Below are 107,500 nucleotides of genomic sequence, written 5' to 3' on the forward strand. Positions count from 1 at the left end.
CGACATCTGTAGCATAGCCTTGGGTAATAAATAGGGCACCAATAATCTCTCATCTCTCATCATCAAGCCGCTTCTCTGGAGTCGGTCGCGGTGGCAGCAAGCTAAGTAGGGTACTTCAGACGTTGCTCTCCCCAGCAACGCCCTCCAGCTCCTCCTGGGGGATCCCAAGGCGTTCTCAGGCCAGAATGGACATGTAGTCCCTCCAGAGAGGTTCTGGGTCTACCCCGGGGTTTCCTCCCAGTTGGACCTCCTGGACCGGTCTGCGATGTTGGATGTCAGCATGCCCTGGTCTCCGCCTTTGCCTGCCGCCTGGCCTGCATTGCACCCTACCCCAATGCTCATCCCCGTGGGTGGTGGGTCCACGGGGTGGGCACCAATAACATGACTCTTAGAAACTTAGATTATGACTACAGGTATTTTTGTCATTTATATTAGCTGTATCTATTTGTATATCATAAGCATGTCAGCACGAGTTGGGTCCTCTTTTCTGTTGGATGATTTGGTCTCGAGCCTATGAGATGGAGGGTGCAGGGAGGAGGCAGGTTGCAGAGAATGCATTCACAAAGACATCCATCAATTTCTATGGTACCTGAAGACCCAGCGTGTCTTTAACCAAGCCTCCTGCTCCCTGCCCAAAACCTTGTCAGCTCAACTGGCAGATCAAATGACCAAGTGATGAAAGAGCAAGCCCCGGCCAAAACAAAGAGAGGATTGGCTTAGTGGCCGATGCATCATCATTTTCAGCAACAGAAGTCTGATCGGTGTAAAGTCCAGGGGCCTCATTCATCAATTGTTTGTACGTATAAATTTGTTCTTACACACCTATGGAATTTTGTAGCCCTCAAGTAGGTCTGATAGGCAGAAGCAAAGCCTGATGGTTATTTGTAATTCCTTCCCCCTAACATCTATTGCCTACCTCTTGCAACGGGCAACCACCAGGCCTGCAAAGACATGAGTGTTAGCTAATTGGTGTCGACATTCAGGGGTTACCCATGTTCTACGCTGGCCTCTGAGACAAACCCCAGGGCTAAAAATCCCATGGGTGTGTAAGAACAAATTTGTACGTACGAACCATTGATGAAGGAGGCCCCAGAGCTGCTCCTCTGACACGCTGCTCTTCTAGGGAACATCTGAACACGTGCAGAGATCCCTACAGTGACGCGTCGTCTGAAACGTAGATGTTGGCTGCCTTTTTAAAATCACACACACTATACGAGGTCACCAGGTAAAGCTAAGGTGTGTAGGGGCTTCCGGGTAGCATAGCGGTCTATTCCGTTGCCTACCAACATGGGGATCACCGGTTCGAATCCCCGCGTTACCTCCGGCTTGGTCGGGGGTCCCTACAGACACAATTGGCCATGTCTGCGGGTGGGAAGCCGGATGTGAGTGTGTCCTGGTCGCTGCACTAGTGCCTCCTCTGGTCGGTCGGGGCGCCTGTTCGGGGGAGGATAGTGTGATCCTCCCACACGCTACATCCCCCTGGCGACTCCACATGTATCGGAGGAGGCATGTGGTAGTCTGCAGCCCTCCCCGGATCGGCAGAGGGGGGAGGAGTAGCGACCGGGACGGCTCGGAAGAGTGGGGTGATTGGACGGGTACAACTGGGGAGAAAAAGAGGTTAAACCCCGCCCCCCCTCCAAAAAAAGCTAAGGTGTGTGAGTGGTCATACTTAGTTTGAATATAGATTGTTTTTATTGGCTTTTAAAGAGAAGCAAAAGTCAAAATACATGGGTGAAGGCATTTACATGCAACAGGTGTTTTTTTATTCTCTTTGTCTTCAGTAACGAAGGCCTCTTTATGCTACTCTCATCTGGACTTGGACTTTCTTTATTCCCTCTGCACCATAGGGATATATTTTCAATCATATCATCTTTTCCATGAACGCCTGGGAGGTTGGTCCTATAGCCTGATGTCACACACACACACACACACACACACACACACACACACACACACACACACACACACACACACACACACACACACACACACACACACACACCACTGTGTTCAGAAGTCAAGGCTACCAGTTGAAAAACCATCAGTGGTAATTTGCGTCCTGCTGGGAGTTGTCTGTTGCCCTCAGTCTGCAGGACATGAGACACAAATAACTACCAAATGGTTTATGGGTAAAAAAAAAGGAAGAAAAGGCATCACAGAACCAAAAGCCCATTGAGGGCTTATGGGAGCTTTTGGTAAGCCGTGTCAGACAGCCTTTTCCACCATCTTCATTAAAACACAAAATGACGTCATGGCATGTGGTGGTATGGCTTTGCATCTTTCCAAAAGACTTCCAGACCCTTAAAGAATTCATTAGAAACCGGCACGCCGGAGGTGTTTCTGGCAGCTCGTGTTGGTAAAACACCCCATTAAGATGCAAGTGCTGGTCCGTCCTTTATTTTGGCACTTACTTTGTAGGTCCTGATTGCACGAACAGACTGAACGGAGCTCTCCGCCACATCGCTCAGTGTGTCTCCACGGTGTCCAGGAAACCCTCAACACCTAGTCCTGAAACCCTACACATCTGGTCCTGAAACCCTACAAATCTAGTCCTGAAACCCTACACATCTGGTCCTGAAACCCTACACATCTAGTCCTGAAAACCTACACATCTAGTCCTGAAGCCCTACACATCTAGTCCTGAAACCCTACACATCTGGTCCTGAAGCCCTATACATCTAGTTCTGAAACCTTACAAATCTAGTCCTGAAACCCTACACATCTAGTTCTGAAATCCTACACATCTAGTCCTGAAACTCTACACAGTTAGTCCTGAAGCCCTACACATCTAGTCCCAAAGCCCTACACAATCTAGTCCTGAAACCCTACACAATCTAGCCCTGAAACCCTACACATCTAGTCCTGAAACCTTACAAATCTAGTACTGAAATCCTACACATCTAGTCCTGAAACCCTACACAAGCTAGCCCTGAAACCCTGCACTTCCAGTCCATCTAGTCCTGAAACCCTACACATCAAATCCTGAAACGCTACACATCTAGTCCATCTAGTCCTGAAACCCTACACATCCAGTCCATCTAGTCCTGAAACCCTACACATCTAATCCTGAAATGCTACACATCTAGTCCATCTAGTCCTGAAACCCTACCCATCTAGTCCTGAAACCCTACACATCTAGTCCTGAAGCCCTACACATCTAGTCCTGAAACCCTACGCATCTGGTCCTGAAGCCCTATACATCTAGTCCTGAAACCCTACACATCTAGTCCTAAAGCCCTACATATCTAGTCCTGAAACCCTACATATCTGGTCCTGAAGCCCTATACATCTAGTTCTGAAATCCTACACATCTAGTCCCGAAACTCTACACAGCTAGTCCTGAAGCCCTACACATCTAGTCCCAAAGCCCTACACAATCTAGTCCTGAAACCCTACACATCTAGTCCTGAAACCTTACAAATCTAGTCCTGAAATCCTACACATCTAGTCCTGAAACCCTACACAAGCTAGCCCTGAAACCCTACAAATCTAGTCCATCTAGTCCTGAAATCCTACACATTTAGTCCTGAAACCCTACACGTCCAGTCCATCTAGTCCTGAAACCCTACACATCTAATCCTGAAACGCTACACATCTAGTCCATCTAGTCCTGAAACCCTACCGATTTAGTCCTGAAACCCTACACATCCAGTCCATCTAGTCCTGAAACCCTACTCATCTAATCCTGAAACGCTACACATCTAGTCCATCTAGTCCTGAAACCCTACCGATTTAGTCCTGAAACCCTACACATCCAGTCCATCTAGTCCTGAAACCCTACACATCTAATCCTGAAACGCTACACACATCCAGTCCATCTAGTCCTGAAAACCTACACATCTAGCCCCGCTGAATATCTTTCACCCAACCATTATCATTCTGAGTCACTACACAACTGACAACTGGAAGAGCACACACACACACACACACACACACACACAGATGCACGCACACACAAACGCACGTGCACACTCACACAGGCACACACACACATACACATGTTCTCTCACACACACACACACACACCCACACACACAGACTGAGTGATTCATGCTTTCCGTGGTGCTGGTAATGGTTCAATAAAAGTCGTTTCACAGGCCAATAATTCAGCCATGGGTTACATATGGGATAACGAGTCAGACACAACACGACACAACCAGAGACGGAAGCAAAGCTCCACTGTCACACGGGACCTCTGTAGAAAGTGTCCTCTGCTGTAGACAGCAGCCTCTGCTGTAGATGATGTCCTCTGCTGTAGACAGTGTCCCCTGCTGTAGACAGTGTCCTCTGCTGTAGACAGTGTTGTCTTCTGTGGACAGCAGCCTCTGCTGTAGATGATGTCCTCTGCTGTGAACAGTGTCCCCTGCTGTGGACAGTGTCCCCTGCTGTAGACAGTGTCCCCTGCTGCAGAGCGTGTTCTCTGCTGTGGACAGTGTCCTCTGCTGCAGAGCTTGTCCTCTGCTGTGGACAGCGTCCTCTGCTGTGGACAGTGTCCTCTGCTGCAGAGCGTGTCCTCTGCTGTGGAAAGCGTCCTCTGCTGTGGACAGTGTCCTCTGCTGTGGACAGTGTCCTCTGCTGCAGAGCTTGTCCTCTGCTGTGGACAGCGTCCTCTGCTGCAGAGCGTGTCCTCTGCTGTGGACATCGTCCTCTGCTGTGGACAGTGTCCTCTGCTGTGGACAGTGTCCTCTGCTGCAGAGCGTGTCCTCTGCTGTGGACAGCGTCCTCTGCTGCAGAGCGTGTCCTCTGCTGCAGAGCGTGACCTCTGCTGTAGCAGACTGATAAAAAAGGTGCTGGGCTCTCTGGTGGAATTCTTAAGTCACGTTGCTCCGGAGGGTGTTGTGATGTCATGACAAGTTCCCTGCAGTTCGGAGTAGATTGTCTACGCTCCAGACTACAAATTACAGCTCTGCGACAGGACACGGGTTAGGCCATGTCTCCAGCATGTAGTTAGCTCTCCGCTAAACTGCAGGTCTGACAATACAAGCTGAGGGATAAGACTTAATGACAGTAGTAGAGGATTACAGCTCGGTTCCATCAATCACAATCTCAGTCAAACTGTGCATTTTCCAGCTCTAAACCCATCTGACAACAGCCCTCTATGAAGACATGTCCTAAAGACACAGTCAGACCGGCCATCGGGGCACCAAGAGAAATCCCGCCGGGCTGGTCGCTCTGTGGGCCACTTGAACGGCCCATCCTCTTTTCTTTTTTTTTCTAGAGCAGCCCCTTATAAAAAAGCAAGAGAGAGAGGGACGCGTTGTCGACCCACTTTAATTATGCACCAGCCCATATCCTCCTCCTCACCCGCATCCCAGCAACCCCAGCATCCTCCTCCTCCTCACCCCCCCATTCCCAGCAACCCCAGCATGCCTAAAGGTCACAGACAGATGGAGCACATAATTCACTTGTTCTTAGATCTCATGAGCAACAGCTTTTCAGAAACGTGGCCAAGAGATGGCAGTCTCTCAAAACAATTTATCGTCATTTGATGACAATGCTCAGGCAAATATTCACTACATGTGGTCACCATCCATTATCCAAGCCGCTTACCCTGCTCCCAGGGTCCCAAGGACGCTGGAGCCTATCCCAGCAGTCACTGGGCGGCAGGCGAGGAGACACCCTGGACAGGCCAACAGGCCATCACATGGCCCACACACCTAGGGACAGTTTAGTACGGCCGAGTCACCTGACCTACATGTCTTTGGACCGTGGGAGGAAACCGGAGCACCCGGAGGAAACCCACGCAGAAATGGGGAGAACATGCAAACTCCATACAGAAGACGACCCAGGACGACCCCCAAGGTTGGACTACCCCGGGGCTCGAACCCAGGACCATCTCGCTGTGAGGTGTCCTCGCTAACCACTGTGCCGCCTATCGGACCCTTTTATTGGGTCGGACCCTTTAGTTGACTGGTTAGCACAGTCGCCCGTGATGCGGGCGACCCGGGTTCGCTTCCCGGCTGCGGCAGATCCCCGGCTGCCCCTAAATTCGCTACAATGGCGTCAGAAGTGGGACCGTGAGACCATCGGAAGCGCGTGCGCCCAGAGGTGTGAGGGAGCTGGTATACTGAAGCGCGGGGAGGCGCTTCCAGAAGGAGGGGGGTAGTGTAACGACCATGGATATGTGGTTACATTCTCATAAAACCCCCTTTTTCCTCGACGAGAACAACATCTTCTCTTGGTAATTAACTGAATCTGTCAGACATCGTTACTTTCCTGAGATCTATATTTTGGTATCAATGGAAAAGTCACAGGAAAAGAAATAAAGTGTATTTTACCTCTAAAATGCCATCCAAATCGTTTAGCCTCCCTCCATCAACTCCACATCATGGTGGCCACCACAACTACCTCTAGATAACCTTACTTCCACACAACTCCCACCAGCTCCAACCAGTGAGAGGAGCAAAGAGGAAAATGAATTACGCAGTACTCTGCCTTTTGCAATGGCTAAAATGGCTTTTTTTTTGTAGTCAGCAATGTGTTTACACACAAACCCTCCAGGTTACTGTGGTAGGGTCATCAGGAAATGAGCTTTCCGGACATTTAAAGTTGCTCTGTGCAAACAGGAATCTGTCGAATCTCGTTTCTCCAAATCCACTGGTTTGGAGAAACGAGAGCTAAAAACGTCCACTTAGAAACTCATTTGTCAGTTGTGTGTGTGTGTGTGTGTGTGTGTGTGTGTGTGTGTGCATATTCTCTATCTGTTTGTGTCAGTGGGCCAGGTTTCCGAGAGTGGGACTGAGAAAAGTAGAAGCAAATTCACCAACAACCATCAGCCTCTCTTCTTTCTTGCTAACTCTCCATCCTTTACTTTTCTCTCCCTCCTCTCTCTATGTCTCTCACCTTTTGTTCAATCACTTTTCTCTCATTTTCGCTCTTGGTCTCTTTCTATTTACCCTCACCATCCCCCCCCCCCCCCGCTTTTTCTCCCCCAGTTGTACCCGGCCAATTACCCCACTCTTCCGAGCCGTCCCGGTCTTTGCTCCACCCCCTCTGCCGATCTGGGGAGGGCTGCAGACTACCACATGCCTCCTCCCATACATGCGGAGTCGCCAGCCGCTTCTTTTCACCTGACAGTGAGGAGTTTCACCAGGGGGACGTAGTAGTGCGTGGGAGGAGACGCTATTCCCCCCAGTTCCTCCTCCCCCCTGAACAGACCAACCAGAGGAGGCGCTAGTGCAGCGACCAGGACACACGCCCACATCCGGCTTCCCACCCGCAGACACGGTCAATTGTGTGTGTGTGTGTAGGGACGCCTGACCAAGCCGGAGGTAACACGGGGATTTGAACTGTCGTTATCCGTGTTGGTAGGCAACGCAATAGACCGCCACGCCACCCGGACGCCCCCACCCTCACCATCCTTAATATGTTCCCCTCCCAAAGGGTATGTACAGGACAGGCCCCTGCAGGGTCGAGAAGATGGAAGACCTGGAGGAGAGAGGATTACACTAGTGGATCAGTTAGTCCCACTTAAAGGGCTCTCAAGTCATCTGTATAATGACTTGAGCTCCTTCAAAGGCTCCGTAGGGCTCCGGTTACAATGACGGATGACAGAAAACACTCCAGGGCTCAGAAAATCAACCAAAATCCTCAAACACGTGCTTGCCCTTTAACGAGACCAAGTGCAACCCAAAGGCACACTGATTGCTCGTTCACCCTCTAATTCCTGCTGTCACTCTCGCTCTCACCCATTCACTGTCACCCTCAGGACCCGCCTCCATCCACTTTCACAGGGGCAGGCTTTTGAGGCTCAGGTTTCTTCGCCATGCCAGAAGGAGAGGTTTCATCAGAGATGATGGCTACTGCCGACCACTAAACGTAGCTTCCCTCCTCCCTGCAGTACAGTCAGCCGGGCACCCTTGACCCAAGCTGAACTTCAGAGGCATAAGTCCTCTGCCCCGCACCAGCACACCTACACCAAAATCCATCCCTTCGTCCTCAACGCCCCACAGTGAAGGTGGCCAACCTAACACGTTAGGTTTTGTGCAAGCGTGGAAAGTCGAGAAGCACACAGGGAATCAATCTGATGCTCGTCAGGTCTTAAGAGGTTTGTAAATGGCACAAGAATGGAAATCGACTCGAGCTTTCATCCAGTTCTGATCCACAAATGATGAAGAACTTATTTGTAGAGCCTCATGTTGTTCTGCTTGTTAGTGTGAAATATGGTCCTAGTTATTACTCGCATTTGCAAATGTCATACTGAATACTAACCAATAAAATGGGAAACACAAAGGGAATTTTTATTGCTCATAGAGAGTACCCCCGAGTTGTATTACATTTCCATTTATTTAATGGTAATTTTTTAAAAATTTATTCTGTATTTCCTAGCTTTAAAAGAACTTTGGTGTCCCATTGCTGTGTTGCGGTGCATGCTCTGGGGGGACCCTGTCTGGCCGAAGCAGGTTTTAATAGGGGAAAAAAATATTCAGAGACCGTTTTCCCTTAAGATTACACAGTTCCGTCAGCTAAGTTTAGGTCTCACGTAACCATACACAGACAGTACAGCATAAGCCGTATCCTGGACTGGGAAGTTTTCACCACAGGAACTTGGTCAGCTGCTGGATCTCGGAAACCAGTTCTGCGTCATTTATGCACGCGGAGGATGAAAGAAAGGAGACGAGACCACGTCCCCTTTTGACCACGCAGCCGTGGGGTCGTTTACTCCCCCCACCAAACGTACAGTGCACAGTTCACCACCATAAACTAGGGCTGCTCGACATGCTAGCTAACAACCACCACACGCCTCAACCACAACCCCCTTCTGCTAACCCAGTGTTTCTCAACCCAGTCCTCAAGGACCCCCTATCCTGCAGATTTTCATTGTAACCCTGCATAGGTAGCCCTGCTTGTACTTACTCGACCAATCATCTCGCAGCACTTAATTATGCAAGGTGTGCAACGTCTGACAAAATTCCTTGCTGATTGGTTGAATAACTACAAACAGGTACCTATTCAGGGTTGCAAAGGAAATATGCAGGATAGGGGTTCCTTGAGGACTGGGTTGAGAAACACTGTGCTAACCCCTGAACCCACCACCTTAAGAGGACAGTCTCTGGTCAACATGGTGAATGTTTAAACTGCCTAAAGTAGGTCACTACACACGCCCCCCCTAGAATTCGCCATGACAAAAATAAAAAAAATCAACGTGGCGGAGGACGAATAAGCCAAATAAGCCAAAACGGCTCACCTTGAAGGGTGCAGGGGGACTTCCACGCCGAGGGGGTTGGGCCAGTTGAAACGGCCTGTCCAAGTCCAGCTGAGCCAGCTTGAGGAGGTCCACCGAAACCCGCTCCTGCTTACCGCCCACGTCCACCACAGTTCTTAGCCCCCGCCGCCAGGACATGGAAGAGGCCGTCGTAGGGGGGCCGCAGGGGGTACGGTGGGCGTCGTGCCGGATAAAGACCTCCAGGCCTACTGCGGGTCCTTGGAGACGTAAGACTGAGGGAGCCCGGGCCGCGACATTGCTAGCTAACAACCACCAAACACATCAAGCGCGCGTCTCCCCACAATCCCTTTCGGCTAACCCTGCTGAGCCCACCGTCTTAAAGGGACAGTCTCATGGTCAACATGGTGAATGTCTAACCTGCCTAAAGCAGGTCGGCGCAAGTGCAGCTGTTGGGACTGTCCAACATTGATGAGCCTGTTCTAAGAGGCAGTCTACATAGGGCCAGTGTTCTGCAAAAGTTGTCTGTATCTCCAACATTACCCTGGAGTGTATATAGGGCCATTACTCTGTTAATCAAAACTATTGAAAATGTAAAATATCATAAATCCATAAGCCTCAAGTGGCAAAAATCTGTCTTTGCTCAGTTGCCAAAGTATAAATGCAGAAAAACGGAGTGTAATATTCCAAATTGTAGTTGCAGCGTGCAGTGTTAACTTTCTCAGCAATTTGAGCGACAGTAGCGAGCCTTCGCTCCCCAAGTGCATCAGTGACCCTCGGGTGCCCATGACCCTGTCCTCAATTCACCGGTTGTCCTTCCTTGGACCACTTTTTGTAGGTACCGTAAACTACTAATAAGACACGTTAGTCCCTAGCTAACGGGTCTGGCCCTTTAGCCGAGCGGTTAGTGATGTCGCCTTGAGGTGCAGTACACCCCGTATCGAATCCCGCACCGGGCAAGAAAATAACCGGTTACAGTGCTGACCACTGCATGCTGGGAACGCCCAACAAGACCTGCCGTTTTGGAGATGCTCTGACCCGGTCGTCTAGCCATCAAATTTTTGGCCCTTGTTAAACTTGCGCCCATTTTCCCTGCTCCCAACACATTAGCCACTGTCTGTTCACTTGCTGCCTAATATATCCCACCCCTTGACAGGTGCCATTGTAACGATATTATCAGTGTTATTCAGTTACCTGTCAGTGGCTTTAATGTTTTGGCTGATCGGTGTATACCTAAGCTCAGCTGAATACCTTAAGAAGGTTTACACCAACATTTGCCTGGTAATAATAATAACAATAATAATAATCCATCCATCCATCCGTTATCAAAACTACTTATCCTGCTCTCAGGGTCGCGAGGATGCTGGAGTCTATCCCAGCAGCAGTCAATAATAACATTTATATAGAGTTTTACGTTTGTTTATATAGCGTATGACATTCATATATTATGACATGGAACAGTGGTTTCTCGGTTGAAAAAGCGATTATCCAATGAGCGCCACGGGGGGTGGGGGGAGGGGGGACGACGACTAACGATTAGCCAGTCAGCCCCACGAGCGGGACTTACGCCGTTGTCAGGCTGTTGTCAAGCGTTAAACGGCGCCTCTAATCAACATCGCCCGACGTCGTGGTTTGTCTTTACGTCGCTCCACTCTTACCCCCCCAGGCAAAACCAGTACATTGGCATGGCAACGCATCAGCGTCGACTTGAAAAGACGTTAGATTCAGGCGGATAGTTGGTCTCTCGTGATTGGCTGGGGGGGGGGGATCGAACCCCCCCTCCCCACCGGAAACCTGTTAGAGTGGGAGTCGGTGTCGGGACTGGAGATGGAAAGGGAGTGTAACGGGTTGACAAGCCTGCCTGATTTCGGACTACACCGACACAGTATCGCACACGACGTTCCGTCTCGCGGCTGCAGACCCGACGAAGGGGGGGGGGGGGGAGTGACGTCACGGCGCGGCGTGTCCGTCTGAAAGGGGGAAGAAGTTTTGTCAATTTAAAAGCACTGCGAGTTGATAGGAAGAGACGCGCTGGTTTTGAGCAGCGCGGCGAGCGGAGGAGGGCTTTTTTTTTACAACCTCTCGTTTAATTTCATTTCGTGCGTTTATGTCGGAGGGAAAAAAGTCGTCCCTTTCCGTTCTATTATGTTAAACCCTGACGAAGACCGCGGTGGTCTCATCTGGGTCGTGTGCGGTCTTATTCGCTTATATTTAAAAGTAATGGTAGCGGTCTGACAAGAAGAAGAAGAAGAAGAAGAAGAAGAAGAAGAAGAAGAAGAAGAAGAAGAAGAAGAAGAAGAAGAAGAAGAAGGCGCATACGGAGACAACCCCGCTGCCTCTCGGTTTTACTCTCTCTCGGCGGACCAGTATTCCGAAATTCGCCAGGAACCCAGTGATCCGAACTCTCCAGCATCTGATGGTCATTCTCGCATGAGATACCGCGGGAACAGCGTCGGCCTCCGCCTGTGCCACCGGTGATCCAGGATGAAGATGCCCAGGGGAGGACGCATGTTTCTGGCCACATGCCTCGGCTCGTTTTTCATCCTCGTCCTCTACTTCCAGAGCATCACCAAGCCAGGTAGGGGGGCACTCATCAAGTGCGGCTTCGCGGCTGCAGCAAACAGGGCGATGCAGATGCAGTCTGTAGATTTGTGTGAAGAGTTGTTGTGGTCTGGCACCCCGGGGGGCCCGGCACCCACCTTCAGGTAACACGTCTTCATGACTTGGCGGAGTGCTGTGTCCTAGTTCACTGTCCATAGTGGTTTTTTTTTATTAATGTTATACCACTCTTCACCCAGTTGTCAAGTTGTGTGTGCGTGTGTGTGTGTGTGTATGTGCGCGTGTGTGCGTAAATGCATACTTGTGCGTAGGAGATAGGGGCTTTAAAAAAGCAGGACACAAAGAAGTCGCGAGTATGAATAAGCTTACTGTGAAGAGAGGAATGTTTTGAAAGCCCCTCCTGTAGACCCCATTGCATTCCTCTCTGCCTTTTGAACCCGACTTAAGCGCTCCTCTTTGCTGTTCTGTACAGACGGAGACGGATCAGCCCCCAGGGGACAGTAGGTAGGGGGGTCCAGGTTGGAGACCGCTGCAGGCGGAGAAAGGGAAGATAGTTTAACACTTAACTATTTGTTCTCAATGTTTGGGATGTGCGTCTCAGGAGTCGGGAGGCACGGCCGTGTGAGATGGGTAGGTAGGGGCAGGGGAGAGGAAGAAGAAGGTAACCGAGGTGATGAGTATAGGGGCAGGGGAGAGGAAGAAGAAGGTAACCGAGGTCAGGACGGAGAGTGGATAAACAGGTGACGAGAAAGCCTCTGAGCAAAGATAATGATCTGCTTTTGAGTACTGGAATAAGAAAGAGCAGGTAGTGTGTACCGACCACGGATGTCTATGTTCGCTAGCCCTTGGCTGAGGGGTCGGACACTTTGGTCGACTGGTTAACGTAGTCTCCCGCCCGTGGTGTGGGAGACCCGGGTTCGCGTCCCGGCTGCGGCGGTTCCCGGCTGCCCGCTGAATTCGCTACATTGGTGTCAGAAGTGGGATGGTGAGACCGTGAGGCCATCGGAAGCGCGGGCGCCCAGACGCGGGGGGTGGTAGTGTAAAGACCACGGATAACTAGACTCGCTGGCCCTTGGCTAACGGGTCGGACCCTTTAGTCGACCGGTTAGCGCAGTCGCCCGTGGTGCGGGAGACCCGGGTTCGCGTCCTGGCCGCCCCCCGAATTCTCTACAAATGTGTTATAAATGGCTTTCTCACCCAGTTCGCAACCGTGACATCCAGCCCACTAGATTGATGGCTGACATTTTTTTTGTGTTTAAGGGCGGAGGGCAGACACCCACCTTCAGTTTTGTTTACTGACACACGAGGGCGAATGAGAAGATGACGCAGGAGGAAACAATCAGGCCCAGCTTAATGCTGCATCAGCATGGGTGTGCATGAACATTTCACCATTTACACATCTTTGCACACACACACTCTGCTGTGTGTTGGTCACAGAAAGCAGCAGACGCTGAATAAGCTGACATAGGGCACAAGATGAAGCGCTATGTCGTCATAACACGAGTCAGTGGTTATTCTACGGAATATAGGTAGGGGGGTTGGCTGGTGCCCGTATGTAAATGACTTCCTACCAACTGGGTGTATTCCCACCTCTCGTGTCTGGGTTTGCGTTGTGCGCTCGACACACGAAAAGGCGACGTGAGGGCTCATTTTAAAGGACTGTCAGACAGGAAGTCAAGAAAGCATGGGACTTCCTTGATGCCGCTGCGGCTTAGAGGTTCGAAACTAAAACCCTTGTACGTCATTGTTCTCTCTCGCTTCGCTGGATTTGGTTTTATTGTTTTGGAGTTTGCTTCCACTATTATTCGTTCCATTCTGCTGTGCTCACTGCTTCCCTGCTGTGTGTTGCTGTTGTTCGGCGTGTTGAGAGCCATCCAGGCCCCGGATGAAGTGCACAAAGCCTCAGATTTTGCACAAATGCTGACTGCACATGTTTGGGAAAAAATATCTAAAAAAATAACACGCACAGTGGTTTCATCTCGTTCTCTATTATTTACTTTTGAGCATCTCTGTAATACCTTCGGACTCGAATGACGTCATCACCCATCAAAGTTTTCCACATCTGAGAAGCAAATCAAGAGGCTGCCTCCATCTGCAATATGCAGGACTGTAGTAGAGGTTTTATAGCGCCTCATTAAATCCTGTGAACGCTCACTGCAGGTTATGTTCATTAACGCACGCGCGCGCACGCACGCGCGCACAAGCGGAGGTTTTTTTTTAAAACAATGTGCAACAATTTTATTGTGAAAATAATCCAGAGGATCATCAGTGAACATCTACACATGCTGCGGGATTCAGATTGCCCCAGATGGCAACGCGTTGGCTTGATTAGTTCGCACTGTTTCCACACAGCAAGCTGGTTCTGGTCATGGCTTCGGTGCCGTTTCTTCTGTGTGCAGCTTAACGTTCCCCCTCAGTGTGGGTCTTCTCCGAATATGGGTCTTCTTCCACGCGCGGTCAGCACGCCAGTTGAGTGTGGCGAGTGTAAATTGTCCAGAGCCCGGGGCAGCAGTGTGACTAATGTGTTGTTAAACCGGTGACATGTCCAGGAGGGCTCCAGGAGGTACGAGACAATTAAATATTTGGATAGTGGCTTGGAATCTCACGTTGTGTTAGAACAGAAACACACATTTTCACCAGAGTCTGACATACAAAGCGCTGCAGCAGCGCTGCAAAGCCACACACCCCCTGCCCCCTCCACCGAGCGCAGCGCAGGAAAATGGTTGCACGTTATTGTTCTGATCCCATTGTCGGAATTCCTGTGCTAATAAACTGGGTCTGGCACTCAGGAAAGAGACACAAACCCTACACAATGTCCCATTATGGACGCAATCGGTCAAGTCCGTCTGTTTTATTACCCTACCGATTGTTGAGCTGTAAGGGGTTTGGTTTCCCCAAGTGCGTAAAAGTCGCTGAGCGGAGAGCGTCGCCGTGGTGACAGCTCTGAAATATGGGATGGGGGACATGGGGGGGGGGTGCAAGATGGTCGCTGTGAACAAACTCCTCGAGCTGAGTTCAGCCGCCTATTTTCACATTACTGTTGAATTTGGTTGGCCGGACGATAAAACCTCCAAAAAATTGTCACACCGGAGGCTTTCCTTGTGACGTAAAAACCCTCCAAGCAGGGGCGTCCGGGTAAGCGTGGCGGTCTATTCCGTTGCCTGCCAACACGGGGATCGCCGGTTCGAATCCCCGCGTTACCTCCGGCTTGGTCGGGGGACCCTATAGAAACAACTGGCCATGTCTGCGGGTGGGAAGCCGGATGTGGGTATGTGTCCTGGTCGCTGCACTAGCGCCTCCTCTGGTCGGTCGGAGCGTCTGTTGGGGGGGGGGGAAGGGGGAACTGGGGGGAATAGCGTGATCCTCTCACGCGCTACGTCCCCCTGGCGAAACTCCTCACTGTCAGGTGAAAAGAAGCGGCTGGCGACTCCACGTGTATCGGAAGAGGCATGTGGTAGTCTGCAGCCCTCCCCGGATCGGCAGAGGGGGTGGAGCAGGGACCGGGACGGCTCGTAAGAGGGAGGTAATTGGCCAAGTACAATTGGGGGGGGGGGACCATCAAAGCTTTGGGACTAGTTCAAAAAAGTAGGTGTTGCATATGTTGATGTTCTAATTTTAGTCCATTATAGTAAGATAACATCATAATTTGTCTTCACTATAGGAAATATGTGTTACTTTGAACACAGACACACACACACACAGTGAACACACCCGCGCGTGCATGTGTGCGTGCGCGCGCTCAGGTGTTGCCTTGTGTGTTCAGTCGGCACGTAGTGTGGTGTGCGCTGGTCAGAGCGCAGGGTTCGAGCTGCAGTGGGCAGCCTTAACCAGCCAGGTCAACATCACAGCCACGTGGTAACGGCGCTGACGTGACAACTCGGCCCGCGCCCGCAGACGCCGCGAGCCATCCCTCATCAGCCAGCGGCAGCTAATTTCACATCTGGCCAACCCCCCCCCCACCCCTCCAAAAAAAACTAAAGGGCCATTCCGCTCAGTTTAAGAGCCTTTAGTACTGCCCCACGCTTTAAAATCTAATTCACCGGTCTTACATATCCACGTATAACGGGGTTTGCCAAACCTCCCCTCTTCCCCCCAGCGTTGGGGGGACGATAATGAACGCTTACATGAAGGAGACGTTTGGGAGGGTAACTTCCGGGGCAGCGCCCTTCTGCAGCCGGTTCATCGCGGCGTGTTTATGAGAATCGGGCTGCAGCCTTTTACCACACATGCACATCAAACCTCCGCGAGATGAAGCCTTCATTCATTCTGGTCCAAGCTGTCACGGACGCTCTACATTCCCCCCCCCCCACACACACACCCCGCTTCAGCGTCCGGCAGCCATCTTTCCCGCTGATGGAGTCCACCCTGGAGCAGTGCGGCGCACCTGCACCCAGGGGGCGCTAACGAGCCCGGCCCGCACACTGTGAGAAGCTGTGGCGTGTACACACTACCTACACACGTGTACACACACACACTACCCAAACACACACACACACACACACACACACACACTACCCAAACACACACACACACACTACCTAGACACACTACCTACACACGCACACTACCTAGACACACTACCTACACATGTACACACTACCTACACACGTGTACACACACACACTACCCAAACACACACACACACTACCTACACACACACACACTACCTACACACACTATCTACACATGTACACACTACCTACACACACTATCTACACAGACACACAGACACACACACACACATTACCTACACATGTACACACTACCTACACACGTGTACACACACACTACCCAAACACACACACACACTACCCAAACACACACACACACACACACCCACACACACACACACACACTACCTAGACACACTACCTACACACGCACACACTACCTACACAGACACACTGCCTACACACACACACACTACCTAGACATACTACCTACACACACACACACACTACACACACACTACCTATGCGCACACACGCACACACACACACACACGCGCACACCCACACTGCCTAGATACACTACCTACACACACACCCACACACACATGCACACACCCTCGCACTGCCACGTATCACTTGAAGTAGCATCAGTGTGGCTGTTGTGAAGCAAACAAACAGAAGACTCTGGTCTTCCCTCCGGTCCAAACAGACAGAAGACTCTGGTCTTCCCTCCGGTCCAAACAGACAGAAGACTCTGGTCTTCCCTCCAGTCTCGCTGCACAGTACCCACAAGCAGCGTGCTGAGCTCGGCGTACCACATGCTCCACCTGCTCGCCACCGGTTCTGCCTGAATAAACTCCACACCCTGGATGTCTGGGACAGCGTCTGTGTCTGGGCCTGTCACAGCATCAAGAGCTCATTTGTCGCCACTCTAAACCCATGGCACCACGTGAACTGCTAAGCCTGCTGCCTTGTGGCACATCCTTTTTTTAAATACACAATTTGTACCATGTGGAATGGTGGAAACACTGAAACCTCAGTGGGTTCATTCACAGGCACGAGCTGGAGGCGTCTTTCTAAAACCATGGTTGTTCTGCTAAATAAAGTGATTTTGAGCAGCATGGTGGCACAGTGGTTAGCGCTGTCGCCTCACAGCAAGAAGGTCCTAGATTCCAACCCCGGGGGTCATCCCAGGTCGTCCTCTGTGTGGAGTTTGCGTGTTCTCCCCGTGTCTGTGGTGGGTTTTCTCCGGGTGCTCCGGTTTCCCCCACCATCATAAAGACGTGCACGTTAGGGTTAATACTCCTGTCTGTGCCCCTGAGCAAGGCATGGCAAGATGAACTGGAGTTGATCCCCGGGCGCTGCACGGCGGCTGCCCACTGCTCCTAGCTACACAGCTAGGATGGCTTAAATGCAGAGAGGACTTTCCCCACAGGGATCAATAGAGTATCAAAATCAAAAAGCCACTTATTTTTCTCCTGTGGGCAGCAAGATGGCCGCCATTGTACCAGCCATCCAGTCTGCCGCATTAGTTGGCTCAGATCAGGGCCCGCCGCTGGATTTAGCTGGCCCTAAACAAGATTTTTTTTTGGCGGGGGTGGGATAGTTTCCCCCTTTTCTCCCCAGTTGTATCCGACCAATTACTCCACTCTTCCGAGCCGTGCCGGTCACTGCTCCGCCCCCTGTGCCGATCCAGCGAGGGCTGCAGACCACCACATGCCTCCTCCCATACATGTGGAGTCGCCAGCCGCTTCTTTTCACCTGACAGTGAGGAGTTTCGCCAGGGGGATGTAGCACATGGGAGGATCACGCCATTTCCCCCCCCCCAGTTGCTCTCCCCCCGAACAGGCTCCCCGACCAACCAGAGGAGGCGCTAATGCAACGACCAGGACACCTCCCCAACATCTGGCTTCCCACCCGCAGACATGGCCAATTGTGTCTGTGGGGACGCCCGACCAAGCTGGAGGTAACACGGGGATTCGAACCGGCGATCCCCATGTTGGTCAGCAACAGAAGAGACCGCTACACTACCCGGACGCCCACATAGAGTGTTTATGCCAGCGGCCGGCCCTGGCTCTGATTCCTTTTGTTCTGCTGCAGGCCAAAAGCATAGGCAATGTATGATGTTCTACCATGTGTGATCCAATGACTACCACTACTTGTGGTTCTATAACTGGAACTAGAACAGTGAACTAGAACTACTACCACTCAGTCCATTTACCATTTTAACTACTACTACCACTACTACTACTAAAGTTATGAATATTTCCAGAGGTGGGTAGTAATGCATTACATTTACTCTGTTACAAGTACTTGAGTATTTTTTCATAAATTGTAGTTCCAAGAGTAGTTGTTTTGCAGAATACTTTTACTCGAGTACATTTTTAATATATGTACTTCTACTCGGTTACATTGGGCACACTTCTCACTACGTTTAGTGGAGTTGGGTCCCATCGGTATCGGGTGCCGATACTGACGTAATTCACTCATCGGATATCAGACTGACCTTACCGATCCACAACGTATGGATCTAGATTCTGTAGTTTGATATTTTATGATTTATGAATATGCAATAATGCAGTTTTAAGCCCATAGCCAAAATGGTATATGTAAGTTCAGGTACTATGAAGTGTTTTGAGTGCGGGGACATGGGACACAAGTGCCTCGCTTACCCGCATAGAAAGCAGGAAGCGGAGGAGGCGGAGGCCGCCGACCAGGTGGCTGAAGCAGGGGGCAGTAGCGAGGAGGCGGAGGGGGGAGTAACGAGGCCACGAGGAAACGAGTGAAAACCTGGAGTCTCCTAAACTCCATAGTAATTTGGAGGAAGACAAACTGGCCGTAGATGACGTAGTAGCTGTCTCAGAGGGATCCAGTGCGGGTGGAGTTGGTGGTGCTGCTGCGTGTGTAACCTCCCCATCAGCTGCTGCAGCCGAGCCCAGGCAGGAGGTGATGAATGACGGGGAGGACCTGCGGTGGACCTGCCTGTCACCGGGAGCCAGGAGAAGAAGGACGCTCATCCCCCTTCTCCTGGCTGTTGTTTAAGTCAATTAACACATTAATTAGTTGCCATGGCAATTTGTACTCCTACACCAGTTTGTATGTGAAGCTTACTTAAACTATAGTTCAAATAAATTGCTTGGGAACAAATTTAATTTTAATGGAGTTTGTATATATTTTTTGCTTTTTTACTAAGAAGTGCTGTGTGGTATGTAACCTTACACAACAACAACATTAATAACAATAATCAAGGAAAAGGAGCTCTGTTATCGGTATTGGCAGGTATCAGAATCGGATCAGAACTGAAAAAAGCGGATTGGGGCATCTCAATTAGGGATCGGGTAAGAATATCAGGGCAGATCGTAGAATCTGATGGGTCACCAAATGCGGTGTAACACCGGCTTTATGGCAGAGCAACGACGCTGTCCCCGTTCTGTGTACATACCTTTTTATAATTTTACAGAACAGCGAACTGGAATAATGGCACAACATTCCCGCCTTGAACAGGCAGGGGCAAGTTGGAAAACGGTGCCTCACCCAACACACTATAACCGAGGTACGAACTAGCAAAGTCTGAATATCTAGACTCTCAAAAAGACATACAATTGCCCCACTAATGTTACACGCACATACCCTATTAAACCTAAATGCAAATTTAGTGGGAATATTGCTGTCTTGCATTGTTTTTTTGGGGGGGGGGGTTTGCCCCCCTTTTTCTCCCCTGTACACGGCTAATTACCCCACTCTTCGGAGCTGTCCTGGTCGCTGTTCCAACCCCTCTGCCCATCCGGGGAGGGCTGCAGACTACCACATGCCTCCTTCTGTTCACCTGATAGTGAGGAGTTTCACCAGGGGGGATGTAGCGCGTGGGGAGGATCACGATATTCCCTCCAGTTCCCCCTCCCCCCCAAACAGGTTTTTGGGGGGGAGGGGGAACCAGAGGAGACGCTAGTGCAGTGAACAGGGCACATACCCACATCCGGCTTCCCATCCACAGACAATCGGCTCTGTAACTGTAGTTATGCACAGAGCCGATTGGCCAGTTAACTGACTTCCGGTTTCTACTGCAGCGGTCATGCCAGTTTCCTATTTGTTGGCGTGTGCTACTGACAATGGCATATTTTTCACGATGCCTGCAAGATTTACCATGCATAAATGTCAATGACATGCACATAATTGAGGATACTCATGCAATGAGTATCCTCATCCTCACATTTGTGGACATAACTTGATATGTACAACTTGAAACTTTTCACCCGTTTGCTGGTAGGTGCAGCTGAAAGTTTGTCGACAATTCTGGGCATCGCGGAAAATATGCCATTGTCAATAGCGCACGCCAACAAACAGGAAACTGGTATGACCGCTGCAGTAGAAACCGGAAGTGAGTGGACTACAGTTATGCACAGAGTCTATTTGTCTGTAGAGACGCCCGACCAAGCCAGAGGTAACACAGGGATTCGAACCGGCGATCCCTGTGTTGGCAGGCAATGGAATAGACCGCCACGCTACACGGATGCCCCCTACTCTTTCTTTCTGAAGGACCCATTTACTGTTTTGCGCTTTTACATTGATGTAATAAATTGCATCTCATGAAGTTACTCACTACTTGAGTAGATTTATTTTACAAAATACTTTTTTACTCTTACTCGGGTAGTTACTTTTACTTCTACTTGAGTAAAAATTATTATAAAGTAACTGGTTTTACATAAGTGCTGTTTTCGTTTAGTCTTCCCACCGCTGCATATTTCTGCTGATAAACAGAGGCACAATACGCTTGGTACCAAATTGCTTTTGGGGGAAATTAAGCCACATTTTACTAGAAATGACTGCGTAACATTAACAAGATCACCATGTTTGACATCGTGGCCACTCAGCGGCTCTTTGTCCACTCTATCCCGGTCCTAACATGTGGGCTGCGTTTATACAGCTGTGTGTAATCGGCTGGAGCTGTTAGGGCCTCACAAATTGAAGGGAGGCTTTTTGCCCTCTTGTTTATCCAGCGTCATTATACTGTGTGTTAAACCAGAACCTTTTAGTTTACTGGAGCTTTTTGGAAAATTAGAGGGGGTCAGCCTGTTGACGTATTTCATGCCAACGTGAACTCTGACATCTTTTTCTTTTTTAAAGTGTGACTATGTGATGCAAGTTTAAGTAGTCGGCACCCAAACGACGAAGAACTCTTGTTCACTTCCACGAGAACTGTATTCAGAACGGGTGGTAACCCAAGACAAGAGGATGGACAGTACCGACAGAAAAAGATGGGAAGGAAAGAAGGACAAGGTTTGTTTTCTGTGTGTCTATGCGTTTCACTTTCAGTGAAACAATTACCACATCAGTAACAACTTCCGCTATCGAGAAATCGGAGCCACTGTGTCTCTCGGTCCCTCGTCGTAGGGGGGGAAGACAGACTCCCAATCAAATCTGAGCTTATTTGGCTGCAAATGAGGACGTGCCGTCGAGGGGATTTGCCCCGAAGGAAGAGATAAGCAGAACAAACATGTCCTCTGCACCGCTGAAGGCATCCTTTTGCCCCCAACACACCATCGCCCAGTCCATCTGTCTGTCTTTCTCTCTGTCCGTCTGTCTTTCTCTCTCTCTCTCTCTTTCATTCTCTCTGTCTCGTCTGTTTCTCTCTCTCACTCTCTCTCTCTCTCTTTTTCAGTCTGTCTCACTCTCACCCTCCCTTTCAGTCTGTCTCTCTCTCTCACTCTCTCTCTCTTTTTCAGTCTGTCTCACTCTCACCCTCCCTTTCAGTCTGTCTCTCTCTCTCACTGTCTTTCAGTCTCTCGCTCTCTCTTAATAACGAACACCAACACAACATTGTAACGATCAATAGAGAAACAATAAGACATCAATAACAATAAAGGAGAAGTAGATCAGAAGGTGGAGCGTGAGTTGGGAGGAGACTACAGCTGTCATGTGTTGTGCGGCTCGTCTCTCAGGCTGTCACATGACCTGACATATCCTGCTGCGTCTATGAGCTGACGATGTTTCCCCCCAAGTACGTCTTGCATGTTAGTCTGCTCAGAGAGTGTGTCCAAGTCTTGGAATTTGCATTTCTCTTTCAGTCTCTCTCTCTCTTTCAGTCTCTCTCTCTGTCTCCTTTCAGTCTCTCTCTCTCGCTGTCTCTTTCAGTCTCTCTGTCTTTTAGTCTCTTTCTCTGGCTTTCAGTCTCTCTATCTGTCTCCTTTTAGTCTCTCTCTCTCGCTGTCTCTTTCAGTCTCTCTCTCTGTCTCCTTTTAGTCTCTCTCTCTCGCTGCCTCTTTCAGTCTCTCTGTCTTTTAGTCTCTCTCTGTCTGGTTCAGTCTCTCTCTCTGTCTCTCGGTCTCTTTCAGTCGCTCTCTGTCTCCTTCAGTCTCTCTCTCTGTCTCTTTCAGTCGCTCTCTGTCTCTTTCAGTCTCTCTCTCTCTGTCTCTTTCAGTCTCTCTCTCTGTCTCTCTGTGTCTGCCTCAGCGTTAGCAGATAGAGAGTGGTGTGTGTTTATTAGGGAAGACAGTGATGCATGCAGGCTAAATGGGACCTTGTTAGTATAACCTGCAGCACCCAACGTCTCCCCGCTGCCCCGAGACACGTCTGCTCTAAACCATATCAAATAGGATGTGTGTGTGTGTATATATATATATATATATATATATATATATACACACACTCACCGGCCACTTTATTAGGCACACCTGTCCAACTGCTCGTTAACGCAAATTTCTAATCAGCCAATCACATGGCAGCAACTCAATGCATTTAGGCATGTAGACATGGTCAAGACGATCTGCTGCAGTTCAAACCGAGCATCAGAATGGGGAAGAAAGGTGATTTAAGTGACTTTGAACGTGGCATGGTTGTTGGTGCCAGACGGACTGGTCTGAGTATTTCAGAAACTGCTGATCTCCTGGGATTTTCACGCACAACCATCTCTAGGGTTTACAGAGAATGGTCCGAAAAAGAGAAAATATCCAGTGAGCGGCAGTTCTGTGGGTGAAAATGCCTTGTTGATGCCAGAGGTCAGAGGAGAATGGCCGGACTGGTTCAAGCTGATAGAAAGGCAACAGTAACTCAAATAACCACTCATTACAACCTAGGCATGCAGAAGAGCATCTCTGAACGCACAACACGTCGAACCTTGAGGCAGATGGGCTACAGCAGCAGAAGACCACACCGGGTGCCACTCCTGTCAGCTAAGAACAGGAAACTGAGGCTACAATTCGCACAGGCTCACCAAAATTGGACAATAGAAGATTGGAAAAACGTTGCCTGGTCTGATGAGTCTCGATTTCTGCTGCGACATTCGGATGGTAGGGTCAGAATTTGGCGTCAGCAACATGAAAGCATGGATCCATCCTGCCTTGTATCAACGGTTCAGGCTGCTGGTGGTGATGTAATGGTGTGGGGGATATTTTCTTGGCACACTTTGGGCCACTTAGTACCAATTGAGCATCATGTCAATGCCACAGCCTACCTGAGTATTGTTGCTGACCATGTCCATCCCTTTATGACCAGTGTTCCCATCTTCTGATGGCTACTTCCAGCAGGATAACGCGCCATGTCATAAAGCTCGAATCATCTCAGACTGGTTTCTTGAACATGACAATGAGTTCACTGTACTCAAATGGCCTCCACAGTCACCAGATCTCAATCCAATGGAGCACCTTTGGGATGTGGTGGACCGGGAGATTCGCATCATGGATGTGCAGCCGACAAATCTGTAGCAACTGCGTGATGCTATCATGTCAATATGGACAAAACTCTCTGAGGAATGTTTCCAGTACCTTGATAAATCTATGCCACGAAGGATTAAGGCAGTTCTAAAGGCAAAAGGGGGTCCAACCCAGTACTAGCAAGGTGTACCTAATAAAGTGGCCAGTGAGTGTATATATATATATATAGAGAGAGAGAGAGAGAGAGAGAGAGAGAGAGAGAGAGAGAGAGAGAGAGAGAGAGAGAGAGAGAGAGAGAGAGAGAGACAGAGAGAGAGAGAGAGAGAGAGAAAGCCGAGCCGTTGTTGGACCAACCTAGGATTTATTATGGCAGGTTAATAAGGTCTCGTTTGGCACTGAAGTAAACTGGGGGGCATTACCTCGTGTGTGTGTCACTTCCTAAATCAGGGAGGCGGCAGTGACAGTTGGTGACACAAGAAGTGATAAAGAGGACGTGAGTAGGAAAGGAGCCTGACGTGACGTGACAGAGAAGCAGGATTGCAGAAGTGGGATCCTACAGTTTGTGGTGGTTTGGAGTAGCCACCAACACAAGTCTGAGGAGGTGGTGGTGGTGCACATGAAACGCTCAGAGCCATCGCTCTCGTTCCTTCGTCTTCAGCAAGACGAGGCTCAGTTCCAACAACATGTCCCTTCTCTTTCACCACATTATGTATTTACGAGCTAACACCCCAGCCTGTATAGACGGGGTCTGATATGGCAGAGGAGGTGGAGGATGAGAAGCTGGGGACATTATGTTATGGCATGTAAATATCAGATAATTCCAGCAGTTTTGGTGAGATCCTGCTCCGAGGTGCAGGCCGATGACGCGGAAGTCGGATTATTCGGTGGCAATGAAAAAGAACAGGCGCACTTCATCCTCGATTTGAGAAGGGAGGAAGAGTTACTGGTCGTTCAGGTGAACAGCAGGCTGTGCGATAAGGCCTGGATTTTATGTTCATCGAGAAAACGTGTTTCTTCTCCTCGTTAGTAAAGGAGGGTTTGTGCGCGACGCCCTGCAGAGTCACCGGCTTTCTACGACTTCTAGTCACACGTCACAGAAACTCCTTCGTTTTTCTTGCACAAAGCAACACTCAAGTGTGCACACACACGTGCACGCTCACATGCACAATCAGACACACACACATGCATGCTCACATGCACAATCACACACACACACATGCATGCACACATGCACAATCCCACACACAGACGCACACATGCACAATCCCATACAGACACATACGCACACACACACATGCAAAATAACACATACAGATATACATGCACACACACACACACACACACTATGAGAGGGGTTTGAGAAACACTTACATATCAACACTGATGTGTCACAGGAAACCAGTAACGTTCCATTTGTCATTTGCTTTTCCCATTAGCGTCATTTCAGCAAACGGTGTGTGCGTGTGCGTGTTTGTGTGTGTGTGGGGGGGCTGTTTACCTTGCATTATTATTCCTTTTGACTTTTTTTTCGTTTGTTTCATTATTTTTTTATTATTTTATTATTTTATACAGACTAAGTCAAATCTGGATCAGACTGGAGATGGAAAATCAGGGGTACAGGCTGATAAACAAGCCGCGCTTCAAATAAATGGGTGATGTTGCTGATCTGCCTTGCGCAGAAAAAAAAATGAAAGGAGTGAAAGAAAAATTAAAATGCTTCATTGTCGCTTTAAGGCTTGCGTCCATGAAGGGAAACGTGGAAAAGCTCTGGAGAAAAAAAAGAAGAAAAGAAGCATAGTTGTTGTGACTAGACAGGAGAGACAGGAAAGTATGCATGTATACGTCTTGTTCCTCACTAGCGAGGATCAGGGGAGGGTGGTCTGTCTGTGTCCTGCAGGCTCCAAGGTGGCTGCAGAACACAGACAGACCACCCTTCCCTGAGCTGGATCAGAGGAGGGTGGTCTGCCTGTGTCCTGCAGGCTCCAAGGTGGCTGCAGGACACGGGAGGGTGGTCTGTCTGTGTCCTGCAAGCTCCAAGGTGGCTGAAGAGCCCAATCCGTGTGCCGCTGACCTTTCCGCATTTGGGACAAGGGGAGTCCTGGGCTGTGATGTCCGAGGGGCGGCATGCTCCTTCCGTCTTTCCATCTTGTCCTCAGCAGCCGCTCGTCTGTCAGCTCCAAACTTCAGGCTGGCTGCATTGGTGCAGCGGTGCCAGCCTTTTCTGTCGCTTGGTCATGGATGCCGAGGGACAGGCTTTATTTTCACCACTGCTTCTAGTACGTGAGCTCGCGGAGGACACACGAGCAACTATTGGTCGACTCTATTTGAGTTTGTATGCAGAAATGTAATGTCGACCAGATATTCAAGGAAAAAAAAGGTGTTCTTGAAAATCATTTCCCAAACTCCAAACCAAAATCTGTTAAGTCCTTGAATAATTATTGTTGGGAAATAATGTAAGTTAGGCCTACTTAGCCATTTTTGTAGCAAAACACACAAATTAGCCCCCTCCCCCCCCTCCAGATGATACCTGTGGCTTTTCCCTTTATGAGCTGCGGCATTTTGTTGTGGATACCACGCTCCAGAGTGGATGTTTTCCACTGCAAGTGGTGCCTCACACTTCAAGACAGACGTTCAACCGTGTGAGCAGAGCTTCCGCTGGCGTCTCTTGACCCACTTTCCCACTTCCTCGTGCAGCTTCCTGGACCTGTGGTCCTTCGGTTGTGTTCAGTTGTGTTCCTTCAGATGTGATTGGCCAAGCTGTGGACCCGTCTGTTTACCCAGCCGTAACCGAGACTTTAAAACTTCTGTATGTAGAATTTAAAGACGGGCATGGTGATCTCCTCCAGTGCTATTACACTCTTGCCCTGTATTCACTCTCATATTGTCTTTTTTTTCTTTCTTCTTCAGACCGGCACAGATGAAGCTTGGCTCAAGAACTTGAAAAAAATGTTCACTGTGGTGATAAATTGTGTACAACTGCTATCAGATTGCTGAAATAGCCAATGCGGAGATTCCTGAACGTGCATTTCTTGTATTGGCTGCAGCACGCTGTCTGCAGATAGTCTCTGGTTGCGTGGAAGTCAACCGGAAAACCCCCAGTTTTTCTCTGGGAATATCGAGTCAGAGTTTTTCCACAAGAGGTTGGCGTCTCATAATTTCGCTCTTCAGATGTGTTTTTGGTGGGAACTTTGAAATTGACCGTTCCATTAAGAGGACGTAAAGGCTGAAAGATGGATAAGTTTGGGCCGTGGTTGCCTTGATTGAGGGGTCTGCCTCTAGAGCGTTTGGCAGATTGGTCACTGGTCGAAAATGTGCTCATCCTTGAAATCAGTTGTTGAAGTACTCTTGAAGTGGGGTAAGTAATCCTGGGTGGAAGTTAGCACGAGCTAGCTATATTTTAGCTTAGCTTAGTTTATTGTTTATTTGACAGGGACAACGCACCATTTTACAATTGCACTAGAGTTAGCCGGCAGCTAATTTGCATCTGCAGTCCCTGGGCAGGCAAACAAACAACAATTAACACAGAAGTAAAAACATAACAATACATAAGAAAACTATTGGACAGGCAGACAAAGAACAATCAAGACAAAATAAAAACATGACAATACACCAGAAAACCAATCTCAAAAGTTATAAGTACAATCTGATCTATTTAAAACAGTGGCTATAAATAGCAATCTGGCCTGTATGACAACAGCATATAAATATGGATTTCATCTATTCAGCAACAATAAATATAAATAGTAAACTGACCTGAAACATCAATACATAACAATCTGACCTAAACTATGACAACAGCTATAAAAATCAATCTGGCCTATTCAATGCAGTATGTTTTGAAAACATACTGCAAAAGAATCCGGCCCCTTACTTATGCCTGAGAGCGTTGTTAATGTGCAAACTGATTGACATTAAGTAGAGACCAATAGAAATGCCGGCTTGCAAAACATTGTCCTAACTGGCTGATAAAGAGCGGGTACAGACAGAATTTTCTGGAGTGGCTGCAGAGACCAGATTTACTCAGTGCTTCTACTTACTTCATAGCTGTGGTGATGTTGAAAGAGTTTGACCAACTATTTTTTTTATCCCCCCCCACCCCAATTGTACTTTGCCAATTACCCCACTCTTCTGAGCCATCCCGGTCGCTGCTCCACCCCCTCTGCCGATCCGGGGAGGGCTGCAGACTACCACATGCCTCCTCCCATACATGTGGAGTCACCAGCCGCATCATTTCACCTGACAGTGAGGAGTTTCACCAGGGGGAAGTAGCGCGTGGGAGGATCACACTATTCCCCCCAGTTCCCCCTCCCCACCCAAACAGGCCCCCCGACCGACCAGAGGAGGCGCTAGTGTAGCGACCAGGACACATACCCACATCCGGCTTCCCACCCACAGACACAGCCAATTGTGTCTGTAGGGGTGTCCAACCAGGCCAGAGGTAACATGGGGATTTGAACTGGCGATCCCCGTGTTGGTAGGCAGCGGAATGGACTGCTACGCTAGACATTAGATGCCTAGTTTGACCAACTATTGAGTGTTGAAAATCAAAATTACTGACAGCCACGTTAAGTTGCAGAGAAAACCCGCGTACACATGGCCCATTATGTCACATGGTTGTTGACCAGTGTGTGAGACCTTTCAGAAGGCCGTAGATCAGGCCTATGCATGCACCACTCACGCCTCTAAAACAGTCAGCCCAGAAATGAGTGCCTCTCCCTCTTTGTTTATATGATGTGGCACAGATGCACCCAGAGGAAGTGGAGGATTTTGGTGATTCTGGAGAGCTGGAGCAGAGGAGGCCCTGTGGGAGAGACTGCTTCCTGAAAGCCACAGACTCGCTGTGTCTCACTCACATACTCGTTCAGAGCACCCTGCCCTCCATGTTTGCTTAGTCACTGGTATTTTGCATGTCTTCTTCGTTTGTTTTGATTTATTTAATACGTCCTTAAACCCGAACAAAGCACTTTTGATTTATATCAGCAGCTTATATCCATTTAAGCTCGTTGTCGGTACAAATGCAGCAACGCAGTTTTTCCATGCGGGCGGCGTCCAAGGCATGATTTAGATGCCTGGCACGAGCTGAACAGGCAGACAGCGAGAGAGAGAAATGTCTATTTCCCTATGGATCACATAGCTTACGGTACACCTTTTTTTTTGCTTACTCACCGATTTGCTTTCCATGTGATCATCTGGAGCGCTCGCATTGTTCCACACCGCAAGAAAGCTCCATCTCAACAAGTCATGTTGTGTAGTGTTAGGTTCTGCAATGAGGTTTTGCTTAAAACAAACTGCCAGTAGGGATAGCTGGGTTTATATAAATAATAACAATAACACATTTTAAGAATATAAGAATCGCAAGAACAAGTTATTGTCATTTCTGTCATGTACTTGCGTACGCAAAAGAAACGAAATTTTGCTTCGCTCAGCCCACAGCAGTGCAACACAAAAGATAAAAACACACAGCCAAAACTTCCAAAAACGACACCGCCAAAAACATACAGAGAACAAAGCAAAAAAAAAAGAAGAAAAGTCAACAACACAGTCCGCTCAGTGCAACACAGTCCAAAAAATCCCACTGTCCAGAGAACGAACACCGGAATTGCCGGTCTGCATGGGCTAGCAGTTAGCTTAGCCTGCTCCGCTTCCACATCCTGTCAGACCGCCCTCGGTGCTTCCTCCCCAGGCGCAGCACCAGGGAGGGCCGTGGTCCTTAATTGGGCCCACCGGACGCAGCAGACCAAGCTCCCCCAGCCGATCCAACGCCAGCTCTCCCAGCCAGACATCTCCGACACACCTCTCCCGCACTCCACACGACGACACAAACGCAGATGCAGGCAAAAACACTGTACAGTCGATGCTAGGCGAGGTCGCCGCCAGAGCGCTTCGGTGTTTCCTCTCGGGCGCAGGTCCCTGGGCCCACAGGACTCATCAGACCAAGCTCTTTCAGCCAATCCAGCGCCAGCTCTCCCAGCCATTAAACGGGGGGGAAAAAATCGAAGATCAAAATAAATAGTAATATAATGAGGATTACTTTCACTAGAGCAATTGGTTGCTGATAAAGGACCTAAGGAGGAAACATTTGACTGTGGGAGGAAACCCTGGTTTGTTAACCCTGTTAATGTAGGTCAGGTGACTCGGCCGTACTAAAGTGTCCCTAGGTGTGTGTGTGTGTCGGTCAGCCCTGTGATGGCCTGGTGGCCTGTCCAGGATGTCTTCCTGCCTGCCGCCCAGTGACTGCTGGGATAGGCTCCATATGTGAACAGTAGCAATTTGTACACTGTAAAACAGTACACCATGTGCAATTTGCAAGGTACGGTACAGTCAGGTGGGTCACAAGGTGAAGTCACCCAAATCATATGTTAGAGGGCTCAGTGGCAGTCTATGGAGGTCAAGAAGTCGGTCCTAGTCAGTCCTTGTATGGGGGACAGGGGTTAAGGAGTTGGTCATAGTCAGTCCTTGTGCGGGAGGTGGAGGAGGAGGAGGGGGGTAGGAAGCGGGGGGGGGACAAGGTTGGGGCAGAGGGTGGGCCTTGTTGTGGTGCCTGATGGCTGTTGATGCAAAAGACTGGCGGAGGCGTTTCGTGGTTTGTCAGGGGGGCAATGAGCCTGTGACTGAAAGTACTCCTCCTCCCCACTATCTCATCGTGGAGGGGATAGGAGAAATTCATCAAGATGGTGGCCATCTTCCTCATCCTCCCCTCCGCAACTGCCTCCAGTTCAACCCCCACTACTGACGTAGCCTTCTTTACCCCCCCCCCTTTTTCTCCCCAATTGCACTTGGCCAATTATCCCACTCTGAGTTGTCTCGGTCACTGCTCCACCCCCTCTGCTGTTCTGGGGAGGGCTGCAGACTACCACATGCCTCCCCTGATACATGTGGAGTAGCCAGCCGCTTCTTTTCACCTGACAGTGAGGAGTTTCCCCAGGGGGATGTAGCACATGGGAGGATCACGCTATTCCCCCAGTTCCCCCTCCCCCCCGAACAGGGGCCCCGACCGACCAGAGGAGGCGCTAGTGCAGCGACCATGACACATACCCACCACAACCGGCTTCGCACCTGCAGACAGTCAATTGTGTCTGTAAGGACGCCTGACCAAGCCGAAAGTAACACAGGGATTCAAACCGGCAATTCCTGTGTTGGTAGAACATCCGCAGCAGCCTGCTGCACACATTGAAGGACCTGAGCCTCCTCAGGAAGTACAGCCTGCTCTGACCCTTCTTGTAGAGGGCTTAAACGTTATCAGACCAGTTCAGTTTGTTGTTCATTTGTACTCCCAGGAACTTGTAGGTGATCACCATCTCCACCTTCTCTCCCTTGATGATGAAGGGAGCTGGGGTCCCCTTCTTACCCTGTCAGTAGTCAATCACCAGCTCCTTGGTCTTACTGATGTTAAGCTGGATCTGGTTGTTGTCGCACCACCTCACAAAGCTCTCCACTAGGTCTCTGTACTCCCCCTCATTGTCATCCATAATGCAGCCGGTGATGGAGGAGTCATCGGAGAATTTCTGTAGGAGGCACATCGCTGAGTTGGAGTGGAAGTCCAAGGTGTAGATGGTGAACAGGAAAGGTGACAGCACAGTTCCTTGGGGACTACCGGTGCTACACACCAGCATGTCTGACCGACTGCCCTGCAGCCTGACATACTGAGGTCTGCAGGTGAGGTAGTCCGTGATCCAGGCCACCAGGCCGTGGTTTAGGTACATCGTTGACAGCTTCTCAGCTAGCCGGGGTGGCTGGATGATGTTGAAGGTTTTTGAGAAGTCAGAGAACATGATTCTCACAGTGCTGCGTGGCCTCTCCAGGTGTGTGTAGGCTCTATGTAGCATGTAGATGATGACATCCTCCACACTGATGTTCTCCTAGTATGTAAACTGCAGGGGGTCCATGGAGTCGCTCACCAGGGACTTGAGGTGCTGGGACCAGTCTCTCAAAGACCTTCATGACCTGTGATGTCAGAGCTACCAGCCTGTAGTCATTGGGAGTGCTGGGGCAGACCCTCTTGGGCACTGGGACAATGCAGGTGGTCTTCCAGAGCTGGGGTACCTTCCTGAGTTTCAGCGAGAGGTTGAAGAGGTGCTGGAACACTCCTGCCAGCTGCCTAGCGCACGCCTTGAGCACCCTGGGATTGGTGTTGTCTGGTCCTCTGGCCTTGTTTACGTTAATCCTGGAACGCTGCCTCCTCACCTGGCTGGTTGTGAAGGTCAGGTGTTGGTCTGCGGTACTGGCCTGTGGTATGGATGTTGGTCTGTTTCCAAGCACAGGAGACCAGTTAGGGCTGTTGTCAGGGTGTGTTTTAGTGTTGATGGATGAGGGGGGAGGAGTGTGAAAGGTGGGGGGGGGAGTGAGGGGGAGGTGGAGGAGGACAAGTCCCTATTTCCATGGATTGTTGGCTATGTGGAGTGGACGGGGTAGGGGGGGAGGTGTGACTGGGTTGCCCTGCTAAGTTTGTGGGGATTGGGAGGTCAAACCTATTGAAAAACATTTCTTACATTACATTTCTAACATTTCTTATTTCTTTTCTCTTGCTCTCTCTTTGCCTCTCCACACTTTCCCTCTCCTGCCTCACTCTCTCCCCTTTCACCTCCTCTCCCAGCTTTTTGTGTGATGTCAAGTAACCCTGTGCACTCTCCTGGCACATGTGCACAACAAATCACTCCCAACGCCCACCAATGACAAGCCATTGTCCTTGCAGGGAGGTGAAGTGGCTAGGGAAGTCGGAGGGGGCAGGGGGAAGAAATGAGAGGGAGTTGAGTGGAACACCTACAGCCTAAAGGCAGAGGAGCAAAAATGAAAGGGTTGATGCGACTGGATGCGAGGAGCATGCAGATCAGAAGCGACAGAGATCAGGAAGCAATAGACACAGACGGGTTCCTGAATTTTGCAGAAGCAGATGACTGGGACAGTCACGGAAAGGCAGTAAGGTGGTTAGAAACATCCGAAGGCTTGCAAGCTCCATGCCAGCCACACAAAGTGTTTTATAAATTGTCCCTTGTGACAAGGTGGTATATTCCTACCTGCTGATTCATTGCAAAGCATCTACGGAGAAGAGCTTCGACCATAACTAAAAGTTAGTATCGTTAAAATTAAGTAGTAGAGGGTGAGAAAGAAGGATGTGGCAGCTTGAACAAGGAGAGAGAGTGAAAAAGGGGGAGGTGGAGAAACATTAGCTATGGAGGAGGAGGAGGTGTAGCAAAGGGTTGAAAGGAACAAGCTGTTCCTATTGAACCTGTAAGGCAGAGGGTGGAAGGAATTTTTAAAGGGAGATCGTGTCATGACAGAGCCGGGCTGGGGGAATGCTCCCCCTGACTGGCCCTTCGACTGACCCTCCTTGTAATTCCATATGGACGTCTACAACAGCATGTTTTAAACCCATGTTAAAGTTAATGTTGAATATACATTTAAAAAAGGTGTCTCTCATCTGTGATTACCGGATAGGCCTGTACAAACGGAGGTGGTGAAACGTTAATTGGAAATGACGAAGCAGCAATTGCACATATGGCAAATATCCATCACAAATAGTCTCATCATATTTCCCTCACCAAGTACAGTAACTCGGTGGCACAATTCACTGTTCTAGTATTCCTCATTATGAGATGTCCTAGGCAAAGATGACAGATGCCTTTACTCTGGTCTGCTCTGACAAAGCAAAGAAAGCGGTCACCCATAATAGCTTCTCTGCTAGCTTTTTAAAATAGCGCTGAGTCATTTGATTTAAAACAACGAGTGCCTAAAACAACCTGCAACCACAGGTAAAATATATTTAGTAATATTAAGACTGAATATTCAATCTCTGATATTCAAAGGCATTTTTTTTTGTGTCTCTAATCATCAATCTGTAGAACCTGGTTTGAAGACTGGCAGCAGACCAGGGAAGAGCAGGAGAAGTCCATTACAGACTCTCTACAATGGACAGCAGGTGAGATCACAGATGTGTCAAAAACAGCAGAGATGCCTCCTTGCCCCCCCCCCCCCCACAAACACTTTTTCCCCCCAGTTGTATCCGGCCAGCTCTTCCGAGCCGTCCTGGTCGCGGTTCCACCCCCTCTGCTGATCCGGGGAGGGCTGCAGACTACCATGTCTCCTTCGATACATGTGGAGTCGCCAGCCGCTTTTTTCACCTGACAGTGAGGAGTTTCACCGGGGGGACGTAGTGCGTGGGAGGATCACACTATTCCCCCCAGTTCCGCCTCCCCCCTGAACAGGCGCCCCAACCGACCAAAGCAGGCGCTAGTGCAGCGCCTGCAGACACATGGCACCTGCAGGCACAGCCATTTGTGTCTGTAGGGACGCCCGACCAGGCCGGAGGTAACACGGGGATTCGAACCAGCGATCCCTGTGTTGGTAGGCAATGGAATAGACCACCAGGTCACCCGCTTCTCTGACTCCTTGTTGTTGCCTGTAATGATGGGTGTCTTCCAAGATGGTATAAAGTCAGTCTTCTTGCCCTCCTTTTGGACAACCTACTTGTAAATGTACCTCTGGTATCAGTTAAGTAACTATGTGTTACTAAATTTGTAATTCATGTCCAACAAAGATTTGGTTGAATTTTCTCACTTAGTAGAAGTTTTATGCAGTGTTCATCTGTCAACTGTTAACCACAGCATCCAAAGGAATTGAACCAAGTGCAACTGGACTTGGTATATATCCGTGAAGACTTTTCGCCTCTCATCCAAGAGGCTTCATCAGTTCGTGCCTTTCTGACTAAACCAAGCTAGTCTGACTGGCTGGTGATGAAAAATAACATTTCCTTAACAATTATTGTTACTGAAATATCAAAACGCATAACAAAAAAAGAGAACATGTTATTTCCTTTGGAACAGTTACTGAGACTGAAAAAAACAACTTGTCCAAAATTTAATTTATTGTTTCTCCAACAGATCTGTTTTCTCATAAAATATTGTTTTGGTATCTAATGCCCCCTTTCTACTATATGGTACCGGCTCAACTCGACCATACTTTTTCATTTGCCATTACTGGAAAGTACCAGCATTTTGGTAACTGTTACCACTTTTCTGGTACCACCTTTGTCGAGGTTCCAAAAAAAAACGGAGTGGGTACCAAAATCAATGCAGACCAGCTACACTGAGGGGGTACTGTTATGGTAATAGAAAACGACAGTAAGCAAGTCGAGTCGAGTCGAGCCGGTACCACGTAGTGGAAAAGGGGCATACGTTTGACCTGTCCTGTATGGTATTACTGACAAGGTCACTTTATCTTGGAATCGAACCACCATTAAGCTCCTCTGAGGCCGATTAGTATCATTTCAAGAATTATTTCCAATATTGTTGCTCTAAAGAGGACTCATTGCATGTCCACAGCAGGACTTAATTTAGGAGTAATAATCCATCAATCGATCTACTACTACTAGTACTTTCGGCTGCTCCCGTTAGGGGGCGCCACAGCGGATCATCCATTTCCATCTCTTCCTGTCCTCTGCATCTTCCTCTGTCACACCAGCCACCTGCATGTCCTCCCTCACCACATCCATAAACCTCCTCTTTGGCCTTCCTCTTTTCCTCTTCCCTGGCAGTTCCATATTCAGCAATAATAATCCATCATCATAATAATCATAATAATTATAAGGAGATAAAATTAGAGCCTTTCTGTATTTTCACATCCTTTAAATATTAATTATCTTCTTTCTTTTTTTTCTGAAAGGAAGAACAAAGTGGGACACCTGGGCCCATTTAAATAGGTTGAAATGCAGACAAAAATGTATTGCCTGAGCATTTTGAAAATCCTGTTTTGCTACCACAGCATGGCTACAAGATATATAGGGTGGGATGGGATGGGATTTCTGCACACATTATTCTGGCAAGTACCAGATGCCTGACTCTGGTATAACCACAACTTCCTGTTCAGAATAGTAATCCAACACGACAGATTACAATACCATGACATAACGTTGATGCTTCCAGCTTCTGTATGCTTTTCTCCACCTTCTCTCCCCTCTTCAATAACCCTTTACCCTAATGCCTTAGTATGAATGACTTTGCTCTCTACTTTGAGGTGAACGTTTCAGTTGTCAGTGGTCAATCCCCTCCTCCTCTGTCGTGATTCAATCTCGTACTACTACTACTGGTCTTGGCATCCATGATGGCTGACCCCCCCCCCCCCCAAAAAAAAACCAGGTCTCCAAACTACTCCTTGCTGGCTGTCCCATCACTTGCCTTGTTCCTGTCCCTCCCCTGCCCCTTGTCCCCCTCTTTCAGTCCATCACCCTCTCCATTACATCCTATCTAACATGCACTTTCAACTTGTCACTCCTTTCTGGTGTCTTGCCATCTAAATTTATGGTTGCTCAGGACACACTGTTGCTGTGAAATCATTACTTGATGCTACTTTGGTGTGTAAGTATGGGCCAGTGTTATTGCTCCCATTCTTAGTCAAAACTGTCTTAGAATGACCCTCTCAATCCAAGTTAGTCTGGGTTTAAAAGTGATCACTTCACTGAAACTGCTTTTCTTACAGCTTCTGCAAGTTACTCCACTTGCCCAAAGCTGCCTCCAAGTAATCCATAGTCATCCTCCTTGACTTATCTCCTGCATTTAACAGTGAATCCAGATTCTACTGTCGATGTTTGGGCATTGTTGGTACTGAAGTCAAATCATACTGAAAGGGAGGTCATACTAAGACTCATGAAGAGGTCAGGTGTTGACCTCTTAACATCTTACAACAGGCATGCCTCAAGACTCAGTGTTCAGCCCACCCCTTTCCACACCCCTAGTACCACTTCACTTGTCCCAATTGTATTGGCACATGGTTTAGCTTACCATTGATACACTGATGACACCCTACTTACCCTACCTTTTATTTCTGCCAGAGGACATTGTGGTGCCTGCTCAGGTTGTTGGTTGCCTCACTAACATATTCGCTTGGATGAGGGAGCCACACCCACACCTTGACTTGTCCAAAACGGAATTGCTGGTCATCCCTCTCAATCCTTCATCTCCAGCAAGATATTGATCAAATACATGGTCAATAATTTCATTTTCGGATCACAGTGGGTCTGTCCCACATTCCTGTTACTATGTTTTGTACGATAACTAAAAGATCTTACAATATCTAACAGAGCATGCTGTTCATTCCTGTAATTCAACCACTGCACAAAGACTTCAGCATTATGCATCACACTTAGCTTTTAACTTGTAATCTTTAGTTTTCTGGGTAGTTAAGGGACCTGCATACCTAATATTACACTCCTGCTTGTGCACTTTACTCTACAGCTGGCAAGCTACTGTTTACGCCCACTTCTACTAGGCCAAGTTCAAGGTTCAGACTTTTCTCTCATCTGGCCCCAAAATGGTGGAATAGACTTTGGGTTCCATCAGAGCTACAGATTCCCACATTTTATTCTAGAAAGGCCTCAAAACTTACCTTTTCTGGGACTACCTTCATTCATAGTCTATAAGACTTTTATACTGATTTGTGGCATTGTCCAGCTAAGCTGTAATTTGTTCCTCCCGCTACTATTACTCACATCACTGTTGGTGACCTTCCTCCAGTGCACGTACACTAAATCTACTTGATGTTTCATGCACTCTGGCTTCTTTGTAACATGATTACTATTCAGTGCTCTAAGATGCCTGTAGGTTGCCATACAAATTAATCTGTTAATTGCTGAATTGCTGATCCTCTTGTAAGTCACTTTGGATAAAAGCGTCCCCTAAATGAGAAGATGTGAATGTATTGTCTTTTCCATGTCAGGATTTCATGTGTTTTGGACACGATGTGTTCATGTATAACAAATTATCCTTTTTGTTTCTTTCTTCCTTATTTTTTCATGTGTTTCTCTGTCTTGCTGATAACACTCCACCCCGTAGCAGTCAGAGCTATCAGCAGCACAGAGGTCTCTCCAGGACCGTCGGGACCTGCTGGAGCAGATGTGTCTGAGCCATACCAGGAAGCGTAGGGTACTCTCTCATGAGGACCTCAAGCACCTTATTGTAGATGACAAGCACAGCCTCATCTACTGCTATGTACCTAAGGTCAGTGTCCATCATGTAAAATTTAGCCTCCCTGTTGCACCCATTTTTTTGTCATTTGACCACATGATGTGTATTACAATCCTATCCATTACTTTAAGGGAAAAAAAAGAAAAGCTAATAGGTTAGACATTTTTTTCCTGTAAATTTAACTCAGGAATGTTTGAATCAATTGCAATTATCTTGAAACAAGCAATCAGTCTAATTTCAAGAAATTTTATTACATTGGAACCAAATAGGCCATTCATTTTCTTTAAGAAGAAAAATAAAATTTGAAAAAAAATTGAGGATTTGTAAATTTGCCTCAGTGGTAGATTCAATGACATGCAAAATGTTTTATTTTGATACTATTGAAGTTACACAGCACAGCCATCTATATTTTCATCATAATATGCTGAATATCGATGGTGTTTACTTGCTTAGCACTGAATCCATGTTTGTTATTAGTATTCTCATTATTATTATTATTACTGTGCCATTATTATTATTATTATTAATGTGATCATTGTTATGTTGCAGGTGGCCTGTACTAACTGGAAACGTGTCCTGATGGTCCTTAACAGTGAAGGCCGCTATACTGACCCCCTCGCCATTCCAGCCAATGAAGCCCATGTGAATGGCAACTTGCATACACTCTCTGAGTTCTCAACCCCTGAGATCAACAAGCGTCTGCGTAGCTACCTCAAGTTCGTCTTCGTGCGTGAACCCTTCGAGCGCCTGGTGTCTGCCTATAGGAACAAATTCACACGCAGCTACAACACCGCCTTTCATAAGCGCTATGGGACCAAGATCATCCGACAATACCGGCCCGACCCACAGCCTGAAGCGCTGGAGAAAGGGAACGATGTTTCTTTCAAGGAGTTTGTCCAGTACCTAGTGGACCCAAGGACACAGCAGGAGGAGCCATTCAATGAGCATTGGGAGCGGGTCCACTCCCTCTGCCATCCCTGTCTCATCCACTATGATGTGGTGGGGAAGTACGAGACCCTTGACTTGGACGCGCAGGCTGTTCTCAGGCTCACTGGAGCAGAGGACACTGTTCGATTTCCGACCTCTGGGAAGAGCACTCGGACTGATCGGGACATGGCTGCACGCTTTTTCAAGAACATCAGCCCTTCTTATCAGAAGAAACTGCTTAATCTTTACCGTATGGACTTCCTGCTTTTCAACTACTCCATACCAAAATACCTCAGGACATGACAACAGGAACAAGACAGGAAGTTGACATCCACGTGCCAGCAATGGAATCTAATGCAACATGTTGAGGGTATTTAGTAGCTGCATTGACACATTCACCACAAGTGCTGTTTAGTTTCTGGCTAATGAGGATAATTTTGCACTTGCCTGATAGGACAAATCCAAGTCTTGCTCAGGTTTTGCAGGCTTGTAAAATTTTCCTCCTTGTCTTTTTGCAAAGATAGAAGGCGTTCACTGTGACTCTCCAATAATTACTATGGAGAACGACTTACACATTCCAGATTCAACCAGTGGAACTTCCTCGGTGGCGGCAATTAAATTTCAAGATCGGCACATCCCATTGTGTCGTCCCAAGTTGTATTTGGACTGTGCACTGCAAGTGCATGCATCACTTTGACAAATGTTAACAAAAACTGTAGAAATTTGTCACAGTTAGGGACGTGAAAAACGTTATGTATGTGTCTTTTGTACTCTGTTTAACCAGTTTATTTACTTATCTATGCAAAACCTGAGACAAAGATGTTCTCTACCAAAGATGAGATTTTATTGTTTTTACCATTAGCATAGCAGAATACCACCTACGTAGCCAGCGCTGACTGGGTGTCACAAAAATATGTTTACTGTTGGTGGTCATTCTTGCTTTGTGCACAGGGGTTTTGATCAGGGCTCTGATGACAAGAATCGGTATCTTTCACCGCTGTGGAAGATTTTAATTCTCTGTGAGTACGGAAGGAGTCAAATCTAACTGAATTCCCTTTGACTCTCTTCTATTAGTCCTGTATCTGTGATGGTTCAGTTAGTGTAATGTTCCTTGCCTGAAGTTCTGAGGTACCCTGCTACAGTGAACGTTCAATTTTCATGGCTTGTTTCCTTCAAGCTAATGTAAGTAAGTCACACTGAAGAGAAGCAGGTTCTTCTCAAGCACAAGTTCATACATGGACATTTTGACTGTGAAACCGTTTATAGTGTAATTTCTCAAAGGACCTTAACAATACCTTTACAAGACCTTTATTTATCTATGTTCAGAATGAGAGTATTTATTATCAAGAAAGAAAAATGTGGACTCGTGGTTTTGTCGGTATGAATTCATTTTATATGGGCGAGTAATGCATTATTCCTCTTAAGTTTTTTATTTTTTTTCTTTGAGCGAATTCTGCTTGCATGGAAAAATCAGTCGCTGTTGTTGCTTTTGCACATGAGCTCTTGCCAAACCAAAGTCTTCTTGGGATTTATAAAGCTTGAATTTTAAAACACTCTTGTATACGCATCGCTAGCCTGTCAAGACACTTGTTCACATAGTCCCACACTTGTACCTGAGAATATCTATTTCTGGGGCTCTCATAGTCATTCCTGTAAATAGCTTGGGTGTCTCTTCTATCCCTCTCTGTGTTTAGCTCTGGGCAGGTAGGCTGAACAAACAACCACAGGGCTGTGGCGAGAGCAAGGTCTGGTTCTGCTGAGAGACCTCCTTGTTGCAGTAGACACACATGCCAGGATGATGCCCGCTAACACCCATCGCCACTACAGGACCTTGCTCAGCAAAGTGAATGTCAATGAATCTCTCCTGGGGACTTAATTGCTATGAAGATGGTTTCCTTTTTTTGGATCAGGTTTCCATATTCAAAAGAAGGGCGCACGTTCCACACTTGAACTTCATTTGTCTAGCATGAACATGGAACTGCGCTCAGATTAGTTGCACGTTGCAAAGAAGGTAGTCGTTTGAATTACCAAGAAACGAAATCTCGTTTTTTTTCTTCCCTTTATCACAGGGTTTCTTTTCCCCTCTCTCTCGCTGAGCAGACCAGAGGCTACTCTCAAGCAAGGCTGTTGCAAAGAACGTTTGATTTCTATTCCTGCTAAGCACTTTGAAAAGTGCAATATGTTCATTTGAGACTATGCCGTGTTTAAGTGGCTGTATCTTTATGAGCGACGTCCCTTTTTAAACCAAGGTCAACATTTCTGCCACTTTATCCGAGCGAGGTTTTATTTTTGCAACTTTCCGTCTTTAATGGCAGACACACATGGCAGGGTTTGTGTCTTAAATAACCTCCATTGTTACAGTGAGTATTTTAAGCCATATTTTACAAAAATGCTGTGATTTGCACCAAAAAAAGCTTCTTTTTTTTGTCCTTGCTAGCTTGATGACATTTTTACCAGCACTAAGAATGCACCGGATTGTGCATCCTCCATGGCTGGGTCGACGTTTTCACTAGCTGATCTGTTTCTGTTATCTTATTATTTTCCGGAAACCGACCAAAGAATGCAAACGTGTAGGAGAAGCTTTGGTTTCTACGGAAAGTAGCGCGGGTTAAGTCAGAAATGACAACATTGCTGTGTGAACAGTCTCACGGACTGACGCAGCTTCAGTTTCTGGGCAGATCTCTGACCTGATAAAAGGGTGGTGGCTCACACATGAAATGTACAAGTTGGCGCGATGAGCAATACGTGCTCCTGCACCGTCTTCCTTTGTCGGCGAAACTGTGAATCTGATACCGATGCACACTTGGTGACTCAACAACAAAGGCTGGGTGACTGACTGAACACTCTGGGCCCAGTTTTGCCAAACGCAAGTCATGCATAGCAATGTTATCCGTGTGAATATTGCCGTTTCCCACCCTACACGAACACACCTGAGGAGGTCAAAGAAGGTTGAATCAGTTCATCTGGATACAACATCAAACGTTGTATCCAGATGAACTGACTCATCCTTCTTTGATGATCTTACCTGGATTATTGAGCGAGCAGCAAGACACAACTGAGGAGTATTTTAATGAAGCACTCGCAAAGGAGGCCACGTCGCAGTACAATTTTGCAGTTATTTCTTTTCTTTTTTTCCCCCCTCCCCAGTTGTATCCGGGCAATCACCCCACTCTAGGAGCTGCCCCGGTCGCTGCTCCATCCCCTCTGCCCATCCGGGGAGGGCTGCAGACTACCACATGCCTCCTCCCATACACGTGGAGTCGCCAAATTCTTTTCACCTGACAGTGAGGAGTTTCGCCAGGGGGACGTAGTGCGTGGGAGGATCATGCTATTCCCCCCAGTCCCCCCCCCCCGAACAGGCTCCCGACCGACCAGAGGAGGCGCTAGTGCAGCAACCAGGACACATACCCACATCCGGCTTCCCAACTGCAGACACGGCCAATTGTGTCTGTAGGGACGCCCGACCAAACCGGAGGTAACACGGATTCGAACCAGTGATTCCCTGTGTTGGTAGGCAACAGAACAGACCGCTATGCTACCCGGACACCCCCTGCTGTTATTTCTAAATATGACTGCGATGGGGCGTCTGGGTAGCATAGCGGTCTAGTCCGTTGTCTACCAATACGGGGATCGCCTGTTCGAATCCCCGTGTTACCTCCGGCTTGGTCGGGTGTCCCTACAGACACAATTGGCCGTGTCTGCGGGTGGGAAGCCGGATGTGGGGGGGGGGGGTGTCCTGGTTGTTGCACTAGCGCCTCCTCTGGTTGGGGAATAGTGTGATCCTCCCACGCGCTACGTCCCCCTAGTGAAACTCCTCACTGTCAGGTGAAGAGAAGTGGCTGGCGACTCCATATGTATGGGAGGAGGCATGTGGTAGTCTGCAGCCCTCCCCGGATCAGCAGAGGGGGTGGAGCAGCGACCAGGATGGCTCAGAAACGTGGGGTAATTGGCCAAGTACAATTGGGGAGAAAAAGGGGGGGATCCCAAAAAAAACAAAAAATGAAGATTTTATATTTTTTTCCCCCACACCCATTTGGCTCAACTGATCTTATTACCCTTTTAAAATAAGTTATCATTTGTATGGCGGATTTTGTACGAACAAAAGAACTATTTTATGCAGTTGTACTTTTGGTTTTTATTAAAATAAAACTCCACAGGCACAAAAAAACACAACACTCACCACACAACACCCACATTTTTGACTCCACAGTTAAACAGTTCAGCACACGGGAGGAAAAATGAAACAGGTGTGGAGACTTAAGGTGACAGTAACGGATATTATAATTAAAAAGGCGTTGTAAAAGTGCAACACATGTAGCTGAAAACTAACATACAAAGTGGCAGTGTGCTTTATTTAGTACACGGTTATGTCTCGGCAGGAAGCAATGGAGAAAGGGATCGTTGCATCGTTTCGAATAAAGCCTCCGTTTCCGCGACATCGTTGTTGAAGTGGTGATTCTGAATAAGACACAGCTGACACATTGTTTCTTTACATTCAAGGCAATTGTTGGAATCACCATTAAGAAATATCAGTGAAACTTAAAAGTATTTTGCTATAATGGACCAATAAACTGAACACGTTTGTTTCATAGGACACGAACAGGACTGTGGCCTAGGTCCTACCACATCATGGTGACACACTGACCTCATGAGCTCTGGTGAGACACGGTGGTGAATTGGGAAGACCCAAGTAGGACAACAGGTCTACATGTCACGAGGTCCTAGTTTTAGAAAGCACCGTGTAACAGTGCGGGACTACGAAGCTTTTAGCGAAGCACGATTAATACTGACACGGATGACATGAAACGCCGCTTAGTGACAACTCCTGTATTTATCTGGCACCATCTCTTCAACGACCGAGACTCGGCTCTGCACAAAAGAAAAAAACCACATTCATAACTAAGATACTGAAACATCCTGTTGTTGAGCTGGTGTAGGTGACGCCATATTCCCTTCAGCCTGGGGAAGTTCATGTGGAGAGAATGAGAAATTCAAACTTGATGACCATCGGGTGGCACGGTGGTTAGCGCTGTTGCCTCGCAGCAAGGTCTGGGTTTGATTCCCGGCTGCCCCCCCCCCGAATTCACTACATTGGTGTCAGAAGTGGGGACGGTGCGACCGTGAGGCCGTCGGAAGTGCGTGCTCCCAGAGGTGCGAGAGAGCTGGTATGCTGAAGCGGGGGGGACGCGCTTCCCGAAGGAGGTTGGGGTAGTGTAACATCCACGGATGACTAGACTCACTGGCCCTTGACTAACGGGTCGGACCCTTTAGTCGAGTGGTTAGCGCAGTCACCCGTGGTCTGGGCTACCCGGGTTCGGTTCCCGGCTGCGAGGGATTCCCGGCTGCCCCCTGAATTCGCTGAGTTCGGATGCCCAGTCTGAAAATTCAACCTCCATACTGAAGCCTGGATTATTGTGTATTTAATCTACTACACAAGCTTACCCAGGATTGAGGTGTATATAAGATGTATACCGTCAGTTTACGCTGAGAATGAGCTGAACTGGGATGTAAGTAAATATTAAGAAATAAGAGTTTACATGAACATGCATTCGCTGTTGTTACGAGAGTTTAATGGCTCTGATGTTTTCCATGAAATATCCTATTCAACCACGAACAATAAGGCTTTATGGGTTCACCCCACTGAGGGGGTTACTAGTGTATCAAGTACTGAGGGATGAGGGAATACTCGCCTGTCACTACAGGACCGCTGACAGATGAAAACAACCTGTCGTTAAAATGCCCGGCTCTTAAAATAACAGGGAAGCCGTCTTCTTCATTGGTTTTCTGCCGTCTACCTTCTACCACTATTGAGCAACAAAACTGTAGCGCTACACAACAGTCACAATAGTTTATACTGCTTTTCTATTGGATTTTTGTATGCAATCCATCACGTATGGATGCTGTTTTTTTTTTGTTTTTTTTATATTTTTTTAGATTTATTTTTTCTTTTGTTGAGAAAACATTTTGAGGATGAGGGGAAAATACATTTCTGGCTCCATTCTGCTCATTGTGAATTGATATGTAGGCTCAGTTTCCTAAAAACAAGACCGGCATACCATGTTAAGACTGCTGTCTGAAGCCTATTTCAGTTTGAACAAAAAATAAATAAATAAATAAATAAAACCCAGCTTCTTGAGACTGGCAAATTGCAGTTTCATATCTTTTTCAATTATTAGTGGTGTCCACTGGGATCCGTCTCCCAGCAACACAGTTCCGCCGGGCCCTGCAGAACCCGTTTGCGTGTTTGATAAAGAATAAACCTTAATACCTCCAAACAGTTGCTGTGATGGTGCAACATACTGAAGATCACTCACGTGGCATTTTGCATGTTGTGGGAGCCACACAAACGCAGCCCAGCATCACGATGCTGACAAAACCTCATCTGCATATACAACATATACATATAACATCTGTATATATAAGACGTGACTCGTTTTACTATAGTTATACTTCAATCCTCAAAATTCTGTTTGCAACATTTTCCTGTTTTTAGGATTTGAAAGTTGAACTCAAAGGTATACTCTGGAATAAGAGTTGGCAATATTAAAAAAAAAGAGAAGCAAACATTACGTAATTATTGACTGAGGACCTTGAAATCGATAATGTGATGATATTTTGGTGATGACTATTGCCGCTTTCAAAAGACATTTTACACACAAGTAAATTCTGATCAATAATCAATAATGTGGATATGATGGCTAAGCAGGTAGAGGCATTCATAAAACAATCTAATATGTTCAAAAATTGTATGATTTCACAGTAATGCAGCCTTTCAGAGGACAGAATGATCCAATTTAACTTACATCACCATATTATGACTACCAAAACCCCCGATGAGATCTAGTCTCATACAACCATATTGACCACACTATATCAATACATTGCCCAGTCTTACACCACAGCCTCATCTACGTTTGGGTGTAGTTACGTTTGTGGAGCTCTGTCCATCCAGCTTCTCATTTGGTTTGTAGCCGTGGCTTGTTTTTAGCTCTGTTTTGGATTATCGGATCATAAATTAGCCCCATCCCCCGAAGCTCACCCCTGCGGACCTCTGGCACTCAGGTTCAGCCAGTTCAAAAAGAGAGCGGGGTGCACGCGGAGCTGTTTAGAAAGGGGAAAGGGGTGTGCGGACTGGTTTTATTTTGATCCGCATCCCTCGCACCTTCATGGGTGTCCGTCTTACATGAAAAATTAGAGACTTTGTCTTCCAGCTGGACACCTGCATGCAGGGAGTAGTGGCGGAAGAAATGGGCAAGTTAAAGGTATACATGGTATACCCTTAACTGAAAAAACAAATGTTGTAACTGTGGTGGGGACCAAATTTACAGACTGACATTTACCAGATGCCTCCAGATGTGGCCAGTTTCCTCATTGTATGTAAAGCCTCTAGAGTGGACAATTTCTATCATCGTGAGTCACTATGAATCCTGTACATTCTGAAGACGCACATTTGTTGACAAAAAACATGAAGACAAAACTGTCCTGATCGATGTGCTAAAACCATTTTGAGATTAAAATATACCTTTTAAGTGGATTTGATGGTCCTAAGGGTCATACATTTTTATGTGAATAAAGGGCAAAAAATATCTATACCATTTCAGTAAGGATAACTATTAAAAAAAGAAAAAACTAGTAAATTTACAGGTTCTTCCTGTCACAGCGATGAAACATTTCTTTGTTTTCCGCAGTTACACATGTCCCGAATCGAAGGAAATGTTATCTATCGAGTTAATTCTGAATTCGGTACTCACTTCCCGAGCTCAGAGACTCACCCCCACACTGTCAGCTGTCAGAGGGCAGAAGTCCACTGGCCGTATTTACAAAACCCCAGACAAATCTCGGCAAATAGTCTAAAATGTCTCACAGTAACGGCCATTAAGAACATAGTTTCTACTGGATTGCATGTTGCTCAACAGGTCACATTAACTTTCCGCCTTGCCACGTAAAGTAACTCGCTCCGATGAAGTAACTTGACAGACCGAGATACAAAAATAACATAAAGGTCAGTTGCCCCAATCAGTGACACAACTGGTGTAAAACAGAGGGGGGGGAAAGATACGAAAGAGGGAGAGCGAGAGAAACAATGTGCAAATCAATGCTCATTGTGAATGTTCTGAAGAGGAACTATCTCTCAGAACCTTCATGCATGGTATTCAAGCAACACAGAGGAAATGGGCATTTCAACTGAGCACCTATGACGGTGGTTGTGCAGCCCACTTGGAGATATGTCCCAATCTCACCTCTAAATGGCTGGGTGCTATTACATTATCTGTGCTATCTGTCCACCGTTAAGTGGATTTGAACATGTGGCTCGGGCAGGCTCAGGCTCTAAATATAAGCCTGCCCAGTTGCAAGGTTTAAACAAGACGCCTTTTTAGGTTTAATCAAAAGCATCTCGGTGCGTAAAATCAAACAAACTCAGGGGAAACGGGACGGTGGTTGCTAGGAGTTGGATGGAGGTGAGCACCTTCAGAGGCCCAGGCCATGGACAAACGAGACGCAGCGGAAGCAGAGTGCAAGGAAGCTGGTGCCCAGCAGGTCTCCCAGGGCGGTCAAGTAGGGTATGGAGAAGTTGTCTGGGTCCAGACTCCGCCTCCACATAAGACGCACAATCAGGTCGGCCATGTACAGAAGAATGCTGACCTGTAGGAAGCACAAATAGGGGGAAAACCACAAATGTATGTTGTTTAAAATTTCTGCATTTGTATCTTGTGCAGCACTTTGTAACTTTGTTTGAAAAGGTACTATATGAATAAACTCTTACAAATAAATACAGTGGTAGAAATGCATAAAGATGGAGTCTGAATAGAAATTAACATAAAAAAGGATGCAAGGAGATAGCAGTCTGGCTTTCTGTCTCGCTGTGATAGAAGTGTGACAGAAGTGATTTATTATGGTGTTTAAAAAAATGAAATTAAGAGAAAAAAAATAAAGTTAACTTCAAGGGATATTCAACCATCCATAATGTCAGCATTTTTTGCTCTTGAAATTGACTGCAATTGCTACCTGATGCACTACCCTTTCTTCTGCACTTGACAAATTTTGCCCACTCACTACTAAACCAGCTCGAACTGTTGTGTCTCTCCTGATGGCTCATCGGCACGCTGAGGGAGCATAGGGCCAAGCCTCAGGTTGCTAAGTGAAAATGGCATAGGTCCTGAGATGACAATGAGCTGATACATTAACAATCCCTCTGGTCCTCTTTCTCTACATGTGCAATCTTGCTCAAAACATCCTATTGCCATCACAAGGTATCCAATGACTACAGCCTCCACAAGCTGTTCTTCACCTTCTCTTCCCACCTCAACCCTCCCGTCCCACCATCCGCCCTCACTCAAGAACATTGCCCTCTACTTTGAGGGGAAAGTAGCAGTTGGTCAGTAGTCAATTCTCTGCTCCTGCTCTCTCTGTCATTCCACGTTCAGCGAATATTGACCAAGACTTCCATTATGTGACATCTCCCTCATCTCAAACCAAAATCTCCAAACATCTCACAACTTTTCCCCTTGACCCCATTCCCTTACCACCCACTTCAGTCCATCACCTCTACCAACATCTTCCATCTAACCTACACTTTCATATCATCACTCATTTCTAGTGTCTTTCCATCAAGCTTCAAGATGGTTCAGTTAACCTGAAACAAACCATAACTTGATCCTAGATTCAACCATAACTATGGGCTTGTTTCATTGCTTCCATTCCTCAACACATTTCTCTAATAGGCAGCACGTAATCAGCTCTCATTTCTCTCCCAGAATAACTTCTGTCCAAATCAGTCTGGGTTTAAGAGTAGTAAAGCCATTGAAAGTGCTCAGCTTGCGATCACCGAAGCACTCCACTTAGCCAAAGCTGCCACCAAGTCATCAGTAGCCATCTTCCTTGACCAATCTGACACTGTCAAGTTATCTGAGGAAATTTGCTTCAGTTTCTGCCCAAACTTAAAAAAGGCCTTAGCCAACCACAGGGAATGTATGGCACAACCCAAACAGCATCTTCTTTAGTCTTCTTTTGTGTTTTATTGAAGATTTTTTAAGACGGTTTTGAAGTTAGGTTGTTAGATGGTTACGTTGTTAAGTTGAAGACATTTACAATACAAAGCGAGAGGAAAAAATGCTGCTATCACTGTCAATTCCATTCCACATGTACAAAAATAAAGCTCCTTTTATCATTTAATCATTCTTTTACAAGTATGAACTAAATGATTCTCACTTATATTTTAAAATTTTCAGAAAATTAAATCGATATAACCATACACGTACTTAACTGGCCATAACATGGCTAAACTCATGCTAACTGAATTACACACAAGATAAACTACACAACAAGACAATATGAGTGATTAGCTAAACATTTTAATATTAGCCTAATAACAGAACGCTAACTAACAATGAACTCCAACAGCAACAAAGAATCAACTAGCCCACCAGTGGCATCCCTGTAGACAGCCAGCAAGAAGAGGCTCTCCCCACTCTAATTTTGGTTCAACTTCCGACAATCTGGCTCTCAACTAGTATGCACGTGCAGCTCATGCAGCACTCTCTCTGTCTCTCTCTTGTCTTGAGCTCCTTTTTTTCCCCTTTTCGTGATCGATGCATTAGACCATTAAGACTCAACTCCCATCTGTGTCAAATAAAGGCTGCCGTTCATTTAGGATCTGGCAGCACAACCCCCACTTGAGCTTCTAGTTACTGAACCCAGGGAGGTCACATTACTATTCCCTGAGACTGCTGACTCTACTTTTTTTTTGCTCCTCCCCTGATGTCTTTGTGGAGAATTGTAGCAGGAATCTTGTTGGTGGTCTTCTTCCCACTTCTGGTGCTCCTGCTCATGGTTTTCTCATGAGCTAGTTTCTTAATCATAACTGCGTAGCTGGGAAATGTCCGGACATTGACGTCTCTCACAATACCTTTCTTGTCAGTATTTACACTGATCACCCTAGCAAACTTGACTTGACCTCTCAAGGAATTGTGATCTGCTAGCCACACCACATCCCCTACAGCAAGATTCCTCTCTCTTGTATGCCATTTGCTTCTGACAAACAGGTTCTGACCTGCCAACTGACGCCACTTCTTCCAGAACTTGTTTACCTCTGATTGGATAACTCTTAACCTCTTGTAGGGGTAACCCTCGAATTGGAAGTCTCCTGGATCCCCTCTCAAGCAGGCCTGTCTCATCAGGAGAGAATTTGGGCTGATATACACACTCTTCCTGGCTTTGCGCCCCAGCATCTATAGGCCTCTCGATGGCCAGATACGCTCCCATATATAAAAAGGTCTGAAATTCTCCCCATGTAAAGACACCGTCACCACCCGAGATCTGCAGTGCTCTCTTCATTGTCCAAACAGCAGCCTCTGCTGTTCCATTTCTGTGAGGTGAGTCTGCAGGATGGATTTTCCAGGACCACCTAGTGTCATCCTTGGCAGCCTCCTCCAACACTGCTGACCTTTCTAAGTGATCCAGGAATATGTAAAGGTCTTCAAGGGCAGGCTGGGCCCCTACAAAGTTATTGCCTGGGTCAGACCATACCTTGCTTGGATGTCCCCTCAATGACATAAACCTTTGGTAGGCAAGCAGAAATCCCTCTGCTGTAAGATTGCTGACAATATCAGCATACATGACCTTGGATGCCATGCAGCTGAATACAATTCCCCAGACCTTTAGCCTTACTCTCTTCCTCACCTCATCTTTAACTTCATAGGGCCCAAACAGTTCCATGGTGGTGAACTAAAATGGAGCTGCTATTCCTGCCCGCTCTGGTGGGAGGTCACCCATTATCTGTTGACATCACTTTGCTCTTGCTTTCCTACATGTCACACAGCCATCTACTACCTTGTTGGCTACTCTTCAACCTTTAACTACCCAGGCTTTTCTTCTCATCCTCAAGAGTGTTCCTGCCACTCCCTCATGATTCACACTGTGGGTTTCTCGAGCTAGCAGTGCTTCACGTGGGAGAACGGGCACTGCAGTTTTTTCTTTGCTGAAGGACTGGATCCTGCCTTCACAGACGAGTTCAGAATCTTTGTCTTTAAACACTACTATCCTGTTGAGTATTGTGTCAGAGAATGTCACACCTTCCTGAGCTGTTAAACAGAGGTCTCTGAAGGCATACTCATGGTCTTTAATGTTAAGCACAAGCAATTTGGGTTCTTCATTTGAGGATAGTGCCTCCCACTTTGCCTGCTTTGTGGCCTGGCTCTTCAGGCCCAACCACTTGTTAGCGGCTTGCCACACCCAAGCAACAACACCAATCAGCCTAGACAAACTGCTGAACTTCTTCAAATTCCAGAAAGTTTTTGACAACTGAGCCAGCATATATTCTTCTCGGCAAAGCCCCACCCAGCCTCATTCCTAGATCAATTTTGGATGTATATGAGCAGAGAATGGGTTGAGTCCAGTTGGCAATGTTTCTTATTTCAGATTCTTCAACTTTGAGGTTCTCTTGAGGGATGGCCCCTAGGCCTCTCTTTACCTGAGCTCTTGTTACCACTGCTGAAAATCCCTACCTCTGCAGCTTGTTGAGGCTGTCCCTGGCATCAGCCACAACCTCTCCAACAGATTTTATTGGCCATTCTTCAAATGGCCATCTCAAGAACTTTGGTCCACTCTTTCAAGCCATATCCTCTTGATGATTTTTTGGAGTAGCTCCCTTTGTGATGATGTCGGCAATACTGATATTCCCTGGAATCCACCACCAGTCTTCAACTGGTCCAGCCTTTTGGATTGCTCAAACTCTGCTGGAAAAAAAATGTCTGGTACTACTGTTTAGCTGACAACCAGGTGGAACCAGTGCTCAATCTTCATCTGGTCATGCCTCTCTACATACTTTCTGAGCCTGGCTGCAAAGACTGCACCACATACCTCAACTTTGACTATGTCTCTTTTCTGGTCCAGTGGCATCAGCATGGCCTTGGATTCTACTAATCTGATGTCGATACCTTGGTCTGTTTCCCAGCCAAGGTATATCACAGTTGCATTAGACTTGTCACTCTCATCTGAGAAGGTAATAGCCCAAGCTTTTCCCTTCCAGTCTGGTGGTATAATGGTCCAATGGAACTTGGACTTGCTACTCTCATCTGAGAAGAAAATAGCCCAAACTTTTCCCTTCCAGTTTGGGGGTGCAAGGCTCCTATGGAACTTAGACTTGTTACTCTCATCTGAGAACTTAATAGCCCAAGGTTTTCCCTTCCAGTCTGGGGGTGCAAGGCTCCTACGGAACTTGAGCAAGATGACGCTCTCCCTGGTCCAATTTCAGTTTAACTTCGACAACTAGCATGCATCTGCAGTTCAGGCAGTACTCTCTCTGTCTATCCCTCGTCACAAGCCCCCCCCCCCTTTTCGTGATTGATGCATGAGAACCATTAAGACTCAACTTTCTTCTGTGTCAAAATAAAAGCCACCGTCCATTTAGGACTTCATTCTGTGTCAAAATAAAAGCTGCCATTCATTTAGGATCTGGTAGCAATTTGCCACATTTGACACAGTGAGTAATCAGATTCCACCGTGAGCGCTGATGTTACTGGATACTGTCGGCATTGCACTGAAGTCAGATCTAATCGTACCTGACTGGGAGGTCAGACTAACTGTGATGGAGGGCCCAGCTGTCTGCCCAAATGGCATGCCTCAAGACTCATCGTTCGGGCCACTCCTTTTCACACAGGATATCACCTCACTTAACTAGTTTACAATTAACACATATACACAACTCTGCCATTGTTTTTCACCAAAAGATACTGAAATGTCTGCTCAGGTTGCTGCTTTTTTGCTGACACCTGCTTGGATAAGGGACTGGCATCTATAGCTCAGCTTGTCAATAACTGAGTTATTTGTCATGGAATCTCCATCCCCTGAGATAAATTGATCATGCTCAGTACATCAACAACCATGCCCATTGGATGCACAAGGAACATCTCGCTGATGATCAATAATCCCCTCTCATTTCCTGACCACACTGAAGCTGTCTCCTGTTCTTGCCTCCTTGCTCTGGCCACTTTAAAAGAGCAAAGCTCGAGGGCCAGACTATTCTCTTGCCTAGTCCTAGAAATGGTGGAATTAATTCCTGATTCCATTTGTGCTACAGATTCACTCACTTAGTTCAAGAAACACCTAAACGTTTTCCTTTTCTTGGCCTACCTCGATCCATAGATTGTCTTTAAGCATGAACAGTCATCACATGGCTTTGTTGTAATTTGAATCTCCTACTTGCATCACTGCTTGTTATCTACCAGTTGCGCACTTATACTAATTGCACTTGACATGACATGCACTCTTGGCTATAATATGTTTGTGATACTGATTTGTTACATTTCCAGCTAATCTGAATTTCCCTTCGCTTGTGCCGGTATTGGTGACTTACCTATTACGCACTCACACTAATTGCACATGACATGGCATGCATTCAAAGCTATGGTATGATTACTGTTCAGTAGTCTAAGAAAACTAGTTTCACACACACACACACACACACACACACACACACACACACACACACACACACATATTGCTGACTTTTATAAGTCCCTTTTGATAAACGGGTCTGCTAAATAAAAACAGGAAAATGTAAATTGGCAAATCACACAACAGAATTTCACATCTAACAAAATGTACATTATTGTGTTCAACCATGAACATTGTATAATTTCATCCATTGGAGAAAAAAAATCATTTATCAAAAATCAGTTAATTTAGACCTTGACTTTCTGGCCTTTTACAATATGGAAAATAAATGATATGAGATAATGTGAACCATCCATTATCCAAGCCACTGATCCCAATTGAGGTTGCGGGATGCTGGAGCCTATCCCAGCAGTCACTGGGCGGCCGGCGGGAAGACACCCTGGACAGGCCGCCACACACACACATTCACACCTAGGGACAATTTTAGTATGGCAGATTCACCTGATCTACATGTCTTTGGACTGTGGGAGGAAACCCACGCAGACACGGGGAGAACATGTAAACTCCACACACAGGATGACCTGGGATGACTCCCAAGGTTGGACAACCCCAGGGTTCGAACCCCGGACCTTCTTGCTGTGTGGCGACCGCGCTAACCCCTGCGCCACCGTGACGCCACCATAATGTGAACCACCACATACTTTATTGTTCACATGCAAATATCTGGACTACCACCATGTTTACTGCGGACTTTATACTAATAGGAATGAACTGCTGACTTGAAATTCAAGGCATGGCATATATTATCCAGTTCAGCTCAATAATAAACAACTCTTTCATAACTAAGACATAAAATCTTGTAATGATTTCAATGTTCTTAAACATTGCTTGCCAATAGCGCAGCAGATGTTGTTGTTGAAAATATCAGAGAGGTGTTCCCTCTTAGAGGACGGTACAAGTGTGGTATTCATTTCCATTTTTGCTTTTTACCTTGAAGGGAACATTTTCAGACCGAGCTGCTGAAGCACCTACTGGAAGAGGTCATTTTACAGCTAGTGTTACAGGTGCAGGTACTCTATATGGTAGCAGTAGAATGTGCCCCGGCTAGTTAAAAGGGACCTTTAGACAAGACGGGATTGCAAACACTACATGTCTTTCCCATGCCTCCATGTCTTAACTCTGCAGTTTAGTATATGTGAAGTCTAGTCACTGTTCCTCCATGTGTGTATTATGTGTCTCTCAGTTTGATTGTTGTTTATTTATCACAGCTGGAGAAAAAGAAATAGGATTCTAAGGGCCAAGGACTTTGCGTGTTTCCTTGTCGCTTATTCCTTTAGCGAGTGTGTGTGTGTGTGTGTGTGTGTGTGTGTGTACAACTGTCACCTGCAGCAGAGCAGCACACAGGTAGCAGATGGTGAAGGCTATGGTGATCGGTGCCTCCCCTCCCTGCAAGAGAGAGATGACGTAGAGAAACACCAGATGACCAGGGATCACCAGCAGCAGCAACACCCGCGCCGACTTGGAATTCACGCCTGGAAAATAAGAGGGGCACCATTATCGCTGGGAGATAAATAAAGTAACTGCTAGTACATGCAGACCGGCAGTTCATCCTGGCTGGCGTTCGCTCTCTTGGACAGTGATTTTTTTTTTTTGTGGATATGTTGGATATATGTGTTTTTGTAGTTCTTGTAGGTTTTGGATATGTGTTTTTGTCTTTGTGTTGCATTGCTGTGGGCTGGGGTACACGATATTTCATTTCATTTCATGTACTTGTGTACATGAAATGAAATAATTAAATATTCCTGAGATTCCTGATTCCGCTTACTGCCTTAGCTCTGGCTTAAGAGTTTCAAACCTGTGAATGTTAATTGCACAACATTTTTTTCCCCCACAGCATTAATTTTGGATAGAGGCCTGAAATGTAAATTATTGTCTGCCTAACCCATCATCCAGCATGTCTTTACCTGAGGAAAAGAAGGTGATGCAGGGGTTGGGCCAGTGCTGCCTCATCTTATAGGGTAGGACGCCTGGCACACTCCATAGGTGGAGGTAGGTAGAAATCCTGCTGGCCTGAATGGCCACCAGGTTACCGCCCACACCTGCAGAGGAGGAAGAAACACCCGACTTAATGAATGACTGCGGCAAGATAGAGCCAGAGCAGCTGAAAGAAATCTCCGGTTGTTCCTCGGTACAACAGCGTTAGCTCTCCACCGTTTAGCCACTTAAGTAAATGACGTCAGGGTTTCCAAATAACAAGCTCAAATTTGCATGTGAGGAATCCGCTAAACGAATGACAGACACCCGGCTTAATCACTCCTACGCTACTCGGCTAATTCGCAGAAGTAGAGATGGATTTCGCAAGAGTGACGCCTGAGACACAATGTTCCTTTTCACGAGGGGCGATACACATTCTGTTAAGAATCAGTAACAGTTGATCTTTCATACCCCGGCTCACACACGGCTCTCGCCAGCTTATTAGACAAGCCTGGCTAAGTCATGCTGCAGCCAGCTCCTAAAGGCGTGAGGTGCCAAAGCCTGACGACGGTGACGGGGCATATGAAGGGAATAATGTGGCAGCGAAGACAGATGACTTAGTCCAAGTACTTCAGCGAGACACACGGGCTGTAATACACATATGGGAAGTGTATGGAAAAATTATCAGCCACACATCACGCGGTCCATTTCCTTCACTAGTGAAACGTGAGCCCCGGATATGTAAAACCCATATGTGTCTCTTTTTCCATATAGACTTGAACATATGGCGATGACTGACTCCAAATCACCATACCGTCAAGATTTATACAGCAAAAATCAACAAAAAACTTTTTTATTGCTACGTCTAAAGTTTTTTCCCCCCGTTAAAACATTAAGACAAAGCTTAATCCCTCCTTCAAATGTATTAGTTCATGTAAGGATCAATTTTAAGGGTTAAATTCAAAATTCAACATGTTTATCTTGCGGTCTGGTGTGAGCCGAGCTTTTCATTCATTCTTCAGAGCCGCAGCAAAATGGAAAACCGTCCACGTTCAAAATCACCTCTTTTTTTTGTTTGTTTTGGGAGTTGACACTGATATCTTTGCTTAATTCTATTACGTAAGACACCTATCCAAGAAATTACCTCATTAACCAGCACACGTGTTCTTTAGAGAGATGGAAAAGACTCGAGGGGCAGCTGGTAAAACAGAACATGCTGCTTTATGCAAGACTGTCAGAGAGACAAAAAGGGGGAAATTCATTCCAGATTGGTGTATTTAGCATTCACAGACAGGCTGAGCGAGCGAGAGAGTGCGAGATGGGTAGAGAGAGAGAGAGATGAGAGATGAGAGAGAGCGAGAGGGCGAGATGGAGACGGGGGGGGGGGCATGGAGAGAGAGCGAGAGAGAGTGAGAGAGAGCGAGAGGGCGAGATGGAGACAGGGGAGAGAGAGAGTGAGAGAGAGAGAGAGAGAGAGAGAGAGAGAGAGAGAGAGAGAGAGAGAGAGAGAGAGAGAGAGAGAGAGAGAGAGAGAATGATATGAGAGAGGGGAGAAAGATGGAGAGAGCGAGAGAGAGCGAGAGGGAGAAATGGGGAGAGACAGAGAGAGAGACAGAGAGAGAGGGGAGAGAGATGGAGAGAGAGGGAGAGCAATGGAGAGAGAGCAAGAGGGAGAAATGGAGAGAGAGGGGGGAGAGAGAGAGAGAGCGATGGAGAATAAGAAAGCAAGAAAAAGGGCTGAGAAAAGATGACGAGAAGCAGAGAAACGGACAAAATGAGAAACAGACAATGTCACTAACAGAGAGTCGGAGAGGGGGAGGGAGGGGGCTGACTCTCTGGAGTACCCTCTCAGTGGTATGCAGCTCGGTGTCAGTTGTGTCAGTTTGACATTGGGTGCACGCCACTAGTTGTTTACATCAACTGTCTTCCAGCTTTTAAACTCGGGGAATTGACTCTTCACGGAGTATTTTGCAAGCAGAACACATACTCCCCCGCCACCTCCCCCTTTTCACTTCCCAACATCTTCACACATTTCAATCACCCCAGAAGTGCCCCAGGGATGGAGCAGCTTTCTGCAAACGCGTAAATACAATGTAGACTTGCCGTCCCATCGTTTCTGTCTTTCTGCGATTCCTACCACTGACTGGTTTTCCCATGGAGGGAGAGCCTGTAACATGACATCACTCCCCTTCCCTGACATTGATTGGACAACAGAGATTTCACAGTGGACTGTGTTAAACACCCTACCATCATGTTTTAAGACATATAAAATGCTCCGTTTGATATAATAAATCGTTTGATGTATTTTTTCTGTAAAATAAGTTCAATTATCTTCTTAAAATCAAAATTACGGGGCGTCCGGGTGGCGTAGCAGTCTATTCCGTTGCCTACCAACACGGCGACCGCCTGTTTGAATCCCTGTGTTACCTTCAACTTGGTCGGGCGTCCCTACAGACACGGTCGGCTCTGTGCAGAACTGTAGTCCACTAACCAGTTTTTACTGCAGCGGTCATACCAGTTTCCTTTTTGTTGGTGTGTGCTGTTGACAATGGCATATTTTTCGCAATGCCTGCAAGACTTACCATGGATAAATGTCAACGACATGCTGCACAGAACTGTCGACAAACTTTCACCTGCACCCACCAGCAAACGGGGGAAAAGTTTCAAGTTGTACATATCAAGTTACGTCTACAATTATGAGGATGAGGCTACTCATCGCAGCATGTCGTTGACATTTATTCATGGTAAATCTTGCAGGCATCGCGAGAATTATGTCATTGTCAACAGCACACGCCAACAAACAGGAAACTGGTATGACCGCTGCAGTAGAAACTGAAAGTCAGTGGACTACAGTTATGCAGAGAGTCGATTCGCCGTGTCTGTGGGTGGGAAGCCGGATGTGGGCATGTGTCCTGGTCGCTGCACTAGCGCCTCCTCAGGTCGGTCGGGGCACCTGTTCAGGGGGGAGGGGGGTAACTGGGGAGACTAGCGTGATCCTCCCATGCGCTACGTCCCCCTGGCGAAATTCCTCACTGTCAGGGGAAAAGAAGCGGCTGGCGACTCCACGTGTATGGGAGGAGGCATGTGGTAGTCTGCAGCCCTCCCCGGATCGGCAGAGGGGGTGGAGCAGCGACCGTGACAGCTCGGAGAGCGGGGTGATTGACCAGGTACAATTGGGGAGAAAAGGGGGAAATAGGAAAAAAGAATAAAATAAAAATCACATCTACTCATTTTCCCTCATTAAAAAAAAAAAAAAATCGAGAATATGTGAATATGCAAATGATCCCCGCCCTCAATTCAGATCTCCCCCACCCCCCAGCCATTCGGCAAGTGGTAATGTAGGAGTACATACATGTACGAACCGGAAACCGATTCCAAAGAAGAGCAAATTGGACAGGGTCACGTACAAGTGGATGTATCAGAACGGTAATGTAGTGTAGCGAATTCGGGGGGCAGCCGGGAACCACCTCAGCCGGGACGCGAACCCGGGTCTCCTGCACCTCGGGCGACTACGTTAACCAGTCGACTAAAGGGTCTGACCCGTTAGCCAAGGGCTAGCGAGTCTACACATCCATGGTCGTTACACTATTTTATGTATCGCTCTCTACAACGTTAGAAACCCAACGGTAACAGATAACATGAGGCTTTGGCTTGACTACGTTACCTATCAGCTAACAAAGTGCTGCTAAAGTTATATAAAGCTTGGTCCCAGTCGCCAGCTCTGACAAGTTATCTACCTCGTAAAGATAAACACTCAGATTCGCCGTGAGCAAGAAACGCTTTTAACGCCACAGAACGTCTCTGTCACGCCCTCCACATCTCACCCTGCAGCCCCTCTCTTTCTCTCTTTCCTGACCTACATTCACCTCACCCTCAGCCACACATCTGCTTTCCATCAAGCTCATCAAGCCCAGCAGAATAAGGAGCCCGGCTCTTCAGCCGCTTCTCGTCACATCGTTGTTAGAGCTGCGCAGTGTTGCTGCTTGTTAGTCTAGTCGTCTTTTCGTTGTGTTTAGCATCGCCACCCTCCGGTTCATCTGCCTGCCTGTCTCACTTGCTGGTCCCCGAACGCGCCCCTTCATCCGCCGGTCCGGCTCCACACCATGACCTCTCCATCCTCACTAAACCCCTTTTCCCTACTCGCCTTCGTCCCTTGTCTGTGTCTTGCAACTGGGTTCAGCAGTCTCGCCCCTTAACAGTCTCTGGAGAAGGACAAAGTAAAATAAACTTATCAGGTGACCAACATGTTGGCTCGTGCTCACTGTGTCCACGTGACAGGTGGATGGCACAACCTTCAATAAAGGTTTTGTGGCAGAACCCATCTGGTTTTGTGATAACTTATCAAAATGGAGCTCTTGAACACGGCCACCGCACACCTGCGTTTTCTCTGGAAGCTTGGCTGGGACGTTACGATTTTTCCAAATAAACTGCACCCATTTCTCGTGGATTTTCGGATCCCCCCGGTGATAAATGAAGGCTCGCTGTTTCTCCTTTTGTAAATTTGGAGCGAAAAACAAAACGCGTCTCTGCCATTGTTTGGAAAGTAGTGAAACTAGTATCTGAAAAAATTACAATAAGTACACCTGGCTTCTCCTCTGGCTCGCCTCGCCGAGGCAGGTGCACATAATTCAGCGATCGGGAACACTTTGTCATTTCATTTCTTGTACAAGAAATGAAATGACGTATCGTTTCCCCCAGCCTACAGCAGTGCAACACAAAGACAGAAACACATATCCAAAAACTACAAGAACTTCACGAACACACATATCCAAACTAACACATATATCCCAACTAAAACTACTATTACTACTACTACTACTACTACTACTACTTTTGGCTGCTCCCGTTAGGGGGCGCCACAGCAGATCATCTGTTTCCATCTATTCCTGTCCTTTGCATCTTCCTCTATCACACCAGTCACCTGCATGTCCTCCCTCACCACATCCATAAACCTCCTCTTTCGCCTTCCTCTTTTCCTCTTCCCTGAGAGCTCCATATTCAGCATCCTTCTCCCAGTATACCCAGCATCTCTCCTCCACACATGTCCAAACCATCTCAATCTTGTCTCTCTTGCTTTGTCTCCAAACCGTCCAACCTGAGCTGTGCCTCTAATATACTCGTTCCTAATCCTGTCCTTCTTCGTCAAGCGCAATAAAAATCTTATCATCTTCAACTCTGCCACCTCCAGTTCCTCCTCCTGTCTTTTCATCAGTGCCACTGTCTCCAAACCATACAACATAGCTGGTCTCACTACCATCTTGTAAACCTTCCCTTTAACTCTTGCTGGTACCCTTCTGTCACAAATCACTCCTGACACTCTTCTCCACTGTGCCTGCACTCCCGCATTCTTCACCTCTCTTCTACACTTCCCGTTACTTTGGACCGTTGACCTCAAGTATTTAAACTCATACGCCTTCATCACCTCTACTCCTTGCATCCTCACCATTCCACTGTCCTCCCTCTCGTTCCTGCATATGTATTCCGTCTTGCTCCTACTGACTTTCAGTCCTATTCTCTACAGTGCATACCTCCACCTTTCCAGGCTCTCCTCAACTTGCACCCTACTCTCACTACAGATCACAGTGTCATCAGTAGACATCATAGTCCACGGAGACTCCTGCCTGATCTCGTCCGTCAACCTGTCCATCACCATTGCAAAGAAGACTATACTTTCAGGGATAACTTCTATAGTTCCTAACCACTGCAAAAAAGAAAGAGCAAACTAATCCAAAAAAAACAAAAACGAATCACTGTCCAAGGGAACAAACACCAGCCAGTCGGAACTGCTGGTCTGCATGGGCTAGCAGTTAGCTTAGCCTGCCCTGCTTCCGCGTCCTGTCAGACCGCCCTCGGTGTTTCCTCTTCTGGCACAGCTCCAGGCAGGGCCGTGGTCCCTGGGCCCACAGGACACAGCAGACCAAGCTCTCCCCACCGATCCAGCACCAGCTGTCCCAGCCATCAAACAAAGACAAAAACTTAAACGCAGACGTGGACAAAGACACCGCATGGACGGTACCAGGTGAGGCCACTGCAAACGTGAATTCGCGCTGCCATCTTCCCATACCGTACATGGATTACTTCCTGCCTCTGGTATGGGAATATATGTAAATACATGTAAAGTACCACCCCGTTCATTATGGGATTGGTTCTTTAGGTTGTGACGTAGGAAACCCCGCCTGTCTGAATCCGTTCTTTGAGCTTGTCCTTGGAACGCTGCAGTTTCAAAGCAGATAGCTCAGCCATGGTGTTGACCAATGACTTTGCTCCTGATAAGTCTTGTAACATGATCCTAACACCACATGCACACGTTAGCAAGGTTAAAAACTTGATTTTCATCGGAGTGGGTCTTTAAGTATCTATCATTTGTGTTTGTGTTGTGTGTATACACTGACTACTTTTAAATCCATGTTGAATAGGTTTGTTTACCATTGCTTTCTGCTTAACTGCAAACCGTGCACTTTGACTTTTGCAAAGTTGTAAACCTTGCATTTCATTTTGATTTTATTCTTTAATTCAAATGTCATTTTATTAATTACTTGTTTAATCCCTTTTTATTGTATTTTTTTATGTGAAGCACATTGGGTTTGCCTTGTGTATAAAATGTGCTTTATTTTATAAAGCACATTTTATACACATTTTATTGTGTTCAAAGGCAACACAATAAAGTTGTGTTGCCTTTAGAACCAGTACACGTTCTCTTCCCTCTCTGTTTTTCTATTCAACTTCATCTTTCAAACCCTCTTTTCAGACTGACTAGTTGTAATCAGTCAGCTATGGCGTCAACTATGACCTCTCTCAACACACACACACACACACACACACACACACACACACACACACACACACACACACACACACACACACACACACACACACACACACTTTCTGACTTGATCACTTCTATAAGTGCTGTTTTACCAAACGACTGTAACAAGAAACTTTTTGCCTTTTTGCTACACTAAAATTCTGGGGAGCTCATGGGTATTGTCTCGTATTTAGATAATCACAAACTTGAGTCAGGAATTCCACTAATGCAAATTTAAATGAAGTCAACGGTGGACAGCAAGCCGGCCCCTCTCCGTATGTCCCTGCTTGCTGTCAGTCAATTTGCATGTGCACGAGGCCCCGAGGCAGAAGTGAAGGAGCGGATTCTTCTGCAGCATGCTTTCAAAATAATGCAAGCCCTCGCTAAACAGTAAACTGCAGTGCATTGCAGATGTGCACACACAAACAGGCACACACAAACACACAACCACACAAAACACAGACGCTCCAGTGTCTATAGGTATTTGAATATCTAAATTTGATTGATGCCACCTTTGCTGCTTTGCAAAAACTTCAGAAGCTGATTTTATGTCCAGCTGCAGAGAGTGTGTGTGTGTGTGTGTGTCCATTGCCAAACTCACCGTTAATGACTGGAGTGAAGACGGCCATGCCCTCAAAGTTTGGATCGCTCACCGTCTTGTCCAGTATAAGGCCGCCAAAGCTGAGAACCAGAGGCAAAGGCGGAATAAGAGTTGTGTGTGTTGCCAAGCACATTTAAAGCATGTACACAACTGAACCTGTAAAATACACAGGTACCTCCCCAAACTGCCATTTACAGGATCATGAATGACAACGAATAATTAAAAGCCGCTTTATTTGACATTTTATTCTTACAAAGAATTGTATTCTTACAATGAATGTGTTCTCTGCATGTAACCCATCCTATTGTATAGCAGCAGTGGGCAGCTGCAGCGCCCGGGGGGACCAACTCCAGTTCTTCTTTCCATTGCTTTGCTCAGGGGCACAGGCAGGAGTATTAACCCTGACATGCATGCCTTTTGGATACAAAGCTGGCAGGAGCAGCACTCTCCCTTTCACACCAAACTGAAACCCTTTTACTGGGATCATCTTTGGTGGGAAGGGGTTTGTGGCTCAAAATCCTGCAACAATCTGCCTCAGCATTTGCACTGCATTTTGCAGGAACCATGAGTCTGATTCAGCGTGTAACGAAAGGGTCTCGCAGAATCCCAGCATCCGCACGTTTGACATGTTATGTTGGACATGTCAGTTAAACACACAACCAAAGAAGACAAATACACATATCCAGAACACCGATATTTGTTCTGGAGTCCATATTCTACCCAGGAATATCAAATATGGCTTTATATTCGATATTCCTCCCTACTGCACTACAGCTCTAGCTATAGTGTAAAGTGGCTTATGTCATAACAATGAAAAAAATATATGCCACGTTGTGCAAATAACTGGTGATATATGAAAAATATCCACAAGGTATGACGTGATTAATGAAAGCATATTTCATCCAGATGAAACAAGTTAATGCATGTGATGATCATTGAGATCTTCCTCGGATATGAAATCACACTACACAGGCACTGAAAGTAAGAGACATGGCACCAAGACAACTGAAGACCATGTGAGCAGGTGGGGTGAATTAGGACATTAGGCTGGAGAAAGGAAGCGAGTTGAGGCTGTTTCCCTTTTGGCACTACCCATTTACAGTTTTTATATTCAGGAACGCCTCCGCTGCCTCGCAACCAGTCGTTGGTGACAGGTGTCCATCTGGACCGCCTGTCATTATTTTCAAGCTCAGTATAAACAAGGTGAAGAAGCAAGTGCAGGCAGGGTGGAGTGGGTGGAGAAGAGTGTCAAGAGTGATTTGTGACAGAAGGGTACCAGCAAGAGTTAAAGGGAAGTTTACAAGATGGTTGTGAGACCAGCTATGTTATATAGTTTGGAGACAGTGGGACTGTGGAAAAGACAGGAAGTGAAGCTGGAGGTGGCAGAGTTGAAGATGCTAAGATTTTCACTGGGAATGACAAAGAAGGACAGGATTAGGAACGAGTATATTAGAGGGACTGCTCAGGTTGGACGGTTTGGAGACAAAGCAAGAGAAACAAGGTCAAGATGGTTTGGACATGTGTGGAGGAGAGATGCTGGGTATATTGGGAGAAGGATGCTGAATATGGAGCTGCAAGGGAAGAGGAGAAGAGGAAGGCCAAAGAGGAGGTTTATGGATGTGGTGAGGGAGGACACACAGGTGGCTGGTGTGACAGAGGAAGATGCAGAAGACAGGAAGAGATGGAAACAGATGATCTGCTGTGGCGACCCTAAAGCCTCCTACAGACTGTGTGATTTGGGCTGTCTCAGATGAAAGATGACTAAACGTGGTGATATCTTTGGTTATGGCTCCAAAACGGTGGTCCTACGTCGCTCTGTGAGACAGGTTCAAAGACAGCCGTCATTATGGTCTTGCAACCGAAGATAACCCGGGACATAAGTCTGACAGTGTCAGAAATGTAGGATGACCATCTCACAATGTGACTGCTGCTATGACCCATGTCTACTAACCGACCAATAGAAATGCAGCACGAAATGACGGACTGATCAACGCGACACAGAATCTTCGCTGGCGCTAAACACAAACAAACAGACTGTTAGCATCTGTGACCCAAATGCGATGGATTCAACAGAACAAGCTAAAACAAGCTAACAAAACGAGCAACAAAACGAGCTGCGGCGACTATTGAAAGGACTCGATTCCTGCTTGCCGTCATGTTGCTCTACCAGCGGCGGAGCTCGATTACATGCACTGATGCAACATGCACGATGATGGCGTTTTTATGGGCTTGGCGTCGTAGCCCGCGATTCAGTAGGTGTTATTGTACAGTCTACATACATCAAACTTGATGTTGTACCCAAGTTTATTAGACCCATATCACACAGTGTAGCCTGCAATAAACTTATAGGATTGCTAAAATTGCACAGTCTGTAGAAGGCTTAACAGGAGCAGCCAAAAGTAGAAATAGGAGTAGTATAATAGTAATAGTAGTAGTAGTAGTAGTAGTAGTAGTGGTGGTGTAAACAAGGAGCTGGCCATATGGAGGACAGGACAGGGTCTGACTCAACTTAAATTCAAGGGTTTCTGGGTTTTGTGTGAAACAACACCTACCAGGAAAAAAAGCTGGAGTTTACTTGCCATTGTGATGGGGAGGGCTGATAAACAATCCTAGAGTCTGACACCCAGGACATCAATGTTGCAGAAAGGTGATTATTGAACTTTAAAATATGGAATTTAATTGAATTTTTTATAACAGTATATTCATTTGTGAATTATTCGTGACTATGATAAAAACTTTCACATATTTAGAACTTTTCTCGCATACCCCCTGCAGTACCCTCATGTACCCCCAGGGGACCGTGTACCCCCATTTGAGAAACACTGCTTTAGTTGACTGGTTAGTGCAGTCGCCCGAGGTGCGGGTGACTGCACTAACCAGTCAACTAAAGGGTCCAACCTTCAGCCAAGGGGTAGCGAGTCTAGTCATTCGTGGTCATTACACTACCCCCCTCCTCTGGGAAGTGCCTCCCCGAGCTTCAGCCTATCGGCTCCCTCACGCCTCTGGGCACACGCGCTTCCTATGGCCTCACGGTCTCACCATCCCACTTCTGGCACCAATGTAGCGAATTCAGGGGGCAGCCCGGGAAGTGAGCCCAGGTCGCCCGCACCACGGGTGACTGTGCTAACCAGTCAACTAAAGGGTCCGACCCGTTAGCTAACGGGCTAGTGAGTCTAGTCATTCGTGATCGTTACACAAGTATCAAATGTTTATATTATTTATTTATTGACCTTTACCTCATCAATATTTTAATGTCTACGGCTCACTGTGTAACACAGTCCTGAAATACACAGGTGTATATGTGTGTATCGGTGTGTGTGTGGGCTTTTTCAGATATCTGTGGTTCGTAGTTTGTGTTTATGTAGGTTGTGTGTGTCTAAGTGGTTGCATTCGTATGTCATATGCGTGTACCTGCTGATGGACATGGCCACTATGACGGGTTGCCATCCTGAGCGGAGGACTTCTTTGATCTGGGGGCTCTGGCGAGCCACCACCACCCACAGTGGGATCAGAGCCAGGAAGACCAGACACACCAAGGGGGACAAGTACCATACATCTGTAGGACAAGGGGCAGTTGACAGGGTTACACGGGGCTCCTCGTTTCTGCCTCTCTCTCTATTCCACACACACACACACACACAATGAGATGAGAGTCACGTACACATGTGCACCACTGGAGCCAGGTGCCATATTGACTGGGGGGCAGAAGCCATGGGGCTTAGTTATGCAGGTGGTAGGATGTAGTGCCCAGCTATGAAGGGAAAATCCACAAAAGAAAAGCACCACACATCTGATACAATCACACAGATCCGAAATACAGACAAAAAACACATGTACTACACACACACACACACACACACACACACACACACACACACACACACACACACACACACACACACACACACACACACACCATTACATTGCATGTGCTACTGCACACTCACGTACAAACCTGAGTTTTTTTCGCCCCCTTGTGGTGGCCCAGGATGAAAAACCCCAAAAAGCTTTTAGGGTCTCACATACAAAGCAGTACAGACACTATACTTAATGTATCACTCAATATTAGACCACTGATTTAACGGTGATATACTGTGCACTGTCATTTCACACTACTATGTAAAAAAGTTACACAATTTTGTACGACAATGGCGTCTTTTTCACTGCAGAAGTCCCAGACTTACGGTGCACAGCAGACTCCAACTGCTGGGGAGTAAACGCCATTGTTTACCCTTCTGCCCAATACAATAGAGGCAACAAATCAAAATGGGAAATAATTTTAAACACACTCAGCTGACATATACTGTTTAGGCAGTACATTATGTATGTCATTCCCTATGCTTGTCATGTAGTATCTATTGTGTATATGTGGTATCTATTGTGTGTACAAGTATTTACTGTATGTGAGGCTCTGTACAAAAGGAGAAAACAAATCTCTTGTACGATAATGATAATAATAATAATAATAATAATACTAACAACTTTATTTATATAGCACTACCTCTCCCCCTTTTCTCCCCAATAGTACTTGGCCAATTACCCCACTCTTCCGAGCCGTCCCGGTCGCTGCTCCACCCCCTCTGCCGATCCGGGGAGGGCTGCAGACTACCACATGCCTCCTCCCATACACATGGAGTCGCCAGCCGCTTCTTTTCACCTGACAATGAGGAGTTTCACCAGGGGGACGTAGCGTGTGGGAGGATCACGCTATCCCCCCCCGTCGCCCCGGACCGACCAGAGGAGGCGCTAGTGCAGCAACCAGGATACATACCTACATCTGGCCTAACCCGCAGACACGGCCAATTGTGTCTGTAGGGACACCCGACCAAGCCAACGGGGATTTGAACCGGCGATCCCCCGTGTTGGTAGGCAACGGAATAGACCGCCACACTACCCAGACGCCCCTATAGAGCACTTTTCTAAAACAATGTCACAAAATGCTTTACAAAGAAATAAAACCAGACAAGGCAAAAATAAGAGCAAGACCAAATGAGTAAGAGTAAAAATAAAAACAGTATAAATGAATAAAAATAAATATCAAACATTTGTAAAAGCTTTCACAAAAAGAAAACTTTTAAGACGAGATATAAGGTAGTAGAGACTTGCTTAGTCTTAGCTGGACAGGAAGAGAGGTCCATAGTGTGGGGGCTCTAACAGTAAAAGCCCAATCACCCTTTGTAACAAACCGAGACCTGGGAATAACCAGCAGAGCTCCATCTGCACGTCTTAATGGTGGAGAGGGTGTACACCAGGTCAATAAATCCCACATGTATGTAGGAGCAAGACCATTTAAGGCCTTAAAAGTGAGCAATAAAATGTTAAAATCAATTCAAAATATAACGTGTAGGGAGGCAAGCACAGGAGTGAAGTGGTCATGCCTCCTTGTCCCGGTAATGAGCCAAGCAGCGGTGTTTTGTACCAGCTGCAGACGGTGGAGGGAGCCCTTGCTGATACCAGAATAAAGTGCATTACAACAGTCAAGCTGAGAATAGATTAAAACGTGTACAACTTTTCGCTGATTGATAAAAATGACCTAATTTTGGAGATTAGCTTGAGCTGGAGAAAGCATGACTGAACAACATGTTTGTTTTGATTATCAAAACCGAGGTTGCCATCGATTATCACCCCAAGATTCCTAGCAGCCTGCTTAAGACTACCTCACAGACCACCAAGATTAGTAACAAAAGGGCTGATGGAATTTTTTGGGACCAAACAGAATGACCTCAGACTTATTTTCCATTCCATTATCTGAACCGCTTATCCTGCTCTCAGGGTGGTGGGGATGCTGGAGCCTATCCCAGCAGTCATCAGGCAGCAGGCGGGTAAACACCCTGGACAGGCCGCCAGGTCATCACACAGGGCTGACACACACACACACACACACACACACACACACACACACATTTGTACCTAGGGGCAATTTAGTACGGCTGATTCACCTGACCTACATGTCTTTGGACTGTGGGAGGAAACCAGAGCACCCGGAGGAAACCCACGCGACACGGGGAGAACATGCAAACTCCACACAGAGGATGACCTGGGATGACCCTCAAGGTTGGACTACCCCGGGGCTCGAACCCAGGACCTTCTCGGTGTGAGGCGACCATGCTAACCACTGCGCCACCGTGCCACTGACCTCAGACTTATTACATTTGAGAAAATTTTCAGATGTCCAGGATTTAATGTCAGAGGGGCAAGCTGTGAGATTTGCTAGGGTGCTAGGATCTGTGGGTTTTAGTGGTATGTATAAGTTCATAATAAAGTATCTCTCAATCTATCTACCTATTACTGCAGTCAGTTTACCTTCTTGATAGTGGATCAACAGATATTGCCTGGCACTCAAACCTATGTTCTCAAAGTACAGCTGACATATTTCATGAGGCACATTTAATCTATAGAGTTTATTCTGGCTACTGGGACCTTTAATCAGCCAGGTTCAGCAAAGTACTGACACAGACCCCAAATCAGACATTATAGCCTAGTTCATCTCTCTAATGACCGCCCCCAACGTGCTACTTCCTCACCGATGTATTCGTAGAGTGTGCTGCTGACGCCGGCCAGCAGGGACAGGGTGATCAAGTCGCCGAGACTGGCTGCGATCGGCGTGGCCACATTGTCTGGGTTGATCCCCACTTTCCTAGAACCGATGATCACGCCAATCATCACCAAGCCTGGGGACAGAGATCGATAATAATAGAGAGGTGGATAATAAGAGAGAGGTATATAATAAGAGAGAGGTGGATAATAAGAGAGAGGTGGATAATAAGAGAGAGATAGATAATAAGAGAGGTGGACGGAGAAAGCGTGAAAAGGGAGAAAGGGAAACAACGAGAATGACAAATCAATGCGAAATGAGAGTAAGGAGAGTAGATGGTATCATGAAAACACAAGCACAATGGCATAGAGAGAGATGGAAGAAAGTAAAACACTTCGTCGAGGAAAAATTAAAGTCAAGCCCGAGTACGGAGAGCTAAGCAGGATATAAATGGTACATGGACTGCATTTATATAGCGCTTTTCTAGTCGACCGACCACTCAAAGAAGCAGTCTGATGGCTGTGTTATTGTGCAGACTCTACGTGTTTGATGAAGTCATTTATTTGGGATAACATCTCATGCTGAGGTGAGAAATTGATACCTCTTACATCAGGCCTCGCAACTTCAGGAACATTAACTGAGATAATAGATAATAATCAACTGCGCACAAATTATTTACAGAGAAAGGGGAAGGGCTAGAACATCCTTTCAAAAGTGCACGTACTTAGCCAGAGTGGTAAAGACTTGTTTTTTTTTGTGCCGACCTTAAACTGAAAACTGACATTCAGATTGTTTTTATGCATGCTCAATAACGCAGATAAGAAACTCAAAGAAGGTTGAATCAGTTCGTCTGGATACAATGCTTCTTGAGAGAGCCCAAAGGAGTTGAATCAAGTGCAACTGGACTTGGTATAGTATATCCGTGAAGACGTTTTGCCTCTCATCCAAGAGGCTTCCTCAGTTCGTGCCTTTCTGACTAGACCAAGCTAGTCTGACTGGCTGGTGATGAGACTCAGAATTTATCCTCTTGGAGTTGTCAGAGCTATAGATGTCCATGGTTCTTTGTGTCCCGATGTTTACCAACACCCATCGCTAACAGAGCCATAGATATGAGTGGCTCTTTTGTGTACCGATGTTTGGCCGCACCCTTCATTATTGGAGCTATTGATATGCGTGGCTCTCCTGTGCTCCAATGTCCAGCCTCGCCCGTCGTCATCGCCGCTATTGATTTGCATTTGTTTAGCAGCAACGGTCGTTGGGGGTGTTAGTTTCGACTTCGTTATTCAGTGGTCATGAGAGTCGTTGGAGCCGTTAGTGACCGACTGTTGTTCTTGGAGGCTAGCTAGCTCTGATAACGACGGGCGTGGCCAAACATCGGTACACAAAAGAGCCACTCATATCTATGGCTCTGTTAGCGACGGGCGTTGGTAAACATCGGGACACAAAGAGCCATGGACATCTATAGCTCTGACAACGACTCCTAGAGGATAAATTCTGAGTCTCATCACCAGCCAGTCAGACTAGCTTGGTCTAGTCAGAAAGGCACGAACTGAGGAAGCCTCTTGGATGAGAGGCGAAACGTCTTCACGGCTATATACCAAGTCCAGTTGCACTTGATTCAATTCCTTTGGATAACCATGACCTGGATGAAGGAGAACATTCACAGACTTCTTGAGAGAGAAACATTTCACCACTCATCTAATGCCCCTTTTCCACTACATGGTAGCGGCTCAGCTCGACTCAACTCGTTTTCCATTACTGGAAAGTACCAGCATTTTGGGAACTGTTAACACTTTTCTGGTATCACCTTTGTTGAGGTTCCAAAAAAACTGGGCCGGGTACCAAAATCAATGCAGACCAGCTACACTGAGGGGGTACTGTTACGGAGATGGAAAACGACAAGAAGCGAGTCGAGTCGAGTCAAGCCGAGCTGGTACCATGTAGTGGAAAAGGCGCATAAGTGACCTCTTCAATCTCAACTGACTGTAGGTATCCCACTCTTATAAACAATACAGTGGTCTAACGACCGAAACCAACGATAAGTTTCATATGCAAATAGGGGTGTGACCATTAACTAGAGTTTTGATGGCCGTGTGTACTATTCAGAGAGGATTGGGGAATAGTTGCAATCACAGCATTGTAAGATGGTGACAGATGTACACTTAGCCCCCCCTCCCCCCTCGGTTCAGGGATGGTGGTTCCCTCCTCACACAGATGGCCTCTTTTGAGTCCCTGTTCAAACCAGCGTTCCTCCCTATCTAGGGTGTGCACATCCTCATCCCTGAAAGAGTGGCCACTGGCCTGTGGATGGGTGTAGACTGCGGCGTTCTGGCCTGACATGTTAGCTCTTCTGTGTTGCGCCATCCTCTTGGCCAGCATGTTTGGTTTCCCCAATGACATTCAGATTCTTTCCAGGACATTCATTTTCTGATATGACATCTAAAAAGTGTTTAGCCAACTAACTCTGATACTGGATATTTACAACTGATAACTCTGTCAGACCAAGAAGAGTAATCAGAACTAGTAGCTGAGGACAGAGCAGTGATATTGCAACAAGGACATGAGACTGCTTTAATGTAACCATCCTTACAATGCTAATCCCACCCATGCGCTTCAGCTGTGTAATTCATACAAGGACAGCAGAGTACCTGAATGTAATTTATAAGTACAGATTGCCTATGAGAGAATTGTCTTAAGTCTAATTGAAAGTAGGTCTAGTATAGACTGCACACAGCTGCTGCCATTATATATTATTTGAACCAGTTGAACAAGATGCCTTTGCACTGGTTCAACAGAGCGAAGTTTAAGTTAGCTCATCTGAATCATGATTTAGCTAATCATGTTTTTAGCTAACCAACAATCCAGAAAAGCAACTTGACACATCAGAAACACTTAAAGAGTGACTAACCCGAGGCCCTTTTAGTGAGTTTGATGATATCTACAGGTTAAAAACCATGTAAAGGTTAAAAACATGGCAGGCTGGTCTTGGTACTCTGTGATTTTAGCATAGCAGGATAAACAGCTGCAGCAATAACATTAATAATGACTCTGCTTGATTTAGGTGTGTTGAACTAGCATTCCGCCGCCACTCGTCACTGTCATTCAGCACCGTCAATGTCATTCGGCGGCACGCTGGCGCAGTGGTTAGCACGGTCGCTTCACAGCAAGAAGGTTCTGGGTTCAAGCCCCGGGGTAGTCCAACCTTGGGGGTCGTCCCGGGTCGTCCTCTGTGTGGAGTTTGCATGTTCTCCCCGTGTCTGCGTGGGTTTCCTCCCACAGTCCAAAGACATGTGGGTCAGGTGAATTGGCCATACCAAATTGTTGGCCCTGTGTGATGGCCTGGCAGCCTGTCCGATGGCCTGGCAGCCTGTCCAGGGTGTCTCCCTGCCTGCCGCCCAATGACTGCTGGGATAGGCTCCAGCATCCCCGCTACCCTGAGAGCAGGCTAAGCGGTTCGGATAATGGATGGATGGATGGAACTAGCATTCACAGTGCTTTTGACAATTCTTAGAGCCTCTTGTCTGTGTGTCTGTCAATGCCGATTGGGTGAGCTGACACACTTAAATCAAAGAGGCCCAATATCTATGCAGATAGTACGGCTAAACATGAAGCTAAGGGTCCTATTTTCATACAGGCACATTAAGTGTCATTTTCCAGAGGCGCGGTGATATTTTCTCCTTACCGTTGGTATTTTGCTGAGTTGCTGCTGGGCACAGAAGTAGGCAGGAAGAGGGTAGGGGTTGTATCACGGCAGTCCAGTAGAAAATTGCGGTGGCAAACCACTGTAATTTCTGTTTCAAGGACAACCACGATTTGTGCTGCCTGCAGCCCAGGTCATCAGCATCTAGCGTAAGGCGTACTTGATTTTTGTGCCATTTTCGTCACTTTATTTGTCAGAGATGCACCTAAATAGAGCTCCACATCTCTATGTAGCCATGGGTTTCCACCTTCTAAAAGGCTACGCCTATCCACCTGTGCTACTTGAACAAAGGCAGCATTTACTCTAACATGCTGAATGCTTGTCAGGGAGAAAATGTTCGTGGAAAGGAAGGTAAACAAAATTTGATGAGATAACTCTGCCATGAAAACTAACATTTGTGAGTTGTACCCTGTTGTTTCTGACCGATAATTAATTGAAATAAAATCTGGTTCAACATTTCCTGGTGATTTTGCAGTTCCTGCACAAAAACACAAGTTTCTTCTTGGGAGAAACTTTTTCTGTGTGGAAAGCTCCAGACTGTGCTCTCTTGCCTCCATCATTTGGGTCCTGTGGGCCCAAGGACCGTGGCCCTGACCGGAGCCGCACCCGAAGAGGAAACACCAAGGGCAGTCTGACAGGACACGGAAACGAGACAGGCTAAGCTAACTGCTAGCCCTTGCAGACCGGCAGCTCTGACAGTCATCCTGGCTGGCGTTCGTTCTCCTGGACAGTGATTTTTTTTTCTAGTTTAGATATAGTTTGGATATAGGTGTTGTTGTAGTTCTTGTAGTTTTTGGATATGTGTTTTTGTCTTTGTGTTGCACTGCTGTGGGCTGGGGGGAAACGACAAAAAAGTGTTTCCGATTCTGATTAAATTAGCGATGTGCTCACAGTGCAGCACTTTTAAGGAAAGGAAAAGAATGAAATTTGTTTGGTTCATTCAATACCAGCCCCGCCCACACCTGCTGATAATATATTCCTCCTGCATTTAACTGCAGTTTGCGCAGTGCACTTTGATTCATGAAAGTAGGGCCCAATATGTCAGTTTGTGAGTGAGTGAGTGAGTGAGTGAGTGAGTGAGTGAGTGAGTGAGTGAGTGAGTGAGTGAGTAAGAAGCCGGGTTCACGAGGAATTTTGCATCAAAAAACCCATCCATCCATCTATTATCCAAGCCGCTAATCCTGCTCTCAAGGTCGTGGGATGCTGGAGCCTATCCCAGCAGTCATTGGGCGGCAAGCAGGGAGACACCCTGGACAGGCCGCCAGGCCATCACAGGGCCGACACATTCACACACACATTCACACCTAGGGACAATTTAGTACGGCCGAGTCACCTGACCTACATGTCTTTGGACTGTGGGAGGAAACCGGAGCACCCAGAGGAAACCCACGCAGACACGGGGAGAACATGCAAACTCCACACAAAGGACGACCCGGGATGTCCCCACAGTTTTGACAACCCCGGGGTTCGAACCCAGGACCTTCTTGCAGTGAGGTGACCATGCTAACTACTGCGCCACCGTGCCGCCCAAGTAATCATATCGTGCCGCCCAAGTAATCATATCTGTCTTCAAAACTGTAGCTGCCATACGTGGTTGTTTTGAGTGTATCGCTCTAGTTTAAGCTAGCTGCGGAGCCACATGGAGGATCCCATACAGAGGATTACCAACCTAAGGACAGAGCAGCTACAAAGGCGGTGATGATACTGCTGGCACACAGGACGGCAGCCTGGTCCAGCTCCACGCCTCCTCTGGACACGGCCCCCAAGCACACTGCTGCCACCGCCGCCAGGAAGCCCACTACTGTAGCCTGCACCTGGTTATGATGAGGAAGAGAGTAAATATTTCAGATATCACAAATAAATATTGGATATTTCAGAGACAAATAGCAAGGACGGACAATTGAAACAGCATGGGATTTGTGACCATCTGTCCATTGTGTGGCGGCTCCGATATCTGGAAACCTTCTGACCTGATCAGATGCAGATTGACTCTGTGTTGTGCCATGTGTTTTGTGTTTCATGTCCTCTCTCATGGCTGTATAGTGCAAATATAAATGCTTAATGGCCTCCTGAATCATTTACAACATCCTCCTCATTAACTGCTTGAGTATAAGGACAACAAGCAGATGCCGCTTCTCCTGTCCATGCCAGAATAATATGAATAATAGTGTTGGGAAACATTTGGCACAGAACCAAAATGATGACCACCTTCAATGGCTGCCATCTAAAACTATAGCGCTACTTACGGAATCAGATTCATTTCAAAATAAATGCATTCAGAGAAACAATAAATAATTTCAGAGAACAAGACATACACGTCCATTATACAAACGCTGTGTTACAAGTATGGTAAACCACAAATGTCTTTCCCTTAACACAGTCAAATACTTATCAACTTGCATCTGAAGAAAATAATCCCACAAATGTGTATCAAAATATAAATTGTTCGACGTGTAAGGTCATAACATTCTTTTCAAAAGCTTTGACTCTGCATTTGAATGAATACCAAACTATGTGTGGGTTGGCTCACATTTATTTGAGGATTTTTGAGACACAAGTAGCAGTAAAATCCAGTCCATCCATCCAATATCCAAGCTGCGTATCCCAATCGTGGTCGTGGGATGCTGGAGCCTATCCCAGTAGTCATTGGGTTGCAGGCGGGGAGACACCCTGGACAGGCCACCAGTCCATCACAGGTCCGACACATTCACACCGAGGGACAATTTAGTACAGCTGATTCACTTGACCTACACGCACCTGACCTGCACACCTTCTCTGCACTGCCAGCCGCGGGTTTTCTCTCTCTACCCATATTTCAGCATTGAGTGCTAGATACCGGCAAATGGTACCTGCTATTACAGATTGAACCAGCCGTGTCGCTCCAGCTAAGATCCATCCATCCATCCATTATCTTAACCGCTTATCCTGCTCTCAGCATCATGGGGATGCTGGAGCCTATTCCAGCAGTCATTGGGTGGCAGGTGGGGAGACACCCTGGACAGGCTGCCAGACCATCACAGGGTTCACACACACACACACACACACACACACACACACACACACACACACACACACACACACACACACACACACACACACACACACACACACACACACACACACACACACACACACACACACACACACACACACACACACACACACATTCATTCCTAGGGGCAATTTAGTACGGCCAATTCACCTGACCTACATGTGTTTGGACTGCGGGAGGAAACCGGAGCCCCCGGAGGAAACCCACGCTGACACGGGGAGAACATACAAACTCCACAGAGAGGACGACCCGGGATGACCCACCAAGCTTGGACTACCCCCAGGACCTTCTTGCTGTGAGGCGACCGTGCTAACCACTGACCTACTGAATATATAATGCCAGGGTTCGGGGGGGACAACCCTCACAAGAACGGTCCCCCGGGAAAATTCCCGAACTTCCTGATGGCCATTCCACACCTGCTGCAGTACAGGTGTCCTATATCCTTTGTATTGGTACAAGGATAAGCTGAAAGCGCAGCAAAGTGTCACAGAGTATATGGATAATACAAGTTTCCGCCAGTCCACAAATGTATTTTCTATATTCATGTAAGTCCCTCACACCACAGTCTGCTCTGCAGCAGCAGCCACCCTGAGCAAACTACAAACCGAACCAGTGTGCAAGGAGGCATGAAGGAAGCAGCTAACAATTACAAACACATTCAATAAGGCAATATAATGTTACACTGAAATTGTGCGTTTGAAAAACAAAACTAAATCATGCAACTGCAACAAGAGATGCTAATTTGCTCCTTTGTAAACGGAGCTCATTTGTCTCAAAGATCTCTGAACGAATGTGAGCCAATCACACGTGATGTCTTATACAAGACACAAGGGGTTAAACATGGTTTGTAAGACATGCTCTGTGCATTTATTCATTACTTCTCTGCATTGATTTACGTTGTGACTGATCTGACTGTATAGGCACTTTCTCAAAAGCAACACAACACTGGATACACGTTACATGAATCAAGGAGTTAGGAAACCAGATGACTTCTGCACAAAAATGTCACATGAGTACAACCATAGCCAGAACTTTGTTTTCATCACACCGGACTTCCATCTAGACCAAATCTTCTTTCACTAATCCACTTCCTGAATGGTGAAATTTACAAACACGCCTGCCTGAGTCTGTTTAAAACGCGAGGCACCACGAGCCCGGCAATGCTCATCTATGATATATGTCTCATGGAAATGGTTGTGGGTGGAAATGAGGTTATTTGGGCCATTATCGCTCTCGAGCCTTGCTCGGGTGTGAACCCAATATAATTTGTGTAATTCTTTATTTTTTCATCCTTGCTGATTTGGTTTCACACTATGAAAAGGCTACCAACACATGGTGGGCTGCGTAATACTGCGCTTCATCAATACCAGTCCCAATACCAGTCTCAATACCAGTCTGTCGCTCCCACTGTGTCGACTACTTGTTTCTTTGCATCATAAGCATGGAAAACAGTGTGCAGGTTCAGCTCTTTGTTTTGGTCATGTGTATCTGATGCCACAACCAAAAGGCAGAACACAATGACTGCATCGCGTGTAGTAATTATGTATCGTATCCATACGGGGGCGCTCTGCTTGAAGGACACATTTTTTGAGAACACAGGCAGATGTAAGATATAACACATAAGATATGAGTCAAGGCTGACATAGAACAGGTGCAAAGATACATAGGAGGAATTAGCGGTTACAAATCACTGGTGGGTTTACTTAACGACCGGGATTTCACTCCTACCTAATACGACCATGGGCGGTCAAAATGACCGCCGGTTTTTAAACTCTATATTCTGTCAAGATAAATACCCAGCTGAGATATTAATGCATTACATATGTTAGTATGTCTGTTATGAAACTAACTGACACCAAAATTAACATTTTAACAACTTTAAAACTATTTTTCAAACAATTTAAAATGGCCGCTGTCCAACACCTGTAAATACTCAACGCCTCGGTGGTAGTCATGGTGCGTCTGTAACGGCGTCTGTAACCAGACATGTTGGCAATAATAAAAAATCAAGTTTAGACTATTACTCTGCACTGGAGGACGCTACTGTGTTTCTAGGACAGAGCATTGAACGTTGCGAAGGAAATGACGCGACCAACACGCGTCATAAATAGTCACATGACGCGCAAATTACGAGCCGTCATTTTGATGGTCGTTTTAGGTAGATCTTAACATAACTTTTTTTGTGCAATTGATCTAAAACTAATTTTAACGCAAATATATGCAGTTTTAGGAGCATTCGGGGGGCAGCAGGTCTATCTTTTTATTTTCGCAAAGTTATTCAACTTTGAAAATCCAAAACTATCAAAATGACGGCCTTGGTCGTTCTAGCTGCAGTGGTTAAAGTGCAGCCTTAAACACTTAAAGAAAGCAATAGAGACTAAAGAAGTAGAGACCGACAACAGCAGAGACAGCCAGACAATATGAGTTGGGCAACAAAGGAAAAGGGGAATAAAAATAAAACACATACATGAACAGGTGAGGAGACACAAACTGAGTGATGCAGGAACAAGGCGAGCACAGAGCACAGCTACAGGAGCCGGATCTGGGACGGACGTGTGTTTTCCACTATACTGGCAGTACACTGGCACATGGCAGTGAGGGGTACTCGTGACCACAGCTGCCCCTTATTATTTTGTTGGGTGTGTGTGACATTCCAATGAAAGATATATAATAAATAGCAGATCACTTTGTCAAAGTGAACTACTGCTGTGTACCAGTGCACCGAACTGCGGTTCACATGAAGTGGACCCCAGACTTCCGTTTGTAAGTGTCGACAAATTTTTTTTAGTGTGCACCCAAGTTTGAAATAGCTTTTGAATAACTAAATCTACTGATCCGACATTCCGTGTGTGTCAGTAGGTATTTCATTTAGCTGCGATGTTGTCCAGACTAGCAGAAGCACAGCATCAGGCACGTAGACGTGCCGCCTAGGGCAGTTTCTGAGTGAAGTGTCTTGCCCAGGGGTACAACTGACACCCACGGGTTCCAACCCCCCAGTTGTCTGTCTGGGATAAACTAGGATTACCCAGCAAATTTTGGGATTCAAACCAGCGGCAGAGCTACCTACAACGCAACAACGGTGCACGACTTCTTACATTTCCCACACTAAAAGGGGTCACAGGTGCCCAAATGTGAGAGATCTCATAATTATGACTTCTTACAAAGCCTAAGCCACTCCCAGACAGCAAAATGAAACTGGGCCAGATCCGGGCCGGATGTATCACAGCAACTGGCGTGGATCCGCAAAACATCTGCGCCAGTTAAAATGGGTTAAAAATGGGTTCCGACTTAAGGAGGCCACACTCTGGCCAGAGGCGCGGGGCGGTCTAGGAGCGGATGTGATAGCGAAAATCATCTGCCGGAATCGGCGCAGAGGCGGGGGGGGGTCTATGGGCGGACATGATTCCTATGCAGATCTGCCGGACTGTGGGCGGATCCGGCCCAGTGTCAGGTGCTATGAGGGTTAGTAATGTGGATAGCTCACCTGTATAAGTGCCAGGTTGCTGCATACCATGGTCCATTGCTTCTTAGGGTCATCCATCTGACCCGTGTTGGCCTAAAGAACACACACAAAACACACCAGGAATTTAAAAACCAGGATGGAAAAAGAGCCACCATAAGCTGGCCCTGAAGTTATGCTTCTTTGTTTCCAAAGCCATCGATTATCTCTTATGTTTATTTACAGAAAACTTTGAATGGAATTTAGTCATTTCAAATCACTCCCAACATCCCATTATATCTCATGCCACCATTAAAGTAGGTCAGCTGTCACAAGACACCAAAGAAACCAGTCTAACCATTTTGGTCCACTAGACATTTTCAATCACTGTGTTCATCTCATCTCATCTCATCTTCAGCTGCTTCTCCAGGGTAGGGCCGCGGTGGCAGCAAGCTAAGTAGGGCACTCCAGACGTCCCTCTCCCCAGCAACGCCCTCCAGCTCCTCCTGGGGGATCCCAAGGTGTTCCCAGGCCAGATTGGACATGTAGTCCCTCCAGTGAGTTCCGGGTCTACCCCGGGGTCTCCCCCCAGTTGGATATGCCCGGAAAACCACAAAAGGAAGGCACCCAGGAGACATCATAATCAGATGCCCGAACCACCTCAACTGGCTCCTTTCGACGCAAAGGAGCAGCGGCTCTACTCCAAGCTCCCTCCGGATGTCTGAGCTCCTCACCCTATCTCTAAGGCTGAGCCCAAACACCCTATGGAGGAAACTCATTTCAGCCGCTTGTCTCCGTGATCTCACCCTTTTGGTCAACACCCAAAGCTCATGACCATCGGTGAGGGCTGGAACGAAGCTTGACTGGTAAATTGAGAGCTTTGCCTCCCAGCTCAGCTCCCTCTTCACCACAACGGTCCAGTACAACGTCCGCATCACTGCTGATGCTGCACCAATCCACCTGTCAATCTCCTGCTCCACCCTACCCTCACTCCACCCTACCCTCACAAGACCCCCAAGATACCTGAACTCCTTCACTTGAGGCAACAAGTGAAGATGAAGTGAAGATGAAAACGAATGAACATTTTGTTCGTTGGCCAAAATTGCATAAAGGTTCTGTAAACACACAACTATTGTTGAGTTTTAAAATACAATAACAATACCTATGGATATCATATCAACCACTACGGTAGTATCTGTACCGGTTACGTTATGGCGTTAGAATTAATCAACAGGTTGTAAAAACTCTCAAAAAGCCTTAACGCCTAAACTACTGAGCTGAAGTAATTGTGGTACATGATCTTATTCATTTTAAGAAAATAACGTGTAAACAGCACACCACAGGAAATAGAGTTGTTTTCAATAATGAGATCTACTGTAATGAAGGGAAAAAAACACAACAGTATACATACATCTATACATATCCTATATACAGTTTAATGAGCTGTTTATGTATATATGGTTCATTGAACAAGCGTCACATTTGAATGGGCAATGGTGTCACTACGGAAACCCTCCACTTACAGCAGTGGAGAGGCGAGCGGCCAGTGTCATCTCCAGGTTTCCCTTCAGTCCAACCAGAGCTGGGACCAAGATGAACACCTCTGTGATCACCTTGAACACCTCCCAGTGCTGAAATACAGAAGCAGGTTGCATTAATAGAAGCACACACAGAATAGCAAACAGGTACACGGGGAAAAACACACACACACACACACACACACACACACACACACACATTTGGACATAAAACACACTTGCACAAGTGTCAGCCATCAGTTCACCACAATCACCGTCCCTGCCACTTACTGTAAATCTTCACCCTGGGGATCATCATCACCCATTCCCTTGTTGCCAATACTGCACAATAATCATCTCACAACCATCTACCATCATCACCATCATCATTCACACCATAACCATCCTCATCACAGAGCCCTCTCTCATCCATATGAACACGGCGTCTGGCCTCCTGCTGCTGTTAGATAAGACGCATTGCATATTTCAATGAACCTGGTAGCCTACCCTCCCCGTTTCCGCGTCTCTGAGCACATCTCATCGGACCCTGCGTTCACCGAGTTCACGGGGTGCAAAGATGTTTTCTGCGTGTTGACACGCCCCACGGTGGTCGAGAACTTTAAATAGACACGCGCATAATAGAACAGCTCTCCCACTGACACAAACTGGAAGGAAAGAGGGGCGGGGGATGTGGGAAGAGTAGTACATGTGTGAGTGGGGATGGTGGATGAAAGAAGACATTTCCTAAAAGCGGAAAGAACTGAGGTGAGTGGGAAGGGAGATGGGCTGACTGTGGGCGGGGGTGAGGGGGTTCGCTGAGGTTGAGGAAGAAGGGTGGGAGAAAGGATCCAGTGTGAGTACAGAGGGATGAATGAGCTAAGAGAAAGAGTAGACGCGAGGAAGCGAGGGAGGGATGGTCTTCTTGTACCGGCAGCTGATGGAGGGTGTGGGCAGTCTATTTTTACACACCGCTCTCAGGTTCTGGACTGGTAAATCCAGCTGACTGCTGTCATATTAGGAGACTATCTTGGGACGTGGCCCACTTCTGCTCAGCTGCTGCAGTTGCTTTCCCCTGACAGGGCTTGGACAAAATCAGATTATATGTATATTGTATGTCTATCACTAAAGACCAAAACAATGACGCAAACTTCCGATTTTTTTAGTCACTGAATCTGCTGTAGTGTCTTCACTGGCACTGTTATAGCAGAACCTTGTGTACATAAATACCAGCGCTACTACTACTTTTATTATAATTTACTTAATCTTCTCCTATTAAGAATAAGAATAAGAACAATTAGTAATAGTAGCAGTAGTAGTAGTAGTAACAGCATAGGTAGTAGTTATGATAGTAATAGTAGCAGTACTAGCAGCACCATAGCATTAACTCTGGAGGTATTATCACCATTATCATTCAGATAATGGAATCAGATTATAGTCATCCAGTGGTACTAGGTACCCGTCACCATTACACAGAATGCAAAATATAAAATGCCATATCTCTTCCTACTTGCACCCCATCGCAACATCAGAAGTACTGTAAAGAATTTGCTGTTTCACGGAAACTCTTATCTCACTTTCTCCGTGTCCATCTCCCTTTACTCTCGAAGAGGTCTCCTCCCTGTATGTGTGTACTTGTAGATGAGAACAAGAATATTTCTAGTCTCTCTCTCTCTTGCTCACTCACTCTCACTCTCTCATTCATCTTGAAGAAACTTCGATCTCTCTAATTCATCCCCCCTCCACCCGTGATTAAATTAATGGTTCAACTGAGATCCCGGATCCCTGAAATACTTCTCTCCCTTCCTCTCATCTAAATCTGATTTAAAAGCCATAGAGATGAAGAGGAGGGTAGAGCAGGCTCTTAAGAGCTGGACTTACACAGCCCAGCCAGCGGGGTTACAATCCGAATACTGAAACTTTCTCTTTGCCAGGTCAGACCATCTCACCTCAAATCCAGGTGAGGGCTCGTTCTTGGTTTCGCTGGCTCTTTCTTTCCTGTTCACCAGTAATCTAGTATGTCTAACGTGAAATGTCCATCTAGCTATCCATGCACTGATTCCGACATCCCCTCGATCTGTGTATGAGGTCCATCTATCCAACCACTCTATCCATCTACCCACATATCAGTCCTATTAATCGGATGTCCTAGGCTAGTCATACTTGTATGAGGTCCATTATGATACCGGCGGAGACCATTCCCAGCCCGGACACCAGGTACGGCACCATGACCTGGGCGGCGATGAGCCAGGAGCTCTCCGGTAGGAAGCCATGCTCTGATCGGGTCAACTTCCAGGTCACGCCCCGTAACTTCTTGCCCTGGTAGCACAGCTCCAGCTCCAGCCGGGTCACCACCATGTTGGAGGAGGGGGTTAATTTAAACAGTAGTGTAGCTGAACTAATAAGTTAGCCCATGGTAGTCCAAACATAGCCACAGTGCGTTCAGCCGAGACGGAAAAATTAACGTTTCTGAATCAGCTTAGGTAGACCGGTTTGACCTCAGAATCAACGGATCAGCAACTCGGATGAACGCAGAAGGAAACAAATCATCCTTTTGGGTCCTTGGTTTAAAAGCTGAAAGGAAAATTGTTTCTTGCAGCCGCTCAGGCTTATCTTTAACAACAAAAAGTCTTGTTTTGTGACACCCGGTTGATCAGAAAATGTTCCCTCTGAAATCATTTGTTCAGCCTTCCTTGACCATGCACAAGCTCCTCTTCCTCTTGAGCTCCTCTTCTTATAAAAACTCAGTGACTGACAAGCACTAAGGAGAAAAAAAGAAGAGAGACTGTCTCATAAATGTTTACTTCCAGTTATTTTGGAATCAAATCTCGATTATTTTTTTTTCCCTCAGAGGAAATCCAAACAAAACAAAAGAAACTAATGTGATAGCATTGGCGTGCACCATCCTAAGCCCGACGGTGAGTCACTCGGTAAGTGATGAGGTGCCCATTTGTCTGCACACATTCATTAATGCCCTGTCATCAGCTGACACAACTAGCCTCTGAAAAGAAGCTTTCCTTTATCCGCCACGTCACTTCTCCCACAAGAGGGAGAGAGCGAGCACAGGTGCTGAATAAAATATTACGTTGACACGTCAGAGGGCAGGGATGAGCATGCCGTAATCCCTCTCTTCTCCACCAGGTTCACAAATGTTTTGATGCAGAAGCAAGTGACCCCTTGAGTTTTTAACCAGCCTGCCTTTTTAAGTAAAGGTTAGTTGGGTTCCAGGTCCATGTCTTCTAACTGCCCTTCAGTCAAGAGCTCACATGTCAAGTCTCGAGTCCTCCTTAATCCAGAGTTTGTTGGAACTTTGTCAGCATCTGCTTGATGTACACCACAGCCCTCTCTGTCTGGCTTAGAGTCTGATGTAGAGTTTGATCTGATCCATGATCCTTCGAAGTTTTAAAGGACCTAGTCTGTTGAAAAAAGGCACTCTTCTATCCAGGAATGCTGTAGTTTGTCTGGGTTCCTCTTCACCGACCGTATGTCCACTGGTTAGCCTTGTCCAGGAGGTCTCGCACGTCTGTCCTAGCTGGTTACTGACAGGAGGATGTTCACAAGTCCAAGAGGTCCTGCGAGTAAAAAGCAGCAGGATCTGCTCTTTTTTTGTTTTTGTTTTTTTGGCTGAGGTCTGTCTCGTTCAGACAGCTAGCTGACAACAAGGGTGTAGAGGAATACAAAAACGACCTCTGTGATGGCAACAAGAGATCTAGTCAATAGACAGGATGCAGTAGCCGGCATGGAGTCTCTCTCTTTCCTCTGCGTGTGCGCTCTGTCTCATTTCAGCATCAGGGGAGTCCTGCTCTGCTCTGCTCTGCTCTGCTGTGACGTAGCGCCGGACGGGGAGGGCTGTCTGCACTGCCTAACATGCAAACTCATTGAGGAAGATGACCAACCGGCTTATACCTCCTTGGCTGATCCCGTGTGGCGCTCTTTTCCTCGCAATCTCTTGTCGTAGGTTCTCACTCACTCTGCTCCTCCCTCTCTCCATATCTCTTATGCTTGTTTCCTTTATTCCTCTTGCTATTTCTTGCTGCTTGTCTCCCTCCATCTATCTATCAATCAATCAGTCATTCTATCAGATATCATCTATCTATCTATCTATCTATCTATCTATCTATCTATCTATCAATCACTTTCTATGTAACCTGTCTCTCCTCTTCTTTTCTCATGACTCATTCTCTTTCTGAAAATGCTCAGTTTATGTTTGCAACACCTACTTACTTTATGTCTGCTACACCTACTTACTTTCTGAGTCTTTATGGGCCCTGGTTCTGGCTTGATTGTTCATAACAGGTTAACACGGGTCAACCACATACTATAAATGAAGCTTCTCCAAACCAAAACACGGGTTTGAAGAGCGCTGCTCAGGTCACATGATCACATAAAAGTCACTATGGTACAATCATACAGATGATCACGTCAGTATCACATGATCTTTTCTGCTTTATCTTCTTTTCTTGCTTTTCCCATTGAGAAAACACACATACACACAAACGCTAAATGCTACTCTTGACTTGATCTTCCACCATATGGTGCCATGGTAACAACCTCTCTAAATGTCAGCAAGTCAAGAGAAATCATTGTGGATTTCAGAAAGATCAGAGAAAATCACATTCCTATTTCCATCAGTGGGTCATCTGTTGAAATTGTGGACAATTTTAAATTTCTTGGTTGGCACATCACAGGCACCCTCACGCGGTCTCTCAACACCACCTGCATCCTGAAGAAGGCACAGCAGAGACTGTATTTTCTGAGGTTTCGCAAGAGTTTTGGGATGAGTATCAAAACTCTTCTGAACTTTGATGGGAGTACCATGGAGAGGGGCTTGACAGGCTGCATCACAGTGTGGTTTGGCAACCTGGCTGCTCAGGGCTGCAGACTGCTGTAAAGGACTGTAAAGGCGGCAGCAGAAATCATCGGCATGGAACTACCACACCTTCATAACATTTACACCACTCGCTGCAAAAGGAAAGCCCAAAACATCATTAAGGACACCAGCCATTCCGCTCATGTTCTGCCCTCTCTCTTTCCATCTAAAAAACACTACTGGAGCATCACATCACACACCACCCGTCTCAGTAATAGTTTCTTTCCACAGGTTGCTGAACGGCTGACGCAAACCTATGCACCTTACATTGTTGTGATATCATGTACTTTTCAATATTGTGTATATGATGTATATGATGCAGTGGGCTTTCTCCGGGTGCTCCGGTTTCCTCCACTGTCAAAAAGACATGCATGTTAGGGTTAATACTCCTGTCTGTGCCCCTGACCGAGGCATGGCAAGACCAACTGGAGCTGGTCCCCGGGCGCTGCACGGCAGCTGCCCACTGCTCCTAGCTACAAAGCTAGGATGGGTTAAATGCAGAGAGGAAGTTCCCTATGGGGATCATTAAAGTATATCAAAATCAAAATAAAAAAAAAGATGTATAAATTCACTGTGTACATCATAGTCTATGTAGGTCTGTAGTGTTGTCTTTTTTTTTGGTGGGGGGGGTGTCTGCGTCCCCTGTGTTAAGGCAGAGAGCCAGAGCACAAGAATTTCATTGTATTCTAATGCACATGACAATAAAGTTGAACTTGAACTTTCATTCCCAGTAATTATTATTTAGGTCCTTAATAGTTTTTCCACCATTCTCGCCCATGCCAAACTTTGATATCAATGGCCATAATTCACTTTTCTTTTTGTTATACTGATGGGAGTCTATTTTGCAGGTGACAGGCATGGGCGCAAGTCCATGAATACTGGGATGGCATCCAGTGCGTTACCTGCGCCCCCGTCCATAGGGTTAGTGGCTGAGTCAGCAAGGGCATCCCACGTAAAACTTTGCCAAATCAGTTTGCAGATTGACAAGGCCATACCGGATCAGTCGAGGCGCCAGGCCGGATCGGTCGAGGCCCGGGTTGACAACGACCGCCATTGGTGCTGTGCCCTCACAGGGTACTGATGGAAACTATAAAATTCACTGTGGCGACCCCTGAGAAACAGGGAACAAGCCAAAAGAAAATTAAGGTGTAGTATTTTTTTTTTTTGGTTTTGCTCTATTTGCGTATAATATTTTTGTCTGCACCACGGAGTATCTTTGTTTCACCTGCACCCACTCATTCTTAGATCATCACTTCTATTTTAAGATGCCTTACGCATATAGACCACATTATTTTCTTATTGGCTGGCAGAACTGGCCATCCCTGTGATGTGTCACCCCTTTGAGTCATCTGACAGTTTGCCAGGGCGTTCATATCACCTCCCACCCCTGCACAGCACACAATCATAACAAACACAGACTGCATGTAGCAAGTCTACCCCACTGATACCTTAGCATCCATTGTTTACTCCCCTTCCCTTTGAAATTGGCTACTCCTTGTGTCCTTGTCTGTCCCCTGTGCTCTGCTTCACACACTGCCAACCCACTTCCACCAGACACAAGAGGGAAGAATGGAAGAAATATTGATGAGCAAAAAGAGGGAGCGAGAAAAAGAGAAGGGGGTCACGTAAGGATAAAAATGCAACGCAGGAAGGAAGAAGATAGAGAATAGAGCATCATGAAGCAGACAGTGGTGTGTCTGATCACACATTCCATTTGGCTGAAGACCAAATGCCAGGGAAGCCTGGCAGGGGACAAACACAGGACCAACCAACTCACAACACACACACACACACACACACACACACACACACACACACACACACACACACACACACACACACACACTCCATGTCCATTAAAATACAAACCACAGGAAAAGCCACCTAGTCACGCAAAATATCAACCTCAACTCTCATCTTACCTGTACACTGTCCAGCACCATGCCAGCCATCACCATGCCCATCCCAGCCAGCATGTAAGGAAACAGCACCTGCAGACATATTGTTATGGAGGACTCCTCCTCCACTTTGGCCACGGCCACTTTAGGCCTCTCCTCCTTGGTCTTCTTAGGGGGAGGTTGGAGGACTGGTGGTAAGGGATCATCTTGCCCGTCTGAAGTGCCTCCCAGGTGGGCAGAAGGGCTGCCACTTTGGCCTTTCCCCTTCCCTTTTGAGCGGGACTTCTTGGGTTTTTTCCTCTGGCGCGGCTGTTGGTCTTCACCTGGCATGATGTTCGGCAAATCCTGGTGGGAGAAGTAACGTTACACAAGAGAGATGGGCAGAAAAACAGTCGTTACAAGGGGGAGGGGGCAACGGTTAACGCACATTACTACTTATTTAAAACGTACAGAGTGGGGGGCCATCATGAATGGGAGCTCGTGGAGGTTACGAAGGCCCCGCCCACTGACGCACACGGAATTAAGTAAAACCCATAAGCAAACTGTGCGGCAGCATGGCCTGACAATGTTCCGACGAGAGTCCGTTCACGGGGAGCTGGTCCGACGCGGCGAAGATAACCCGGTACCGTTCTGTTTTTCACGTCCAACTTGCAAGAGGCTGCCATGTGTACAGCCCATAATACGCTGTCCCCCCCCTCCCCCGTAGCCAATGGTTACAGAACGAGGCGCGATCCGATTGGATCACAGTGGAGCACGAGGGCGGCGTGACGGGTAAGCCCCGCCCCCTCCAGAGCGAGACAGCCGCTCCGAACTTTACACGGGTTTCCCCCGGCTCGGCGGGCTCCGAATGGCGACCGGTAAAGAACCGCAACGTTCGGACGGCGTAGCAACTCAGAGCAGTTAATTATAGCGCGTATAGTTTCTAGCTTTAATCCCGCCCCCCCCCGTTCTACGGTACCGGCTAACAATAGCGGCTTTCGTTTGAACGGGACGCGCGCGCGCGAGCAAACCGGGATTCCGTCGACGCGCTTGTCAATCAAATCGATTCTAACGCCGGCGCAAAGTCGAGTCGTCCTGAACGCGTGAAGGCGGACCTCGGATGGTCGGCGCAGCCGTTCTTTAAAACCAGCAGCGCAGCTTTCCGGAGTCGGGCAGAGGCGGGCAAGCCGAGCCAACTGTGGTTAAACACCGCCATTCCCGAACTGACGGGCTCCCTCTGCGTCGAACACGAACAAGTCGTTAGTTAATCGCGTCTGAGGGTTAGCGATAGTTCACTGCCTCACCTGCGGCCTCCCGACCACGTGTAGCGCTGAGTTGGACCCCCTCGAAGGGTTCGAGCATAAACTGATCTGCGAGGACGACAGTGCCGTAAACGCACGTGTGCGCGCGCGCGATATCCCTCGCGCGCTTGTTTGCGCGTGTGTCCTATATGGATGTGCTGGCCGTGCGCATATTCCGCAGCATGCGTTTCCTGCGTGTGTGGATTTAGCCCGTGCTGAGTGGCAGCCCGCTTGGAGTGCGCGTCACAGTGTGCGTGTTAACGTTTACCCGGGGTTCGGTACCGTCTTGAATTTCATGCCGCTGGCAGATAAGGACACTCGAGTCGAGCCCCCCCACCCTACCTCCCTTAATATGCAGCACATCATTCTCAGGAGGTGTCGGCAACAAGTCCGTTTATAAAACGCTCTTCCTTTTCTGGCCTCCGGGCCCAATGTTGTCATTAAAGCTTTGATTTGTATACGGAGGTCCGCTTAGTATTTGGGAGGGGGGGGTCAAACGAGCCCTGGTTCATTCGTCACTAGTGCGATGCCAACGCATCGCCTCTTTTGTCACAGGGATGTTAGATGGACTGCAGGCACGTCTGCAGGCTGCACAATGCCGCCTGTGTGACACTGAGCTGGGCTGAGGCTTTTTTTTTGTGGTACTACTGAAATTTATTTTGACTTTTCAAAAATGTGTAAACATCTGTTCTTTTCTTTCTTTCTGTCTTTTCATGCTTTCATTTTTTCTTTCTTTTCTTTTAGATTTACGTGCTATGTCTGGTAGTTCCACGCAGCTGTGCTGAGTAAATTCATGCAGCTGTGTTGAGTAAATTCTAACAAACTCAATTTAATAACATGTCAAGGAAGAACAAAAAAAAAGAAGTTACGTCCAAACTGACATTTTTAAGCGAATCTATCTATCTATCTATCTATCTATCTATCTATCTATCTATCTATCTATCTATCTATCTATCTATCTATCTATCTATCTATCTATCTATCTATCTGTCTATCTATCTGTCTATCTATCTATCTATCTACCAGTATTATCTGAGAAAATGGCTTATACACATTCTGTGTGTGTTGCTACAAACTGAGTGGACTCGTCATCAGAATGCTTCAGTACAGTAAACTGCATCAGGCTTGCTACAACATTGTTGCTCCCAGGGCAAATGAACCTAAATTACCTTTCCAGCTGGATAAACACTTCCAAATACTCCTAAAACAGTTGTGGGAGTATTTTAGAATACTGACTTGATACATTGCTGATACTGTTGATACTACATTAATACTATAATTCTATTATTATTATTATTGTTGTTATTTTTATTATCATTAATACGATAATACTACATTATTGATACTTGATACTTGATTCATCTTGCAAGGCTGATGGACAGACCAGTATGACACGTATTTCGTAATAATTTGGAGAACGTAGTGAGTGGAAACTCCTGCAAATTCAACGTGTACAAAGATTTAACCCATATTTTCTACTTTTAAATCGGTGATATTTATGTCTACCGCTAGATGGAAGCATCGACTTGGCGTTGAAAGCAAAGAACGACACGAATAGTGACAATGTTTCCATTGTTTTTTTTACGACTTTTTAAAGTGGCAGCTGGTGAGCAAAGCTGTCACCCACTTGAAAGATGATAAACTGATGCTAAAAACAGCTCCTCGGGGAACCTTTTTTAATTTATTTTATTTCTTTTAGTGTACTCGCATAATTCCCGGCTTGCAGAACTAGAAATGAGAACTGAGGACGATTTCATCTCAGCGGTTTCTGCACAGTTTGGCTGTGCATTAAAGCCATTATCGGTGCCTTGAAATGAGCTGAGATGCCGAACAAGGTCGTGACAGAAAAAAAATTGCAATTTTTTTTGCATTCCGGTGGCATCGACTCCACGGTGGTCTATCAGGATGCGCCCTCCGTAACAGGCTTAAAGTATTATTTAAGTTTAGAGAAACCTGATCCACGTTGTAGTTATGGATTACCGAAGACCTCCTTTTGGACTTTTGGAGGTGGAAAGCCCCTGGAGGTTAAGGAAATCTGGTTTACAGTCGCACACTGTTTATTTTAAACTCACATTTTCTGTAATCGAAACCAGGAGCCGCTAAGAATGCCTCCCCATATGTTTTCCCTATACCTTTATGTTTTGGGGGTTTTTTTGTCTGTATTGTGTGTGTGTGTGTGTGTGTGTGTGTGTGTGCTTACTGGGCTTTTTTGGCCTAAACCAGTTGTATGAGCCCTGGCATTTTCAGCACCTCATTAACGCCTTTATGCAGACATGGCACACACACACACACACACACACACACACACACACACACACACACACACACACACACAAAGAGAAGGCCTCTTATACGATGCAGGGCTGCCATTATTATGGGACCGTCCTATAGGAAACGGCAAGGACCCGCTGGCACTTTCAAATGTGGCGTTTCATAAAACTAACATTTCTTTCACACGTCTCGAACCCGGTACTGTTCGCTAGCCTATCGGTGGGCAGTTTTAGTCATGCTACATGCATCCCTGATGCTATAGGCTGCCTGGTGGGTGGACTAAAATATTAAATAGGAGGACGGGCTAAGTGTGGCCTATATACTTACTGATACTCTCGACGGCTCAGATAATACATTGGAAGTACATTAATTTTCGTGTTGCTTCAGAAATTGAGCACCTTGCACAAGACCATGTGTTTATAAGCTACTGCAGACTGGGCAGATCTATTACTGGTCTGGACAATGCGCTCCTGGTTGATAGGCAGCCATGTATTTCCAGGCCCTCTGGCCCACACAGTGGAAACTATCATGCAAACTCGGTGTTGCTATAAATAAGTGTCCCTGTCCACTATAGCCAGCCAGGCCATTATGTCAGTCCCTAGTAAGTCACTGTCAGTTTGTCCACTTGTGTTCACTGTCCTCCTGCCCACCTGTCTATATGCCAATATGTCTGCTTGCTTGTCTTTCTGTCTGATTTCCTGTCTGTCTGCCTGTCTGTCTGTCTGTCTACTTGCAAGACTGCCTGTATGTCTGTTTGACTACGTGTCATTCTGCCTCTCTTCCTACGTGTTTTGTCATTCTCTACACCGCTCTCTCTCTCTCTCTCTCTCTCTCTCTCTCTCTCTCTCTCTCTCTCTCTCTCTCTGGTAAGTCTGCCTGTCCTCTATACACCTGTCTCTCTCTCTCTGTCTCTCTCTCTCTCTCTCTCTCTCTCTCTCTCTCTCTCTCTCTCTCTCTCTCTCTCTCTCTCTCTCTCTCTCTCTCTCTCTGGTAAGTCTGCCTGTCCTCTATACACCTGTCTCTCTCTCTCTGGTGTGTCTTCCTGTCCTCTATACACCTGTCTCTCTCTTCCTGGTAAGTCTGCCTGTCCTCTATACACCTGTCTCTCTCTCCCTCTCTGGTGTGTCTGCCTGTCCTCTATACACCTGTCTCTCTCTCTCTGGTGTGTCTTCCTGTCCTCTATACACCTGTCTCTCCCTGGTAAGCCTGCCTGTCCTCTATACATTTGTCTATAGCCAAACCTGCATTTCCTGTTGTCTGTCTGCTTCTCTGTTAGTCTGCTCGGTAGTTTGTATGGCTGTCTCAGATTAGCTATATCTTCATCTGGTGGTCTGTCTGACTGCCCGCCTGTCTGTCTGTCTGCCTGTCTGTCTGTCTGCCTGTCTGTCTGCCTGTCTGTCTGTCTGCCTGTCTGTCTGTCTGCCTGTCTGTCTGCCTGCCTGCCTGCCTGTCTGTCTGCCTGTCTGTCTTACTGCACCTGTTGCAAGTCACACCAGCAGCTGGTGGCCTTGTGTTACTTTCATTTACCCACTCCATTACCCTGCACACACACGCACACGCACACACACACACACACACACACACACACACACACACACACACACACACACACACACACACGTTTACTTTTGGGGGCATCATATTGACTTATATAAATTGGCCAGCCCTTAAGCCTAACCTTACTAAGCTTAAACATCAGAACTGCATGTCTAACCTTGACCACTGACCCCACAATCAACTTTTTCCCTGTTGGAGGACACGGCTTTTGTCACCACCTGGACAAGCTGTCTCCAATTAACTGGTCTTCAGTCTGAAATGTGTCCCCAAAACTAGGCTAAGTCCGAATATATATAATGGCAAGTTCATACTGTCACCTCATTGTGTTATTAAAGCTGTTAAAATCATGAGTTGTCTCCGAATACTGTCTTCCCACTGTCCACGAGTGTGTGTGTATGTGCACGCGCGTCTTACAAAATGTGAGCCCGTTGCAATATTCCCATAAACCTGAGACAGACATGACTGTGTCCTTGGGGGAGACTCGCCGAAAGAAAAAAGAAATATGCGTAACGAGATTTCTTTTCCAGTCTTGCCGGCAACGATGACGTTCCAAGGGACAATTTGTTAGAGACGTCACGAGCCAGTCATGTCAGCGAACGGGATCAAATGGGACGTTATTCGACTATTTAGGACAGGTCAAATGGGACGTTATTCGACTATTTAGGACAGGTCAAATGGGACGTTATTCGACTATTTAGGACAGGTCAAATGGGACGTTATTCGACTATTTAGGACAGGTCAAATGGGATATTATTCGACTATATGGGACAGGTCAAATGGGGTGTTATCCGACAGGTCAAATTGGACGTTATTCGACTATTTAGGACAGGTCAAATGGGACATTATTCGACTATTTGGGACAGGTCAAATGGGACGTTATTCGACTATTTAGGACAGGTCAAATGGGATGTTATCCGACAGGTCAAATGGGACGTTATTCGACTATTTAGGACGGGTCAAATGGGGTGTTATCCGACAGGTCAAATGGGATGTTATTCGACTATTTAGGACAGGTCAAATGGGACGTTACTCGACTATTTGGGACAGGTCAAATGGGGTGTTATCTGACAGGTCGAACGGGACGTTATTCGACTATTTAGGACAGGTCAAATGGGATGTTATTCGACTATTTGGGACAGGTCAAATGGGGTGTTATCCGACAGGTCAAATGGGATGTTATTCGACTATTTAGGACAGGTCAAATGGGATGTTATTCGACTATTTGGGACAGGTCAAATGGGGTGTTATCCGACAGGTTAAATGGGATGTTATTCGACTATTTAGGACAGGTCAAATGGGATGTTATTCGACTATTTGGGACAGGTCAAATGGGGTGTTATCCGACAGGTCGAACGGGACGTTATTCGACTATTTAGGACAGGTCAAATGAGATGTTATTCGACTATTTAGGACAGGTCAAATGGGATGTTATTCGACTATTTGGGAGAGGTCAAATGGGGTGTAATCCGACAGGTTAAATGGGATGTTATTCGGCTATTTAGGACAGGTCAAATGGGATGTTATTCGACTATTTGGGACAGGTCAAATGGGGTGTTATCCAACAGGTCGAATGGGACGTTATTCGACTATTTAGGACAGGTCAAATGGGATGTTATTCGACTATTTGGGACAGGTCAAATGGGGTGTTATTCGACAGGTCAAATGGGATGTTATTCGACTATTTAGGACAGGTCAAATGGGATGTTATTCGACTATTTGGGACAGGTCAAATGGGGTGTTATCCGACAGGTCAAATGGGACGTTATTCGACTATTTAGGACAGGTCAAATGGGATGTTATTCGACTATTTGGGACAGGTCAAATGGGGTGTTATCCGACAGGTCAAATGGAATGTTATTCGACTATTTAGGACAGGTCAAATGGGGTGTTATCCGACAGGTCAAATGGGACGTTATTCGCCTATTTAGGACAGGTCAAATGGGATGTTATTCGACTATTTGGGACAGGTCAAATGGGGTGTTATCCGACAGGTCGAACGGGACGTTATTCGACTATTTAGGACAGGTCAAATGGGATGTTATTCGACTATTTGGGACAGGTCAAATGGGGTGTTATCCGACAGGTCGAATGGGATGTTATTCGACTATTTAGGACAGGTCAAATGGGATGTTATTCGACTATTTTGGACAGGTCAAATGGGGTGTTATTCGACTATTTAGGACAGGTCAAATGGGATGTTATTCGACTATTTAGGACAGGTCAAATGGGATGTTATTCGACTATCTATCATGTCTTCAAGAAACATGCTTGAGCACATGTTGTATGTGGGTGGCGTCAGACGGAGAATCTCCCTTGGCTGTTTCCCACATGTCTTGATCTAAATCATGAGGGGACACCCTGGAGACAGGGGGAGGACTCTAGAGGGGTGGAGACCATTTTAAATGTCTTCTTTTCAAGACTATTGCGTTCATTTGTTTGCCTGTAATAAAAGTCCTGTGAGTATATTCCAATTACATATTTTCATATGATACCCTGACACGCTTGTTTGAATTACATGGCAGAAGGATGGCGTATCACTGGATTACTGCTGCCCCTGAAGGCAGGGGAGGAATTCCGGTAACACTTTCTATGAAGCTTGCATCTATAACGCCCTATAAGCACCTATAATGCCCTATAAGCATCTATAACGCCCTGTAAGCATCTACTGCTTCATAACGCCCGTACTTTCCTATAATTATAGGGCGTTATAGACGCTTATAGGGCGTTATAGATGCAAGCTTCATAGAAAGTGTTGCCAAAAATGTCACTGTATGGCATTAGAAATAATAATAAAAACAGATGAAAACATCGCACATACTCTACCTGTAAAAAGTATTTACGATGTTTGCAGATATTATAACTGCATTTCACCTGACCACGAGTAGCCTACATTAGCCTTACGCATGCAGTGTGAACATGCCATTGCATGTGCCTTTGTGCGCACACACATTTGTGTCAGCTTTCACTGAGCGAGTTCAGATGGGCCATCTGTTGGCCGCTGTCAAGCGCTCGCACCGCGCAGAAAGGCACATTACATAATCCTGCTGAAGTTTATGATGGATGACTGAGACTTCTAACATGGCTGTAGGTGCCAAAACCTCCTCTTTGAGTTAGCCTTTACTCTAGCACACACACACACACACACACACACACACACACACACACACACACACACACACACACACACGATAGCAAAACATACACACACAAATGAAAATAAAGGGAATTAAAAACCAATTAAAACAATTAGAACTTGAAAAATAGTGATTCCGGATCATGGTTTCAAATTGCTCAGTAGATACAAGTGCATCAAGCCTCTGGGTATGCTGAAGTTTATTCCATGTGCTTAGGGCCCCAGGAACTAAAAGCCAGTTTTCCCACTTCAGAATGAACACGTGGAACCTGGGGTATTAGCCAATCATTAGAACGTGTGTGATAAGGCCCAAGGTTCCCATCCAGCGAGAAAGTAATGTAAGGTGATAATATCCCAGCAAGTGCCTTATAAATAAACAGATAACAATCTTGTTGTGTCTATCAGACAGAGAAAAGACCAGCCAACTTTCTTCCACAGGATACAATGATGACTATGACAACTTTCACCCGTAATAAATCTAAGGGCTGAGTTGTATTCACAGTTCAGGGGCAAGGCAGAGGCACCAGGCAACAGATTACATCGCCATAATCCAGAACCGGCCTAAAAACTCTTCCAGTCACTGTCCTTGGGAAGGTGTGTCTGTTTCTATAAAAGAAGCCACATTTGTGCCGCAGTTTACCAAAAGGTTTTTCACATAATATTTGAATGTGGATTTCTTGCCTAACCAAAGGCCAAGTAATTTATATTCTGCAACTCTCTCACTTATTATGTCCATTCATAGTGGATATATATGAGAGTCATTATGAGCAATACTTCTACTTCTAGAGAACACCATAAATTTTGTTTTGCTTGCATTAAAAACCAATCTCAGACTAGTAAGTGTATTTTGAAAGACATCAAAGGAGAGCTGCAAGTTCTCAGCGGCTAATTTTACAGAGTCAGCAATGCAGTACAGCAATGGTAGCATCTGCATAAAAATGAATGTGACAACAAGAGAGGAGGCAATATCATTGATACAAATAGAAAACAACACAGGACCTAAAACTTACCCCTGGGGGACACCTTTTACAATTGGCAGCAACTCAGATTGAGTATTTCCCATTTTTACACATTGTGATCTACAATCTACAATAGCTGCAAAACCAGATATATGCATCTGTATTAAAGATAATACTGTGTAATCTTTGCAGAAGGACAGAATGATCAACTGAATCAAACGCTTTTGACAGATCTACAAAAAGAGCAGCACAATGTTTCTCTATATCTGGGGCGCAGATGCTATATAATTTATATCTAGTGTGGTAGCTGTAATAGTGCTGTGTTTTGCTCTGAAGCCAGACTAGTGCGGGCTAAATACGGAAGCATTAGAGAGGAATGCTTTGAGTTGACTATTTACCAGTGATTCCAGGATCTTTGCTAGGCAGGGCAGCTTAGAGATTGGTCAATAATATTGAAGTTACTTCTGTTGCCACCCTTGTGTAAGGGAAATACGTGTGCTGATTTCCAAGCACTAGGAACTGTGCCTATAGAAAGATTAAAAAGTTCTGTAATAACCGGAGCAGCTTGTCTTGGAAAGAAAGGATCCAATTTATCCTCTCTCCTGTTGATTTCCTGATATCAATGGATTGAAGTGCTTCAAAAACATCAGTGGAATAGAAGGCCGAAAGGTGAACTTGAAGGTGTGGCTGATCAAGCAGAGAATCATGTTCAAGTGGACCCTGGAGAAAACACACACACACACACACACACACACACACACACACACACACACACACACACACACACACACACACACACACACACACACACACACACACACACACACACACACACACACACACACACACTAACACTATGCAGGGGAGTGTTGCGGAAGTTTTATCAAAGGCTTTAATAAATATGATAAGGGGCCTCATAATCACAATAACCGTTGTTTGACTAGTTCACTGGCTAAATAAAATATTGTTTTTAAACTCACGTGCCTTAGTGGCTTTGAAGACATGGGTTTGACTGGAGAAAGTGGATTTGATCAATTAGTTTGTATGTGTGTGTGTGTGTGTGGGGGGGGGTATTTCTGTTAATTATTGAGTCTAGCCGGCTTAATTATTTCTCCCAACTGATGTGATTCAGTTCACACAGCTCAAGATCGTTTTTGCAAATTGAAATAAAAACGCCTTTATCAAATTAATGACGTCTTTGTGAACTGATAACTGCAACGGATTCAAAGCTCCAGACAGTCGCTTCCTTAATCGCACCTCTGCTATAAATGGCTGTAAACTGCCCATGATGAAAGTGAGACGAGGCTATACTCTCTCTCACGAGTAGTTGTGTTCAGCTGTGGGGTCAAAAGGTCCTCCGAGGCATCTGTGGTTCATCTGGAAGAGCGCGGATTCTTAATTTGAGGCGCTAGGTGCCCCAGCGGCCATTTTTAGAGGGCCTCTAAGTGTTAGTTTAGTCTGATAGCTCGAGGAGGATCCTCTGACATATGCTGCCAGCAGGAGAGCAGGCAGAACAGGGCGGTTTGTCAGCATTCCTCTGTCAACTGCTGCATTACTGTGTGTTTTCTGAAACAGGCGCAGACCTGCACCGTGTACGTACGGCACAGACAACACAAGATTCCTCCTCTGGGAAGGACCATTTTACTATACAAACACTTACCTTTTATGTGGCTTGCCTTCAACGCTAATACTATCGAGTCAGTGATTACTTTGAAATGAGATCCAATTTCGCTCACAACACATTTAACTTGTGGATGCAGGTGCAAGTTTTATATTGTTTATAACGGCGTAGCTGCATGCAGCTATGCTACACAGCCGATTTCCCCTCGGGGATGACTAAAGTGCTCGGATTCTGATTCTCATGTCACAGCAATGACGACCTTAACTGGTCGGTTCATAGAGATGCCACTTGGCGGAAAAGTTTCATGGGCAATGAGCCTGCTGTGGTTGGACATCCATCCAAGTGTATATAAAGGGTAGACTTGGTTCCAGTACCTCAGCTTTGTTTTCCTATACATTGCTGTACTATACTCTTAATGTCTCTTCCTTTAATTCTTTTTAGACCACAGTTTTCCCCCTTACCCACGATTTAGCTCAATATATGCATGTTTCTGTTTAAGTTCCCCTCTTATTACAACATCTTTAAACACTGATTAAATTAGAACATGGTTTCAACCTCCGGGACTTCCACAATAATTACACCGATCAAGCCAAAATATTAAAACCAGCTGCCTAATATTGTGTAGTTTCCCCTCGTGCCACCAAAACATCTCTGACTTGTCGAGGCATGGACCCCACAAGGCCTCTGAAGGTGTCCTCTGGTATCTGGCACCAAACATTAGCAGCAGATCCCTCAAGTGCTGTTAGTTGCGAGGTGGGGCCTCCGTGGATCGGACTTGTTTTTCCAGCACATCCCACAGATGCTCGGTCAGATTGAGCTCTGGGGAATTTGGAGGGCAAGGGAACACCTTGAACTCTTTGTCATGTTCCTCAAACCATTCCTGAACAATTTTTGCAGTGTGGCAGGGTGCATTATCCTGTTGAAAGAGGCTGCTGCCATCAGGGAATACCATTACCATGAGGCGAGGTACCTGGTCTGCAACAATATTTAGGTAGGTGGTACATGTCAAAGTAACATCCGCATGAATGCCAGGACCCAGGTTTTCCCAGCAGAACATTGTCCAGAGAATCACACTACCTCCACCAGCTTGTTGTCTTCCCACAGTGCATCCTGGTGCCATCACTTCCCCAGGTAAATGGCACACACGCACACGGCCATCCATGTGATCTAAAAGAAAACAGGACCCATCAGACCAGGCGACCTTCTTCCAGTGGTCCATGGTTCAGTTCTGATGCTCACATGCCCATTTTAGATGGTTTTGGTGGTGGACAGGGGTCATCATGGGCACTCTGACCAGTCTGCGGCTACACAGCCCCATACACAACAAACTGCAATGCACTGTGTGTTCTGACACCTGTCTATCATAGCCAGCATGAACTTTTTCAGCAATTTGAGCCAGTTCTTCTGTGGGATCGGACCAGACGGGCTAGCCTTCACTCCCCATGTGCATCAATAAGCCTTGGGTGCCCATGATCCTGTCCCCCTTATGCTTGCACATTTTCCCTGCTTCCAACACATCAACTTGAAGAACTGACTGTTCACTTGCTGCCTTATGTAGCCCACTCCTTGACAGGCGTTACTGTAACGAGATAATCAATGTTAATCACTGACCTGTCAGTGGTTTTAATGTTTTGGCTGATTGGCGTATAGCCATTACTACTACTACAATCTTTTTCTTCTTCTTTCGGCTTGCTCCTGTTTCTCCGAGGTCACCACACTGGATTTTTTAGTTTCCATCAGTGTCCTGTCAAGCACAGCACCAATGACAGTCGCTGTCAACCTGGGCCTAGACTGATCTGACATGGAACCTCGATTGATCCGGTATGGTCTTGTCAATCCACACAATGATTTGGCAAAATTTTATATCGGATGCCCTTCCTGCCACAACCGCTAACCCTGTGGACGGGGGCACAGGTAAAGCGCTGGATGCTCCCAGTATTCATGGACTTGTGCCCATGCCTGTCACCTGTTACTACTACTACAATACTAATACTCATTCTTGTACTGATACTTAAACTAATACTAATACTTTTTTTAACATGGTGATGGTGGTCGCGTGGCTCGGTTCCTGGGCTGTGCCGGTGGCGTCTCGACACTGCTTGGCATCCTGCTCATCATATTCTTCATATATTTTATAAGCCCATTATAATTCTGTTATCCTCTCTCAGTGTTGTATTGTGTAAATTGCGTAAACACAACATCCATTGCACGTTGCCCATCTTGGGAGAGAGATCCCTCCTCTGTTGCTCTCCCTGAGCTTTCTTCCTGTTTTTCCTCCATTAAAGGGTTATTTAGGGAGTCGTTCCTTATCCGATGAGAGGGTGTAAGGACAGGATGTTGTGTTGCCGTAAAGCCCCCAGAGGCAAATTTGCAATTTGTGATATTGGGTTATACAAATAAAACTGACTTGACTCGTACTGATACTAATACTAATACTAATACTAATACTAATACTCTAACTTGATTTGATGATGGTCTGTATACATCACACAGCAAAAATGCCCATTTTCCTTGCTGTCAAATTCATATTTTGAGAGTATAACAGTTACAATTATTACCTAATTCTTCTACGTCTACTATAACTACTGCTATAAGTACTCATACTGATACTAATAGAAATAATCTTTCCTCACTGATGGTCCTCACACATCACAGAAATGAGATACCATCTCGCCTTCCTTAAAGAAAAGAAGGGGGGGGGGAAAGAGAAAACCCTTGCAACTCAAAGGGTTTGTGAGCTGACGCTCAGAACGCCGTCTCGAAGTCCTTTCTGAAGCGTCCCTGATAAGCAGCAGCTCTCTTACGTAACGAGTCTAACTCGGAGTCCTCCCACAGAGCCGGCGTCCCACTGTGAGCAAAGGGAAGCTAGGCCAGGGAGGAGGAGAGGCCGTAAAAGAGGACCGGGGGGGAAAACATCTCAGAAACAACCCTCTGCGGCCACGCCGTCGCTCGGGCTGAACACAACATGCCGGCACAACAGCTGCCTGTCACTTTAAATGTCACACCGACGGCAGAGTTAACTCTCCGGCAAAGTAGTGCCTCAAAACTACCAACAGCAGATCCTTTGCACCGAGCTGCTGTTTTGTCTTCCCTCTGCACTGTCCGCTAAATCGTTCTCAGTGCGTCGAAGCTCCGAGAAAACCGCCTGCACCTCTCTTTCTAAACCCAGTGAATGAAGAGGGAGCCTCGTGTGCTTGAGGTTTTGAAAACCCACTTTGTAAATACTCCAGCCATAATTCTTTCTTTCCTTCTTTCTCTCCTTCTTCCTTTCCTTCCTTAGTGAAGTTACCGCAGAGAAACTGTGGCGCTACATTTGGAGCCGCTTCAGAGGCTTGGACATGGAAACCCGGCCCGTCCTGAGGGAGCCATCGGTCTGACTGGTCTCTGTCTCCTGAAGGCCTGGGATGGATCAGAATATGCCCGGGGACAAAGCACGCCTGTCTCCCGCTCCTACCTGGCAGGCTGTACCAAGCCCTGCACACACACACACACACACACGCACACACACACTTAGCCAGTAGTGAGGGTTTATTACTTTTAGCAGTAACAAAGTAATTTAACGCGTTTCTAATCGGAGTTTGGCAATGCCATTACACTCTCCATGTCTAGTCACTGTATAGCTTTTATGTTTTTAGCCCACGTCTGTCTTTTATTACTTTTAACTTATTTTATCCGTATTGTTGCTGAATTTCATTGTTTCCCTTGTTTTTAATGTAAAGCACTTTGAGCTGCAGTTTTTGTATGAAAGGTGCTACACAAATAAAGTTCATTATTATTATAGTGTAACCGGTTATTTCCTTGCCCGGTGCGGGATTCGATACAGGGTGTACTGCACCACAAAGCGACACCACTAACCGCTCGGCTAAAGGGTCAGACCCGTTAGCTAGCGACTAACGTGTCTTATTAGTAGTTTACAGTCGCCACCCTCCCCGGAAGCGCGCCCTCGCGCTTTGTTATTCCCGCGCTCCGAAGAGACTTCAGAGGATCTGCACACTTCCGGACCCCACCGCTGCCACCAACGTAACCGGTTATTTTCTTGCCCGGTGCGGGATTCGATACGAGGTGTACTGCACCACAAGGCACAGCACTAACCGCTCGGCTAAAGGGTCAGACCCGTTAGCTAGGGGCTAACGTGTCTTATTAGTAGTTTACAGTAGTAACGCGTTACCACCCGAAACATGCTAGGTGCGGAGACGGCGCCGTCACGTAGGCCGGGCGGGGCGGTTTTTGTTTTTTGTTGCTGGGCCAGCCAATGGGGCCAGCCCTACAAACGTGAATGCCCCCATCAGGTGACCAACGCCGTATCCAGCTAGTGGCCACCAGCAACGTCACTCAAGTTACATAATTGGTCGGCCGACCAATGACGTAGCTCGTAAACACGGAAGTGGGAGTTTCCCGATCCTACTGAAGCCAATCACGGCTACTTCCGTGCCTACACCCCCGTTAGCGCTAGCATCAACCTTATCCAAACCGCTGATCCTGCTCTCAGGGTCGCGGGGATGATGGAGCCTATCCCAGCAGTCATTAGGGGCGCGGACGCTCGCGCGGGTGTGGGTGAAGGTCTTCGTTCTTACCAAGCAGGTACACGCCTGATCCCACTAACCAACCAGTAGAGTCTTTGCTGAGGAACTTGATTAGGAGACACAGGTGTGTAACTGCTTGGTTGGAACAAAGACCTGCACCCACACTGGCCCTTTCCTGACAAGATTGCCCCCCCCCACCACCCCCCCGACAGCGTCAGGAAAATTAGACCCTACCTGTCCGAGCATGCAGCACACCTCCTGGTCCAGGCTCTTGTTATATCACGCATTGACTACTGCAGCTCCTTGCTGGCAGGTCTCCCTGCATGCACTTTCAAACCTCTGCAAATGACCCAGATCGCGGCGGCACGTCTGGTCTTCAACCAACCCTAAACAGCACAGGTCACCCCGCTGTTCGTATCCCTCCACTGGCTCCCAGTTGCGGCCCGCATCAAATTCAAACCCTTGATGCCCGCTTACAAAACAGCAACTGAAACAGCTCCCGCCAAACTGAACCCCCTCATTCAGGTCTACACTCAGTCCCGCTCACTATGCTCTGCCAATGAAAGGCGCCTGTCACGTCCGCCACAACGGGCCGGGGAGTCACTAGCCAGAGTCCTCTCTCCTGTAGTTCCCCGGTGGTGGAACGACTTACCAAACTCCATTCGATCCGCCGAGTCCCTCTCCATCTTTAAGAAGCAGCTAAAGACCCAACCCTTTCTCCAACACCTCCACACCTGATGGTGTTAAAAAAAATCGCTTCTATGCAGCCCATGCATTGCCTTTGTGCACTGCCTGTTGACACACGTCATATCGGACTTGAACCTAGTTTTTTGGCTCTTACTTGCGTTGTTGCCTCCTGACTAGATCCTTGCTTGTGTTGTATTAACTCTCAGATGTACGCCACTTTGAATAAAAGCATCTGCTAAGGGGGTATCCGGGTAGTGTAGCGGTTTATTCCGTTGCCTACCAACACGGGGATCGCTGGTTCGAATCCCCGTGTTACCGCCGGCTTGGTCGAGCGTCCTTTCGGACACAATTGGCCGTGTCTGCGGGTGGGAAGCCGGATGTGGGTATGTGTCCTGGTCGCTGCACTAGCGCCTCCTATGGTCGGTCGGGGCACCTGTTGGGGGGAGATAGCGTGATACTCCCGTGCGCTACGCCCCCCCTGGTGAAACTCCTCACTGTCAGGTGAAAAGAAGCGGCTGGCGACTCCATGTGGTAGTCTGCAGTCCTCCCCGGATTGGCCGAGGGGGTGGAGTAACGGCCGGGATGGCTCGGAAGAGTGGGGCAATTGGCTGGATACAATTGGGGAGAAAATGGGGGGAGCCCAAAAAAAGAAGAAGCGTCTGCTAAATGAAATGATAACATTGTAGCATCCTCTGCTGGGCCTTACTGATGATAGCGTCTATGTTGGATGCCCACCGTGGGTCCTGGGAGATTATGGAGCCCAGGTTGTCACCGTGCTGTTGAGTATGGGGAAGGGGGGCGGCAGTGTTGGGGGGGCTCCTCCTGAAGTCCACTGTCATCTCCACGGGTTTGAGTCTGTTCAGCTCCAGGTTGTTATGGCCGCACCAGAGGGCAGGCGGCCAGTACTAAAAAAGTCTAAATGAGCATTCATTAAGTTTTTCCACATGTGGCTACTCTGCAGCGGGTATTTTTTTCTTTTCAGTACCTTAACTTTGCATTTCCACAGCAATAATACCATGTTTTATTGCGTTTCTGAAATTATAGTACTACAGTAAAGAAAAATGTTTACATTATTTGTTATTTTTATTGGGGGATGCTTTATCAACAAAACTCAAGACGGAACAAAAGTTCTATTCAGTGCGAGGTACTAATACTCTTCTTTTTCCCTCAGCCACGTACAGCAATCAGCCTTCGGGCCTGCGCATAAAACACAACAAGTAAGGGTCATTCAATATATTGACAAAATCACAACTTGCTAAAAGTCTGTGAATGTTCTCATTCATCCAGGTCATGGTTATCCAAAGGAATTGAATCGAGTGCAACTGGACTTGGTATAGTATATCCGTGAAGACGTTTCGCCTCTCATCCAAGACGCTTCCTCAGTTCGTGCCTTTCTGACTAGACCAAGCTAGTCTGACTGGCTGGTGATGAGACTCAGAATTTATCCTCTTTGGAGTTATTATCAGAGGTATTGATATGCGTGGCTCTTTGTGTTCCGATGTTAAGCAGCAACGGTCGTTGGGGGTGTTAGTTTCGACTTCGTTAGTGCTCCATTCAGTGGTCATGAGAGTCGTCGGAGCCGTTAGTGACCGACTGTTGTTCTTCTAGGCTTCTTGAGTATCCTGGGTAGAGATGAAAGGACGCATTGTAAGTGGGAGATAGGTGGTGTCGCAGACCTCCTCCTCTGTTGAGGGATGGGTTTTCCAGTTTCGCATAGATGGCTTCCTTCACCCCTCTTTCAAACCATCTATCTTCCCTGTCCAAAATGTGTACGTTGCTGTCCTCGAAGGAGTGTGTCTTCTCCTTTAGGTGTAGATAGACTGCTGAGTCTTGTCCTGAGGAGTTTGGCCTTCTGTGTTGGGCCATCCGTTTGTGTAGTGGCTGTTTGGTTGCTCCTATGTATAGGTCAGTGCAATCCTCATTGCATTGTACAGCATACACCAGATTGCTTTTCCGGGTGTGTGGTACACAGTCTTTGGGATGAACCAGTCTTTGTCGGAGTGTGTTGCTGGGTTTGAAGTACACCGGGATGCGGTGTTCGTTAAAAATTCTCCTGAGTTTCTCGGAGACCCCAGAAACATACGGGATGACTATGTTATTCCTTCTGTTCCTCTTCTCATCGCTCACCTGGTTGGTCTTTTTGGAACGTGTTGCAGTTTTCACAAAGGTCCAACTGGGGTAGCCGCATGTTTTTAAAGCTCCCCTCAGGTGTTTGTGTTCTTCTTGTGCCTGAGTGCTGCTGGGCACATTGCCAGCTCTGTGTTGCAGAGTTCTGATGACGCTCAGTTTGTGTAAATCATTACTTTCTGCAACGGCCACGGATGACTAGATTCGCTAGCCCTTGGCTAACGGGTCGGACCCTTTAGTCGACTGGTTAGCACAGTCGCCCGTGGTGTGGGCGACCCAGGTTCACGTCCTGGCTGCGGCGGTTCCCGGCTGCCCCCTGAATTCACTACATTGGTGGTGGTGGCGGTGGTGCATTGGCCGAGAAACAAACCCGGGCCTCCCGCGTGGCAGGCGAGAATTCTACCACGGAACCACCAATGCACCGCCACCACCACCAATGTAGTGAATTCAGGGGGCAGCCAGGAACTGCCGCAGCTGGGACGCGAACCCGGGTCACCCGCACCACGGGCGACTGCGCTAACCAGTCGACTAAAGGGCCCGACCCGTTAGCCAAGGGCTAGCGAGTCTACTCTTTCATGCTCGTTACATTTCAAATGAAAGTAACTAGTAATATGTAATGTATTACCTTTTGAAAGTAACTTGCCCCAACACTAAAGCTCAAAAACAAACACGCACAGACATAAATATGTTCTCTCTTCTTCTCCTTGGCTGTCTTTAGCAATCCACCTCTGTGTCTCACTGACACACACTAATGCACAAGTATGGAATGGACCATGAAGAAAGCATAACGATCAGGTAGGACTCTGGGTCCAAGGCTGCACGGCTTTTTGCTTAGGGGTTTTGTGTCTGAAAACAAAGGCAGCCGTGACAAGTAATATATAGGGGGCGTTTGTGTATGTGGATCGCTTGTTGTTTTCTATGCATGTGTGTATGTTTGTACTGATCGATGCACAATATTGATGGATGGATGGATGCATTTGTATACGTGCAGGCGTTTTCATGAGCGTGCTCTGAGTGTGGAAATATAACCTTGAGTCAAGTATTCAGACTGTGGTTTCTGTTTGGAAATCTGAGTTTCTGAATCCAAGTTCAAGTACGGAGACGACCCAAAAAAAGGACGAAAACACTGTAATTGAACCGCTTTTAATGTTTTGTCCACAGTGACTCAAACTTTGGAAATGCTTCAAAGCGAGTGTATTAGATGAAGAGAATGGGAAGAGAGGACAGAGAGAGAGAGAGGCAAGTGATTGAGCGTGTGTGGTGGGTGGAGGAGGCGAGACAGAGAGCGAGAGAAAGATACTTTTTTCTTTGACTTTAAAAAACCCCCAACTTTAATACAGTGTCGCACATTCACAGCAGCTTTGAAACAAAGCCTCATAGAAACGGACAGAAATAACACGCTCCGTCACATTATCACCCTTGTTATGATCACCACTAAAAACTCATCAATCATCACCGAACAAATGACATCATTCTGACGCCACTGATTTAGAGAGGGGGGGGGTAGCAAGACAGGGGGATGGAGGGGGGTGGGAGAAAGAGAGAGTGATGGAGGGAGGGGGAGAGGGAGAGAACGAGCGAGAGAGAGCGGTAGGGAAGGGGGAGAGAGGAGAGAGGGTGAGAGGGAGACGGGGTAGAGAGAGAGAGAGGGAGGGAGGGAGGGGGAGAGAGAGGGAGGGATTGAGGGGGAGAGAGTGAGAGAACGAGCGAGGCAGAGAGGTAAGGAGGGGGAGGGAGAGGAGAGAGGGTGAGAGGGAGACGGGGTAGAGAGAGAGAGAGAGAGAGAGAGAGAGAGAGAGAGAGAGAGAGAGAGAGAGAGAGGGGGGGGGGGAGGGATTGAGGGGGAGAGAGTGAGA

At 46.8% G+C, this 107,500-nt stretch overlaps 2 protein-coding genes across 5 annotated transcripts; one reads left to right on the forward strand and one right to left on the reverse strand.

Moving 5' to 3' along the window:
- The first annotated feature begins 11,233 nt into the window (after nucleotides 1-11,233).
- si:ch211-236h17.3 (carbohydrate sulfotransferase 11) lies at nucleotides 11,234-40,215 on the forward strand. Of its 2 annotated transcripts, none has more exons than XM_056273509.1 (4): nucleotides 11,234-11,741; nucleotides 33,662-33,738; nucleotides 37,646-37,810; nucleotides 38,327-40,215. In XM_056273509.1, exons 1-4 carry the CDS (start codon nucleotides 11,648-11,650, stop codon nucleotides 39,005-39,007), a joined length of 1,017 nt encoding a protein of 338 aa, XP_056129484.1. In that variant the 5' UTR covers nucleotides 11,234-11,647; the 3' UTR covers nucleotides 39,008-40,215. The 2 variants fall into 2 exon arrangements, with proteins under 2 accessions (XP_056129484.1, XP_056129485.1); XM_056273510.1 differs by lacking the exon at nucleotides 11,234-11,741 and adding an exon at nucleotides 21,347-21,450.
- LOC130107096 (solute carrier family 41 member 3) lies at nucleotides 25,446-87,816 on the reverse strand. 3 transcript variants are annotated; one of them, XM_056273507.1, is made up of 11 exons: nucleotides 87,511-87,816; nucleotides 80,728-80,835; nucleotides 79,250-79,321; nucleotides 74,383-74,527; nucleotides 69,003-69,149; nucleotides 65,890-66,034; nucleotides 62,479-62,558; nucleotides 55,063-55,197; nucleotides 54,482-54,630; nucleotides 47,172-47,347; nucleotides 25,446-25,589 (listed from the first exon to the last, which is right to left on the reverse strand). In XM_056273507.1, exons 1-10 carry the CDS (start codon nucleotides 87,814-87,816, stop codon nucleotides 47,174-47,176), a joined length of 1,461 nt encoding a protein of 486 aa, XP_056129482.1. In that variant the 3' UTR covers nucleotides 25,446-25,589; nucleotides 47,172-47,173. The 3 variants fall into 3 exon arrangements, with proteins under 3 accessions (XP_056129482.1, XP_056129481.1, XP_056129483.1); XM_056273506.1 differs by lacking the exon at nucleotides 25,446-25,589 and having other exon boundaries at nucleotides 45,999-47,347; XM_056273508.1 differs by lacking the exons at nucleotides 25,446-25,589; nucleotides 87,511-87,816 and adding an exon at nucleotides 82,882-83,076 and having other exon boundaries at nucleotides 45,999-47,347.
- Nucleotides 87,817-107,500: the final 19,684 nt, after the last annotated feature.

The sequence above is a fragment of the Lampris incognitus genome, chromosome 2 (genome assembly GCF_029633865.1).
Source record: "Lampris incognitus isolate fLamInc1 chromosome 2, fLamInc1.hap2, whole genome shotgun sequence".
Lineage (NCBI taxonomy): Eukaryota > Metazoa > Chordata > Actinopteri > Lampriformes > Lampridae > Lampris > Lampris incognitus.

Coding starts and splice junctions, on each gene's coding strand:
- si:ch211-236h17.3 (XM_056273509.1), top strand. CDS start 11,648: ATGAAGATGCCCAGGGGAGGACGCATGTTTCTGGCCACATGCCTCGGC. Junction 11,742..33,661: donor CCAGAGCATCACCAAGCCAG/GTAGGGGGGCAC, acceptor ATCAATCTGTAG/AACCTGGTTTGAAGACTGGC. Junction 33,739..37,645: donor CTCTCTACAATGGACAGCAG/GTGAGATCACAG, acceptor TCCACCCCGTAG/CAGTCAGAGCTATCAGCAGC.
- LOC130107096 (XM_056273507.1), bottom strand. CDS start 87,816: ATGCCAGGTGAAGACCAACAGCCGCGCCAGAGGAAAAAACCCAAGAAG. Junction 79,322..80,727: donor CCGCTCGCCTCTCCACTGCT/GTAAGTGGAGGG, acceptor TGTGTTCTTTAG/GCCAACACGGGTCAGATGGA. Junction 62,559..65,889: donor GTGGCCATGTCCATCAGCAG/GTACACGCATAT, acceptor TCTGGTTCTCAG/CTTTGGCGGCCTTATACTGG.